Source organism: Ursus maritimus, unplaced genomic scaffold (genome assembly GCF_017311325.1).
Source record: "Ursus maritimus isolate PB19 unplaced genomic scaffold, ASM1731132v1 scaffold_18, whole genome shotgun sequence".
Classification (NCBI taxonomy): domain Eukaryota; kingdom Metazoa; phylum Chordata; class Mammalia; order Carnivora; family Ursidae; genus Ursus; species Ursus maritimus.
This window is the reverse complement of record NW_024424230.1, coordinates 8,384,421-8,528,599: the sequence shown is the minus strand read 5'-3', so window position 1 is coordinate 8,528,599 and position 144,179 is coordinate 8,384,421.

Here is a 144,179-nt window from a genome sequence, read left to right as displayed (position 1 = left end):
ACTTGTTGTCTCTTTCAAATAAAATCTATTTTTAAAAAGAGAGAGAAGGTATGTGAAGAATTTGGCATTATAGTAGGTACTTGGCTAATACTAATTCCTTTCACCCTAAACTGATTTTTAAAAACATCTTTGTATTAATGAAATAATCTTTTTTTCCTAAAATAAAACCCAGTTTTCATCTTTATTAGAATAGAAAGTAAAAGTAAAAAATTATGCAATAAACATAATTAAAATATGTTTGTAGCCAAAATTTGGTGTATTTGCTCATGTAACAAAACATGCCCAGGCCAGGCCAGGTCTGCCAAACTCAGCTGTAAGGAGGATTCCCCTTTTGGCCTAGATTGTCGTAGTGTCTACAAGCATATATCTTTCATTTACATATTTAAATGCTAAAAATTCTAGGTCATCTACTACCACCCAATATTTTATTGCTCACTTAGGTTATATCTAATTTCCTAAAAAAGTACCTGGCAAGAGTAAATCTTACTACAACTGGCATATGCTACTGGTCCCCAAATTTTAAGCTGAATCAGAAACACACAGAGAGCTTGTTAAACCCAAGGTTGCTGGGCCCCAACCCCTGAGTTTCTGATTCAGTTGGCCTTGGATGGAATTCCTAGGTAATGCTGATGCTGCAGGATTGAAGATCATAGATTGAGAATAGATTTTGGCCAATAATACATAGCCCCCTCTAGTCCTGAGAACAGGTTTACCTTCCCTAAGCCAAGATCTAAGCAGTAGAATGTGAATGCCACGGCTCTGCCTGCAAGGATGACTCATGATTGAGGTGCATTTTGTGTTGACAAGTTGTCATGTTCTTTCCTTCTTTCATTTTTTCCCTCCCTCCCTGCCGCCTTCTCCTTTCCTCTCTTCCTCCCTTCCTTTCCCTCCCTTTTTCTTCCCTTCTTTCATCCTTCTTCCTTTTTTACATCTTTTTTTCTTTCTATATGGCCATCTCAAAGTTGTCTTTGTTAGTTTTCTTTAAAGAGAGTTGAGTAAACAAGCGGGACTTCCAGGGAAGGTGGAGAAGTAGGAGCATCCTAAGCTCACCTCATCCCATGGGTACACCTAGATAATACCCACATCAGTGTAAATAACCCAGAAAATGACTGAAAGACTGCTAGAACACTCTCTATAACTAAATGTAGAGAAGAGAAAGGGCAGAGACATGGTTGGGCTCCTGGGACTATCTGCAGAAGGGAGGGACACTGCGGGAGCAGAGAGGAGAGGAGCAGAACCTCTACCAGGCACCCCAGGCATGGGGAACCTGCATGGGGAAAATGAATCCCCATAAGATTTGGCTTTGAAAACCAGAGGGGTTAACTTCTTGAGTTCTTATAATTGGTGGGGCTTAACATCTGGAACATTAAAAATCAGCAGCTGGGCTCTGAAATACAGAGGGCAATAAAAACTGAGTCCCCACCCTTAAAGAGAAAGCATAACTAACGGCCCCACTGAGATACAGCATTGAAGCAGCAGTCTGGAAAACACCTGGTGTATATGGGAAGATTCACTGACCAATCTCATAATGTGTGCTATGGGGCAAGGATCTTTAGGAGACTTCTTTGGGAATAAGGCCGGGGAGAGGTGCCATTTCCCTCCCCTGCTCCCCAGCCCAGATACATGGACACCTGTTGAAACCAGCATAGAGCAAACACTGTCTACCTAGCTTGCTAAACAGTGTGACTCACCTCTGAATTCTCCTGCAACCTGCCCACTCCAACCAGTACTGGGAAAAAGTTTTCCAAAGCAGCTACAGGTCCCCTCACCCAGTAGATCAGTGTAAACCTTGCTAACATTGTACCCTCCCACACATTCTCCAGCAGACTGGCCCCCTATCACAGGCCTTCAGCAGGAGTCCATCCAAAGCAGCAGCACAAGCATGGCAGTGTGCAAGCAGCCCCAACAGGGGCCAGCATCACTCCAAAGTAACTTCAGCCCTATGGAGAGGGGAAGATAACCCCACACACCAGTTTAACTACACCCTTAGCAGTGGGCTGGGGACAGACATCTGGTCTGACTACAGGCCCTACCCACCAATGAAAGCTTCTCAGGGGACAACACAGGAAGAGCACTGTGCGGTTTGGTGCCATCATAGATCTGGAAACATCTGGCCTGACCCAACTCAAGACAATGGTGACCCCAGACTGGCCCATTAATAACACAGGGACCAAACCTGCCTACAACAGGCAAAGAGAGCCATTGCAGATGACTGTACTGAAAGCAAACACCACTCACCCACAACAGTAGGTTGCATGCAACACACAAGGAGACATCCATGAAACACCAGGTTTGGGTGAACAGGGGAAATTGCACTGCAGGACCTCTTCTTCATAAGGCAACTACTTTCAAGAGCGGAAGATGTAGCTGACTATCCTAACACATAGAAACAGAGTTAGAAAAAATGAAGAGACAAAGGAATTCATCCCAGATGAAAGAATAGGCCAAAATCATAGCAAGAGAGCCAAATGAAATAGAGATAAATAATATGCCTAATAGAGAATTTAAAGTACTTGTCATAAAGATACTGGACTTGAGCAAAGACGGGATGATCTCAGTGAGACCCTCAACAAAGAGCTAGAAAACATTAAAAAGAACCAACCAGAGATGAAGACATCAATAACTAAAATTAAAAATACACTAGACGGAATAAATAGTAGACTAGAGGAAGCAGAAGAACATATAAGATACGTGGAGTCCAGAATAATGGAGAGCAATCCAGCTAAAAAGAAAAAGATTAATAAAAAATGAGAATAGATTAGGGGAACTTTGGGACATCATCAAGCATAACAACATTCACATTATAGATACCACAGAAAGAAAAAAAGAATAAAGAGGGCAGAAAATATATTTGAAGAAATCAGCTAAGAACTTCCCAAATCTGAGAAAGGAAACAGAAATCTAAATCCAGGAATCGCAGAGAGCCCCCAACAAAAGCAACACAAGGAGATCAACAGCAAGAGACATAGTAATTAAAATAGTAAACAGTACCGATAAAGAGAGAATTTTAAAAGCAGCGAGAGCAAACAGAACAGCCATATACAAGGGAAACCCCATAAAGCTATCAACTGATTTTTCAGCAAAAACTTCGCAGGCCAGAAGAGAGTGGCGTGATATATTCAAAGTGCTGAAAGAAAAAAACCCTGCAATGAGAATACTTTATCCAGCAAGCCTATCATTCAGAATAGAAGGAGGAAAAAGAGTTTCCCTAGACATACATAACTTAAAGGAATTCATCACCACTAAACCAGTCCTACAAACAAAGTTAAAGGGGATTATTTGAATGGAAAAGGAAAGACCATAAGCAGGAGTAAGAAAAGGAGGAAGCACAAAAGCAGTGAAACTGTTATATCTATAAAAATTAATCAAGGGATTTATGAAATAAAAAGGATATAAAATATACTGCCATATGCTTAAAAATGTGTGTGGTGAAGAGAGGAATAAATGTTTAGTGCTTTTAGAATGGGATTAAACTTAATCAACCACCAACTTAATATAGAATATATGCAAAAGATGTCATATATAAACCTAAATGGTAACCATAAGCCAAAACCCAGTAATAGATATGCAAAAATTAAAGAGAAAAGAATACAAGTATATCACTAAAGAAAACCAGCAAGCTATGAGAGAAGACAATAAGAGAAGAAAGGAACAGAGAACTGCAAAAACCATTTAAAAAGTAACAAAATGGCAAGAAGTACATGCCTATCAATAATTACTTTGAATTTAAATAGATTAAATGCTCCAATCACAGGTTGATGGAATGGATAAAAACGCAAGACCTATCTGTATGATTCCTACAAGCAACTCATTTCAAACCTAAAGAAACACACAGACTAGAAGTTAAGTGATGGAAAAACATTATGCAAATGGAGGTGAAAAGAAAGCCAGGGTAGCAATACTGACATCAGACAAAATAGACTTAAAGACTGTAATAAGAGAAAAGGATACTACATAATCATAAAGGGAACAACCAACAGGAAGATAAAAGAACTGTAAATATACATCCAACAAGAGAGCACCCAAATACATAAAGTACTTAATAACAAACAGGAAGTAAATAATACAATTATAGAGGACTTTAACACCCTACTTACATCAATGGATAGATCATCCAAATAGAAAATCAACAAGGAAACAGTTTTGAATGTCACATTGGACCAGATAGATTTAATAGATATATTTAAAAAATTCTATCCTAAAACAGCATAATACACATTCCTTTCAAGTGTACATGGAACACCCTCTAGAATAGATCATGTATTAGGCCACAAAACAAGTCTCAACAAATTGAAAAAGATTGAAGTCATATGATGCATCTTTTCTGGCCACACTGCTATGAAACTAGAAATAACCACAAGAAAAAAAATCTAGGAAGAGCACAAATACATGAAGTTTAAATAACATGCTACTAAACAATGAATGGGTCAACCAAGAAATCAAAGAGGAAGTAAAAAAAAAAAAATACATGGAGACAAATGAAAATGAAAACACAATGGTCCAAAATCTTTGAGATGCAGCAAACACTGTTCTAAGAGGGACGTTTATAGCAATACAGGCCTACCTCGAGAAGCAAGAAAAATCTCAACCACCTAACCTTACACCCGAAGGAGCTAGCAAAGAACAAATAAAACCCTAAACCAGTAGAAGGAGGGAAATAATAAAGCCTAGAGCATACATAAACAAATACAAACTTAAAAACAAACAAAAATAATGAAATCAGGAGGTAGTTCTATAAAAAATTCAAAATTGATAAACTTTTAGCCAACTCATCAAAAAAAAAAAACCCTCAAAATAAGAAAAGAGAAAAATAACAACTGACACTACAAAAATACAAATGATTATAAGAACATATTATGAAAAAATATACACCGACAAATTGGACAACTTAGAAGAATTGGATAAATTCCTAGAAACGTATAACCTCCCAAAGCAGAATCAGGAAGAAAGAGAAAAATTTGAACAGACCTGTTACCAGCAAAGAAACTGAATCCATAATAAAAACCTCCCAAAAAAAAAAAAAAAAAAAAAGTCTAGGACCAGATGGCTTCACAGGTGAATTCTACCAGTTAAAGAAGAGTTAGTACCTATTTCTTCCTAAAGTATTCCAAAGAATAGAGAAGGAAGGAAAGATTTCAAATTCACTCTCTGAGGCCAGCATTACCCTGATTCCAAAACCAGATTAAGACACCATAAAAAAACTACAGGCCAATATCTCTGATGAACATAAATGCAACAATCCTCAACAAAATATTTGCAAACCAAATCTAACAACACATTAAAAAATCATTCACCATGATCAAGTGGAATTTATTCTTGGGATACAAGGGTGATTTAATATTTGCAAAACAACTGATGTGATACATAATATCAAGAAAAAGTATAAAAATCATACAATCATTTCAATATTGCAGAAAAAGTATATGACAAAGTACAATATATATTTGTGATAAAAACCCTCAACAAAGTAGGTTTAGAGGGAACATACCTCAACATAATAAAGGCCATATATGAAATGAAAAATCCAAAGCTAACATCATACTCAATAGTGAAAAATTTAGAGCTTTCCCCCTAAGATCAGGAACAAGGCAAGTGTGTCCATTCTTACCACTTGTATTCAATATCATACTGGAAGTCCCAGCCATAGCAATCAGACAAGAAAAAGGAATAGAAGGCATCCAGGGGTGCCTGGGTAGCGCAGTCATTAGGCATCTGCCTTTGGCTCAGGGCGTGATCCCAGCATTCCGGGATCGAGTCCCACATCAGGCTCCTCTGCTGGGAGCCTGCTTCTTCCTCTCCCACTCCCCCTGCTTGTGTTCCCTCTCTTGCTGGCTGTCTATCTCTGTCAAATAAATAAATAAATAAATAAATAAATAAATAAATAAATAAATCTTAAAAAGGCATCCAAATTGGTAAAAACAGGAGTAAAACTTTCACTGTTTGCAGATGACATGATACTATATATAGAAAACCCTAAGGACTCCACCAAAAAACTACTAGAACTGATAAATGATTCACTAAGTTCACCAGGATACAAAATCAATACACATTAATTTGAAAGGATATGGGCATCACTATGTTTATTGCAGCATTACTTACAATAGCCAAGATATGGAAGCAACCAATTGGTAGACGAATGGATAAAGAAGTGGGGGGTATATATTAAATGTTACATAAATTGGAAAGGTTTTTCCCTAATTTTGAGTGAAGCCAAATAGCTTTCAATATTTAAGAGATACTCTATTTTCTTTCTTGTGAACTCTGTCCTTCCATATTTTATATCATTTTGCATAGAATTGATATAACTTTTCATATAAGAGATTCATCCCTTGTTACATTTTCCATGTAGGACATATTTTATTGCTGTCCACAAATCATATGCTTATTTGATTACATTTATAATTGTATAATCTCATGATTCGAGAGCATACTTAGATAAACTTTCCCATTTGATAATAAAAAAGGTGTCCAAATTTTTTCCAGTATTTTCCAGTATTTTATGGCTTTATTTTTTTGCTATTGAATGTCTGACTCTTTAGTAGTAAGTGGTAGTAGTGGTGGTGGTGGTATGAGATGTAGGAAAGAATCCCATTTTCAGTTACCCACCTAATTTTTGGAAAATTATTTAACTATACATCTTTAGGGTCATTTTATGTGGTTTTCATAAAGTAGTATGACAGTATTTTTCTCAAATTGAAAGAAATATCCCTAGGTTTTTCTTAAAGGATTACAGCATTATGAAAAACTAGATGCTTTCTGCAAGGACGGTACTGGTAACTTGGCATAGCACATTTTATGAGAAGCCCCATTAGTAACAATCTGAGGCCAGTTAATGTAATCTGTTAATTCCTATCTTGCATGATATTTATAAAAAGACTGGTTGGTGATCCAATCATTTCATGATAGGTTTATTCTGTTTCTTCACAGGATGGGCCCCTTACTTACTTTGGTCTCTGAGCCAAAACCATGTGGTTTTGTTTCAGAAGGGTGCTGTTCCCAGCACGACTGCTGCAGCACAAAAATTTTCTTAGAAAAATAATTAAACGCAGATAACTAACTTTTAATACTTACCCCGATTTAGCAGATGAACAGTTTTTCTTGCATTTATTTTTATTATATTTTATTCTTCATTTATGGATATGCGATTTCCTCTTTTGGAAAAGCATACATAAAAACCAAATTTGCATAACATAGAAAATGGATCATCTATTCGAGAACATAGAGTTACATTGTGTTTTAGCCATTCTAGCCACACAAAAATACATCTTCCATTTATGGTTATATGCTAATCCTGCTTGATTGCAGAAATAAAGAGTCCCAGATGAAGAGATGCCTCATCTGAATTCTTCCAAAATGTTTTTCTCCTTTATCAAAGGAAGTTGCCATTCTTCTGACCTTATCAGAGCAAATTACAAATAGTGGAATTTCTGTTTTCTTTTAAAAAGAATTGTTGGGCTCTCAACATGCCCAGTATAAACTAAGCAGACAATACCAGGCAAAAATAGCAGAACAGACACATGCAAACTGTGTGGATCAAAACAAGCCAAGGTAAAGAAGCAGACTTCAGTGGAAGAACTGAAACAGGGACTCAGCCAAAAGGAAGAGGAGGAACCTTATACACGAGCATCTGCTGGATAGAGTCAAAGTAACATTTTATAGCTTCTATAAAGCATTTCCTCCTCGATTAACATATGGCTTCATTGAAATAAAAATCTTCACATACTAAAAACTAGAATCAATAAAAAAAGTAAGGAAAGAAAATACTACATAGACAATATGCTCATCTTTGTGATGCGAATAGTGTATTGTTTCTGTGCTCTGTAACTCTGAATATGGTTGAGCGCGGTCCCCGTGTGTGTGTTTACCAACAGGCACATATCACTGAAGCTCGGTGTTTTCAGCTTTAAGCCTATATATCACAGAAATAGGGTATATGTTATGATTCCGTATTATGATACGTTTTCTCCCCAGTGCTCTCTGATGTTTAAAAGAACGTAGGCACCTTTGTTGTGTAAGGTCAACTTGTTAATGGTTTATGGAGTATTTAAGAGATTCCTGGAAGGTAGAGGCCTTGGTGTGATGTCCTGCACACCTGCAATGAGAAGGTGATTCTAGCTGCAATTACAAACCACGGTCTCTAAGTTTTTGTGAAAGTTATACTGGCAAATGAGCCTCCAGCCTGGGATAAAAGAGTGATTTGTCAAGATTTGAGTGAATCCATCACTCCTTATTCCTCTGAACTTCCATGGGCAGGAAGCTGGCTGAGTATGCTGTCAACGTCTTGACAGGGAATAATGTCCATAATATCCATTGCCTTTCAAACATGGACTCTGTGTGTGTGTGTGTGTGTGTGTGTGTGTGTGTGTGTGTGTGTGTATCTCCTAGAAAGTAAAAACCAAAGACCATAGAAAATTACAGACTGAGCAACTATTTTCGGGGGGCAGAACCTGGGCCAAATAAAGGAGCATTGCCAGAGGCATAATAGAGTTAGATTTCACAGGTTAGATTTCATAAATATTTTCTATATCTCCTTTCTATATGGAAGTGTTCATTGTCCTAGTTTCACTGTATTATATTGGGTGTGGGGGGAGGGGAGAGGTGTAAATCCCTTGCCTTTTGAGTACAGAGACTTCTGGAGGAAGAGGAGACATATGGATATCTGATGTACACGTTATCATAAGATCTTTGACTTTGAGGAAGGTTGCTTGAGTAATTTCCCTTGGGGAGAGAGTAAAAAAGTTTTAATGAAGAAGGGAGGCAAACAAATACTTTGGGACCAAGAGGATGGACTGTGTTATATTGTATAAGAGTGAATATGATCATATTTTAATCCTTGCTGCCCTTTTCTGTGGGAAGAATGTAATCTCAAGCACAAATGGTGAGCACGATCCTATAATTTATTTGGCAAAGGGAATTTGTACTGCTTTCCAACAGAAACTTTAGGAACCTCGGTTCCATATGGAAAACTATTTGGGAACATTTCCTCTTTGAAGCCTGGAAATAGATGTATTGAAATATGTGTTCAACACACAAAATACTTCAATGTTCTGCACCTCTACATCCAAGCAGTTGAGCACCAGAGAGGACCGACCCAAAGCACTATCAACTCGTATGAATATTGCAGTTTGGATTATTTGATTGCAGTTGTCAAATCTTTAGTTTTTCTCTGATGAAAGGTCATTACTGTTTCCAGTGGATGGGAATGAAAATATTCCTCATGGAAATAAGATTTTGCAATAGCAATCAACACTTCCACAATTTGACTTTTCATTGGGAGCAAAGAAAATTCTGTCACTTTCACTGCTCAGATTTTTAATTTTATAGTAGCAAATTCTTCAAAGTATAATTAGTTGAAATTAATGTTTAATTGAAACTGTCAAATATGAAGTTTCCAACTCCCACAAGTCAACAGATTTTAAATAAATGAAAATGAAATATTAATCCTCTATATTGTAGAAAGAATAGATATTTGGGGGCTCATAAACCTAGGGCTTAATTAAATGAGCAGATTAAAAAATTGTTTTGGGTGAGTTTCTTAAGGCATATTTACCAAAAAAACAATTTGATGTTTATTTGTTAGGAGGTAAACATTTCTATGGTAAACATTTCATTGATATCTGTGAATATATGATTTCAAAATATGTAATTTGTGAAATTTAATTGAGACTTCATTCCCATAGTGCAGGACCAGTAGCATCTATAGGCACATTAAAATACCCAAATAACTGACCACTTTAATAAATATGGTGCAAGAAAAGTCTAATGATAATATAGTAATAAAATACAGCTATTAGAGACAGAACAAGTTTCTGAATTTAAAGATTATGCCTCTAATATCTAAGGAGCAAGGAGTATAAACTAAATAATTAAAAAGACATGCTTACATTGCAGAACTAGTGTCAGGACGGCTAAAGGATGAATGCGATAAGGTGGCCAAAGAATATTTTAAATTTGTAAAGCAGTATCCTAGTCCGTAAGAAAAAATAAAGGGAAAAAGTCAATTATCCACTGCACTGTGTATCTTTGAGTGCATTGATTTCAAACATTTAGGCAATTTTCTGCATAACGGCAGTCATTGTTTGCAAATAATATACTTTTATCAATTACCACAACCAGTTTTCATGTTGCTATATAGTTTCAATTGTTGGCATTTCAAGGGAATGTGTAATATTTCCTTGAATATGAATTTAATGAACCAATCCTCCCTTATTAAAGGTCATTTGGATTTTTTTCCTATAGGTCTTCTTTTCCCATTGGATAAAAAGAGTTTTCTAGATGTAATTATTTGGTTAAAGGATATGAATATAATATGGCTCTTCAGATACCTAGCATTCCCAATTTTCTGTGCTTCTCAACCATAGATCAAATTGTGAAAATGTTTATTGTCTAATGCAAAATCTTAACTGCATTTTAAATGATGCAAAGGTAAGTTAAACCTCAAATGATTTACTTACAAAATTAGGAAGAGTTTAATCACTCAATTTGCTGAGTTGCTAATTGGATATACTTGTAATTTCAGTTTCTTCTTGTGAGCTCTTTTCCCCTAGTGTAATTCAATACTTACTCTTGGTTTGTTTTCTCTATTTTTTTAGTAATACCTCCTCTATATAAAAGGACTTCCAAAATACTCTGTGAATATTTTATGTTAAAGAGATGTAAATTCAAGGGTCAAGTTGTGGCTAGTCTATAGAGGTCTATAACTCACAAACCAACATGCAGAGGGTAAGAGTTAACATATAGTAATTGAAAAATAAAATTCCTATGGTAAGGGGAAGAATTGCCTAACTTTAAGATGATATTCATGCTTCAAATAATTCATGGATTTATCAAACTAACATTCATGAATCTAGGTGTTCAGTACAATTCTGGGAGAAAGAATATAGAGGTAAAATATATTGCCAGCATAAGGTTTAATGTCTAACACATTGATTTTCTAACCTGTCTGCACAATAAACATTTTGGAAGATTTTTAAAATACTAATATTCAAATCTCATCTACAGAATCTGAGCCAATTGTTGGGGCAGGTATGTGAAGGAGTATTTTAAAAAGCTTTTCAAATGATTCTAATGTCTAGCCAACTGTCAGAAGCACTGGTCTGATGAGAAAAAGCTGCCATTAGTGAGACTCAAATTCATAACTTTGGTTCCCATTGAACATATATATTTGTGATAATAGATTTTACCAGTAAAGCATAAATAAAATGGCTTGCAGCTGAAGAATTTCTTATTCCATTGTAGTTTGTACCTGTTAGCATTATAATATGCAAATTAATATAATGTCTTCTAGTCTGAGAAAAATCTAACGATGAAATATCACTTCTGCAGATGGAAAAAATAAGATACCACTGAGCATTGTAAGTTCACACTAAAAGCGTTAGTGTTTTGCTAAATACATTGTTGCTGTGGCTTTACTCTTAGCAATTATCACATTATTATAATTTAGCTAATTCTGGCCTCACATTTTAATGCCTTCTGGTGTCAAAAGGTGAATCTTTTCAAAAGTCTGATATCATCAGCGATGATGAATGTGAGAGACACTTTGTTTAAACGTACAAAACAGTAATTATCTAAATTAACAGCTAATTTTTAAACAAGTCTTTATTTGGAAGGACACAGAAATCTTTTCCTAGCCCTAAGATCTCATTAATTTGCACCTCACTAATTTTAAGATTGTGAGAATAGTGATAGACTGAAATTCACATTTATATATGAAAAAAGATGTTGTAAGTGTTTCAGCTAAGATGGGTTAAAATAATAAAGAGGGCAATCTGTAGGTTCATATGGGGACACAGTAAGTGACCACAGACCCAGGATCTGAATTGAATTTAACAACCAGACCAGTTAATTGAATATTTATTACTTCCTAACCTCTATGTTAGGTGTTAGAACATACTTGAGTTCTCCCAAGAACGTGTTTTAGTGTGGCAGGGGATATTCAGACATACATATAGGAAGTTAAATGTAACAAAATACATGTCAGGATGGTGACAGTCATTCACAGGATGCAGCAGAAATAATTTGCCATGTTTCTTTTCCTTCCAGTGCTTAAGGGCTATTTGTAATTATGTGTTTAATTATTTCTTGTCTGACACCCCAACTGGAGTCTACGGGCAAGGACAGAACAGTCTGTGCCTCTAACATGCCAACATTCGGCAGAGCTGTCCAGAGTTCTCTCAAATAGAGACATCATAGACACAACAACACAAACACAAGTCCAGCAACCCAGTCTCTCTATATTTCTCCTCTAAGTCACTCTAATAATTTCCTTCTACTTTCCCTGGATAATTTGAAGGTTACCATGTCTTGCAATCCTGTATCATGACCTTGTTCGCCTTTTACTTCTCCAGCCGCCTCCGTTGTGTGGCCCTTGGCTGCCCTGCAGAACTCGATAACAGACCAAACCCGGCAGGTGCGCTGTAGCCTCTGCTAAATGTTCTCTGGGTTTTATGGGAAGGTTTAGACCATGAATCTGTTTTTCCTCTTCTCTTAAATCTAGGCACAGCACTCGTTAGACTACCATCCTTTAACCTCTTATATAGATATTTTTTTCTTTTGAACAACATGTGATAGTTTATCCCCTGTCATTCAGCTCTCTTGTCGTCTACTCATGTAGGCTGTGAAAATTGATGCAAGTGATGGGCCTCATTGTGTTCAAAGGCAACGCAGCAGAGAGCAATTTCTTTTCGTCTTTGGGACTCTGGTGCTGTAGGTTTAGTTAATCTCACTTGTTTCTTGGCACACTCATTCTTCCATGCACCATTCTCTTTACCTATATATTCCCTTTTATACTCACATCCCATCCCATACCCATCCTGCCATGGCCATTTGAATGAGGTTTTCGTGTATCATTTTAAGTGTGTTGTTTCACACTATGTCCTTTGTTTTGTGTGTATGTATTTTAATTTATGCTGACCCTGTTCCTGGCCATAGTGCAGGGAAATTCCCACACAGAGCCAAGCGGGGACAGGTACAGAGTATTTGTGGCAGGATTGTGTCTAAGGGCTGGGAGAGGGGTGCAGCTGGCCTCACTCCCGGGGTGGGGGTGGGGGGGCAGACAGAGCAAATCTTTGCAGGTGCACCATGGAGGGCTCTACTTCACAGGTTACACGAACACACCGTAATGCCGAGGGACTTTAAAAACCATGCTTAGTGAAACTAGAGAAGGAGATTTTTTTAAAAAAGTATTTTCCAGATCCGTGACTGTGATTAAATAATGTTTAAAAAGGCAGGTGAAAATTATAAACTCCTTCTAGCTTCTGAAATTTTGACACAATGTATGGTATAGTTGGCCAGATAAAGAAATGGAGTTAGATATGAAAGTAAACTGATGTATGCATTTACTAGTGGTGTGATCTCAGGCCCATCATTTAGCCTCTATGGGATACACTCCCCTCATCTATAAAATGAAGAATAATGTATACGATTACTTAAATTTAACCATTGAAATGTGTGTAGGTTTTTTAATAAAACCTTGGAGGGGAGGAAAGACACACTTGACGTATGGAAAAAATATGCATAATTGATCTAGCTAGGTCTTGGGTCAAATGTTCAGCATTTAATTTAATGTTACAGTATGTAACAGTGCTTAATTGAATATTCCAGTATTTAACATATAATATTTAACCTAATTTTTATTATAAGCTTATAATGGCTGTGATCATAATTTATCAATATAAATATAATGATTTCATGTAAGTTTTACTACAACCTTGAAATTAGGTACCATAATTATAGTTAATTACAAAAATTTGAGATTTAAGCAGGTAAATGACAAGACCATGGTCACAGATGGGTAAGGAAGAGTTAAGATGCCAACTTGGGTATTGTTAAAAGATGTAAAAATATATTCTGTTTTTATATATTATCATATTCTTTACATGGTGACAATACTTATTATGTGGGTTCAGTTATTTTTCCTTGCAAATGAAAATTTAAAGAGAAAATGTTATTCTGTAGCTTGTCTTTTATGTTTGATTACCAAGCATTTTGATAAAAGATTGGTGTTCCATATTCCTGGTGAGCCATTCAAAGGGAACACTCAGGGACATTTGTTTCCTGCTCTGATCAGAATGTTCTCTTCATGCAAAAATCAGAATTGATTTCAATAATAAAATATTCCAAATAATGTTCCAGTAAGATGAAAATAAAACAAGGGACAATTTATCATGTTGCAGGAAGTAAAATTCTGTTTTCTTATACACAATATATGATGTGAAATAGTGATATCTTTAGGGTATTGAAGTTATGTTCAAAAGAAAACAAATGTCAAAGGTAGACTTGGATTTAAGTGTTTTCTAACTTTCTAAAAAATTGTATTAGTTTTCACCATATTTTAAATTGTATCTTTTTCAAAGATTTGTCAGGAAATTTTATTATAAGAATACATTGTGGTTACCTAACCAATACAGAAAGTTAAATTCTTTATTTTTAGGGCTGCTCAATCTAGAACTATTTTTAAAAGGAATGAGTACTTGTATTTAAAAACTCAAGAGCTTTAAGCCTATGAAATTAAAAAAATATTTTAATTCTAGCATAGCTAACATATGCTGGTGTATTAGTTTCAGATGTACAACATAGTGATTCAACAATTCTATCCATGACTCAGTGCTCATCATAATAAATTACTCTTAATCCCCTTCACCTATTTCACCCATCCCCCACCCACCTCCCTTCTAGTAACCATCAGTTCTCTAGTTAAGAGTCTTTTTCATATTTTTGTCTTTTCCTTTATTTCTTAAATTCAACATATGAGTGAAATCATACAGTATTTGTCTTTCTCTGGCTTATTTCACTTAGCATTATATGTTCTAGATCCATTAATGTTGTTACAAGCGACAAGAATTCTAGGACTATAAGACAAAAATTTATATTGGCACAAATTATCAAGAAATACTGAACAAACAAGTTTGTTTTTCCTTTTTGTGGAAGAAAAATAAGTACGTTTTTAAAATTCAAGATGGATAAATATACCTGATTTTATACTTTAGGTATAAAATGAGATAATTATATTTGAGTAAAGATATATGAATAATAATTGTAAGGATGGGATGTTTCCTATAGTAGAAATTTATGAATATTCAGTTTTTCCTTGTATCACCAATACTGATTATTTTAGGGAAAGCTCAATAACTATTTTTGAAGTATTGAATAAACATATAATTTTTATAAAGATTTGTATTAATATTTTTAAATAGTACATATTGAGTTGTAGGTTTTTTTGTATATTTTGGTTATTAACACCTTCTCAGATATGATTTGCAAGTACTTTTTTCCCAGTCTCATTGTTTTTCACTTTCTTTTGCTGTGCAGAAGCTCTTTAGTTTTATGTAGTCCTACTTATTTTTATTTTGTTGCTTAAGTATCATATCTAAAAACTCACTGCCAAGACCATGTCAAGGAGCTCTTATTCCTATGTTTTCTTTAAGGAGTTTCATGGTTCAGGTCTTACATTTAAATCTGTAATCCATTTCTAGTTAATTTACGTAAGCGTTATAAGATAGAGGTCTAAGCTTCATTCTTTTACTTGTGAATATCCAATTTTTCCAGCACGATTTATTGAAAAGATCATCTTTTCTCCACTGAGTATTCTTGTCTCCCTTGTCAAATATAAGGTGACTATATGCTTGGGTTTATTTCTGGGCTCTCAATTCTGTTCCATTGATCTATTTTCTGTTTTTATGCCAGTACATTATGGTTTTGATTAGTGCAGCTTAAAACCAGGAAGTGTGATGCCTTTCCCCTTTGTTCTTCTTTCTCAGGATTCTTTTGGCTATTTAGGATCTTCTGTGATTCCATATAAATTTTATAATTCTTTTGTAAATAAGGCTATTTAAATCATTGTAGTGATTTATTGAACCTGCTTTTGGTAGTCTGAACATTTTAACAATATTAATTCTTTCAATCTATGAACATAGAATACCTTATCATTTATTTGTGTGTTTTATTCCTTCCAATATCTTCTAGTTTTCAGATAGCGATCTTTCCCTCCTTGGTTAAGTTCGTTCCTAAGTATTTTATTGTTTTTGATATTATTCTAAATGGGATTTTCTTTTTTAGATAATTTGTGGTTAATGTTTGGAAATGCTACTGATTTTTGTATGTTAATTTTGTATCCTGAAACTGTATTGAATTTGTTGATTAGATCTAACAGGGTTGTTGGTTTGGTTGTTTTTTGTTTTTTGTTTTTGTTTTTGTTTTTTTTTTTGAGTTTTTAGGATTGTCCTTCTATAAAATTATGTCACCTGCAAAGAGAGACAATTTTACTTCTTCCATTCCAGTTCTGATGCCTTTCTTTTTCTTGCCTGGTTGCTCAAGCTAGGACTTCACGTATTATGATGAATAGGAGTGGTGAGAGTGGGCACCCTTGTTTTGTTCCTGATTGTAGAGGAAAATCTTTCAACCTGTCACCATTTAGTACGATGAAAGCTGCGGACTTATCATATAGGGCCTTTATTATGTTTAGGGACATTCCTTTTGTCCCTAATTTAAGTTTTTATCATGAATGCGTGTTTCATTTTCTCAAATGTATCTATTGAGATGATCATACAATTTTTTTTTTCATTCTATTAATGTATCACATTGCTTGATTTGATTGTATCAAACCATCCTGGCATCCCATGTGTAATTTGACTTGATTGTGGTGAGAGATCCTTTTAATGTGCTGCTGAATTTAGTTTGCTAGTATTTTACTGAGGATTTTTGCATGTATATTTATCAGGAATATTCTGTTGTTTTCTGGTAGTGTCTCTCTCTGGTTTTGGTATCAGGGTGATGTTGGCCTGATAAAATAAGTACAGAAACCATTTAGTCTTGGGTTTTTCTTCATTGAGAGATTTTTGGTTACCGATTCAACCTTGTTATTATTAATAGATCTATTCAGACTTTCTTTTTCTTCCTGAGTCAGTCTTGGTAGTTTGTTTCTAAGAATTTTTTCCATTTATTCTAGGTTGTCCAGTTTGTTGGAGTACAGTTGTTCATAGTAAACTCTAGATTCTTTGTATTTCTGTGATGTCATTTCCAATGTTTCCTTTTTCATTCATAATTTTGTTGATTTGGGTTCTGTTTTTGTCCCCCCCCCCTTGGTTAGTCTAGTTCAAATTTTGTCAATTTTGTTTATCTTCTCAAAGAACCAACTCATAGTTTGGTTAGTCTCACCTATTGATTTCCTTTTCCCTTTCTTCTAACATTGGGCTCAGTTTCTTCTTTTTCTAGTTCCTTAAGGTATAAAACTAGGTTGTTTGGGATCTTTCTTCTTAATGTAGGGCTTTATTGCTATGAAATTCCATCTGAGAACTGCTTTTGCTGAATCCCAGAAGTTTTGGTATTTGTGTTTTCCTTTAAAAAAAAAAGATTTTATTTATTTACTTGAGAGAGAGAGTGAGAGCATGTGCAAGCGACGGGAGGGTCAGAGGGAGAGAATCCCAAGCAGACTACACATCAAGCCTGGGGCCTGATGTGGGGCTCAATTTCACAACTCCTAGATCATGACCAGAACCCAAACCAAGATTCAGATGCTTAACTGACTGAACCACCCAGGCACTCCAGTATTTGTGTTTTCATTTTTGTTCATCTCAAGATGCTTTGTTTCACCCTTTAACTTATTCTCCGATCCATTGGTTACTCAGGAGACTCTTGGGAAATTCACAAATACGTGGAAATTAAATAATTTTCCTCTGTTGATTTCTGGTTTTCTTCTGTTGTGGTCATAGAAGACACTTGGTATCTTTTGATGGTATGATTTCAATCTTCCTGAATTTGCTAATATTTGTTTTGTGGCCTAACCTATGGTCTATCCTAGAAAATGTTCCATGTGAAAGTTATATGTATTCTGCTATTGCCAAATCGAATTGTTTACACTGTCATTAAAATTCACAGTTTGCTTACAGATTATCTGAATGGATGATCTGTCCATTGTTGAGAGTGGGGTATTAAAGTTTCCAACTACTATTGTATTGCTGTTTATTCCAGGTTTTGCTTTATGCATTTAGGTTCTCTGATGTTAGGTACATAAATATTAACAATTATTTTATCTTCTTGATATATTGACCCTTTCATCATTATATAATGACCTTCCTTGTCTCTTTTTACTATTTTTAAAGTCTATTTTGTCTGATATTTGTATAGCTATCTCTGCTTATTTTTTGTCCCTTCACTCTCTGTGTGTCTTAAAGGATAAAGTCAGTGTCCTGTATGCAACATATCATTTAATCTTTTTTTTAATCCATTCAGGCATTCTATGTCTGTTGATTATAGAATTTAACATGTTTTTATTTGAGGTAATTATTGATAAGAACTTACTATTGCTGTTTTGTTTGTTTTCTGGTTGTCTTGCAGATCCGTTGTTCTTATTATCCTGCTTTATGTGCGTTTTGATGCCATATGAGATCAATATGCTTGACTTCTTTATCATGTTCTTCATTCTGAATACTCCAGGTTTTCCCCTTGTGGCTATGATGAGGGTTACCTAAAATGTTTTAAAATTATAACACCTATTTTAAACTAACACCTAAGCTTTATACTTTTACTTCTCCTCTCCTCACATTTTAGGTTACATATTTTTATATTGCATCATAGTTTATTATGGTTATAAATTCTTTTAATGTTTAAACTAGAGTTGTTAAATGCTTAATGCACCGCCATTACCATATCAGAGAATCCAACTTTGATTATATATTTAACCATGACCAGTGAGTTTTATACTGCCTTGTGTTTTTATGATGTCAACGAACATCCTTTTATTTCCACTCACAGAACTCCCTTTAGCTAGTGGTGATGAATTTCCTCAGCATTTATTTGTCCCTGAAAGTCATTTTCTTTCAATATTTTGAATATGTCATCTCATTCTCTTCTGGACTGTGGAGTTTCTCTTGAGAAATCTACCAGTAGTCTTATAGGGTTCCCTTGTATGTAGTTTCTCTCTTTTGCTGTTTTTAAAATTAGCTGTCTTTGATTTGACAATCATGTGTCTTGATGTCACCCTATTTGGGTTCACCCTATTTGGAATCGTTTAGGCCTCTTGGATCTGGATGCCTTTTTCTCTCTTCCAGGTTTGCAAAGTTTTCAGCCATTTGATTGCTTTAAACATTGTTTCTTCCCTTCTCTTCTCCTTGTGGAATTCTCATAATGTGAATATTGGGTTTTTTTCATTGTGTCACAAGGCTTCTTTTTCCTTTTTGCTCCGGTGGATAATTTCAAACGTCTAATCTTCCAGGTCATTGATTCTTTCTTCAGGATTTCTCATTTTTTATGATGTCTATTTTGTTGGTTCATTATTTTCCAAATTTTACTTAGTTGTGTGTACTTGTAAGTTCACTACAGTTCTTTAAGAGGATTATTCTGAATTTTTGTCTGACAGTTCATATAGCTCCATTTCTTTATGATCAGTTATTACAGCTTTGTTAGTTTCTAGTAGCCTTTCTTCTTCCTTTCTAAACCAATCTGTCTTGGTCTCTGTGCTTCAGGGTGGTGCTTCAGCCTCATTCCCATGTTCCAGGATTCTCTCAGCGGTGTTTTTTCCTTAAATAGTTGTTATTCTTCTCATGAGGGGGGAACAAAGTCAGGAAAGATTTATGTTGCCATCTTGTTGGTGTCACGCTCCATAAATCAAAACCACTTTTTCAGAGTTAAAGTAGTGCATTGAGTTCCAATTTGCAGGTTCCAGGGCTGATTATCATATTTCGGGAAACAATTGGCCATAACTCAGGAAGAGTCAAAGAGAAGAGTAGAGCTGGGTAAGAGAGTTGAGATCCATAAATCAGCACATGTCAGGATGGAGGTAAGCCAGAGCTAGAATGTCAAACCTAGATTGAAATTATTTTGGTAGGCAATCCACACAAGATAATTCCAAAAGGGGTGTTCTAAACATGATTCTGAAGAATCCAGGAGCAGGTAGTCCTTGGAGTTGGCATACAATTATCACCGTCCCTCATAAAACTTTCTTGCATGTGTTCCTACAGCAGAGAACTGTTGTTCTGAGGGAGAAGACAGTTGTGATTCAATCAGGGTCTCAGGTGAAAAGGAACTGGAATACTCAGCAGTGTATCAAGAGAGAAATCTACTCTCAAAGCTGAGAGACAGGTGATATCTTGATCTCAGAGTGAAGCAGAACACTTTAGAGGTTCAGTGTAAAGACAAATGATCAGCAAATGTTTCAGAATGGTAAACCTGGACTCCTTAAAATCTTCCATCTAAAGCCAGGAAAATCTCTAGTATACAAATATGGAAATATATTAGTTCTGGAGGTGAGAGAAGGAGGCAGAGACTGAGAATTTGTTAAGGTCTCCAAAGTGACACCTATGAACCCCAAAACATTATGTCATATATTTATTCTGCTGTGTATTTATCTGTTATTTATTCCACTTTATACATAGAAATGTATCTGTAGTCCCAATTCTCTAAGAACTTCTAGAAAAAGAGAATTACAGAAATAGCATCTAAATGTACAAAAATAAGCATAAGTAGGGTGGGAAGGTATCAGAAAGTGGTCTGGGAGGTCTCACTCACCTTGCTGGGTAGTGTTTGAAAAACGAGTCAGTCTTTCTGTTCCTCAGTTATGTCAATCATGAATTGACAGGGTAGGATTAAATGAGGTTCAACTTCCACTTCCTGCATTATCCTTTAGAACTTTTATTCAAATCTAATATAATTTAAACTCATACTATTCAAAATTTTTAAATCGTCAAATTTTCCACAGCTGTTTTGTAATGTCCTCTCAGAGGTGTTAAACAGGGCTCACAAGATCTTTATGAATAGAGTTCCTTCATTAGAGGTGGACTACAGGACCCATTGTTTGAGGCTAAACAATGATGGTTTAGCAGGTATTTTTCATATCCATGATCCTATGGAAACAGCTTGCTGCTTGACTTTATTAAAATGGTCTTCCAACTCTAATAAATCATAAAACAACATAAAGCACATTTTCAAATTTTCTTGATTGCCATAAGATAAGCACATAGCTATTATAGGCACTCAATTTTTATTATACCAATGTATATACTTTTAGAAATGGAATTTTCTACATGCAACAGGCAAGACTCATTTTGATGGTTTTGCATGCTATGTCCAAGTGTAAATCATTTGGAACATTAACTTTTTAACTATAAAGCTCTGGCAGTTTAAAATCCTGTTCAATGTGGAGTTTTACACTTGATGACATCAGCAAAATTTTAGACTAGTGGCAGATTACCTTCTCCATCAATCTTTAAGTTTTAGTCAAATTAAAACTACTTCATAGAAAAAGTATTCCATATTCAAAGACAGACTTTCTTTTTCCTTAAGGAGTACATATGTGCAATATCGGTGTGATTGACAGATAACCAGGGGCTATGACATAAAATACTGATAAGTGACTTGTCATTCATCCTACACATGAATTTTTGCATGAAAGGCTACTGTGTACTGAGTTCTTCCCAAGTGCCAGCTTCAATTATGTAGCAATGATACAATGATGACATGAAAATACAACAATGGTGATATCTATACATATATCTGATTATGTATCCTAGTAATAGAGATATATATTATATATATCAGATATATATGTATATCTGAGATGTATTTATGGTATAGATGTGCATACACACATATAAACATACATATGTATTTACACACACACATGCATATTTTATGTATAAAATATTTAAAATAAACCAGCTTCCTTTAAGCACACATTCCATTGCTGCTACTAAAAATTTCACTCCATCCCTTCACAACAAAAAAACCTTGAAAGAAATATATTTATTTAGCTTTACTTCATTCTCTTTCTAAATCTCAGCCATGACATTCTGACTACCTCTTCCTTGCCAAAACAAAAGATGTGAAGATCGCAAAGGTTTACCATATGTTTAAAGCCAATGGTTCATTCTCAGTCTTCATCTTTCTGAAAATATCACAACTTCTTAAGGTAATTTACTCACCTGGATTCTAGAAAAAAAGTAGTGTTTATGTTTCACCTACTGCTGTACTTGTGGATCTCAATCTTGATTTCTCTTCATGTCTCCAATTTGGCATGCATGAGGGTCTCCACAGTTATCCTTTAGCTTACTCTGTTTTTGCTACACTCACCCCAGAGAGGTTATCTTTAACCCTCATGGCTTCAGAATCCATCTTTGTGTTGATAACTCTGAAATTTATATCTTCAAACTTCCTTCTCTAGCTATTCCAATGCTTGGGCAAAACAGTTGAGTCATTTTTAACTCTTCTTTCTCCCCTAGTCTATATAAAATCATTCCACACATTCTTGATATCTCTTATTCCTAATATATCACAAATGTGACCACTTATCACCAACCTCTTGACTGCCAGTCTTGCTCAAGACACCATTATCTTTTGTCTATTCCACACTAACACGAGATATTAATAGGAGAAAGTGGGGTGGGGGAAGTGGGGAGCACAGGAGTATATGAGAACTCTTTCCCTTTAATTTTTATGTAAACCTAAAACTGCTCTAGAAAATAAAGTCTGCTGCAAGTCACTAAAACTCTTCCATGCTAAATTCTATTAAACATCTCTAGTGTTATAGCACTTACTTCAGTACCTATACTATCACACTGCATTTTAAATACTAAAAAAACAAAAACACTTCATGGCATATTGCCTTCTAGAAGAATATGGTCTTTTGGGTGGAAAAAACCATAGATTTTAATGAATAATCTTCAAAAGGAGAAATACAATCACATTACTAAATTTAGATATATAATAAGTAGTGTTGTCTTATGTAAGTATAGTAACTGGTGTTCTATAGTGATGGCTATTTTTCACAAAATTCCCTGAATAACAGAGAGTGAACTAGTAGCCCAGTACATTCCACATTATGGTTCTTAGCTAATACAACATTTCTTCGATGTTTATAGTTTCTATTACATAAAATTTCCATGGTAATCTTAACGTAAAATATTTAGTTAATAGTTTTATCAGTGTATATTTACTCAAATTTAGGAAAAATTAGAATTACAAAGAGTTGCATGATTTTTATCTCACCATGTAGATGTAGAAACTCTTACACTGGCCTCTCTCCATAGAATGTGTTCACTCAGCGGCTTAGGCGTGGAGGGCAAATTGGATGTGTGTAAACAAGATCACCGGTAGCACTCAGGAATTTTTCCAATCCATATCCCACTTCATTTATTCGCACTCAAGGCATATTTGTTTGTTTTCATTTACTCAGTTCTTTATCAAGAGGCTAAATGTTGTAGGACTTGCACACTGTTAATGAAAGAAATCTCCAAAACTTTATACAGGTAGTCTTGGATGAATTGAATAGCAGCATTCCAAGCTAGGGTCTAAATTTTAATGCTCTTTTTTCTTTAATTTAGATCCCAGTGAGTTAACATACAGTGTAATAATGGTTTCAGGTCTACAATATAGTGATTCACAAGCTGGTGTCTTTTAAAGCAGATGTTGTGTGGCATTCTTAACATGAGAAGCTTTCATTCCCCACAAGGTTGGATGACATGCTTCTCCATTTCTATGTAACCTATATGCAAGGAATTTTGTGTCAGATACATGAGGATTTGTTCATAGTGTCTCTAGTAACTTCTAGCCTAATGCAAAGTAAACTAAATATGTTAAGAGCTTATCCAACTTGGAATGTATTGTATTGAGGAAATATCCTTCAAACTAGCAGTTCTCAACCCTGGTGGTCCTACAGAATCTTTCTAGAGGTTCTGTGAGGTCAAAACTACTTTTATAATAATTTAAAGTTGTTTTTCACTCTTCTCATTATATTGACATTTAATTAATAGTTCAAAATAAATAGCAGGGCAGTTGGTGCCAGTGACTCACATTGTAGGCAGAGATTATGCTCAAAGAAATATACGAAGAAATATTTTGAAATTTTGGAATGCATATTAGTGTACTGAAAGAATGCTTACTATTTTATCATTAGTTTTCATATGTCAGGATTGGGTTTCCATTTTAAAGAATATGCTTTAGGTACTGGTCACCCCTCTTTATCCTATCTACACTAATGAGTCTTCTTTGCTTTTGTAATATTGCTAATGCTATGACAGGAAGTGGTGTGTTGAAATTAAAAAGTGCCAGCTTTATTTAGTGGGAGAAATGTTTTCTTTCTATTTGAAGACTGCATAAAGTTTGTAAAACATGACTACATTTTTCTATTTACTATTTCTTGTTGTCATTTAAAATAGCTTACCCATGACAACAGGGAAAAATCAGGAACTTTTTTTTATTAGGAATCTGTAAAATATTTAAACATTTTTTGCATTTAAACACTTACCCTAATGTGACAGTTAACTCCTTTTTTCTCTTGTCTTAAGCAATTGAGTTACTGCCGTAATGTTGATTATTCCAAATAGTAGTCATCAGCATTATTCGGAGGAAATTAATGGAAGTTTCTTGAGGAATTATCTGGAAAGATATGGCTATAGGTCCAGTTACAAAATAATCAAAATTATAGGAGACAAATGCAGGAATTTTGGAGCTCAGAAGCTTAAATATAATTAAGCAATGAGGTGTCCATTTCTGTTTCAGAAACATTTTTAGAAACATTGCAGTTTTGGAATCTCTTCTGGTTCTTTGAAACTTTCATGGGAATGTATCCAATAATCAAGCTTACAGGTTATACATGCAGAAGCTCATATACAAGTCCATATGTATCTTTTCTTAAAATGGAAGGGTATATATTTCAGTATAAGTTTTTCTATTTGAATCTTATTCAGCAGAAGAAAGATTTAGTTTGTCCTATCCCAGGAAAGAAGCCTAAAAGCTCTTAGGTACCTCTGACCTAAATGTATTCATTCAAGAAGTTGCAGGATAAGTAACTTCATCTGTATGCTTTTGTCATTTTGGAAATTGTAATCTGGAAAAATATGCATATTGTAGAGGAAAATGTTTCTTCCTGTCATCATACATTACCCATCTTTCATTATAGTCCCTTTTAGAGATTTAGGGGTTCACTTTTAAATTAAGAAAATGAATATTACAATATCTTTTCTTTCCTCTGTGGGAAGTTAAGGATTAGTCCTTTGATTTATAAGCCCCTAACATAAAAATATCACTTGTTTCCCTTTCTCTTAATTTGTATTCATTTGTGTATTACTTTTTGTAGTTTGTTTATAAAACACTTTTTTGAAGTTTTTTCTACTTATTCTTTTTATCAATTTCATTTTGAAATAACATTTCTCTTCCTAATTTTGGATATCTAATTTTTGTTTTAATAGCATGAACATTAGTTGTAATCAATTAAGAGTACTTACTAATTTTTAAATATCCATTAGTTCCTTGTTTTTCCTTCATTTTTTGTTTTTTTTCGATGAAGATCATGGGGCTCTTAATAAAATTCCACATTGTTGTGGAAACCGATTTCTGTCAGATTTGTAGATGGCCTATGGTATGGCAGGCACTGAGGACAGTCTTAGGAAATGAGCTCCATGCTGGGCTCATGACCCTGAGACCATGACCTGAGCTGAGATCAAGTTATAAGCTTAACCCACTGAGGCACCCCCCAAAATCATGTTTTAATAAGTAAAACTGAGTAATTTTGTACTGAATCCTCTCATTCTTAATGTTAAATTCCTTTAGAGAGATTCATAATTTTAATCCCATTTCACCTTTGCATTTTTATAACTAATGTTTTCATAATTTCCTTTCTTTGTTGTTAAAATAATGAGAAATAACTTAGGGCGCCTGGGTGGGTTGGTCGTTAAGCGTCTGCCTCTGGCTCAGGTCATGATCCCAGGATCCTGGGATCAAGCCCCGCATCTGGCTCCCTGCTCCATGGGGAGCCTGCTTCTCCCTCTCCCTCTGCTTGCGACTCCCCTGCCTGTGCTCGCTCACTCTCTCTCTCAAATAAAATCTAAATAATAATGATGATAATGAGAAATAACTGGATTTTTATACCTGTATTCAACATTAGTTGGAGATTAAGCCTGGTGGCTCATGATAGGTGATAACAGATTGAAACTTGGGGAAAAAAATGGCAATTTTACTTCTTTCATTGAGTTTCATGATGCTGGAATTCATTCCAATATCCAAAGGCAAAGAGGCACATAGCCCAGTGCTCTTAAAAAGCTGCTTCTGAAAGCTGACATCTGTTGTATGTTAATCGAGTAAAATGAAATAGGAAGGGAGGGATTGTTCCCTGGGCACTTTATTAGTGTTCTCACTATTCAAATTCTCAAAGAGAAAAGTGGGGAATATGTAGATCATGTGATGATGAATACAACTGCGGTTGTCATGAAAATTAATATTGATATTATTTGACAATGTTTTGTCTTCCTTTGACGTTAGACAAGATATTATTCCCTGCACAAACATTTTAGCATATTACTAAGGTTAAAGCAACTTGAAATCAGTTTTAATAAAGATCCACATCAAAACCCTTGTGAAACACTATTATAAATTAAACATCCTTAACATTTTAAATTAAACATCCTTAACATTTTGTAACACATCTTTATGAGACAATTCTACTCTATGGAAAAAGATGCTCTATTGTTGTCTTCAATTTGGATAAAATTAACACCAATTAAGTGTCCCTTATCAAGATGCCACACCATAAACACTTGTAATATTGCTGCCCCAGGTGATCCCATAGAATCCTGAAGTGTTCTCTCAGCTACAGACTTGCCATATGATTCTGCAGTTGCTATGATACCTTGAACACACTCCCAGTATTAGTTCCTCAGGGCATAAATTAAGAAACACCAGCTTTGTAGGATGTCAAGTGCTTAGCTCCCACTGGTCATGATGCTAGTTTAATTTATTGAAAAGAAAAAGAAAACTAGCTCTGAGCTGGAATAAACTGTTTAATAGAATCTTTTGTATAGAAATACCAATAATCATATAAGATTATCCGGGTTGAAACATTTAAGAGCAACGTCAACACTTTTTAGATTAAGGCATCAGTGTCCACTTAAACTCCCAATCTTTGAGGAATATTTCAAAAGTTCATTATATAGAGATAAAGCAATGAGATATTGTTAGATTTAATAAGATAATACTCTTAAGAACTTTGGAATCACTGTTTATATTCAGTTGATGTCTTTTGTAGATACCCTAAAACTAAGTTTTACTTGGCTTAATATTTACTTCTGTTTGTTTACTTTAATAATTGCTTTAAGAATTGCTTATCTAATTCACATACCACAAAATTAATTTGTTTGAAGTGCTCAATTCAATGATTTTTAGTAAAATCAGAGTTGTGCAACAATTACTATAATTTTAAAAGATTGTCATCATCCCAAAAAGAAACTACCTAGCCACCAGCAGCCATTGCCCATTCTCCCTTCCTAACCACTAACCTACTTTCTGTCTCTATGGACCTACCTATTTTGGACATTTCATATAAATGGAATCATAGAGCATATGATCTTTTATGACTGGTTTCTTTCACGTAGTATAATGATTTCAAGGTTCATTCACATTGTAGTTGTGGATCAATACTTCTTTTTATGACCAAATAATATTCCATTATGTGGCTATACCACCTATCTTTTTCATTCTTCAGTTGTTGAGTTTTGGGGTGGTTTTCATTTTTTGGCTATTATGAAAATGGTGCTATGAATATTTATATACAGATTTTTTTGTGTAGATGTATGTTTTTATTTCCCTTGGAATTGATCATATTTTACATTTTTAAGGAACATCAAACTACTTCCAAAAGTGGCTGTAATATTTTATATTCTCACAGGCAATGTTTGGGGGTTCCAGTTTCTCCACATTCTCACCAACACTTGTTAGAGTCCATCTTTTTCATTATAGCTATCCTGATGGAGGTGACATGGTATCTTATTGTGGCTTTAATTTGAATTTCCCTAATCACTAATGATGCTGATCATGTTTTCATATACTAACGGGTGACTTGCATATTTTCTTGGAAAAAATATATCAGATACTTTGCCCATTTTTAATTGGGGTATTTGTTTTTGTATATTCTGGACACAAGTCCCTTCTCAGATAAAGGATTTGTAAGTATTTTCTCATTATGTGGATTGTCTTTTCAAATTCTTGACAGTTTTATTTAAAGCATAAAACAAATTGGCCTCATCAAAATTAATTTTTTTCTCTTGTTGTATTTTGGCTTTACATATAAAAAATATTGCCTAACTCGATGCAATAGAGATTTACTACCCTATTTTGTCCTAAGAGTTTAATAGTTTTAGCTCTTATATTTAGGCCTCTAGTACATTCTGAGTTAATTTTTATAAATGAGGTGAGGTAGGGGTTCAACTTCAACGTTTTGCTTGTGGATATCTAGTTGACCCAGAACTATTTACTGAAATGATATATTCTTTCTTATTGAAATAACCTGTCAATATCCAGTTAACCTGTCAATATCCAGTTAGCCACAAATGTAAGTTTCTTTCTGGTCTGTGGACACAAACTTTATTCCATTGACCTAATAAATGTCTATCCTGCCAGTTAAAAGTTGTGAATCCTATAGCTTTTGAGTAAGTGTTGAAACCAGGAAGGGCCAGTTCCCCAAATTTATTATACTTTTCTAATGCTTCTATTGTTCTCATACTTTGGGGGGGGGGTTAAGAATGTTGAGGTTTATTACATATTTATCCACATGTTCCTCCAAAGAGAAAGAAACATGGGCACTAAAGCACAACCACTTGGAAACTTATTCTGGCTTTTGTTGCTGAGATAAAAGTGCCTCTGGAGAAATGATTGGTTCAAATCATTGGAAGTGTTATTCTCATCACTGCATTCACTATAAGGCCCCACATAGAGAAAATGGTCTCCAGGTTTCCAAAAATACAGTTTCCTTAAAATGGGAATATCACATATCTGAACCTTGTGGGGATTAAACCAATGTACTTATGAGCAGAAATTATACTTTCTGCTCTAAAAAGCTTAATTCACAGATTGGATTATTTAGTGGAGATATACTCACATTAGTTTCACTAACCTTATATTGACAATTGCACTGTCACCTTAGCTCATTAGGAAAGTTAGTTATAGAACCTCAAAGGTCAATAAATTATTTCAACAGTGCATTTATCCAGAGCTAGCTTAACATTTCTCAAGCATCTTAACAACTGTCCAGAAGACAATGAAGCTGCTTACTTTAAATGAAAAACCTTGATAGAATTTAGCAACCAGTTTCATGAAGCTTGAAAGTCCTATGAAATTCAATGACATACATATAAAAAGATCAGTAAGGAAACAAATAATTCTGGTAAATCACACTTAACCATTGTGTGTTATAAGATCACACAACATTTTATATTCTGTTAAAATGAGATCACATTAGATCATAAATATTTGAATAAAATGAGATCTCAATTTTTGAATACCTTAGTAATAATTTGAATCACTGAATTTAAATCATCCAATAATTTCTACACAGGTAGGAATGCATTATTACATTTAAAGACTTGATTTGAAGTTAATTTTAATAAACTTCTTTAAAAGCAACCACTTTCCATTAGAGATCACTGAGAGAAGTTTTAGTAAAATATTCCTATTGATTTTGTCTTTTTTTAAAGGAGAAGAGCATATTGTGGTATAATCCTTAATAAAATGGTTCAGAATACTCCAGTTCCAATTATAAATATCTGTATAAGATTTAGTCTGTTAATTATTTGAAGTTGGCAAGTTGTCATACCCACTCATTCCTTAAAGACTCTGCATTACACGAGTTGGATTTAGGGAATTTATGAATAGGATATTTACTTGAATTTGTGCCATCATTTCTTCTTACCTTAATCAAATTCCAGGCTGGAAAGTGTATAAAGACATCCCACTGTGGTTGCCCTGGAGCAGAGTTGGACCAGATTGGCCAGGAGGACTTGCCAGAACACTCCATGCTCAACATTTCAGCAAAGTTCTGTGACAGGAATCAGTCCTGTTCAGTTGCTAATGGAAGGATGTATCAAAACTGGTTATCAACTGTTTTCAGTTAGATTTAGATAAATCCTATTTTTACTTGTATTATAAATCTTTATGTGCTGTCATGTGCAACATCTAATGAGCTTTCCTTTTCTAGCCTTTGTTTCATTTTCCTTTCTATGCAATGGTAGAAATTAGTATTTTCCAGAAATTGCAGATTTTTTTTTGATTTTTTTTTTTTTTTTATAGCTGAAATCATTGTCTCCATATTACCAAGGCTTGGACTATAGCTTGGACCTTGTTATATTGCCAGTTTGATCAGATTATAAAGATACAGTTTGAACACATTTTTCTTGAACCATAAATTTTTGGGAATCTACCCCGGTTTTAGCCAGACTGCCTAGAGCTTTAACAGGGTAGCAGTAGGAGCAAAGCAATTATTCTCTACTCACAGTGTATGTTGACTTGGATTTATCTGGCATATAAAAGTTCTGGGATACTATTGATACAGACTATTTTAAATTACAGCCTACTTTCTTGGCAAAGACTTTTAACAAGAGTGGAAGGGCATCTGTTGCTTTTACCCATCACTCATCCATTTATTCTTATTTTTAACATGTAAACACTATTCCAAGCACTAGAAATATATGCATGAATAAAACGAATATCTTCTCTGCATGAAATTTGCATTCCAGTGGAGAAAGGCTAAGCTAAAATATAAATCATATAGCTGTTAGAAAAAAAATCAGTGTTCTTGCTTTGGGAATAGCTTTGGGAATAGGTTACAGTATTAAATATGGACTCCGGTCTCAGATTTGAGTAAGTATATGAAAGATGTTAATCATTCAAATATCTGTTGAAAGAAGATTCTAGGTAGAAGGAAGAATCAGTAGAAAGCCCTACGTGGGAATGATCAAATAGAGAAAGAAATCAGATGATAGATGACCAAGCACTACATATTGATGCAACTATGTATATTCTTGAGTACGTGAAAGAAAATGGGCTCTGGTGCATAGTTGGGGGCAGGGAAAGTTAGTTAGGTATATATAAAGTCTATACTTCTAGTACATATACCAAATACTTTAGTATCTATATAAACTGTGTGTGTGTATATAGACACACCCATATATATGTATACACATACTCATACAATATGACTGCAACATTATCAAGAAGCTCACAGTCTATGAGAAAAAGAGACAGAAAATGACCACTATAGTTTGATAAGTTCAAGGATGATGGTAAACAACAGGTATATTTGAGCATCTAAGGAAAGCTACAGCATTCAGGCATGGGTAATTGTACTGACTTCTACTCATAGAATATGCCAAGGATGAGCATCATCAGTATCATCTGGGAACTTGGCCAAAGGCAAAAATCTTGAGGCCTACCTGAGACTAACTGAATTATTTGCATTTTAACAGGAACCTAAGGTAATTCGTAAAGATGTTAAAGTTTAAGAAGCCTGTTCAAAGGACGTTAGGAGTAGAGTGGTCCATTCCAGAGAGATGACAGGATGTAAGTAAAGGCCTGGGAAAAGAATAAGAGAACATGTCCACCATTGCTACCACTAAACCCTCTGTGTTGTATGCTGAGGACTGCAGAAAGTTCAGGTTGCTGGAGAAAAAAAAAAAAAAAACCAAGAAACCTGTGGTTACCTTGGGAGGAGGTAATGTGAGAGAGGATAATAGAAGAGGGCTTATGGGCTAATCTGGGCACTGAGATTCTTTCTGTAGGTACTGGAGGGTATTAAGGGATTTGTCTAGTGGGGCAATATGGTGCGCATTTTAGCAAAGTCTTTGTGGTAGCCAGATAAGGGGATCATGAAGACCTGGATTACACCTTGGGCACTTTCCATTGCACTTAAAACATCCTTGAAGTTAACTTAAAAGTGTTTTTTGTTTGTTTGTTTTGTGTTTTTTACTGTAAATTTTATGAAAGCATGGCACAGATTTAGAAAATATCAAAACTTGTAAACACCTCCACCAGTATTTTGGGGAGTGTGTTTGTGTATAACTTAACATGAGAAATGTCATACTCACAATAAAAGCCAATTAAACATTTTTTAAAGTCTACAGAATATTCTATCAGAGTGATGGACTATAATTAAATGTAATACTTTTAGTAACCATTCAGGTCGATCTGACTTTTTCATGATTATAATGAAAAATATTTGTACTATGAGATCTTTCATGTTTTTCTGGTATTTTTCAGACAGTTCAAACTAAATGATAAATAAAAAACTATGATTTCTGGTATACATTTCCAAAATCTATCACAAAACTTATTTACTCCAGTTACTCTAATTTTGAATATAACTTTTATGTATTATAGTATATTGTACTCAAACTGTTTTTCATATACCAAAATATTCCTTAAACTAATACCAGTCTGTGATTAAGCTTTCTAAGTAGTTATCATATATCCCATATTACTATTCATATATTAAAATCCAAAATGAAAGCATACAAGCTAAAAACTTATACATTAAAGAAAAAAATTTCAAAGATAATATTTCTCATTCATAATTAAGTCATTTAGGAACAGTCCTTGGAACTCACACAGTAATGCCAAATAAGTGCTATTTTTCCAAGTAGGTATTTAGGAAAGAGGATTAAAATGTGAAGTAATCTGAGGTTCTGGAATATTATCAGGCAAACATTATTATTAGCCTATTTATTCTAATTTTTCTCTTGATCATATAAATAGTCTGTATGCTTAGCCTACCGGAATTTTATAAAAACGTTTAGGTAAATATAATTGCACTCACATATTTTTGTCACCTTTGCCTATTAAATCGATGGCACTGTCCATTGATTTGAATAGCTTTAGGTAAAATATGATTAAAATGCAACATAAGCCTAACATATTAACAAGTACATGTTAACAAATGCAGACAAAATTAGAACAGAAATGTAACAGTTCTATAAAAATTTTTTATTTCAAATTTATATAAAGTGGAAACAAAGTGAGGTCTGCAAAGATCTAAGCAAGTTTAATAAGGGAGAACTTTCATGGTAAAAAAGTAAACTTAGACTATGTAAAGGTAGTTATATTAGGTGTATATGAACTTAAGAATTGTGAGCGTCCCAAAAGACTCCACCCCCAAACAACTAGAACTCATACAGCAATTTAGCAATGTGGCAGGATACAAAATAAATGCACAGAAATCAGTTGCATCTATATACTAACAATGTGACTGAAGAAAGAGAAATTAAGGAATTGATTCCATTCCACCATAGCACCAAAAACCATAAGATACCTAAGAATAAGCCTAACCAAAGAGGTAAAATATCTATACTCAAGAAAATATAGAACATTTGTGAAAGAAATTGAGGAAGACAAAAAGAGATGGAAAAACATTCCATGCTCGTGGATTGGAAGAGTAAACATTGTGAAAATGACTATGCTTCCCAGAGCAATCTATACTTTTAATGCAATCCCTATCAAAATAACATTGACATTTTTCACAGAGCTGGAATGAACAATCCTAAAATTTGTATGCAACTAGAAAAGACCCTGAATTGCCAGGGGATTGTTGAAAAAGAAAACCAAAGCTGGGGGCATCACAATGCCTGACTTCAAGCTGTATTACAAAGCTGTGATCATCAAGATAGCATGGTATTGGCACAAAAACAGACACAAAGATCATTGGAACAGATTTGAGACCCCAGAAATGGACCCTCAACTCCATGGTCAACCAATCTCCAACAAATCAGGAAAGAATACCCAATGGAAAAAAGTCTCTTCAATAAATTGTGCTGGGAAAATTGGACAGCCACATGAATGAAACTGGACCACTTTCTTACACCATACACAAAGATAAACTCAAAATGGATAAAAGATCTAAATGTGAGACAGGAAGCCATCAAAATCCTAGAGGAGAACACAGGCAGTAACCTTTTTAACATTGACCACAATGACCTCTTTCAAGACATGTCTCTAAAGGCAAGGGAAACAAAAACAAAAATGAACTTTTGGATTTCATCAAGATAAAAAGCTTTTGCACAGCAAAGGACACAGTCAACAAAACTAAGAGGCAACCCAGAGAATGGGAGAAGATATTTGCAAGTGACATTATGGATAAAGGGCTGGTATTCAAGATCTATAAAGAACTTCTCAAACTCAACACCCAAAAAACAAATAATCCAGTCAAGAAATGGGCAGAAGACATGAACAGACACTTCTCCAAAGAAGACATATATGGCTAACAGACACATGAAAAAATGTTCAACATCACTAGCCATCAGGGAATTACAAATCAAAACCACAATGAGATACCACCTTACACCAGTTAGAATGGCAAAAATTAACAAGGCAGGAACAAGTGTTGGTGAGGATGTGGAGAAAGGGGAACCCTCTTACACTGTTGGTGGGAATCCAAGCTGATACAGCCACTCTGAAAAACAGTATGGAGGTTCCTCAAGACGTTAAAAATAGAGCAACCCTATAACCCAGCAATTTCACTACTATGTATTTACTCCAAAGATATAGATGTAGTGAAAAGAAGGGGCACATGCACTCCAATGTTCATAGCAGCAATGTCCGTGATAGCCACACTATGGAATGAGCCAAGATGCCCTTCAGCAGATGAATGGGTAAAGAAGATGTGATTCACATACGCAATGGAATATTACTCAGCCATCGGAAAGGATGACTACCCACCATTTGCATCGACATCAATGGGACTGGAGGGGATTATGCTAAGTGAGATAAGTCAAGCAGAGAAAAACAATTATCATATGGTTTCACTCATATGTGGAACATAAGGAATAGTGCGAGAAAGAGAGGGGAAGAGAGGGAAAACTGAGTGGGAAGAGATCAGAGAGAGAGACAAACCATGAGAGACTCTGGACTCCAGGAATGAAACTGAGGGTTACAGAAGGGAGGGCGTGGGGGATCGGGTAACTGGGTGATGGGTATTAAGGAGGGCATGTGTGGTGATGAGCACTGGGTGTTATATGCAACTAAATCATTGAACACTACATCAAAAACGAAAGATGTACTATATGCTAATTGAACATAATAAAGAATTGTGGGTGTCAATAAAATGGGTATTACTAAAGATGTTTGAAATTTAGAAATATTTGAGAGTTAATTTTGATATACTTTAATAAAATGTTCATTTCATGGTCACAAATAATTGATAAAAACAGCTTATAGAATTACAGAATGTTATTACTCCATGAGGGTATGAAGAAAATAGTTTTATTCTCCCTGGAAAATAATACCAACTTAACTATATATAATTCTTTCTAATGTTTAAAGTGATTTAACTTGAATAACACCGGCCTAAGGGATTAGGGAATTGGGACCAGGTTTGTAGCAGTAGTTCGACTTTGTACATAATAAGGAAGATTTGATTATTCTTAGTTTTATTAAATACTAAAATTATTAATTTTATTTTACTGTAGTACAATAGAGCAGAAATCTGCTTGGAGAGGCAAGATTTTTGTCTTGAAGTTGCATATGCATGGAAATTTCCATAAGATTTTGAAATATGCCACTGAAGGAATAGGGTTGCTAACAATTCTTGTGAGGAAAAGGATGGTAAAACTAAAAATATTTAATGGTTAAATTGGAGAAACTCAATAAATTTTGAAGAAGATATATTTTTCCTAAGAAGTACAGTTCAAAGCCAAGAAATCACCTTGTTCAGAGTGTGCCAGGGTCCATTGTTTAAGTTTGCATTTCCAGAAACTTGATATTGTCTATGAACCAAGAGTTGAAGGAGCATCTTGCACACAGGTTTGTCCTCCAACTCACAAGGCTTGAGCATTTCAACTTGTAAATACAGAGAGAAAAATAATTTCAGTAGGATTAGATCTTCATGTGTGCTGCACTTGAAAATGTCTAATTTCTGATTCTACCATTTCTGTTACATTCTAGGCATAACCTTAGATTAAGTCTTGCTCTATCTACTTTTACCTTGCTGAATATCCTGCCTGTAAGGTGCTTCCACATTTTAGTTTTATGTGCTCATTTTACCGCATTAGCTTTCCCAGTAATGATGATGCCACACAGTAGCTAAGCATTACTCATAGTTGCAGTACTCAAAATTACTCTAGACTTTAAGGATTTATTTATTTGATGGGGAGTGGGGAGGCGGCAGAGGGAGAGAGACTTAAGTAGACTTCATGCTGATCATGGAGCCTGATGCAGGGCTTGGTCTCAGGACCCTGAGATCATGACCTGAGCTGAAACCAAGAGTCAGATGCTTAACCGACAGTGCCATCCAAGTGCCCCACAAATTACTCTAGATTTTAATCCTGATTATCCTTCTAATAAAACAAGTTTAGATCAGTTAATATATACTGCATACCCACTACCACACAATGTGCTTTATATGTAATATCTTACTTCATCTTCTTAACAAGCCTGTAAAATAAATGCTAGTATTATAACCCTTACAAACAAGAGGAATTTGTGGGTAAGAAACTTGCTGTATGACACACACAAAAATGGAATATGGACTCGAATTGTTTCATTTCAATGCTTAAAGTCACATTTCAAAATGAAAATTATTTAAAAATATCAGAAAAAAGGAAAATATCAATTTTTAGGTATACAAGGAATGTTTAGTAAGATGTGAGTTTTATAATTCAATTAATAAGATAATTACTATACATCAATTTAGAAAAAAATTTAAATATCTCAATACCATAAATATAAAATTCCTAGAAATAAACCAAATAAAATGTAGTATAAAATTTCTAATAAATTATACTTAACTGAGAGAATTTAAGGGTGACCTAAAAAATTTTAAACATACTATTTTCATGAACACTAAAACATTAAATATTGAAATGTCAAATTATCCTATAGAATTAACATAATTATGGGCTAAATCCGAATAAGGTTGTTCATGGAAACATGAATAACTATATTGTTTCCAAAATTATGAAGAATCAAGAATACCCTTTATATTTCTGAGGAAAAAAACACTTGGAGAAGGGAGCTTACCCTATTATACATAAAGGTTTATAATGAAGACCATAGTAATTCACAGGATAAAGGGACAAATAGTGTAACCCCCAATACCAGATCCAGAGTCAGATTTCAAAAAGGAAATTTGATGCATAGAATATATAGAATTTTTATATCTGACAGATTTGATATATCAGATCAATAGGAAAAAGAGTTTATCACCTATCAAAATATTTCTTCCACATAGAAAAATAGAATTGCATATCTATCTTACATCATATATAAAAATTAACCCAGGGGCACCTGGGCGGGGCAGCCAATTAAGCACCTGACTCTTCGTTTTGGCTCAGGTTTTGATCTCAGGGTCTTGAGATCAAGCCCTGCATCAGGCACCACACTGAGTGCAGAGTCTGATTAAGACTCTCTCCCCCCCTCTCTCTGCCCTTCCCCACTGTGCATGCTCTCTCCCTCTAAAATAAATCTTTAAAAAATTAACCCAGCATGATCAAGGACTAAAATGACAAATGTAAAACTTTTACAAATTTTAGTACAAAATACAGATTAATATTTCTCTAAACTGAGTAGGGAAGTATTTTTAGCATTATTAAATACATTCTAATGTAAGAAAATATTGACAAATTTTATTTAACAAAATACTCCTTAAAGATAAATGGAAAAATAAGTTATAAAGTTGATATATACTAGGGGGTATATTCATTTATATTCATACTCTAAGTGTTTCAAGATTATGATGTAATAATGTACAGATAAGAAAAAAAAAAAGGAAACTCTCCCAATAGAATGAGCATAAATTTGAATAAACATAAAAAGACAAACATTAAAGATGTATCAAACATGCTATTAATCAGATTGGCCAAGTTTTAATACCTCACAACTTGTAATTGTTCTTGAGAGGTAAATTACTAGACCATTTTGGGAGACATGATGGTATAATCTTATAAAATTAAACATTATAAAATTATAACTTGGTAAATCTACTGGTTGTCTCAAAAGAAAACTTTGCCCATATGCATCAGGAGACATATACAAGAATATTCAGAGAAGCACAAAGCTACAAACTAACACTGATGGACAGGAGGGTGGTTTAATATCATGGCATATTTATGTAGTGCTGTAATGCAACACATATACAACATAGACTACATAGACTACACATAGACTACAGTGAGACACCAATTTAAGTTTTAGCAACTGAATTAAAAGTATCTAAAAATTGCATTCAGCATGATAACCAATTTTTTGAATATTTAAGTTAAAAACTAAAGGAAACATTACCTTTTAATATTTATATTTGCACATATATATACATACACTTAACATATGTGTATGTATGTGTATATACACACAGGTTTGAATATATAAATATACATATCTATATATTTATAAATGTTAAAACTATATTTTCAAAATCATGGGAATAGTAAGTACAAGTTCCAATACAGTGACTGACTTAGGTAAGGGAGGAAAGGGTAGAAAAGGTGAAAGCCTGCCTAAATAGAGAAGATTTGCTCAAATATTCTAGACTCCATATAGATGCATTTTATTGCTGAATATATGCATTAATTCTGTTATTGAAAGTAAATGACTATTCTCATATATTGATGTATACATACAAAAGAAACTCATGCATGATAAGAGTATGTCATACAATAGTGTCTTCAAGCAACCCTTTAGACTAGATGGACATAACAGATATATACAGAACATTCCATCCCCAAAAACCAGAATATACTTTCTTTAGAAGTACGCATGAAACATTCTCCAGGATAGATCACATGTTAGGCCACAAAACAAGTCTCAATAAATTTAAGAAGGTTGAAATCATATCATGCACCTTTTTCAACGACAACAGTATGAAATGAGAAATCAATCACAGGAAAAAAACTGGAAAAAATACAAATACATGGAGGCTAAAGAACATGTTATTAAACAACCAGCAGGTCAACAAACAACAAAGTGAAAATTAAAAAATAGATGGAGGAAAATGAAAACACACAATCCAAAATCTTTGGGACACAGCAAAAGCAGTTTTAAGAGGGAAATAATATAGCAATACAGGCCTAGCTCAAAAAAAAAAAAAAAGAAAGAAAAAATGCTCAGATAATAAAAACTTAAAGGAACTAGGGAAAAAAAGAACAAACAAAGCTCAAGGTGAGTAGAAGGAAGAAAATAAGGATCAGAGCAGAAATACATGACATAAAAACTTAAAATAGAAAAGATCAATGAAACCAAGACCTGGATCTTTGAAAAGATAACCTTAATAAACCTTCAGCCAGACTAAAAGAGGACCCAAATAAAAACTGACAAGTAAAGACAAGTAAAAACTGACACCACAGAAATACAGAGAATTATGAGACTACTATGAAAAACCATATGCCAACAAATCAGACAACCTAGAAGAAATGGATAAAGTCCTAGAAATATACAATCTTCCAAAACTAAATCAAGAAAAAATAGAAAACCTGAACAGACTTATTACTAGTAACAAAATTGAATCAGCAATCAGAAAACTACCAAAAAATAAAATTCCAGGACCAGATAGATTCATATGTGAATTCTACCAAACATTTAAAGAGCTAATACCTATTCCCCTCAAGTTACTTCAAAAAATAGAAAAGGAAGGAAAGCTTCCAAATATATTCTACAAGGCCAGCATTATCCTGGTATCAAAACCAGACAAAGACACCACAGAAAAAGAAAACTACAGGCCAATATTCCTGATGAACATAGATGCAAAATCTTCAACAAAATATTAGCAAACCAAATCCAACAATACATTAAAAGGATCATTCATCAGATCAAATGGGATTTATTCCAGTGATGCAAGGATGGTTCAACAATCATAAATCAATTAACATGATATACATCAACGAAACAGGATAAAAACCATATCATCCCAATCGATGCAGAAAAAGCATTTGACAAAAGTCAACATCTGTTCATGATAAAAACTCTCAACACAGTGGGTTAAAGGGAACATAACATAATAAAGGACCTATATGAAAAACCCATAGCTAACAGCACACTCAAAGGTGAAAAAATGAGTTTTTTCTCTAAGATCAAGAACAAGATAGGGATGTCCACTCTCTCTACTTTTATTCAGCATTGTACTAGAAGTCCTAGCCCTAGCAATTATATAAGAAATAAAATGCATCCATATTGGAAAGGAAGAAGTTAAACTATCACTATTTGCAGATGACATGATACTATACAGAAAACTCTAAAAACTCCACCAAAAAACTGTTAGAATATATGAATTCAGTAAAGTTGTAGGATACAAAATTAATATCCATATCAGTTGCATTTATAAACACTAAAAATGAAGTAGTAGAAAGAGAAATTAAGAAAACAATTTCATGGGTACCTGGGTGGCTCAGTCAGTTAAGCATCTGCCTTCAGCTCAGGTCATGATTCTGGAGTTCCAGGATTGAGTCCCACATCAGGCTCCTTGCTCAGTGGGGAGTCTGCTTCTCCCTCTGCTTCACCCTGCTCATGCCCTCTCTCTCTCAAATAAAATTTTTAAAAAAATAAGAAAAAAAATTTCATTTACAATTGCACCAAAAAGAATACCAAAGAATAAACTTAACCAAGGAAGTGAAAGACCTGTACTCTGAAAACTACAAAACACTGATGAAAGAAATTAAAGATGACTCAAGTAGGAAGATATCTCATGCTCATGGATTGGAAGAATACTGTTAAAATGTCTATACTACCCAAAGCAATCTCCAGATTCAACACAATCCCTATCTAAATACCAACAGCATCTTTCACAGACCTAAACAAAAAATCCTAAAATATGTATGGAACCACAAAAGACCCCAAATAGCCAAAGGAATCTTAAGAACACAACTGGAGGTATCACAATTACAACAAAATTGTAGTGATCAAAACAGTATGGTACTGACAAAAACATAGACATGTGCATCAATGGAACAGAATAGAATGTCCAGAAAGAAACCTCTGCTTTTTGATCAATTAATCTATGACAAAGGAAGCTAGACCAATGGGGAAAAGATAGTCTCTTTAATATATGGTGCTAGAATTGGGGCACCTGGGTGGCACAGTCAGTTAAGCATATGGTCATGATCCCAGGGTCCTGGGTTTGAGCCCTGCCTTGGGCTCCTTGCTCAGTAGGAATTCTGCTTCTTCCTCTCCCTCTGCCTCTCTCAACTGCTCATGCTCTGTCAAATATTTTTTAAAAAATGGTGCTGGAAAAACTGGCAGCTACATGCAAAATAATGAAATTGGACTTTCTTACACTATACACAAAAATTAACTCAAAATGGATGAAAGACCTAAATGTGAGATCTGAAACCATAAACTACCAAAAGAAAGCATAGGCAGGAATTTCTATGGCATCCGCTGTAGCAACATTTTTCTAGATGTCTAAAACAAGGGAAACAAAAGCAAAAATAAACTACTGGGACTATATCAAAATAAAAGCTTCTGCACAGCAAAGGAAACAATCAAAAAAACAAAAATGCAACCTACTGAATGGGAGGAGATTTTTACAAATGACATATTTGATAAGGGGTTAGTATACAATATATAGAGAACTTATACAACTCAACACCAAAGAAATAATAATCCAATTAAGAAATGGGCAGAAGACGTGTACAGACATTTCTCCAAAGAAGACATACGGATGACCAACAGACACATGAAAAGATGCTCAACATCACTCATCATCAGGGAAATGCACATCAAAACCACAATGAGCTATCACCTCACAGTTGTCAAAATGGCCAAACTCAAAAACACAAGTGTTGGCGAGGATGTGGGAAAAAAAGGAGCCCTCGTGCACTGTTAGGAAGAACGTGAACTGGTGCAGCTACTGTGGAAAACAGTATGGGGGGGTCCTTAAAAAATTAAATAGAATTACCATAGGATCCAGTAATTCCACTACTGAGTACTCAGCCGAAGAATATGGAAACACTAATTTAAAAAGATATATGCACCCCTCTATTTATTGCAGCATTATTTACAACTGCCAAGATATGGGAGCAATTCCATGTGTCCATTCATAAGTGAAGAGATAAACAAGTGGTAGTTTATGTACACAATTATATTCAGCTATAGAAAAGGATGAGATTTGCCATTCACAACAACGTGAATGGACCAAGAGGGTTTTTGTGCTAAGTGAAATGAGTCAAAAGCAAATACCATATGATTTCACTTATAGGTGGAATCTAAATGAATAAACAAACAAAAAGCAGAATCAGACTTCTAAAATAAGAGAAGGGTTCGTTGCCAGAGGGGAGGCAGGCGGGGTTATGGGCAAAGTGGATGAAAGGGAGTTGGCTTCCAATTATGCAACAAGTCCCAGATATAAAGGTAAAGCATAGAGGACACAGTTAATTGTGTTGTAATAGTCCTGTGTGGTGACAGGTGGAGCTGCACTTGGGGTGAGCACAGCATTATATACAGAGTTGTTGAATCACTATGTTGTATACCTGAAACTAATGTAGCACTGTGTGTCAACTACACTCAATGTTAAAAAAAATTTTTTTTAAATACCACGTAAAAAATGAATTTGTTTTTAAGAGGATTTTCTCATTTCAATCATTGTAAGTCAAACATTTTCTGCTTTGCTTTCAGCTTAATGATTTCCTGACTCAGATCTATAAGCTCCAAGGATCTCAAGATGAACAGAGACAAATGAAAACTTGGAAAGGAAACTCAGGCACTTATAAATTATTTCACAAAATATATTGATTCCAAGACTGAACCCTTAGGGGCTCCTGAGTGGCTCAGTCAGTTGGGCGTTTGCCTTCGGTTCAGGTCATGATCTCAGGGTGCTGGGATCAAGCCCCACATCTGGCTCCCTGCTCAGTGGGGAGCCTGCTTCTGCGTCTCCCTCTGCCTCTCCCTGCTGCTTGTGTTCTCTCTCTCTCTCTCATTCTGTCAAATAAATAAAATCTTAAAAAAAGAATGAACCCTTAGATAAGAATATACTGCTATCATTTTTTCATATTTTCTTATATATCAATAACATTTTCATTAATTAGAAATATTAATGAAAGAAACTCAAAGTCACTCAATAACTGAATTGACAGACTGTTAAAAAAAAAAAAAAAGGTTTATTTAAATCTTAACACTTAACTGACTGAGCCACCCAGGTGCCCCGAATTGATGGACTTCTTAAACTTTACTATTTTTTGCCCAATAGATGTTTCGTGTTACAGTAAACACAATTTAAATGTCATTTAAAAACAACTTTAGTTCTAAAAGGTGTAAAATTTCTGAAAGGCAAAAGGATCTTCAGGGCAAAAGCGGGCAGAGGCGTCAACCAACATGATTTGTATTATAAGACTGACAGAGCAAGCTAAGATTTACACGAGTATTGATACAGATACTCTCAGAAAAGTAATAGATAGCCTGTGATCGAAGCTATGGAAAGGCTGCAAGCACCTCTGAGAAACTAAGAAGGCTCCTGGCTTTTATCTGGATCATCATTTTGCAGTAAAATCATAGAAAAGCCCACCAGCGTTGAAAAGTATTTTTTCTAGGTATAAATCAGGCTGAAATAAAGCTGTGATTTCCCTTTGAGTGTTATGAACATGGTATGAAATTGTATTTAGAGGAATAAGTCTTTAAAATGTTTTTATATAGTATAGTTAACTGCTTTATATTTTTTAGTTTTTAAGATAAAGAAATTACTTTTAAAAAATCCCACTATGTAATCCAAGACAGTTACTTCCAAATGAAACCGACTTGTAAAATTTAACAGTCAGTAATACACATGGTGTTTCTCTCTCAATTCGTGGGGGGAAATGAAACTTACTGATTAGTGAATAAAGCTTACTTCTGTCTGACAAATTAGCTGTCTCTGTGTGAAAGGTTTCATTGTTCACCCATCCTTCCCTTTTAGCCCTGTTTCTTTCTCTGGTGTTGGGGAAGGTATGACTAAGGGAGACTCTGAGATCTGGGGCAAAGAGGCCAGCTGTCAGCCTCATGCTGGCCCTTAAGCAGGGACTGGTGGGTGTTTGTTGGTCTGTATGGTGGGATCTAGTCCATTTTGTCACTGGATGCTCTGCGGCACTGTGATGCTAAAATGTGAACTCACTTCTTTTTGCTCAACACTCGTCTTGCTAAACTGGCCCCATTTGGGCTCTTTCTGGTACAGCTTGAGTTGTAAACCAGCACATCCCCTATGAACCAACCGACTGAGGGATTCATCCACTAGAACCTTCAGTGTTGGCCACAGGATGGGCTCTCATTTCAGCCACAACCCCTATGAGAACTGAACACGATTTTGAGATGTTAAAATATTAGCCCGTCCCTCTTCCTGACCACGTTGCTCAGTTTTTCTGTGGTTGTGTCCCAGATGAACATGGGACAACATGAGCTATCTTCCTCCTGAGATCCCAGATGCATGTAAAAAAACAAGAGTCTCCCCACCCCCATCCCTTGCTGGCGTTAATGTAGAGCGTGAAATCAGCCATAGTACTTGGCTTGCTAAAATGTAACATGGAGGCCGCTGAGGTCAGGGAAGGTTTCAGAGAAGGGCATAGGCCTTTGGAATGCTGAGGCCTGCGTGACCACTCTGTTGTTGGAATGCCCCGGGGAGTTGCCTTCCAAAACTTTCTTAGCCCAGTAGCCACCCCTGATCTAAGAGATGTAGGTATTGTCCCTTGGGCTATGTTTGGCAGAACTGCAGAACACGCAAATGAGCATATCGTATCTTTCCTGTTAACAGATCCTTCCAGTTTCAGTAAGACCCCTTGTCACACATCACCTGCTTGAGAAAACATGATAAGGATTTGTGATTATCCTGAAGAACCAATAAAAACAGAAGCAAAAAAGAGCAAAGGGTCTTTGCCTCTGAGCGTTGACCCCCTTGCCTTCTCTTTCACAGCAAAGTTTGGAGTAACCTCTCATCCGTGGGTACAGGGAGTGCTGGCCGTTTCTGCAATCGCTCTCCCCACCCCCATCCCTCAACACCTGACTTGATCCATAGGAGTTCCTTGCACAGAATCCATTTCCATACTGAAGCACATAAAGGAGAATTGAAAAAACTTTTCTTAAAATTTGGCTCCCAGAGCTAAAAAGAAGTGGGCTTTTCTATTCTCATCCTATCGTGCCCTTTTTCTACTCTAGAGCTCAACTATTGTGACAGACAAGTGAGGCAGCAATCGAGGGTCTCCATACAGACTCTTACTGACAGCTACCACTTACAGGGCTACTGCATGCAAAGCATTATTCTAGGTGCATCATAAAGATCAACTCATTTAATCTCCGTAAGAGCTATGTGATGGGGCCTGTTATTATCCTCATAAATCAAATGAGGAAATGGAGGTACAGTGGGTCAAGTGGACAGAATTGTGGAAGAAAGCACACCCAACTTTCTGGGTAAATCCTCATCAGGATTGGGATTTGCATAGTGGATGTTTGGTTTGTCCAGGTTATGGTTTCGGACTGTCAGTTGCCTCAGTGATTTCCTTACCGAATGTTGGGAACAAACTTTTTGTTTTAGTTCTAGTTGCTATGTAGCAAATTATGCCAAAACTCAGCGGCTGGAACAGCAGTGATTCCTCACTGTTCAGGCTTTGGTGGGTGGACTGTGCTGAAAAGTTGGTTTTCCCTGTGTGATATTGGTCTGTGGTTACATTCAACTGGGCGTCTGTGGCTGGGATGGCCAAGATGGCTTCACTCAGATCCCTGGAGGGGCTGCGGTTTCCGTGGTCCAGGCATTTGCCTCCGTGTCGTTCATTTCTCACCACTCAGTAGCACAGCCTGTGCTTCTTAAATGGTAGCTGGTTCCCAAGAGGTAACATGATTGTAGATTTATCCTCTAGATTTTGTTTGCCGGCATACTCATCCTTCTTTCAAAAGAAAGGGTCAAGTTTGCCATCAATTAGCTCTTCTCCCACAGCATCACCATAGAATATTGGGAAAGTAGAGGCCTCTTCATTTTTAACTCTTTATTTTGGTTCAACCTGGTGGTTATTTTCCTGGTAGTATCCCCTTTAAGCCTTTAAGGGTTTTATATGCACCTTAGCAGGACTTACTACATCTGTGTCCCACAAACCATAGCTATAGTCCTTTTGAGACAGACTTCTTCTTAGTGCTTCTCAGGCTGCTATGCCTAATACTCTAAGATTTTTATATTGTCTACCTATGAACTGCTATTAAGTCCTGCTGTAAGTCTTTTTTAGTTTTTAATAAAAGATGTCACTGCCAATTTGATTTTATCTGTACCTGGAGACAATCTTTCTTTGAGACTCCCTTCTCTATTTCCTGTAAAATCTGCATGAAAACTAAATTGAATTTTAGCTTGTTTTCCTCATACAACTGCTTATCATACATGGCTAAAAGAAGACATTTGTCACTTTAACATTCTGCCTGGAAATCTTGTTAGTTGGGCTCGTAAGTTTGTTACACAGTGTTAGATTTCCCATGTTCTCACAGGTAACACGACTGCTAATGGTTGCACCCGTGCATTACATGAGTCTCCTTTTCTCCAGCCTCCAGTAGCAATCTAGTCCCTGATCTTGCAGACATCACTGACAATCTCTTCGTCGTCCTTTTGGCATTTACTTCTCCATGGTCCCTAATCCAATGCCACCAATTTTAGGTTTTTGTTATGGCAGCACCTCACTTCCAGGGACCAATGTATGTTTGAGATATCCACTGCTGAAAAATAAATTACCTATTTAATTGCCTACAAAAATTATAAATTCTTTATCACAGTTCTGTGGGTTTGCTGGTTTCAGGGGAATGGTTTTCCTGTTTTTAATGGAGGTGGTTGTGGTTACTCCGGCAGCACATTCCACAGAGAACACTGGGGCCAGAGTGTCCGAGATGACCTCACTCCCACACCTGACACCTTACAGGGGTTGCGGAATGTCAGTTGTTGGCTAGGCCTCTGCTTGGCTCCAAGGAGTCAGGCTCGAGTCTCTTCATGTGGATATCGACTTTCAGGAAGATTACTAGGGAGTCACACAATGTACCTTCTTCCAGATTCTACTGGTCAAAGTAGGTCAAAAGGCCATCCCAGAGGATGTGGATTTATTCAAGAGAAGAGGAAATCGGCCCCATGGCTTTATGGAAAGGGCCGTAGGCACACACAGGGACATCCTAGAAGTTGTTACCATTCATCTTTGCAGACAATTCACCGCAAATACAATAACTTCTGATTTGTTTTGCTTGTGCCTATATTCCTCCAACTAAATTAGAAGACAGACTTTGCTCTTTATCTTCTCTGTGACCTTGAGCATGTTACTTATAATAGAACTATATAGCACTCCCTCAAGACTGAATGAAGTAGGATGAGAACCATCTGACCTCACACCTGACATTAATAAATATTTAACAAATAGTGTTTTATTCATCTCCCTGTACTTTTTAAGAGATAATTTCCTTCAGAACAATTACAATTGGAAAGTAAATTTTCTGTGCAAAATGGAAAGTGCACTTTTTAAGAAATCTTGGAAATGCCTCACAGAAAATTTTAAAATTGTAATAATGCTTGCTGTTGATTTTAAATACTTAAACCTGTGTCCTTTTATTGGCTACGTGGTCTTTTCTCTTTTGAAATCTCTTGATAAAATTATTTACATCTTGGGGTGCCTGGGTTTCACAGTCATTAAGCATCTGCCTTCCACTCAGGGTGTGATCCCAGCGTTCTGGGATCGAGCCCCACATCAGGCTCCTCTGCTAGGAGCCTGCTTCTTCCTCTCCCACTCCCCCTGCTTGTGTTCCCTCTCTCGCTGGCTGTCTCTGTCAAATAAATAAATAAAATCTTTAAAAAATTATTTATATCTCTACTAAACATTTTATAATAAAAATCTTGACAACACCTGAATCTTTTGTATATTAGACTAAAAAAATGTCAGGGACACAATACTGTGATACAAAACCTAGGCATTAACCAATAAAATAAATAACTGCATTTTTCTCTTTGAATGTTATTATTTGTAATTTTAAGGAAAACATTTAGAATTGTAAATACTAGAAAACACTGAGAATAAAAGAAAACCATAATCTAAATATTTCTTAAATTAGAATGCACATAGCCACATTAATTTAAAAAAATATATTTTTAAAGACTATTTACTTATTTTAGAGAAAGAGAGCACAAACATGGGGAGGGGCAGAAGAAGAATGAGAGAGAGAGAGAGACAAAATCCTCAAGCTGACTCCCCACTGAACACAGAGCCCAACGCAGGGCTCGATCCCTGGACCCTGAGATCATGACCTGAGCCAAAGGCAGATACTTAACCGATTGAGCCACCCAGATGCCCTGAAAATCAATATTGTTTTGAAAATACCCCTTTGCATTATTTGTATTGTATCAATCAACTTCAGATATAAATATTTTAAAACAGAACTATAATAACTTAAGCATAGTTTATATTGAACAACCTAAAGAGATATTGCAATAAAGAAAGTTGAACATTTTATTGTGAAGTGCACGTATTTATGTAAAGTGTGAATTGACATATATGAAGAATAGCCTTGTTTATTCACATGTTTCCAATAATGCCTGTGATGCTACCATTACCGAGGTTAATACAATTGTGTGGAAGAAATCAACTGTTATTTGACTTTAAATTGGATTGTTGAAAATACAGTATTGTCTCCCTATCCCGAAAGGAGTTGCTACATAGACTTTAAAGATTAGTGTACAATGAATACACATTGTGCACATTTTCCTCTAAAATGCAAAGGCCTTCTGTGTCCTGGCCTGGCCCTTGCTTATTTTTAGGAATAAAAATGTAGACTGTGATCAGCGTGGGAAATGAAATAATCTGCAAAGCCTTCTTGCCTTGGTACACACACAGCTCTCCTCGCTGTGGCTGAACTTGGGGTGCATCACACCAGATGGAGTGGCAAGCATGAGGATGATTATTGCTAATTTTAATACATTTTTTATCTTGTTGACATGATCCATTTCTAAGTGAGAATGCATAAAAAGTTTCTTCCCGTTATATATTATTGTCAAGACAGTAATATTTTTTGAAATAAACTCCAAAAATCGGGTTTCTATATCTTCAAATGAAGACTAAATTTCATATTCATTTGGGGGACATAACGAATGAAGGAACATTTGAAAGGCTCTGCTCTCATGGAGGATGATTCTTCTGGTTAAAAAAGAGTAATTTTTAGAGATGTGTTCTATGCATCTACATCCACTATATTCACCAAAGAAACTAATAAACAGGAAAGGGACATATTCAAAAGGAAACTCTACCAGACCATTATTTTCTGCAATAATAGCTTGAGAAGTTTAAATAGGAAAACAATTCTATATTGAATGTAATAATGTTCTTATTTGGACCTCTAAAATTCAATTCACAAGAGAAGCATACCTTATATGTGAATGTATTCTATTGGGAAAAAAAAATACTCCTGAGTCCAAGTTGAACCATCATTATGGGGGGGGGGGGTGTTACCAATTAATGGCAGTAGTGATGTGAAAGAGAGTTGTCCTAAATAAGCTGTCCAAAAGCCACACTGATGAGCTGGATAAAGAAACAGAGAAACAGCAATAGATAATTCTATATTATTTTGTATTAGAAGTAGAATTAAAAGTGGTCCTAAAGGAAGAGAACATAATAGGAAACAAATTTAAAGAACTCACATAATAAAACTTAGTGATATAAGGAGGACTGCTGAAGCACAAACGTAATAGGAACACTGTCTCTCATTCCTGCCCCCACCATGCCACAGGCGCTATTCTACCTGCTTTGTGCCGTAGGTACTGGTATCTGCACTCTACAGGGGAGAAACTGTGGCTTCAGTGAATATGTGATCTGCTTAAGTGGCATATGCATGTCTGTGGATTGGACAGACCCTCTCCTTTATTGACCTCCCAGAATTATAGAAGGGCAGGTTTGGAAATCATCAGACATGCACAAGACATTTGAGCAAATCACATGGTGTTTTGAAATCTGTTTTCTCACCTGTAAAATGGAGGGGATAATAGCTATTTAATTATGAGCTTGCAGCCATAACTGATTGCATGAAAATCCTGCCATTTTGAAGAAGGCCAACATTTTTATGATTACTTTGTGAGGGTTAAATTGAGGACAGATTAACTGTAGGTGAGAAATACACCAATGAAATGTTTTTCATCGGCCAGGATTTCACTATCATTTTTTATTTACTCATTTCATATGTATTTTATTAGTATTTAAAACTGACTACCCTTTTCATTTTTTTGTCACCATCTTGGTGACAAAAAAATGAAAACAAAAGGATCTCAAGAAGAACAGTGATGAATAGGGTTGAGACTATTTCCCATTAAGGGATCATAGAAGGAGTTAGGGTTCTGTTCTCTTAATGGTGGCTCCAGTTTGACTGTTACCATCAAACAAGTCAAATTTTGTTCAGAGAACAATGCTGGGCAATCATCTGTACCAGGAGATGACTAAGAGAAGAATGTGAACTTAAAACTAAAAAGATCTTTCATTTTAACATGAAGCTGAAACTTGGGATAAAGAGTAAGGAAATAGTATTCAGATCTATACATTGTAATTTTGTGGATGAATATGTTACTATACTCTTAGACATACTCATTCAGTTATATAAAATCAGAATATATCAGTTCTTTTCAGCTGGCTTTTAGGTCCATTTTTATTTCCTGTGACTGGTTGGATAATGTAGCTCAGAGGATACCATAATATTATGGTTTAATGGAAATGCAGCTTTTTTCATAAATCTTTAATTAACTTAATTTCTCTAGGTATGAAATATATTTAGGACTAAATGCACTCATCTTAAATGTGACATTTAAGAAGTGATGGCTTTAGTTGAACTATTGAGTAGAACTTTAATAATGATTCCTGCAGTGCTATGTTGGGACTAATGTTTCCAGAATCTGATTCTTTATTTAGAAAAGAAAAAAAGTACTTGGAGACTACAAAATACTCACATGCATACACACATCACAGCCCCCCTACTTTGAGCCTAGATGCTGTACAGACAGTAGTAATGGAGGATGAGATAATTTCTGAAAATATAAGAAAGGCAATACTTATTTAAAATCAAGGGTAGGAATGAGAATAATTTTAGAGGATTCCAGTAACTCAGGGATTCTAATTATAAGCTGGTGCTTTCTCTCAGAGACCCCACCAAAAGCAGCAGTAGTTATTACAAATATTTGGAAACTGGAAGGTCAATAAATGTCTTGACTAACGCTGAGGTACTTGGGGTTTTTTTACTCCAGAAATTCATCAGAGCATTTAAAAAACTATAAAGTAACATTTAACAACAGGAATTTCAGAATCGAAAAGCATGAATGCTTCATATTAGCAGTATACGTTTTCTGTGGCCAACATTCTGTGAGGAGTGGATTAAGTCTATCCCGTGCTTGGATATCAGTGCTTATGACATGGTGATGGGGCAGTGGTGTCCAATGCCCGAGTCTCAGAGCCTGGAACAGGTCTAGAGAGGAAGTATGAATAATACTTCGGTCAGATTTTATTATTCTTCTGATACTTGATCAATGTGAGAAACTACTGTAGTAGTCCACTGAGAACTATAATGAAATCGTTAAGGATTACTAATTCCTCTAGCATGAAATTCCTTTTATATATAAAGAGAGAGAGAGAGAATGAGAAATAGAATGAGACAGACCAAGAAACAGACTCTTCACTGTGGAGAACAAAGTGATGGTTATCACAGGGGAGGTGGGGGTGGGGGGATGGGTTAAATAGGTGATGGGGATTAGGAGGGCGCTTGTGATGAGCACTGAATGGTGTATGGAATTATTGAATCACTATATTGTACAACTGAAACTAATATTACACTGTTAACTAAATGGAATTTAAATAAAAACTTTAAAAAGAAGGAAGAAGGTTTAAAATTCAAAGTTTGTGATAACTACAAAAAGTGGAAGAGAAAGTGGATAACCATGCTAATTTAAATTCTATTTGGGGAGAACAGTGGCATTTGTAACATTTAAGACCTCTATAAGATGATATCTAAAACATTAAAATTTTTTGTTTTTTTCATTATAACACAATGGAATTAAGATTTTGAACAGAGTACATGAGTCTTTCAGCCATCTCCCTACATTTATTTAAATTAGTAACGTTAAAAATAAATCTGTCAAAGTATAGTTTGATAAAATTTTTTTTAGGAGCACCTGGGTGGCTCAGTTGGTTAAGTGTCCAACTCTTGATTTCAACTCAGGTCGTGATCCCAGGGTCTTAGGATAAAGCCCCACGTGGGGATCTGCACTCAGTGGGGAGTCTGCTTGAGATTCTTTCCATTTTCCCCTTCCTCCACTCACATATGTGCTCTCTCTCTAAAAATAAATAAATCTTTAAAAAAAATTCTAAAAAAACCATCAATACCAAATCATACAGAATTAAACTACAAGTAGATAAAAGAGATAGTATTAAAAAACAAAAGTAAACTCTAAAAGTCCTACAAGAAAATAGATTTTTTTGTTGTTGTTGCTATTTGGGGAAGGCCTTTTTAAACAAACACAAATCTCAGAGGCTATAACATACTTGACATTACGAATTTTTCTAATTTTTTATTTTCCTTCCAGTTGTAAACATACAGTGTTAAATTTGGTTTTAGGAAATTTTCTAATGTATTTCATTTTAACCAAAGGTTCATTTCCCAGAGGCAACTGCTTTTAAATATGTTAGTGCCTTTCTTGCAACCTATCTTCATGTTTCTTTAGCATATGCTTTTCCTATTTTTTTTAAATAATATCTCCTGGGAACTCAGTACAGTAGATGAAGATCTAGCTTGAACTTTTAAATGCCCCAACCGCCCCCCTCTTCTATCTCCTCATGACAACTGAGTGTAGCACAAATTCAGAGTCAAATGAAGTTACACTTTCAGGAGAAGGTTCAACTTGTTTCCTGCAGAGGCTACGGGTGGACTGTAATTGTCTGGCATATTGGTTCTTTTTAACTCAGTCTTGCTGATTTTTATTTACTTGTATATTTTTGTATGTACCCATGTTTTTCTTTCTTCAGACTACCTCTATTGTTCAACCACTTAATTCCAAATAAACAATGATATCTACCGAACCAACTGGGGGGATCCCTGTTTAGCAAGCTTTATCAGTTGGGAAAGTCCATTTCCCGACATTCCTAAATTCCTTGTTTTTATCTTTTGTGTTTACCTACCCATTTATATATATATCACTAGTCATTTAATAAAAATGACACTATGCAAGATACAAATTTTATGCAATTTCTAACTTAAGCAGTTTCCTCTTTTTTAAAATTATTTTAAATGTCTTTATGTCTTATGGATGCAATGTTCTTTTTGATCTCCATGAAGATAAGTATTTACTTTTATTCTCTGTTCTTTTTGTTTCTTTCCTCTTAACCATCATTTTCTTGTTTGTTGATTTCATGCTCTGCTATTCTCATGTTTCTAGCTTCAGCCAGGATTGGTTTTAGGGCCCATGGGTAAATCTTGGCTTCCTCCCAAGCTGTCATCTCTTGCTTGCTCTATTTCCATGGTTTTGTCTCTGGTGGGTTTGTAGGAGATTCTCTTCTTTTCTGAAGCTTTTGGCTTACCTCTTTAGGCTGCCCAACAGCCCGAGAACTCAGGAATATCTTGGAAAGCTGGCCCTCATGTCTTGAGTTTGTCATCCCAGCCACTTGTGGTCCCTAACAGTCCCCATCCCCACCCCATAGTGGTTCTCTGTCAGAGCCATGCCTCCACCAGAACTGGCTGATTCTTCAGGGAAATAGAAGATAAGGAGTGACTGGTACTTATCAGCTCAGATCTGATTTGCTCTTTTCTCTCTGAAGTTTTAGTCCCTCTACCTCTGTTGCACCTACACATTCCAGATGTCTTTAAAAATATGGCTTTTGCAATTTGGCCATTTTTTTTCCTAGTTGTTGGCAGTAGCATTGGCTTGGCCTGATGTGTTAGCTCATATTTTGAAGAGAAGTCCCATCAAACTTAAAATTAAACTGTGACTTTTTTAGTTAACCAAATGTAATTTTCATACTCTGATTTCGTCCCTACAGCATTATTCTTTCTTCTCATTAAAATACTATTCTCGACCACATTTTGAATGTGATTTTTTTGTCCCCTCAGCAGATCATTGGAGGACACTGAAGTCATTCAGCTGTAGCAAACCAGATGCTTATGGAATGCCCAACAGGTTCTGCCCTAACAGTGTGCAGAGATCTCAGAGAACTCCGAATGAGGAGTTGTGAGAAGAGAGCTCTTCTGCTCTCAGGTGCCTTTATACTCAAGTTGTATCTCTCTCCCAACTATGGAGACGTTGAGACAGGCAAACGACAAACTATTCCCCTTAAATTCACTAAGCTCTCAGGTTGAGAAGGGCTGCTTAGGAACGAAAGCCACAGGGAGGCACACACAGATTCCATTTAGGACTCAAAGGTGGCTGAGCTGGGACCTGCCACAGGGAACTAGACCACCCACCCGCCTGCCCCTCCAGCCCCCAGCCCCCACCCTCCCACTGCCAAGGAGCCAAGTCTGCATTTTATTTCCACTGCACTACCCAGCTCACTGGCCATGTGATCCCACACTGGTTTGCACTCCCGTGATTCCGGTAGAAGCTGAAACGTGACCTCTAGGAGCTGCACATGTGTGCCCACAATGCTGTGTTATTACAGAGCGGGGAGAGAGGTCTGGAGGAAGAAGAGGCTGGATGCAGGGCAGAGACGAGCCGCAGCACAAGGTCTGGCTCCAACTGGCATCTTCCATTCTTCCAGATTCAGTCCTGTGCCTCTTTTACACAGAATACAAATGGGTATTACTCTTACTTAATCTGAGAGTTGTATCTTTTATAAAAGGGTTTAAAATATTAACAACAATGTCATAAATAAAAAATTAGTATGCTTTCTTTTCTTTATTGCTTTTGCATGCTTGATGTTCTCTATGCATTTGGTTTTCCTGTCAGGATTATGGTGGGCGGCACGGCTTTCGTCTTGTCCCCTGCCCTTGGTTTGGGAGTTACAGATCTTGATTTTGTTTCCACTAAGAGTCATTTAAGCTATTTTTAAAATCTGGAATCTCTTAATTACATCTCTGTAATTGAGGTTAAGCATAAAATTACATTTTAAATATCCCCCTGTATGAAGACTTGTTAATTGTATGTTTGCCTTTGTTCTTCCTCCCCTTCTAGAAAGCACATGAATAAAAATATGTTAACAGTAGATAAAAATTGAGTGTTATTAAATTTTATTTTACCCTTTCAGTTTGTAACTGTGATGCTTTAGATTTAAATCAATGATTAACTCTTTGTGATGTTCACAAGTTGTCAACATATACAACAGTTTTCACAAATCCTCAAATTTAGGTCATGTTTGAAGTCTTCTTGTATGTATGGTACAGTCCTGGTGTACTTTTTTAATCCATTCCTCCCAGCTAAATGAAGTTATAATCTCATATACTTTAACATTTCTCATAAGGTTTATACTCCCAAATCATGTTTATTATTATTTTTAGTGGGGAGTAGAGTCCCTGTTTTTATTTTTTGACCATATATGTTTTTTAAATGTTTTTGGGTTTTGGATTTTTTTTAAAAAAAACCTGTATTTTTATTTGAACTCTTAATATTTCAGGATATTCTCCAAGAATAATAAGCAGGTCCTGTCCTTTCACACATGAAGAACAACTTGGATTGCACAGAACTCTAAGTCCACAACATTTTGCCCTCAATAAACACAATCCTACTATCTTGGTGTTACAGAAGCGATACTATCCACCATCAGTTTACTGGTTGCCCCTTGAAAGGATAGTATTTTGTTTTCTGCCAAAGTACTAAAATTAGACTTGCAACGAATTAAAATGAGAACAGAATACATCCTGTTGCAAACATGAGTTAATAAATTTAATGTAATTGTGAAGAGCACATTTGATCTGGGTGCTCGAGTCTTTACATTTCAGCAGAAGAAGCTTCTAATGCAATATTTTTCCTCTGTTTTCATTTTTTGGGGTTTTCTTTCCACCTCTTGATCATCAGTTATCCTTTCAGCAACATCAACACACGTTTGCCCTCTTTGTTTTGCTCGTTGTGTCAGTCAGTGATATTCTCACCCAGCATTTTCAACTCTTAGATTTCTTTCCCCTAGAGTTCTGGGAAAGCTTTTCAAGTTTGTTAAATTTTTATGGCTGCTAGTACACTGCATGCAAAACAATTTTCAAATCTGCTTTACAGATTTCCTTTTATATTTCTCTATTTTCATTTAAGTCATTACACATGGCCTTTCCTTACAAGGTCTCTTAGCTTCATCCTAAAGGCCACTTTACATTGCATCTTGTAAGAGATGACACACTCTCTCTCACACACTCTCTCTCTCTCACACACACAATTTCAAAATTTACGTTTTCTTTGAATGGTTACTTTATTCTTTCTGACTTCTAACAATACTATTTCCTTTCCTGATTCAATATTTTTCTTTCATTACATGTCCTTGCTGTTTATTTTTTCTGTTTTGTCTATTTAATTTTTCTTATATGGGGAGATATTTATTCAGGTAGAGTTACCTACATTATTATGAATTCATTTTCTAAAAATTTTGTAGCATTCATAATATGTGATCTAAATGAAATAGAGGAAACATGACTACCTCAAACTTATAATAAAAATGACAGTTACCTTGACAATTTAGACAGTGACTCACAGGGGCTCGGGATAAGAATAAAATTTGTTCCAGCTGTTGATTTTCAAGCAATGGGATCTGCAGCAATTTCGCAGCACTGTGTTAGTCATATCTGAAATGCTCTGACACCTTCCTATTAAAATACCTATTAAACATTGCACAATCTTAAAATGTTTCAGTAGCACTGGAAAAAAATATGCTGTAATATTTTTGGTACAGAGAGAGAATGGAGTGTCTGTCAGGAAGTGGCAGGGCCTGAGTGCCCAGCTCAAGCATGATCTGTTTTTGGTTTCTGTCCCACATAAATCCCTATTTACTGTGTCTGCTTTCTCTCCTACTCGCAATTTTTCTTCACCCTACATTTCAGAAGAGTGTGCCCCATTTTGCTTGGCAGCTCCATATTGCCAAACGAAAGACTTCCACTTTCCACCTTTGCTCTCTATCCGTTTCTGCCAAATTCTCTCCTCCTGTTCTAACAGGAACTCTTGGCAAGGAAGAAAAAGAATATGAACTACTTCAGGATACATGGCATACACACAGAGTTGACTTCAGACCCCATGTGTTAAAGGCTTCTTACTTGGCTCTGATTATGGTGTGCTTTGTACCAAAATTTCTACACTATCTTATAATAATCTGAGTTCCATACTTTGAGTCTTTTAGAGCCATAAATGTGTAAATGTTATAAGACAGTCAACTAACATGTTTTTTCAGCAGCTTGTGGTCTAGAATTGTGCCGTGGTTGCTATAGGTCAATTAAATGTTACTTGGGATTTAATACGGAGCATTACCAACACAGAACAGTTGATAATAAAACAGCGTAATAAATTAACCTAAACACAAATAGAGAAAAATTGTCCAATGTGCAGAATAATCTTTCATTTCTAGGACTTTCCCTGTGTTTTCTACAACAGATTAGATCAGCCAATTTGTGTCACTAAAGAGTATTTAAAGTTCTCTGAGAAGGAGCTGATCAGAAAAATATCCATTCTCTCCCACTCAATTTCTACCATTGAAAACTAAAGTTTTAAACAACACTGGGCAACAGAAATACAATGTGAGCCAGATATGAGCCACATTTTAAAAAAGGGAAAAAAAAGTTGATGAAATTAACTGTAATATATTTTGTTTGACCTAACATATCCAACATATCACCATTATCAGCATGCAATAAATATAAAAAATGAGATAAATCAGTGGAAAGATATTCTGTGCTCATAGACTGGAAGAATTAACATTGTTAAGATGTCCATACTACCCAATGCAATCTGCAGATTCAATGCAACCCCTATCAAAATTTCAAAGATTTTTCTTCCAGAAGTAGAAAAAAAATTCTAAAATTTGTGTAGAACCTCAAAAGACCTCAAATAACCAAAACCATATTGAGAAAAAAAAAAACAGAGCTAGAAACATCATGTTACCTGATTTCAAATTATATTACAGATCAATAGTAATCAAACTGGTATGGTATTGGCATAATAACAGACACATAGAGCAGTGGAACGGAATGGAGAGCTCAGAAATAAATCCACACAAAAATGGTCACTTAATATATGACGAAGGAGGCAAGAGTATATGTAATCTCTTCAATAAATGGTGTCGGGAAAACTGGACAGCCACGTGCAAAAGAATGAAACTGGCCCACTACCTTACACCATATACAAAAATCAACTCAAAATGGATTAAGACTTGAATATAAGACCTGAAACCATAAAACGCCTAGAAGAAAGCATAGGGAGCAAGCTCGACATTGTTCTTGGCAATGATTTTTTTTTGTATCTGACACCAAAAGCAAAGGCAACAAAAGCAAAAATAAACAAGTGGAACTACATCAAACCAAGAAAGCTTTTGCGCAGTGAAGGAAACCAACAAAATGACAGAGCAACCTCCTGGAGGGGAGAATATATTTGCAAATGCTATATCTGATAAAGTGTTAATATCCAAAATATATAAAGAACTTATACAACTCAACACCAAAATCCCAACAACACAATTAAAAAATGGGCAAATGACCAGAATAGACATTTTTCCAGAGGTGACATGGATGGCCAGCAGGCAGGTGAAAAGATGCCCAAGATCATGAATTATCACAGAAATGCAAATCAAAATCACAATGAGGTGTCACCTCACAGGAGTTAGGATGGCTATTATAAAAAAAGACAAGAAATAACAAGTATTGGCAAGGATGTAGAGAAAAGGGAACTGTTACATCACTTATATGTGGTCTCTAAGCAAACAAATAGAGCTCAGAGATACCGAGAACGTACTCATGCTTACCGCAGGCAGGGGAGGGAGGTCTGCAAAATGGGCGAAGAGGGTCAAAAGGTACAAACTTCCAGTTACAAAATAAATAACTCATGGGGATGTAATGTTCAGCATGGTGACTACAGTTAATACTGTCTTGCATTTCTTTGTTGAAAGTAGATCTTAAGGTATCACAAGAAAAAAATTGTAACTATGGTGACAGATATTAATTAGACTTATCATGGTGGTTACTTTGTATATAAATATTAAATTGTTACATTGTACACCTGAAACTGATAAGTTACATGTTGACTATACTCGATTTAAAAGAAAGGTGTTTGTAATTTTTAAAAGGTATTTTATACTTTGAGCAGCACATCTGTATTTATACCAGCCACATCACTGTTCTTAATAGCCATATGCGGCTAAGGGCTCTCATATCGGAAAGTACAGAAGTAACCTTTGAGTCACAGATATTTAAATTCTCTTCTACAAACAATAATAAACATTTGAGAAAAAGCAAGATTTACTTTTATGCAAACTTTATCCCATGTAAAGCTATTTCAACGGACAATACTTTTAAAAAGAGAAAAGCAAAAAATATAATTTATTCTACATGAACTAAGTTACCTAGATGGTTTCTGATATACAATAATACTTCTTGGCAGTTTTAGTAGGAGAACGCACACATGTTTTTAAATTTCATTATTATTGGCTGTGACCCTTCGAAATAGCTTTATTTTACATTATTTATGGCAGGCTCTAGTGAAAGAGATTTCAGCTTAATTTCAATTTTAATTCTAGCCGTTATTGTTATTTGATCTGGGACAAATTCTTTTTAAAAAATGTAATACTACTGATTTTGTGGTTGTTATGGAGATTGGAAATACTATAAGAATGGGCATAGTCTCTGGCACTTGCTTTATAATTAACATAATAAAGACCTCCTCTTATATCACAAAACCTTTAATAAATTAAGAAGAGACAGTATCAAGATGAAACTTGACAAAGAGCCTGTTGACACGAGAGGATCTGTGGGAAAATAAGTTAAAGGAAGGAAGAGTAACCACTCTCATTGATGATGTATTGAGCCAGCAAACCAACATCTTCACATGTAATAATTTTAATAATCTTCACAATAATTTTTAAAAACTGACCTGTTTAATGAGTTTATGAAAGATATTGTCTAGGTTTCTTTTTGTTTTATTTATGTGTCATGGGATTCTCTGGGTCAATAATTAATGAAAATAATTGGAATATGACTTTGGATATCACATTATAGGTTTTTCCCTTATTTCTTGTCAGCAATATATTTTCTCCAATAGTAAGTGGATATTGCCAAGATATAGAGTGAAAATGCATTTTCCCTGTTAAACTATCCTGATTCCACTGCCTTTGCCCTTTTCAAGGACTGAAATGGGGAAGTTGGAAGCCCACAAAATGACAATTTCCTCACTCATGTTTGGGCAGTTTTGTGATCCCCTTTTCAAATTTTATGTTCCTTTATGGTCATCTTTGGGGTCCACCTGGACCACCTACAACGAATGGTCCTTTTCCACCCCAAGCCACACGTTGCCCACCACTGTTCTCTTTACAGCTCTGGCTCCAGTACCAGCCCTCTAACATCTGAGCGTGTACGTCAAATTCTGTGATGGCTTGCATTCGTACTGGGAAATATTATGGGTCTTAATACTGTTCCAGTTGTTTTATTATTATCAGTGACCTTCTGGAGTGTTTGTTTTTTGAAAAAAAAATGTATTTAGGGAAAGGAAATTATGCATGTCAATAGCATAAAAATACAGTACATTGCTTACAAATAGTTAAATGCAGAATTATCATTTAAATTATGAGTTACTCAAATTTAAGTGTATCTCATCTAGCCCTCAAATTTTATACGGTTCATGCATTCTAAGCCACGTCGATAAGTTCTGTTCTTTATAAGCTACCCAGTCTGTGGTACTTTGTTACATCAAACCCGAACAGACTAAGACACTGTTGATGCTTGGTTTTAATCCATTTTAGCACAGAGGTATTTTCATTTATCCCCATGTTAAAGCAGAGCTTTTACTACTAAGGCATGATTTGACTTGTAGGGAACAGTGTTTCTGGTGTCTTGGTGCCTAATGTGTGCACCAAGTTCTCTCCAGCATGCCTGGGAAGGAACTTCCACATGTTTTCAGTACTGTGAGACCTCTGAAGCTCTTAGCTCGCTTCTCTGCTGGCCTTCTAGAACCTTGCCTTCCTTGCACATATTCTGCTTGGGAACCATCAAGGGGCCAAGAGCACATCTGTGCAGATGTTTAGAGCACTTCTCTATTCTTTTCTATTCTCTGATATTTTGCCATTCAACTCCCAACCACTTCCACAGCCCCTATGGGACTCTGATCCCATTTTCTCCACTCAGCAAGACAAGTGCTCTTTGTCTGGTCTAATGGTCTTTGCAGCATTTTGAAAAATTCTCCCAGTGAGAAATCCAGGGTTAATGCAGGTCTCCCTTCATGGGCTTTCCTCTCTTAAAATCTTAGTATAGTACGCTGCTTTCAAATGTGTTTTTATACATTTTTGCCCCATTTTTATAATCGTTCACAACCATTGGATCAGTGTGATGCCAGTTATTTTGTCTTGTTCAGAACGTATTAAGTTGTTGACGTCACTTCAGTCCCTCCCCGAACAAATCAGAAAATTCAATTAAATCTTCTTTGAACTTTAAGCCTGCTCTGCAGCACTCTGCCACTGCTCTGGTCTAGATCATTATTCTCTCTTCCCTGCCTTCCTACACTAGCTTTCAATTTTCATCTCCAGTTCCAGTACATCCCCTACAGTAAAGAACGGGATTCTAGAAACACAATTTATATTATGTCACTCTCCAGGTGAAAACTTTTCAACAGCTTCTCATTAAACTTGGAGTATTTGAACTCCTTACAATGACCTATAAAACTTGGGATGATGTAAGCCTCTGAAATCATTTTCTTTGCATTTCTTTGTTCCCCTTTATGTTTCCAAAGCATTAATTTTTTTTAATTTCCTGAACCTGCAAAGCTCTACCCATAACTATACTTCAGCACGGTCTATTTTTTTATAGCCATGACATTACACTCATGATTCTTCCTCTGACTTCCTTCTCTTGTTTTAGGTGACAGCTTTAGTGTCACTTCCCTGGTGAGGCATTTTCTGATCACATAGAACTTTACCGTTAAACTCACAGCAACCTGATCTTTTAATTCTAGCCACATGCCAGGTGTGACTTCCTACTTGTATATAGGTATTTGCTTTTGTTTAATATCTCTATTTTCTGCCAGGTGTAGCATCTTGAGGACAGAGACGTCTGTATTTATAACTGTATGTCCAGTGCTTCTATATGGTACATAATAGGGGCTATACACTTGGTCATTGAGTTAATGAAGAAATGTATGGAACTTCAGAAAGAAAGTTTTCAAAATCAACACTTGGAGGTTTAATAGAGAACCAAAATTTTCAAAAACATCTTAGAGAATTGGAACTGGGAAAAGACCAACCAAGATTACCTATCCAATCATCATGTGGATGTAATAATCCCTCTGATAACTTCACCTGCACTTATATCCTTCTTGTCCTGGGGAACTCACTATTTCACAAGGAACTATATTCTATTTTCAGACAGTTCTCATTGTTTTAAAAAATGAGTTTCTTATTACACTTAATGTAATTTAGGCCTTATATTGAATTGTTTTACTTGTTATAGCAATAGTTCTCTCACTTTTCAAAAGAATTCTTTTTTTTTTTTAAGATTTTATTTATTTATTCGACAGAGACAGCCAGCGAGAGAGGGAACACAAGCAGGGGGAGTGGGAGAGGAAGAAGCAGGCTCCCAGCGGAGGAGCCTGATGTGGGGCTCGATCCCAGAACGCCGGATCACGCCCTGAGCCGAAGGCAGACGCTTAACCGCTGTGCCACCCAGGCGCCCCTCAAAAGAATTCTTAAAACAATGATACATACATACATTTTTCTTTCCTTTGTGATTTCTTCTGAAATCATAGTACTAAAAGATACAACTGAAAATTCTTACATTTCATTGACTGTTAAAGAATGACATTCCATTTTGGATGTTTTGTCACCACTAGAATTCTTTAAGCTATATTTTGGGTCTCTTCCTTTATCCCATATTTGCATGCACTACAAATAAGAATTTTGAATTTCAATCAAAATGAAAATGATAGAGATTTTTAAAAACCAAATTTATAGAAAAAAAGTCTCCTGTTAGCTAACATTAAGAAATGTCAAAAAATTCTAAATCTTTAGTGTTTGCATTTGTCCATTATCTTATCACATAAGAAATGAAGATCTTTGTATGTGTATGTATGCATTGGAATAAATAGAGTAACTGTTTAAGACACTGTTTAAAACCGGGAAGACTCATATACAATGTGGAAAACACACTTGCCCACTTTGGCTCAGCGTGTGTGTGTGTATGTGGATCATTTAGAAACATCTGTACTTTCTATACATCTCTAAACATCTATACCACAGAACTGTAACAGTGATCAAGTGAGAAAATATATTCGAAAGAATTTAAAAGAAATTTTAAGTGAACTGTTCTAATATTGCATTGTAATCATAAATAATTTTTTAATTGTTATACATTTTTAAATAAATAAAATGAAACACCACTCACAGACACAATTGCTTGATTTTATATGCATGAAACAATTTGCAAAATTGAATTATTTTGTTATTATGGTTCTTTGGTCTCTGTTTCGGACTCATGTTTACCACCACTATTCTTTAGGATATAGAGGTTTGCTTACAGAATGACCCACTTTCTCTTAGCTCTTCTTTGGGACTGCATTAGACACCTCTAAAATTGCATTAACTTTCATAGGTCACTGAGGTTATTGTTTCAGCACAATAAATATATATTTTCCAAATTGCTGCCTATGGACCATCATTTATCTAGGAAAATGGAAGTGTTTGGTGGTCTAATTACATATCCAATCCTTTCATTATTCTGGCTAAATAAAAATGTAAACCAAATGTGACAAAATGGTGTTTTAGTCATTATACTAAAATCTAATAAGACAAATCATTTTTACATTCATATGGGAAATGATTGCTGATATAAGAATATGTAAGCAACCCTTGTCAAGATAATATTGTATGATTATGCATTCATTGTCCTTTCTCTCTTCTGAACATAGAAGAAATAAGACCTATTAATAGGTCATTAAGAAACATAGGTATGTTCTGCGTACAAGTAAAACTCTCCACTGCCCAGAACAGCAGTCTAGTTACAATTAGGGCTTTGCCTTTCCCTGGATCCAAATGTGGGCCATGGGTCCTGCAACATGACCCCAAGAGCGACAACAACCAAAGTCACTCCTTATAGAGCAAAGTTGGGGGGGAAGGAGAAAGACAGTCAAGATAAACCAGAAATCCCCAAATGTCTCATCAAATCAAAGGACTGCTTCCAAAGTCAATTAAGAAAAAAGAGGGAACACACCCAAGTAGCTTATGAACTAAAAAAACAGATTATAAATTACAGCTGATTCTAAATGCAAGTGAAGATTCTGAAAAATTTTAATCCATTAAAGTTTAAATCTAGATACTTGAAATTTTCTAGAATTTCCAATACTCCACAAAAAAAAAGTCAAAAAGAAACCAGATAATTATCATTAAATACTTCACTCATGCATCAAATTCCTTCTCCCTCTTAAACCAGATAAACCAAGTTTTACAGATGAGGTTTAGCAAAACCTTAAGAAACAGATCTTCAAAATGCTTCAGAGAAGCTCAAAAGAACACATTTCCTAACACATTTTATGAGACAGTAAATTATTGAAATGAACTTGATGAAAATAGTATGAGAATTATAAATTAATCTACGATTATGATTACAAAAATCCTAAGTGATGATCTTGGCAAATGGAATCTAGAAGTGTTATAAAACATTCATCATGACCATATGGTGTTTATTCTCAGAATTCAAGGAAGGTTCTCTATCAGAAATGTATTAATTTATTTCACCACTCCAATTGAGAAAAATACAGTATGGTTATTATAAAAAAATGATAAAACAAATTAAAAATATTAACCCTATTCATGATGAAAACTAGGAGCATAAAAGGACTTTACCTAGTTAGAATCTCTACTTGAGGCTTATCTCAAATATTGTTCTTCACATGAGCACTGAGAAATGTGTAGAATTGTTGAATTCATCATATTGCACACCTGAGACTAATAACATTGTATGTTAATTATGTCTGAATTGAAAAAAAAACAGACAAAAATATGAATATATTGTTCTTCACAGTGAAGCATCAAACCTCTCATCAAGTTCAGAAACAAAAGTACTATAAAGTCAGCCTGTAAATCTGCTGTTCGGTGCTCTACCTCAGTAAAACAAGAATGTGTAATAAGAATGCAAGGGAAAAAGTAAATACTGGTAAAAAAAAAAAAAAAGACAATTTTGCTATTATATACTGACAAAATATCTATCCAAGACAATGCACAGGCCATTTATATAAAAAGAACATAAATGAATTTTCTTAGCAAAAGTTCAAACCAATTTTAGAACATAAGAAAAACTCCAAGAATTCTAAATCTATAAACAAACTTGTTTTTTAAAAAGATGCCTATGAATAAATCAGACATCTATGCAAAACTCCTTTTGAGAGGCTTACCAAAATTTTTGTAAGTCGTGAAAGGGTTCCTAAGTATTTGGAGCCATCTTGTGTTCATGGATAATGCATTATAATAACAATGTCATGTTTCTCTGGAGTAAACTTTAAATTTATGCATTTCCAATAAGGGAAATCTGCAGGGAATTTGTCAAGTCGTACAGAAATTCACATAGAAGAGGGTAAAGAGAGTAAAGTTTCAAGAAAAACTATGCCATTTCTGAAAACAAAACAAAAAAGACGTTACTTCAATCACCATCAGATATAGACAGTTATTTACAATAATTAAGATAATGTCTACTGGCTCCACGGATATTATGCCATGTTTACAGACATTGTGGAAAACATTAAAGCAAGGAAAGTATGCTCAACTTAATTCACAAAGAAATATACTTTGAATAGGGTTTTCTATTAAATAAAATCAAATACATTATAAGAATGCCCTAATATTTTTCTAGGAACTTTTCCTTTAGCCATTTTACAATTTGCATGTTTAAAACAAAGTCAGGTAATGAGCTTTATGTCTTTTGACAAATTATGTTACCTTAAAAATGAACTAACAACAGTAAACATAATCAAATACCAAAATACTAATGGTCTTTTCCTACTTTTTGTGGATGCATTGTTTTCACTGTTTTGGTAAAATAGTAATTATACACACATATATGGTTTATAGATACAGATAGGAGATCTATATCTGGATTGTAAGCTCCATGAGGCCAAGAATATCGTTTGTCTTGGTCACTGCTTTCTGACCAACACCTAGAATATCTGCCACATGTATCAGAAATATTTTCTTGAATGAAAAATATTAGTTATCTCTTAAATAAAGTAGATTCCCTTAACTTCATTCCATGTATTCGAAAACACGTTATCATGGCAACAGGATTAGAACATTTTGTGTTGGAAATATTTAAAAAATCATTTGGTCTATTTCCAGTTTTTGGAGATAATTTCCTGGGGGGAAGCTGTACAATAAGACATTTTATAGAGCAGAAACAAGGAAATATTCTAAGTGTCAGCTTGCCAATTTTTCTAGATTGTAAGTTAATAAATCCTTGAAAAATACCCTTTTCAGTTTAAAAATATGGTATGTACAAGATCTATACAAATAGAAGCACAATCTTTGTCCTTTTGTTTCTGAGTCAAGAATCAAAATACTGATTTTAATACAGACTTATATTTAAGTTTTGGGGGCAAGGAGAATATTTTAATGGGAATGCTTTGACATTTGAAAAGGAGGAATTCCAAGAGAGCAAATAGCCTATTTCTTCCTTGGTGTGTATGTGTGTGTGTCTCTGAATTACTTTTTAGAAAGTGAGCCAGTGACCACTTCTCATATATTTGTATTTAATATTTTGATTTATATTTTTTCAATAGGTTTTCTCAGTCTTTTTTAAAATTTTTGTTTAGAGAAGACAAATTTCAATGTGAATAAGCAAATCTGCTCTTTTCTATGTAGTCTATGCATTTCTGAATCCTTTCCTATTTCCATGAATAAGAAGATTATAAAATATAAAATCATTCTATGACTGTTTACTTCTTCATGGTACAGGGGGGAAGGAAATTAAAACCAAATCTAATTAATCTCATGAATGGATAACCACATTGTACATTAAATCTTATCTAATTGCTCTTTTATAATACAGCCAAGTAACTCACAATCACAGTTACCACGAGCTATACTTTTAATAGTATCCTTAATGAAGCTACCAGGAACATTTTTAAATGTTCTGTTTTTAGACTACAGAAATAAACACACACATGTAGTCATTACTTCTAATTTTTTAAACATATATAAGCTAAATATAATTTGGTGAAACAAATTGAGGGATAGGAGGCAGGTTAAAGCTACAGACCTAATTAAAGATCTTTATGTGATTTCCATATAATTTATATTCCTATAGATGAATTAATATAATTTATCATTCAGATTGTTTCATACAGTATGGTATTCCTATATACTTATGTCCTCTAAATGCTGCTCTATTATCTTCATCATTATTTTATAATGTCTTAGGTCATTGCTAGATTTTTACATAGAAAAATGCTTCAGAATGTGAAAGGAGGCTGTTTGATCTATTTAAAGGAATATCTCCCTGTTGTTGTAGCCACAGTGATTTCTAGAGATCAGAGAAATGGCCTTGAATTCAAGGGTAAGTGTCTAGCTCTTCACAGTAACTGGATTAAGCTAACCAAAAATTATGCAGGGTAATGGAACATATAGATTCCATATTGCTTTTCAATTGTGACATAAAATAAAGAAACTGTTTACACCCAAATATATCCTATCATTCTTTAAGGAATCTAGAATATGAATTATTAAATTGCTCTTTATATTTTATAATATTTGTGAACATCTTTTCATTGCATTTTACCATCTTAAAATTAAACAGAAATTCTATAACTTTTTATTTCCCCATTAAATTTCATGTATTCTCTTCACTTTGAAAGGGCACTTTATGTATAGATTTCCATTTCCTCTTATTTGAGCATTTGATATACAGTATGTTTCACCTCCCATATCTATGACTGTTCGATAACTTCAGTTATAATGTAGGTATTTCTGGTGAACTTGTTCTGATGAGGACTAAATGCAGACCACATCATTGAACTAAAATATCGCTGTTGGTGATTTTCATATGTTCAATGATATCCAATGCTGGTATATTTTCCTTCATATTTAACTTCGGTATTTACACTACACAAATTTTTGACTTTTACATCATCAGTAGGCACATGGGAGGTGGTGCTTAGGGAAACTTTGAGTAGAGCCGCCATATCCCTGTTTACTTAAAGATTTGCAATATTATCTTATTATTGCCATGTCTGTCAAGAACACTATAGAACTCTGACTATAAAACTTGCTTACACAGTCAGATGTGAGGACAAAAATATTGATTCAATCATGGATGATTTTCTAGTAGCACAGTTGATGTTCCATGTTTACTTCTGGTTATTAAATTTTAACAATTATTTCTACGGCATGTGAGACTGACGGCCTCAATAGCAAAAATCCATGGTGACATGGCATTCAAATTTTAAGAACATATCTTCCATTTTTACAAATTCCTGTTTTGAAAAATGTCAGTATCTGGTAAAAAGAAAGTGGTGTAAATTGCATAGGTAAATTTGCATGGGTATAAGCAGGAAGTTGACAGAGTTCCCATTTTTTAGCAGTAAGCAAAGAAGGAAAATCTCAATAGCCTAGACAAAACTGGAACTTCCTCTCCCATGGAAGATAATGACAAGCTCAGAAATGCAAGTGATTTGTAATATAACTCCCACAAAATTATATTTTATTCTATTTATCACTTTTTATCTCTTTGTGGAAAATAACGTCAGTTATATGTGTGCCTTATTTGTGTATTACAGAGTTGCTGGTGCAGAAACAAAAAAACAATGTGATGATGGGCTAGAGAGAGGGAGGGAGGGGGAGTAGGGAGGAAAAAGTAACTAAGTTGCTTTTAACTTCTAGGAAATAGTAAAATGAAGAATTAAAATAAACCTACACTATTAAATCTTCTGCTTATGTTACCCTCATCCCATTAAATGCACCTGAACTCTACTCTTTTAAAGATACATTTTAGCAGTATTAGCTTTATTAGATTTATTTAAATAAGTCTATTACCTCTGGGTACATAAAAATAAATGCCTTCATCTATTTCAACCATATAGTCAAAGATCAATTCTAGCTGCAGAATGTAAATTTTAGGGTTTTTCCATAGAATCTAGAATTTAGTATATGTTTTTAATTAAAAATAAATTTTAAAAAATGACTGAAACACTGACTCAGCATTAATAAAATTTGCATATATAACTTTACAGACCCAAGAATTCCGACAAATATTCGCAGTGAGGGGTCAATGGGTGTCTGGTGGATCTTATCAGTACTATATTACAGATCTGATTAACATTAAGATACTAAGAGACCGTATCACATTAGGATATTAAAATTGGTAGATGGTCAGTTGAGGTTTCTGTTTAATTTCTGAAAGTCTTTACTAACTAGTCATATATTGGAGAAACACAAACAAGGATTAAATGTAAAATTTATTTGCGTTTAATACATTTACTTGTTATAAAAATACACCATATTACTAATTTACTTATTAAGTGGCAAAACTGAAGTTCACATTTAGGGTTCATGTTTATAATGTCTATGTCTGTTCTATATAATCTCTCCCTGGACACGCATACACACACTGATTCATACATATGCTAAATACATAGCCATATGCGAAATAGAAACCTATTGAGATCTCTGTGCAGACTTGAGCTTGCTTTTTCACCAAAATTATATTGACTATTTTACAATTTAAAACTATTCTTAAAATGCCATTTTAATAGATTCATAACATTCTAAGGTAGGAATATACTATTATTTGAAGTTATTCTATTACTAAATATTTCCTTCTCCTTTCAAGCCTTTAAATATTATAAGTATTATACCAATAAACATCTATGCATATAAGTTTCTAATTTCTCACTGTTAACCTCCGAGAAACTCCTGGAAACTGGAACCTGCATTGAAGAGTGGAACAGCTGTTAAGTTATGGTGCTGATAGCGTCTCAAGAAAAGATATTAGGGGCGCCTGGGTGGCTCAGTCAGTTAAGCATCTGCCTCACATCATGACATCAGGGTCCTGGGATCAAGCCCCACGTCTGGCTCCCTGCTCAGAGGGGAGCCTGCTTCTCCCTCTGCCTGCCATTCCCCCTGCTTGTGCTTTCTCTCTTTCTCTATCTCTGTCAAATAGATAGATAAAATCTTTAAAAAAGAGAGAAGATTTTAATTTTCACTGCTATTAGGGCATAACCCTAAGTCCATCATATGGCATTCATTAAATGAACAGATATGTAATCGGCACCTAGCCTGTTGCAGATACTGTGGAGACGGGACGACAGGTACACAGTCACTGATGTCTGGGTGTGAGAGTGTGTGTGGAGAAGGGGCAGGGGGGCAAAAATGGATGCAAATATAATTAAAATCACATACTATTTTGAGTGCTCAACAGGAAATGTCAAGGATATCATATGGACAATAGAAGGACGGTTGCGGCTACTCTAGGTTTTATAGTATTTGTAATAATAGAATATCAGGACTGAGAATAATAATTTGATCAGGAATTCTAAAGGGCTTCTAAAAAATTTTTTTCCAGGGATCTCTGTGTGGAAAGGAGACATTTCCATTCATATAAATAATCTGGTAAATGTAGACTGCCCACTCAGATAATCCGTCTCATTTCTACTTTTTGTTTTCTTCTACCAACTGCTCAGTTTTCCTGAAGGCCACGCCTAAATTAGTTAGATACCACCCGACCTCCTCGCTTCTGAGATAGTGTATTTCTCCCCCTACATGTTCTTTTGTTTGCTTGGGGTTTTGCTAAACTATTCTACTGCTTTCCAGTTTTCAATCTTGTCAACGCCATGGGTAGTTTATGTTCTTGAGGTCTTTCACCAAATGATCACTGAAGCAAGATTGCTGAGGACAAGCAGAGCTTGAGGCTAACCTGATTTTTGTGGCTTGCTGCATTCTTACTTCTTCCAGGCATTGCCTCAGGGCCAACTGGATTTGTAGTGATATACTTACATAATTCTGATTTAATTTTTCTTCTGGGGAATTATGCAAGTTCAGGAGCTCTACACCCTTTTACTGAAATAATTATTTTCAAATCCCTTGAAAGTGATTACATAATTCAGGGGAAGTAAAACATTCTTTGCAGGACTAGTAAAATACCCACCGCAAAAAAATTTTTTTGAAAAGCGATGTTTAATTTTTCTTAATATGTTCTTCTGTGAAGGAAAAATGGTGTTTTTGTTCAAAATTATGAAGCAAGAAACTATTCCTGATATTTACATACTAAGCTGGAAAAGGATATATATGCTTTATTTCCCGAAGTATACTATTGCAGTTAGACATTCTGGTAGCCTTTTACTCCGGGTGAGAATCTGTGTTTTAATTTCTTCAGAAGACAACACCCCTCAGTAAGGAAATTACATTGTGTCATGACTGATCATACAGAAATTACTTTTCAGGAAGGCAGGGAGGGAGGGAAAGAACTGCAGAAATGCAAACTAGCAAAGAATCTCAGTCTTCTGATCAAACCAAAGGAAGGAATAGCTTTGGATGTCCCGTTAGCACACAGGACCTCATTGCTAATTTTCACAAACTCACTTGCTCAGCCTTCCAGAATCTGTTGTAGCAGTCAGCTCAGCCTTTTCCTACTTCTATTTTCTTCATCTAAAATCTATAGTCTTAACATCAGAAATACTTAGTTTAACAATTCTTGTATCCAAAGATACTATTTAGAGCGTTAAAGAAAAATCCTAGTAACAGTATGAATAGATTTGTTCTTCAGTCTGAAGTAAAGGTCATTAGTATCATTAAAAATGTATCATTTTTCCAGATCTTTTTCTTTCTATCCTGGGATGGAGGAGGGGGGACCAATTAGTATGAACGATGTTCCATTTTCCTTCTGCTTTGTTCCTGACAATATACATACAATCCCACCTCTACATCTATTTTAGTTTGTTCAGGCTTCCGTAAGAAATTATCGCAGACTGGGTGGCTTATAAATGCACACATACAAAAACCACTTATTTACCACAGTTCCTGAGGCTGGGTGTCCGAGATGATGGTGCTGGCATGGTCTGGAGAGGGCTCCCTTTCAATGGCAAGACTTCTCTTTATATCCTCAGATGGTGGAAAGGACTGGGGAGTTCTGTGGGGTCTCTTTTGCTAGAACACTAATCCCATTCATAATGCCTCCACCCTCGTGACCTAATCACCTCCCCAAGTCCTGGCCTTCTAATACTATCACAGTGGGCCTAAGGTTCTGACATGTGAGTCATGGGGACCACTCAGACCATCGTATTATCCTCCCTACCTCCCTCCCTGCCTTGTTCTCCTGCTGTCTCACCCTGCAGCCGCAGCCTTAAATAGAGTGGTATCAAAAAGGCTGCATGATGCCACTTAAGGTTTAAGTTAAACACAATGATCACTTCAGGTCCAAAATAGAACTGCCCAAAGTGGAGCTGAGCAAGCCCCTGCCATGTTCAGACACTACCACCTCTGTATTTATGCATTTTACTAGCAATGCAGCTAGTTTCCACAGCAACTCTCTCAGAGGCCTTCGGTCCCAACTCGAAGAGCTTGACTCCTGTTCTTTATAATGCCTTCAAAAGTTCGAGTAGTCTGTTCATCTATACACAGAAGATTATGTTTTGTTCTGATGTAGGATTTTAGAGAAAGCTAAAATCCAAAGTAGATACATTTATCTACACAATATAGAATTATGAATTAACATAGGTATGTGTGCAAGATTCCCTGTCAGAGGATATTTTCTGGGTGGGGATAAGAGTTGTTCCTGTGAGCACATATAGGCTAAAACTACAGCAAAATTCAGTTTTACTCGCATGTAAGCAGTAATGGAAAGAAATATTTCCATCTAGGCTATTACTAATATTTTAGCTTCCTATGTGCATTAATGATCATTTTTCTTTATCTTATCTTAGATGATGCCTTCAGGTATAAAACTGTCACCTGCAAACTTTAAAAGTAGAAGAGAAATCTCAAATACTGTATATTTCATAACTGTTATCCTGTTTCTGCTGTTTCTGCTCTGCTTTCCCAACATCCTGTGTGTTTAATGATGTATACTAGTGTCTCAGTAATGAAATTTATTGGTATTTTTTTCTCATATTTCTATCCTCTTTTGTGTGGGGTACCATGATCCTGTCATATTTCATTATTTTAATCATCTTATATTGCTTGGAAAATAGATATGTGTCCTACTTTCTGTGACATATCCCACTTATGTAATATTTAAATGATTTTAAATCTGTTATTATATTGCTTTAAAAATGGAGTACAGTTAACTCTTGTGTGTGATTGTATATATGTATGTTGTTTAATCAATGGATAATTACGGTTTCCATTTCCCTACCTTCCCACTGGATCACATGATGCTGAATTAAGCTGACCCAGAGGTGTTTCTGGAAGTTGTCTATGGCTACATATGCTAATTATAAGCACACAGCTCACCATAAACTTATAATAGTCTACTAGAAAGCTCACAAAAATTTTATTTGTGGCAAGGCTTAGAAAGAGAGTTTGATACTAAGAATCTGCCTACTGACCAAGTTAGGCCTCTGCATGCTTCTTGCAAAGGCCGCAGATGTTACTATGTTGCTAACAAGCCCATGCAGCAGAGTGACCTCATCATATAAGAGTATCACTGTGCAGTGGATTTATTTATGTAAAATATTGACCTTTATTATCAAATGCATGTATTTATTTTTTTAAGTTTTATTTTTTTCCAAGTTTTTAAATTCAGTTAACATACAGTGTAGTATTAGATTATGATGAAAAATATAGTGACTCAATACTTTCATACACCACCTGGTACTCACCACAACAAATGCATTCCTTGATCCCTATCACCTATTAAACCCATCCCCCACCTACCTCCCTCAGGTAACCATCAGTTTGTTCTCTATACTTAAGACTCTACAGTAGATTTCTTAAAAATAGCCTCCCTTGGGGTGCATGCGTGGCTCAGTCCGTTAAGCATCTGCCTTTGGCTCAGGTCATGATCCTGGGGTGCTGGGATCGAGCCACATGACAGGTTCTCTGCTCAGTGGGGAGCCTGCTTCTCCCTTTCTCTCTGCCCCTCCCCACTGCTCATGCTTTCTCTCTCAAATAAATAAATATTTTAAAAAATAGCCTCCCTTATCTAATCTTGTTGGTGTACAGTGTTCTGCACTCAGTGGGTTTCATGGGGTGGGGCTATTACTGATGTGATCTAGACAAACTGAGGTCACATATGTTCTGGGACTTGTCTAGTTGCAGATGGGTGGGACACTGTGGGACTGACTTGCAAACCCGTGTCTACTAGATCCCATTGCCCACTTCCATTCATTTGTGATACCATAAATCTGGGCCCTGGTATAAAGACTTTGCCCTATTTCAAGGAGAATAGAGGGAAATCTGATGCCCAGTTTTATTTTCATGAGAGGTGCCCTGTGACACTGTAACCATTGCATTTTTAAAAATCAACTTTTGATTCAGAATATTTTATAATTGTGGTAAACATCTTGCCATAGATCTGACCCTCAATTAGAATCAGATCCTTTGAAACCTACAAAATTTTCATTTAATATTTAAACATATAGTATGTTAAACATAAACATACATATAATATTTAAACATTCATATAGCCTTTTAACACTAACATTGCATTCTGATTTTCTGGCTTGAAATTTTAACTGTTACAATATAAACAGCATAGACTTCATGTCTATGATTAGTAATCTTAACAAATGCATTTTACTGTATCCTTTACATTGTTGGCCTTTGGTGTTGTATACTAATTAATATCACATTTCATTCTATTTTTGAAATTTCATGTTTCTTAATTTTATATGTGATCAGTTTAAAAGCTTAGGGTTTTGACAAAGGAAGTTACATTTGAAAATACTATTTTTAATAGAACTTAGCAAAAAATATTAAATCATTCAGTTTACATTCAGCATGTTTTCTTAGGAATTTTGGGAATCAATGTATTTTTGTCCAGAGAAATTTAGGATTATTATTGATAAAAAATTATGAATAACTTATTTACAGCATTATTTGGAATTTTTTTAACAAACATAAACCAAAGATTAGCTTGCTTATTCAAAATTTGACTGGCTGAGGTTTTTTCCTCAGTTGTATGGTAGTGAAATATATATTAATAGTCTTTTCCATTGGCCAGTTATAAATCCTCTCTTCCCCATGGCAGTGATCTGTTATTTTCAATACCAACATGAGGAATCAATACCCTCATACACATTAAAAAGAAAATACTATAACTTTGCGAATTTAAATGTTCAAGCCACCATTTCACCCTCACCTCTGTTTAGAAATGTTGAAAACTATTAACAGTTATTTGTGTAACTGAGACTAGGATTTCATCAAGCTTCCTGTTCTGTGACACACTCTTAGTGATATCCTTAGATGAGACTTAAACATATTGATTCTTCCCCCAGCCAAGAAATATTGGGGACTTGAGAGATGGTGTTTTATTTCTATCATGTGTGACCATACTAAAGCTTATATTTCCAAAACATAAATCTCATAGAGTCACAGTCTTTACGCTCAGGAAACCTAAGTAAAATTTCAAACTAAAGACTCTTCTAATAGGCTTATAACCATACCACATTTTCTCTACCAAACTGAGGGCAAACAGTAAACATAGATTTGGAAGTCCCACACCTGGCTTATTACTTACAAGATGTGTGACTTTGAGAGTTTGATCTTAGCTGCTGCTCCCTTATCTATAACATGGATATCAGCTCTACGACATCAAATTATTTTGATAGTGCAATGCATACAAATATACAGAAGTTAACATAATTGCTAGGACAGCGAAGGAACCATATAAATTTTAGTTTACTATTGATTATTTGGAGGACATGGACTGCTCTTACATCTTAGCCAAGAGCTCGGAAAATATTTTAAACATTTTCTATAGTTATGATGAATAATAGTTTCTAAGGTTTTGACTTTTAGAAAGAGCCTATAAAAATGTATTTTAAAGCATCCATTGTCTCTTACTGAATTTAGTCCTATATTTATGAAACAGTGTTTCTATTTTTAAAATCGACTTCCGGTAAGGATCTGTCCAAACCATTGACTCCTAGGGGCAGGTTCAATTTTTATGTCTACAAATGGAGAAACTTCTACAAGGAAGTAACTAAAATAAAACAGAAGTCTTACTTACATGAAATACGTAGCCAGGAAATATGTAAGACTTCCGTGTGTACAAAAGGATCAACAGAGGTGGTAAAAGACAGTAAGGAATTAAAACCTAATTCGCATGAGCATTCTGTCCCCAGTTACTGTGACCCGTTAAAGCTTCTCATAGCAGAAAACCTAAAAGAATAAAACAAAATCGGTTGTTTGCCAGGTGCGTTCTTGCTGAATCAGCCTTCTTGGTATGAGGCCAATTTCTACTGTTTCTCACTAAGGGAAAATATCCCTGAATGAAATGTTAGTAATGCTTAAGGGGAAATAACAGCCTTAATCTGATTTTGAAAGCTGTGACTAGGAAAGATTTCACCACAAAATAAATAAAAATAAGAAAAAAAGAAATGTGAACTTTAAATGCACAACACTGAAATTACAGAATCATTTTTAACCTAAAGGGCTTATCATAGAATTACTCTCTGCCGACAATACAAAAACAAGTAAAACACATTTTTGGTAGAGACAGTGTTTGGGAAAAACTACATAAGGAAAGCGATGTCTGCTTAGTCCCATTAGGATGGGGAGACAATCGCTAACCAAGGAAAGAAGAGGCACTGGAGATACAGGAAGTGCTTCACATTTGTGGGCAAGACTACCTTGACTCATGGAAAGACCTCGAGCTGAGAAGCCAGAATGCGCATGTCCTCTATGTGATCATGCAGTTTCCTCATCTACAAAATTGGGCTAATAGTAAGTGTTCATGTTGCTGCTAAAAGCCAATATTGTAAAAGGTACCTGGGATTTTAGACAGATTTAGTGAATTGAAGTATTAGCAGGAAATTCGGTGCCCTATATTCTACCAATTAACGTATTTATTCCCCCAAATAACTTTTTAAGAAGAAGCAAACATTTTGGAGAAAGTCTGACCTGGGTTTAAGTACTGACTCATCCCTTAAAGCGTAACTTAGAGACATAAAGTAAACTTAAGCTTCAGATTTCTTACCCTAAAAATAGGTAATGGTTTGGCTCCTTGTCCCTTTTAAATAAATGCTAGCTCTGATTGTTAGTATTCAAAGAGTCGTATTATCTTAGCATATAATTAACAGACACATACCAATTCTGTCCCTGTGTTAACTATGAGAGCTTATGCCCGACTCTCACATGCATGACATAAATAATGAGGGTAACTTATCAAAAAGACTTGGAAAATTTTTATCTGGAATTACAAATTCATAATTACTATCAAGGGCATCAGGCTGTATCAAGATGCTCCTTTGGAGCATTCAAGGAGTCTAAGAGAGCGGACATAAATCCGTATGTTTCACAAGGCAGGAGCTTTGCCTGGAGACAGGACAAGAGGACACATCGCAGAGGTTACTGTGTGTCAAATATATGAAATGAGCCTGTAGGAATTCAGAGACAGGATATAACCCATGTGGAATGGACAGTTTCAGAAAGGATACAGGGAGGAGGTGAGTGTGGGCTGTGCACATAAGCCTCGAAAAGTTTTGCATGAATAAAAAGATGGGACCATCAGCAAAGACATGAGGAGAGCATACAAAGGGCGCAGCAAGGGGATAAAAGATAGTTTCAATGTGTGTTGGGGAAATAGCAGGGCATGCGGTTGGGTGGATAGAAAATTGAAGGCAGATGGAAGAGGCCATAGGTTATTCTGCTTCTAAGTTTGGGTTGGGCATCCCTTCAGAGGCTTGTGGGAAGGGAAGTAGGGTGCCTCCTCCCAAAATAAGCAGGCTGAAATGGTTTATAGTTCTGATCTACCCTAGTCCTAGAATATTAGAATGTTCTGGGAGCTGCAAACTAGCTCCTTTTGGTTTGAAGGTTTTCAGCAAGGAGTCATGGGTTTGCCTCTAGAAATTACCAGAAGCTACTTTCCTGTTTGTTCGAATCTAAGTTGTTCAGTTCTAAAATGCAGCCCCTATTATTGCTCTTAGAAAATGAAAATATTATACTAACCTGAATCTGATTCCAAAAGAGAAGCATAACATAAAATATTTTAAAACTTATCTCAAACTAATGCTTAGAAGCAGTTGTCTAATTTTTGTGGCTTGAGAAAAATATATACAAATTTCAGGTGTAAAATATTAAGAAATTCCTGCACTTTTGTTAACCCTGCCAAAGATAAGGATTCTCGGATTTGCTTTTTGTGGTCTGGCTCACGGATAGTAAAAGAGTAGGCGATGAAGCAGTGAATTTCATCTTTTTGGGGGGGTGGAGAGAAAAATTACTGCCAAGTCCATCCCAAAGAAACAGTTCAGGAGTCAACTTACTAGTCTGATTGTAAGGGGGAAAAAAAACAGGGAAACTCCAAGACACATGAAGACAAGGACCACATCGCCTTGTTCATGACAGCTCATCCAACAAGAAGCATGATGCCCGGCCCATAAGAAAGCAACAATAATTGGAGGAGACGGGCACAGGCGGAAGAGAAGTCACACTCTCTAACTGATCTCTGGAAGTGTAGCGTCTCTACTGAATTTGGGGTTTGCCCATCTGACTGATTAGATTAAGTTCCCTCTTCATGGGGGAAAAAAAAAGCACACAGTAAGAACCATGTTGAGTTGAGCTCATGAGAACTTGTCCCTAGCTGTATCTCCCCTAAACTAACACTGAAACGATTGTCCAAATTCAGGATATGATATTTATTATGTGTTTTGAAGAGTGCCTGTCACAGAGGAATCCCTCAAAACTATTAGTCTTTCTGTAGAGCTGGGGTTTGGGCTCAGGTTTCTGTCAAAGTCAGTGTTTTTTCATTAATCACCACTGCCTCTCAGTGTCAACTCCTCCCCCACCTAGAATGCAAATATGAATGACACCATTGAACACAAAATGCTCTGGATTTGGGACTTCGAAACTTGGTATCAAAGTTATAAAGACAATGAACAATATTTGCACCCTTTGAGGTTCCAGTTAACCTGTTTCATGGCTAAGGGTACTCAGAACACACCCACACAAGTGCATGCTGCGTTTTGCAGCCCTCATCTGAACTGTGTAGACATACTCTCCAGGATCGGGGCAACATGACCGAGGGTGTGTATTCCATACACCATTTGAGGCTTGGGCATGTCCCGTTATCTCATGCCTTTCAGCACCAGGGGACCAAAAAAATGTATTAAGTTCTTTCATTTTTAAACAATAGTAAAGAAGGAGTTTGGTATTCTAAAATGATATGTACTATTTCATGGAAGCGTCACCTTATTGTTACAAGGGTCCACGCATAATTTTTTCACTTGCTTTAAATGTAGTGTTCTAATTGATAGCCTTTTTGAAGTTAAATATGCTTCAAATAGAGACTCAAAGAGTCTGTTATCACCAAGCAATTACATTTGGTTAATAATCTGGCTGTATTTTCTGTTCACAAAGGATGGCTTCGTAAAAGCCCTAGCATTAATGGATTTTATTCATGGTGACAAAGGAAATATTAAAATTGCAATACAATTTCCTTTATCTTCTCTTATCTAAATGGGGAAGGCATCTGCATCATGGCGTTAACTCACCCAGAGACGAGGAAGTTAAAATACTATTATTTCTGCACAATGACCTTTCCGCTACAGTATTTGCATGGCTACGAACATGTTGTTTAAAATATATGGAGCTGGAAATGAGCAGCATATCCAATTTTTGTATATATGCAGTAAAACTTGTACAGTTTCTCTATTCCTTATTTTTATCTCCTAATATTTGAATCAAAGTGTTGTCAGTGCTCTTTCTATATCTTTTCATAATTTCTCGAATATATATTATCTATTCTCTCAAATGGAGTAAATGATAATAAAAACAAAGACAATTTGGCAAAGCGGACACTAAATTAAAAAACACTTCTATTCTTGCAACACCTAAAATCTTTAAAAACACATTTGTGAAATGTCAATTTCATAGTCATTCATTCCGACTTAAAGATTAAAATGGATGAATTGATACCACTAAAAAAAATAAGCAATAGAGGTCTCACTCAATAGCAATTCTTATAATAATGCACATATATTTAAACATACACAATACACGCAGCAATGCTTTTCCAAGAAATACAAATAATTAACAATTGAATAGTAAACTAAAGTCATGTTCTGATGTCTTACTCAACATTTATGATCAACCTGAGTTGATAAACCTCAAGCCAGACAGAGTCCGCTAAGAGAACATTCACTGGACACTTAGTGTTTGAGAAACATCTGGATTATGAGTAAATCATAAAACATCCCATTCATTCATCCTTCTATCATTTTGAGACAATAAGCCAAAGCATTTTTCTAGACTAGGGAATGGATAGTAGACAAATAGTGACAAACTTAGACACTGTTGGAACTTCTAGTCCAGTGAAGGAAGAAGAGTCATAAACTGAAATTTCAATAAAAAGTGATTTCTATCTGCGCTGAACACTGTGAGCCTGAAGTTGGGTGTTTGGGGTTATACGCAGATGTGTGCAAAGCCAACACCAGAGCTCTGCCATTACTACACCCCCCGCCCCGCCCATGCCCAGGTCTGAACAAACTGCTTCGCTACAGAGAACTTGCCTCCCCGCAGATTTAATTTAAAAAAAATCATTATCACGTTGTAAGAATCACCATACATTTGGACATAAGTTGAATCAATATTAAGAAATTATTTTATTCTTTGTTTTTAAATGTCTTACATCTTATGTAAATTGGACCAAAATAAATCAAATGAGGAGAAGAAGCCAGAAAGAGTAGGAGTTCACAAAATGTAACACATATGGGTGCACGTGGCCGAAGATGTTATCAATGACTTAGGGGTTATTGTCCTTGGGTTTGTATTTCTTTTAATAATAAGTACACATTAATAATTGCAATATTAACGGTGTTTTCTTAAATCATTTCCTTGTTTTTCTTATATTTGATCCTTTAAAGTTCATTGCTGTGTTGCAACATGTGTTGCAATATTTAAATTCTTGTGAAAGCACATTGCTCAAATTATAATCATAGCTTAAACAATATTATCTTAACATTTAATATAACGTTTTTGGCAAACAAAATGTTGAATGTAATAGAATCTGATTTTTATATCTACAGATTATCTTTATGAATTCACCTTATATCCTTTTAGGAATAAAACTATGTATATACAGGGGCACCTGGGTGGCTCAGTCAGTTAAATAGCCGACTGTTGATTTCAGCTCAGGTCATGATGTCAGGGTCCTGGGATAGAGCCCCATGTCGGCTCCATGCTCAGCAGGGAGTCTGCTTGAGGATTCTCTCTCTGCCCCACCCTCTGCTTGTATTCTTTCTCTAAAATAAATCTTTTTTTAAAAAAACTATATATATATATGCATACACACACATACACACAATGGAATGGAGGAATAGTGTAATATTTTCATCATTTCCACATTTTATCACGTTTCTATGATAAACACTTCCCCAGCTCTTCATAGTTTTCAGATTATATATATCTGACCAACCTCCAAATCCAACCTTATATTGCAATGCCCATTAAACACACATAAGACTCTGATTTTAAATATACATTATTCTCCTAAATCAACATTTTCCCACATGACTCTGCTACATCTTTAATAATGACAATTTATCCTCAAATAATTGATGTGATTTCATTATAAAAAGTTATCCAGTTTCAAGGCTTTGACCCCAGAAGTACAAGATAAAGATTATAGAAAGAAAACATAAAAATTCTAGCCTGGCTAGAAGTCTTCCTTGCTACTATTTAGCTGGTTTAATGAAGAAACTACATACACACACACACACACACACACACACACACACACACACACGTATGTATGTATGTATGTTTATATTTGCTGCTTCCAATAAATTCTGATTCAAATGATTTCAAGAACTTTAGCTTGACAAGTTTGGCAAGATATTAAACTTTATTAACCTATATTTTAGGCCACTTAAACACTGAGACATTTTTCATTTTACCCTAGAAATCTGGAAAAATGCGATATGTGGTCTAGGTTGTACCATGTCTAGGACTGAAAGTTTAGCATAATGAGGGTTCAATCAAGGCAGAACTTTGAGTAGGGATGCCACTTACAAGACAGTCACAGGACTCCAGGTGAGATAAAATCAGTTTGGGAATTGGATTCAGAAAATATTTAAATCTAGAAATGCCCTAAACTCTATTACTATTGAATTGGGGAGAGTGGGGAAACACAATGAGAGAGTCTCAATTAGGATTAAATCACCCATTTCACAATTGCACGTATGTATATATGCACATAATTAGTAAATATATTTTATATTTACAAATAAATATATAAAGGGATACAGGAAGTAGAGCATGTTTTATGCCAAAAATGGCAAATAATGACTTTACATTAAAATGTCAATTTGTACTATCTGTGAATATGGCCAGCATGTAGCTGAGAGTATAGGGCCCAAGGGCAGAGGGGAGAATATTTGGGAACGAGATATAGTTTGTTTGTTTGTTTAGATTTTATTTGGCAGAGAGAAAGAGAGACAGCCAGCGAGAGAGGGAACACAAGCAGGGGGAGTGGGAGAGGAAGCAGCAGGCTCCCAGCAGAGCAGGGAGCCTGAAGAGGGGCTCAAGGCGGGGCTCATCCTAGGACCTTGGGAACATGACCTGAGCTGAAGGCATATGCTTAATGACTGAGCCACCCAGGCACCCCGAAGATATAGTCCATTTTATGAACCATATACTTTCCCCAGGCATGCCCACAGATGTCTTGTCAGAATAGAGGTGAGGTATCAGGGGCTTTTTAAAAATTATTATTTTAAATTATTTTTATAAGATCACACTATAAAGTGATGCACGAGTGCCTGAGTAGCTCAGTCAGTTAAGCATCTGACTCTTGATCTCAGCTCAGGTCTTGATCTCAGGGTTTGGAGTTCAAGCCCTGCATTGGGCTCCACACTCAGCATTGAACCTACTTTTAAAAATTAAGTAACTAATTAAAGTGATGGATTTATGTCCCTTTAAACAGTGCACAGGCTGGAGCTACATAACTGCAGCTGGAGATCACTACTGTTTTCTGATCCCAAACTAGTTTTAATGGAAGAGAGACCAAAGGTTTATAGTGTCTTTTCCAAGTTTCCAAACATAACAGCAGGCTTGAGATAGGCAGGTAATTCAGTTACTGTCATGGCTCTAGTAGAACATGGAACTTTGGACTTTTGCACATTGGAACTTTCTTCTATGTTCTGTTGTGTTTAGGAAAGGTAACAGATTTTTCTACAAAGGGATGCTTTAAGAGAATCTCTATGCTCTGAGAATGTTCTGGGAATTGTTTAAATGCTCTGAGTTCATTACTTAACACAGAAGCTCTTTGCCTTGATTACACAGAGATAATTACTTCTATTTATTGTCTTTTACTACTGCTGTTCTTCAAATGCATGTTATATAACAGCAAGAAGGAACACACAACAGGTTCTCTTTACAACGCATTTACAGTGGATACAGATAGATCACTGTGTGTGGACCAAAAATAACCGATTGTCTACAATAAGTATAGTATCTCTGATCACATAATGTCACTCAATGTCACTATGGAAATCAAAAGGTCTCTTGGTCCTGAGTTTGCCACTCAGTTGGATAATAGTCTGCTCAAGGCTTTGCTCAGTAACAGTTACTAAATATGCATTAAATAGAACACAGGTCCTTGGGGGACACTGTGACCCAGAACATTATCCCTAACTTTAAAATACTTATGATTTAGACTGATGAGGAAAACAGAGTAGAATATTTTAGGAAGTTCTAAAAAGTTATAAGATGATGTAAATTGTCAACAACTGATGTTTCAGGTAAGGATCAATAGTAATTTAACTGGGGCTTGACCAAAGAGTAAGCCTTAGGCAAGTGGACCAGATCAAGGAAGGTATATTCCATGTGTTCCTATTTGTATGAGGACGCTTTGGGCACCATTTTTATTTGTGGTTTCGATGAGACCATGAGAATGAGTTGTGTATTTGTATATTAATTTTAAAAGAAAGCCTAGTGATCTAATTCTAGACATATCTTTGTTAAGGACTACGAATTATATATAGGTAGTCATAATTAATGGTTGCATAATTAAAATGATAGTTTTCTACTTCATTTGATATGCATAAGTTTTACTTGGTAATCTCTAACCTAAAAGGATCAATTAAACATGATGGATATTTCCGTTCAAAAAAATTTTGTCATAGAAAATTCATTTTGTATGGCTTAATGATGGTTTTATTACAATAAATACATAGGAGGTATATATCAGCTTATGAATAAATTATCATGGGATTATTAAAAAGTATAAGGACTGAGTTAGAATGTCATGCTATGTTTCTGAATAGATGGGGAGTTGAGTTCACATAATGAATGTCATTATTGGATCTAGAATGATCTGCCTGGTCTGTTGTCACTGACTACACTAAGATTTTCCAAATACAGCGAAGTATGCCTGGAGAAATAATTACAAGGTTGGGAGATACCACGCATTACATGCAAAGCTCAATGTATGGCATATAAAAGACAGACAACGTGGAACATATAGAAAAACTGTAAATCAGATAACTACCAAGTGTTACCCTGGAAGTGGTACTGAAAATGGTGTCACCTTGGTTTTCTCTGAGAAACTGAATATTTTACAATGATGCTTACCTTTGGGTTAAAAGTATGAGAAACATAAGTAATTACGAAACTTTAGGGTGAATTTCTTATAAAATTAAAGTCATTCAGTATAATAATTTTCAATTATCTAAAAGGCTGTTTTATTTTTTATTTTGCATAAAAGTTTAGAATTTCTATTTTCTGTTTGGATACTTTCCTGCATACTAGAGTGGTTTTTGTCTCTTTACTCTGATTATATAGAACACAAACACATATGTGTGTGACTGCATATATACATACACACACATGTAATAAACGCTACCTCTAACTACTGATCTTGTTTACAACATAGAGCAGGGCCCCTGGAAAGAATTTCCCTTGTGAAAAAAGCTACAATGTCTGAAGTATTCATGGGCCTATTTAAAAATAGACTATGTTTTAGTGCGAGCTTTACACGTTAGCGTTACTTACAACTGTCGTTACTAAGCAAAACGAATTCTAGGGCTACTACTAAGGTAACGGCTTGAGACTGGTCTGCAGCAAGATAGAAATCTTCTCAAATGCAAATCAACACACTCATTTCTTCATCAATAAAGTCTTGAGATTTTACATACGTATAAGGCTGAAGTCAACACTGTATTGCTTCAACTGCAGTTGCTCTATATTCTGGAACAAATTCCTTAGCTTGTTAAAGGACCAGCATCAATCTATACACCATGATTTGAGTAGCACAGTGTCCAAGAATCTGAGAATGGAGAATTGCACCAAAGTCTTCTTTTTGAAGACTTCAGACTTCCCTGTGTGATTCTTCCGAAGGCTCACTCCTCTTACTACTTTATAAAAAGCCTTCTGAGGACATCATTAAATGATGTTTGGGTGATGTTTTAGTCTTTGACATTTCTTCTGAAATAAGTAATTTTTTTTCTTTGAAAGAATTTCGACTTGTAGACTACTGGTTAGTTCCTTTTCGTTCGTTATCTTGAAGGTATGGCTTTATCTCCACACTCCTGTAGCATACGGTGTCCTTGGCTACCTCCTCGTCAGATGGAGTCCATTTTTCAGCGGTCACCATCCTATGAAAACCTGTTGTTTTTGTCACGGCTCTACTCCTTCCCAATTTTAATTAGCACTGTTTGGTTTGACGAGTGCCTGCAGCTGTTACTGAAAATGAGTTGCTCTGTCCCATTGCACTTTATCCTCCTATTGTAATGGGCAGGCATTTTTGGTAATTAGATTATTGTTTCCTTCAAAACCTGCAATGGAGCAGTCATTGTCAACCTTCAGACACATCAGTATGAATTCACACAGTACCTGCCATCTGTTCCTTTCATGGGGTCATAACAGATCATTTCTCAAATTGAACTGCTTTTCTATCATTTCACTGAATGGTGTATAAGGATGTCCAATTATCATCCTCAAGCACTATACCTGCATTTTCCTCATTTATATACCTACCTAGTTAAATGCTAAAATGCTTGAAGCCTAAAAACAGTGTCCGCCCCATAAACTATTAAGTAGAAATGATCTCCCTGTGAGGAACCATGAGAACTTCTTCCATACAGCACTCTGTCTACACTCGCCAAGAGAAAACTGAAATCTTAAGAACTACAATGTCCACCCCAACTCTTCTTATAGGTTTATTCACCTTATGTTTTAACATATCTAAGACATAGGTATGTTTTTACCTGCCTAAACAATCTATGATACACATTGACAGAAATCTTTAATTCAAATTTTGAAGGTGCAATATTTATTTTTATCTTTCATGCAGTTATTTACTATATAAGAAACCATATTCTTGGTGTACGAACTGCACTATGAAGGATGAAAGTCTCCATTTTGGTCATAGAAACTTGCTTGGGTAGATTCAACTGGTAAAGATAGTTGCTTTGGAATTCGTTCTCCACTTTGACTTTCAAATTATTCCATCGTTCTATTTTTAGGAATTGATAGTCTTTTGTGCAAAAACTTTGTGTTCAGACAAGGGTCCAACCCAAACGCTGCATTCTTTGTGCACCCTTTCATTCTCCCTTGACATCTTTCCTCCATGTTATATGATTTAGGTCAACTGTCTGATGTCTGTTTTTCCCATTATACCCAGTCTTGCATTTTGGGATTTACTCAATCTCTTTCAAAGCAGTTTGTTTTGTTTTCCCTATAATTACCTACACTTCTCCTTCTCTCTGCAATTTCCCTGTCCTAGTTAGCCAAGATGGCACATAAATATCTTCTGATTCCATTTATGAATCATATTCAAATAAACAGATACATTCATTAAGAATTAACACCCATAGCAAAAAATGTCCGTGTGCAATTAAGGAAGAGGCTATTCATAACATCCTATTTAAATTTCTTATGTGTTTATTCAGTTCATGTTTTATGCAAGATGTTAAAATAGAGGTATCTAAATAATATATGATACACATGGGCAGAGTCTATAAATTCAAATCCAGAAGAATGGAGTGTTAATTTATTTCTATCTACCTTATAAAGAGAATAAATGACAAGCAGAAAAGTTGGGCAGGAGTGGAGGTGTTAGAATTCTGTGACTCAGCTTGTTTAATAACTACCATTTGGAGGCAGCTGCTTGTCAATTTATATTCTTGAAGATTCCCACCATGTAAATGTTGCTTAGAGTTTTACCAGGTGCACAAAACCCTCTCAAGTATAATCAATTAAAAGTGCATGAATGCCATTTAATTTATCCACATCCATGGAGTTTTACTGAAACCAGAAAAGCTACTGCTCAGTAAAGATACTTGTTCACCTCTAATTATAATGTAGTAAAAGTACTGTCATAAATGAAATTATTCCATGTTCAGTATCTTCACATTTTTAAAACTTGTATATAAAATTTATTTGTATAAAGTTGGAATATGATTAAATGCACAGAAAATCTTATTTTTGTCTATTGAGTTCATTGTGCTTTATAAGTTAGGTTCAGGGTTTGGGGTGTTTTGTTCTGTTGACATTTATCCTGCTTACTGTTCTGAGCTTCCTGGATCTGCGGTTTTATGCCCCACATTCATTTGGAGACACTCTCGTCACTGTTTCGTGTTTCTTCTGTTCCTTTCTCTCTTCTTCTGTTCCTTTCTCTCGTCTTCTAGTGTTCCCATGATCCCATGACTTGGATGTTATACCTTTTGTAGTTGTTCTGCAGTCCTTGGATATTCTGTTCTGAGTTTTTCTTCTCTTTGCTTTTTGAGGAGTCTTCTGATACAGTCTCTAGCACAGAGACTCTTTCTTCAACTGTGTCTAGTCTACTATAAACCCAGAGGCACTCTCTATTTCTGTTACTTTTTTTTTTTTTAATCTCTAGAGTTTCTCTTTGGTTCTTTCTTAGGATTCTCATCTTCCTGCTCTCATTGGTCACCTGTTCTTGCACACTCGCTACTTTATCCATCAGAGAATAAACTTTGCAGTCTGATCATTCCAACACCCCTGTCATGTCTGGTTCTATGTTTGGTCTATCTCTTCAAACAGCGTGTCTTGCCTTTGGGTAGGTCTTTAATTTTTTCTTGATAACTAACTGGATATGATGTACTGGGTTGCACACAGGCCTTTAGTGATAGGATAAGATGTGAGGGGAGGGGAACGTTCTCTAATCCTGTGATTAGGTCTCAGGCTTTTAGTGAGCCTATGTGTCCTGTACTGGGAACATCATAAGGGTTTCTCAGTTTTTTTCCTCCCCACCTAGCTGGGACAAGATGGCTAGGGTTGCCTGGAGTTGGGTATTTTCCTTCCCAAGGTCAGTTAGGCTCTGGTTAATTAGTTTGCCCTGAAAGCAAGACTTGCTAGGAAGAACCAACTGTTCTCTATTTCAAATGGTTCCTTTCTTCCTTTCCTTCCAGAAGCCTGAGGTGGTCTTCCTCCAGTATTTATTGTGGGAATGTGGTCAAGGTCCTGGAGGTAAATCTCACCATATGTCAGGCCACTCCTGTGACTGGGTCTCTCTGGAGCTGTGGCTCACAGCTGTCTGTCTACACTGAGCCTCCAGCAATTCATCAATTCTGTTCAGATTTTCTACCCAGCACTGATTCCCATGGAATTTTCTACATTCTGCATGGACTCACTGCATTCACCTGTTTCTTCAATCTTGGGTCAACGGAAGACCTGGTGTCTTCTTTTCTCTGGAATCTCTCAGATTCCAAAAGAATTGATGATATCTCAGACTGTCCAGATTTTCACTTGTTAGAATGGAGTGGCAGCTGCCAAGTTTATTACATGAAGAACTGGAAACCAGAAGTCCACCATTTGAATGTTAATTTTTAAATTTTAATCTTTAAATGAGATTTGGTCACTAAATTTTTATAATGAAAACATTTAACTGAAGTAAAACTTCTGATTATTTAGATATCTCTATGTATCAAATGAGAATTATTTCCCAACTCTTCAGGACTATACTTTGTTTTAACAAGGCTTTCTACCATCTGGTTCCTTCAGTGGTTTATTCTATTTTTTAGGTTTATAGGTAAGACCAAATTTGTAGAAATGGTTGCATTTCTATACACTTACTTGTCTTCTATACGCTAGTTTTTCTTCAAGTGGGAGAATTTGTGGTATCTAAATTAGACCTCAGTAAAATTGTTTAAGAAAGTGAAGAACCAGACAAATTTAGTTGGATATACAATCACTGGTTATTTTTTTTTATTCTCTTCAAATATTATGCTTCACTGATTTGGAAAATCAGTGTTTAATTTTATATAGCAACTATTTTTTCCAAAACCTCAATGTGGATATGTATTAGTCATCACTGGAATGACCAGAAATAAATCTTTGAGTGTTAAGAAATTGAGATTTTTACTTGACAAAATGGAAAAATTAATGTTGTTTTCAAGAGCCACAGCACAAATTTCATGCCTATTAACCCATCATTGGTTTTTCTGGAAAGCTTTAATATAACTAATAAACATAATTGTCTAATAAAATAAAAATACAGGAGATTGTATGTTTTTAAGTAGTTTGACATACTTTGAATTGGTATTAGAGAGGGATAAAAAGTTAATCTAATTTTAGACTGGAAATTACAATGAAACTAACACATAAGAACATAAGTATTCAACCATCTTTAAGATAAGTCAATTTTGAAATTAATGTCAAGAGAGCCTAATATCTTGCCGATAAGACATGATTTTCCATTTAATAATTACCTTTCAAGAAAGTCATTTTATTAAAATGATTAGTTCACCGTACTACTTTCCTAATAGCACAAGAACCATGGTAATTGAAAGGAGATAACAAGAGTTTTCAGTAAAAGTAATACGTGAGTGGTGATAGGGTCTGCATTCCAGTATCAATTTAAATGTAAATATGTACCCACAATATTGATACCCTTTGTAGAACCAGCAAAGATGGAAATCTTCTGCTTAGTTATTAAAAGAACCCTTAATGATGATAGTGAATGTACTGTAAGATTTAGCACTAATCAAGTCCAAAATTCCCTTTTATCTTTTGCATTGAATTCTAACCTCAAGCAAAATCTGTATCAGGAAGACATAAATTGCACCTCAGACAACCACATAAAGCACTCTACCAATCCCATTAGTACCAAAGCTATTGAATTTGCTTACAGTTTTGTGACAAGATTCAGCATCCGTTTTGCTAATCCCATTTATGTAAATAAAGAGTACTTTGTTCTATATGATGATCTGAGAAACTTGATCTTGATCTACAGGGAATGACCATTCCCTCTACCTATGGGGATTTACAACTATACTGACAATTAAGTGGTATTATCAACAGCAATGGAAACTGGGTATTTTTAGCACATTCAACAACGGGAAGTACTAGTGGTGGTAACTGGGGCTTATCTACTGGAGTGAATCCACTTGATACTACAAACAGGTAATTACTCAAAGTTGAATTCCCCTTCTGAGGAGGCTTTTTTGCCAGAAAAACAGAATCTGTAAAACTTTATTGCATTTTCATAAATTTATGTACTTGCCAATTCCCCCTAGTGACTGAATTTGGAGTTTGAAGATAGGAGATATCCCCTAACTATAAAATTCTAAAGTTCCATAAAAATATAAATTATCATGTTACCATTATGCTTCTATGAAGTTGTTAAAGGATTTCTATCATCTGAGTAGTGTATCCTTTGAGATAGCAATAAAAACACCTAATAAGGGTAGGTGTGCCTGCAAGGGGGAAAAAAACAAACTCCTCCAACAAGAAAAAAAACTGTAATTCACTCTATGATGAAGATGAATTTCTAGATAGGCAGTGCAATCCTGGTAGTTTCATGTGGTTGGCAGGAACCCCGGCTTCTAAATTTCTGCCTATCATCTCTGATAACTGCTAGACACTGGGCGGTCATGTGCTGTTTCACAAAGGAAGAGATTGGAAGCACAAGAAGAACGTGGCCCATGCTAGGACAATGCCTTGGAAGTGCCACCTAACAACCCTGCAGACATGCTACTGGCCAGACTTAGCCACAGGCCCACACAGGGAGCAGCAAGGGCGTCTACATCCCAGGGGGCAATGTACAGGAACAACAGTGGGATATTATGATGAAGGCAGAAAGTCAACATGGATACTGAGAGGCAGCAACAGTCTCTGAAACAACCAAAAATGTATCTCCTTTAATTATATAGCATTGATCTTCATGAATCCCCCAGAGGAATTTTTTTTTCAGTTCAGCATAAAGTTAATATTAAAATGCAATAAGCACAGCTATCATTTATGATTGTTCCTAATTCTGCCATAGGCAAGAACCCGCCTTCTCTTATTACCAAAGAATTTCAGTACCCCACTTCCATAATAACATCCCCACCCTCCTCCTCAGCAAAGGGGCGTCATCTATTTCTCATCATCTCTGCAAATGGTTTTTTTCTACCAATCAGAATACGCTTTTCTAGATCTCTCTCTGGATGTCTTGAGAGCATGATCTAGATTTTGTAGTGTGGTTTATTTGGGGCAAATATCAAAGCCTGCAATTTTCGGTCCCAAAGGCTGTGCTTTTCTTGCCTTTTGTCTGAAAATTAATGTATTCTGAACGATCCTGACCCTCTGTCTGTATGGCAGGGAATGGGTTTCCTGATTTCTGCTATGTTTGCCTTTAGTTTAGTAATAGAGTGTACTTTGTATTGCTGTCTTCAGTCTTGATAGCACAAAACAAAAAGAATGAACAGGGGTGGTACTTATTTCATTCTACAGTCATTCCATAGCCCTAAAGTCCAGTGAATCCAATGTGTGGCTTTTCCTATGTGGATAAGTTGGCACCCATGGTCTGCATAATGTCCAGGCAGGCAGAGTAAACCACGGTAAGCCAAGTAAAACATAAGAGCTTGTGTAGCTCTGCAGGGCTGCCAGAGTGTAAATCGGCAGAAAATAGATTCTAAAAATATCAGTGTGAATTAAATTTAAGAATTTAAATACCTGGATATAGAGAGTTGTTGGTAATCATCAAGCATTTTTATCACTCTTCTTGATAGCTGGCTCATAATTGTGAATGCGCTGATGTGTAGGCGTGTATATACATATGCATATGCTACAGTATATATAATATACATGTAATGTATATGAATTGTAAGGGTATATTATTTCAGCCTATATTTGCAAATGGCTTAGAGGTTTCTGCCAAAGATGCTTCTTATGGAAAAATTAAACCTTATAAGTAAATTTAGCTTTTAGAAAACAGGTAAGTTGGTGAATATTTAGAAGTAGATAAAAATATATGTAAGCATAGATATTTTGAATATATAGAGATATATTCATATATAAGACTGCTACATTTGATAATTATAGATAAAATATGTATAAGTAAATAAAACATATGAAAAAAGTACCCAAGGAGACTATTACATTTGTAAGAGTATTTGTGTATGTACACACACACACACGTGACCTAGCAAGATCTCTGGACAGCTTTGGGTTCTAGCCCATACTCCAGGCACAAGGTGTATAAGAGAGTTACTCAATTAGGTCTTGGAGCCTCAGTTTGCAAAATAAAGGGAATTCAATTATTCTGGATGACGGCTAAGTGTTCTTTTTCGAGATGTCTATGATCTTTAAGAAAACCATATGAAAACAAAAACAAAGAAATAGGTCATTTCTGAATTAGTTCTGGACCTATTCACCCATAAATAAAGCTATTTTAACTCTGTGAGTACCAACTAGGATCTTGAGAATCTGCTGTAATTGTGTATAAAGTTCCCTTCACAATACATACTGGACTCAGACTAAGTCAATCTACCTTTGCAACACTTTGTAACTCAACAGAATTAAGATGCCTGAAGCACTGCCTCCTCTTAGAGGGTGTCAACTCCAAAATTCTTGGTCATTTTAATTAACCAAAAAATCATTCTTGTGGTTTTTATTCCAGAGATACACTGGACTCATATATAAAATCTTTAAAATTTAAGTTATACATCCTTTTTGGAGGATTGGCTTTATACTTTTTTTTTATCTTGCATATAATAGGTCCTTAAAAAAAGACAAACCAATAATAAGAATTTTTTCAATGATATTGACACAGTATGGAAAGTGGATTGTCTGAAAATTATGTGTTCAAATTTGAAAATTTATATAGTAGTCTTATGCAGACATGGAAATTCAGAGAGAATTCTATCAATGCCATGTCCTCATTTCCCGTATTAACAAGCAGTCTCTTTGAAAGCAATAAAAAGAAGGCATGGATTTCTTCAGGCATCATCCCGGAGATGTTCTGACCCTGATCAGAAGGATCACGAGGAAAGAAGAGGACACAGAGAATTCAGAGAACATTCGTGGTAGACTAGAAGCTGAGGTTAGGGGAGGCAGTTCATAGCTGGTATTAATGGCATGATCATTTGCAGCACAATCAGGGACTTCTAAGTAGTCTAGCTGAAAGGTACCTTAGACACCCTCTGTTCCTCTCCATTTAAGATTTATCAGTAAGAAAAGAAAGGCACAGGTAAATTAAATGACTTGTGCAGGATTTAAACACTTTGTGAGATTACCATTTCACTTAAACTGGACTTCCAGTGCCCTTCCCTTCTCTCCTAATTATCCTCCTGACGACTCCTCTAACTTTTCAATGAAAACAAAAGAAAACTGAGGACTTTTGCATGAAAGACCTTTTTTGCATTACACATTGATTCCATAGTATAGCTTGAGTTTGACAGATAGTAGCCTGGATAAAGAAAATAGCTCACCTACCAAGAGAGAAAACCAAACATCACAGAGCACACAATAAGCCAGTAATGGAATTAGGTTTAAAAATTGTATTTGAGAAGCACAGAAAAAGCAAAAATAGGATGTAAAATCACCCATACTTCCACAAGCTTAAAACAATATTGTACAAACTCAAAAGGGAAAGCCCTCCCTGCAATCTCAGGTGTCAGAGGTCACCACCGTTTGCCCTTCAAAACCCCACAGCTCTTAATGCAATCCCAGGGCCTGGAGGACAACAGCATTCTTTAAAAACTAATCAGTGTGTTTCCTGTGGGTCTTTGCTTTATTTCCCTATTTCAAAAATTTGAATTATGGGAATGATGAATTTTGAAAAGAGGTTGAATCAAAAATTATTTAAAAGTTCATCTTGATCATGTGCTTGGACGCATCCATCCTAGAAACGATCCTATGAAATTAAGCTTCTTGAAGAAAATTCCAATCTTTCCAATCTGCACATTCTTGCACATGAGTATGAGCGTGTGCGTGTGCGCACACATACGTGTAGGTGTTGAGAAGTAAATAAATGGAGAGTAGGGAAGATAGATTCCATTTTTCACGAATGAGCTGATGTTTTTCTTACTCCTAGAAATCGCTTTTTAAGACAAGAGGTAAACAACTCTACAAGTCCCACTACATTTTTAATTAAGGTTTTCTATCTTATTTTGATATTTTCCTGTCAGGGATTTATTTTTACCTCCGTATACGTGTGCTGACCTGAAAGAACACGCAGCTACCAATCCCCAAACTCCTTACAAGACAAAGGGAAGCCTAAGTAAAAACTACATTAATTCTAATGAGTGCTCTCATTCTTGTGTTTGGTTCATAAATCACGGATAGGGCAACATTTTCTTGGAGAAGTTATTAGAACCAAGTCACCATTAATGCCTTTAACCTAGCTTCCAAAGTTCTACAAACAGGAAAAATGCTTAATACAAATCAAAAGTGAATTGATTTGCATAATGAACTTTTCTGTTCTTCCAGGAGCGAGGTAAAAGAATTCTCCGAAAGTTGTTAAATTATGTTTCTGCTTTGTTTCAGTGCACCTCAAAAGTATAAAATCATGAATCTCACTGGTGGAAAGGATACTAGTCCTTCCACTTTGTTTGAAATCCACCCATCTTTTGATAAAATTGTTCTGTCAAACCTAGGTTTATTATTGGCGAAATTAACATAGGTAAAAGCAGACAGTGCCAAATTTGGGCTTTTATTCAGAGGGAGATAAAGAGCTACTGTGGCAGGGGTGTGACCCGACATATTTTGGGAGGACCAGTCCATTGAAGAAAAGAGGTGGAAGACAAACGCAGAAGCAGGGGTGCTGGTGGGGAGGGTGCAAGGCTATGCAGGAGCGAGAGCGTGGGGTGGCCGTGCAGAGACAAGATGTGGTATAATGCTAATTTATATGCATTATATATGCTTATATATAACATATCCTAGGCTTATAAATAAGCAGAAATTATGGATTATAAGCAGCACCATGATTTTGTAGTGATTTGTGGGTTTTATGATCAATAAGCCTGATTTTACATTTATATATGCTGACCTTCCGGCAAAATTAATTACAGAATTCCAAGTGCATACATTATTCTGAAATACTTTATGGTTCTAAATTAAAAAAAAAAAGCGTTGCTGTAAAGTGAACCAATTTTTCATCACCTGGTTGAGTTGATGTTGTTCTTAATATAATGGTTCATAATATAATAGCCTGTTATAGAGCTACAAAACTTTTAGGTCAATACTTTGTTCTGTCCAGGTGACTAACACTTCACGACATTTTCCTGCCCATTTCCTGCCCTACACAAAATTAATATGCAACAGGGAATAAAGTTACCGTTACGCTATTTCAAAAATACTGAAGGCCTGTTTTGAAAACGGTGTCCCTGATCTATTTTATATACTGGTGAATGAATTAAGTCAGGCAAATTAGAGTGCATACTGTATTATTCCATTTCTATAAAACACTAGATATACGAACTAATCTATAGTGAAAGAAAGCAGATGAGCAGTTCCCTGGGGGTGGAAGGGTAGAGAAGTTTGGGAGGGAGGGGCATAAGGATACTTTTTGGGATGATGAGATATGCTCCTTAAATTGATATAGTGGTTTTATGAGTGGATATATGACAAAACGTATTAATTTTACAACTTAAATACTGATAGTATTATATATCAATTATAGCTTAATAAAAAGGTTAAAAATAAGTACAGTTGCATTTATAAGATTTCTATTTCCCAGAGGTATTAGAATATGTCTATTTCATTGAAAACCAAGCACCTTTAAAGTTCCACAGATTTCTAAAACTATCATCACTGTCCTGTTTGGTATCAACTGTACATGCTTATGAATTTTTTGTGAATTTTATGAAAACTTTTAGAGAACAGTAGCTTGGCAAATTAGTACACTAATGGGAAACAGACTTTTTAAATTGTAATGAATTTTTAAGAGTAATAAAGTAATACAATTTTAGAGTAATATGTGTTTCTTACTACACAGTTCTGAGCAGTATTAAAATCATAATAAAATTTTTTTGCATGCTGAGACCTACCAAAACCAAATTAAAATCCAAATGCTACCAATGAGAAATAAACTTTATAAAAATCAGCTGAATACCATTCCAGGTGTGCGTGTGTGTGTGTGTGTGTGTGTGTGTGTGTTCCCAGATATGGATGGATGTTGAAGAAGAAAGCATTTGCACAGATCTATACGTACTGAACACTGGACCATCGTTTTAATCCATCAGCATTTCTAATCTTGATTATTTTTCCTTCACAGGCCCTTATGATCCCACCATGACTTAATATCCATGACAACACAGCACTGATGGAATTTTGGAGTGAAATGTGTTCCTACAATGTGCAAATTTTCTTTGGTGTGTACTTGTCAAGTCTTCCCTGTAATCAAGAAATGCACCACTTTCTTTCCCTTTAAAGGAATTTGTTTTCAATAGGCAACGGGGTAGGATTTTTATCTGAGAAGGTTAACATATCATGAAAATTAAAATGATATAAAACGATATTAAATCCAGCCATGTAATTTAGGATAGCTATCAGAAGGACTTAAAATATGCCCTTTAATACTTTCACTTTTTATCCTGTAAATATGAGCTTGAGATACTTTCCTTACTAAATATTTGTTAATATCTGTAAACAGTGAACAAATATACTTGATCTTCATTATTATTTTCTATCTAGGAGTCTTCCGGTCATTCAGTATCCTGCTTTGCAACTTGGTAAAAAAAATATATATAGATAGATAGATAGATAGATAGATAGATAGATGCAAGTACTTCCATGATGGATTAAAAATGTGTAAAGGAAAAATAAATTAACAAAATTTTAAGAATGCAAAATGAATTCATTAGTGTTTAAAATGATGCCATGCTTAACCCAAAAATGAAACTACCCAAACATTTTATAACCAGGAAACCTCTCTGGCCTTTAATAATGTAAGAACATCTCTCCCCATATAAGAAGCAGCAGTTTTGAGTTGTTTCCTCATGAAGCATATGGGAGACAAGACATGAAAGACATCTATTCTGTTAATTCTGGTAAAATAAATGCCAAGCTCTAAAGCTCCATATAAAGTATGTATTGTGATCATAAGTAACATTTCTTTTTTAACTGTAGTCAGCCTATTTATTTAATAGTTTAAAATCTATTCAATACTTTTTGGGAAAAAAAATTTCAGGGGTGCCTGGGGGGCTCAGATGGTTAAACGTCTGCCTTCGGCTGGGGTCATGATCCCAGGGTCCTGGGATGGAGCGCTGCCCTGGGCTCCCTGCTTGGAAGGGAGCCTGCTTCTCCCTCTCCTTCTACTGCTCTCCCTGCTTGTGTTCTCTTGCTCTGTCAAATAAATAAATAAAATCTTAAAAAAAGAAAGAAAGAAAGAAAAATTCTAATCCTGGAACCAGTCCCCTCGGATCCCCGGGTGTGAAGACCCCACACGGAGCCTCCTGGAGTGGAAGCCCGCACAGCTCTAGAACCCGAGCCCTACATTTCTATTAAGGACCTAATTAGGAAAAATTGATTCCAGATCTGTAAAGGCGAAAAGGGCTAGGCTTAAGGAGAATATTCATTAGGTACATTTCATTGACAGCCCAACTTTTGATCATTTGAAATTTCGCTGTTTCAATCCCAATAACCTTTAGGAACTAGCTAATGTTAAGCAGCCCCCACACAGACACTGCTCTGGATTGAAATGGGAATCCAGAATTTATTACTCAGCTACAGAGTTCCTGTTAAATTATTTCCCTTGCATGCCTCTCTAATTTCAGAAATGTTTAGGGAGGGGAAAAAAACTACTGAAAACAAAAATTACCAAAGAATTTGAATGTTTTGCTCATCTGTAGAATCATTCCTGTTTTTCAGCCCTTTGAAACCTCCCGCTCCGTGGCAGGTGTGGCTCAGCGCGAGGACACACCCAGCGGCTGTGAGCGTGTCCTGCGGCTCCCCCGAAGCTCCCACTCCCACGGGAAAGAGATGAAACACCCCATTCTGTTGCAGGACGGCGTGTGGAAGCGCCCCGGAGAACGCGCCTCACAAGTGGTGGGAAGACGCACGCGCTCCTGGAGACTGATCTGAGCCATCGGAACCAAAGAGGGGGGGAACCACGCAAGTACCCGGGAGAGGGAACTTCAGGGAGAAAACCCACTAAAAGCTACAGCTTGGAGATCAACAGGGGCACGCTGAGTTACAGGAAATTTTACTTGAAGGAACTTCAAAAGAGACTAATTTCTACATCATTTCCCCAAATACAGATTGATTGGTGCTGCCCTTTTTATGATTTCGTGTAAATTCAAAAACCCCTCAATACATTATACTGATGCCTTTGGACATTCTGTATACGCGATACACCTATTACGTCTTTATGTGTTTATCACTGCTGCCGAAGAAGCTGCCTCAAACTACACGTCGTGGCTTCAAATAGCATTTCAGCTTCTTACAAGGTGGCTCAGAACTCCAAGCAAAGCCAGAAGGCCTTTTAGAGGGCTAGCCCCAAACTGCATCAAGTCTGCCAAATTCTACAGCTCCAGGCAAACACCAGGCTAACAATGAACCAACCAACGGGCAGGGCATAGACAACACTCACGCTGATCATATTGGAATAGGATGAATTGTCATAAGTCACTTCTAGAGAAAAATCGTGTGTGGCCCTCATGTTTCAAACCAAACTGCTTAGAAAACTAGAATTTAACATTAAATTTTAAGTATATTCACTTGTGTAGTCTTTAAATGCTTATATATTTATCCAGCAATAATTCTAAAACTGTTTAGTATTTATTAGTGGATACATTTAATAAAAAGTTGATAGCTAAACATAAAACCTGCATAGCAACAGAAACCAGAAATAGATCTACCATATGATTCAGCAATTCCCCTTCTAAATATCCGCACACAGGATACTGAAGTGATAGCTCCCCCGCCCCAAATCTGTTGCAGTATTAGTCACAACAGCCAAGGTACAGGAAACAACCTAAGTGCCCATGAGCAGATGAATGGATAAAGATGTAACTTTATATTCACACACACACACACACACACACACAGACACACACACACAATGGAATATCATTCAGCATGAGAAGGACATCTGCCATCTAAGGCAAAATGAGTGGAATTTGAGCACATTATGCTGAGGTAAGTCAGACAAATAGTGTCTGATATCACTCATATATATAATCTAAAAAAGCCAAACTCATAAACACAGAGTAAATGGGGTGACCAGGAGACAGGGGTGGTGGCAGGACAGATGTTGTTCAAAGGGACAAGCTTGCAATTAGTAAGTGCTAGAAATCTAATGCACACAATAAGGAATATTGTAATCATCAAACTTGCTAAGAGGCTAGAACTTTATTCTAACCATTAAAAAGAAATTATATAATGTTATGAAGGTGCTTATTACTAATCACATAATCATTTTACAATATATAAATTATCAAATTAACGGGTTGTACGTATTAAATTTACACAATGTTACATGTCAAATATATTTCAATAAAAAGATACAGAATTGCTTATAAGCCTAAAACTCAGTTAAACATGTGCAATTTAAAATAAGTTGACATAAAGATACATACTTGGCCACTGTACATGGACACAGATATTCTTTTAGCAAAACGGACTCAAATTACCTAAGTTTGTGATATTTAACTTAGAATGTCAGGTCATATGACACATTAGAAATGGTACATATATAGCAATTTTAAAAAACCACAGAAGTGTGTAACAGCTCTGACACTTCTTGGGTACATTTGTATTTAAATACTTCATAGTTAAGAGTCTTATGGTTTGCTTAGAGAACAAACTGAGGGTTGCTGGAGGGAGGTGGGTGGGGGAATGCGCTAGATGGGGGATGGGCATTAAGGGCACTTGTGATGAGCACTGAGCATTATATGTAAGTAATGAGCACTAAATTCTACACCTGAAACCAATACATAACCTATGTGTTAACTAGAATTACTTAATACAAACTTGAACAAAAAAATTTTAAAATACTTTAAGCATCCACATCCCTTTTCTTACTTCTATTTATGCAATAGAATTTCACTTAAAGGATTTATATGATCTTAACAAGTTGCTTAAAGATACTAACTTCTTATTCTACTATCAAGATGTATAATTGATGTTGCTATCACCTTTTAAATTTTGTAAATGCCTATTTATCTACACCTTTTTTTACTTGTGATGCCTTTGCATTTTTTGAATTTTTAAGCTTCCAGGCTCTTGTAGCCCTTCCCGGATATTTCTGCTGATTTGGTTTGAGATACAAATTTCTCAGACATTAGCATATATACCCTTAGAAGTGACCGGGATGATCTACACCATCCTTTTCTGAAAGTCACATATACTTATGATCATCTATAGCCTGAGACACAAAGGTGAAGTCCGAGACATTTAAAGATGACACAGCAATGTGTGATTTTGGAGACAAATTATTGATATACAAGCTAAGCAATCTCCCTCAGATTTTATGAGAATTTATCACCCAAGATCAGAAGAAACTCTAGTCCAGTTTGCAGGGCACAAATTAATTGATAGATACACTTTTCAAGGGCAACAGATTAAAAAGTCAGAAAGTAAGGAGTTCTACCTGCCAGAAGGATTTTGAATAAACTGCCTTTATTTTCTGTTCAGGGCAACAGAAAATGAGGATCCAATATTACTTCCCCTAACTTCTTAGGTCTTTGCTTTTCTTAAAAAAAATTTTTTTAATTTTCTAGCAGAATTTGGAGATTCCCATCCTTCCACCCAAGTCCTATAGAGGAGTGATAGAAATGCATCCTTCTCTCTGTGCATGATCTAATCACAGCTTTCTGTTCTCAAAATAACTTGCTCTCTTTTTTATCTTAAGAAGATTGTCAGTGATGTCATGCAATTACTTTTGCTTTTTCAGTGGAGTGAAAAAGAGCACATTATAAAGACTGAAAAAACATCTCCTATCTTTGTTCCTTTTTTTGGGGGGGGGGTAATTATATATGAATTCTCTCTTAGCAATATAAGATGGCTTGAAAACATCCCACAAACTCTTTGATCCACCTTTCATAAAGGCATGGAGCCCACTTTTTCTCTCCTTGAATATGAGCAGCCTTAGTGCCTGCCTTCTAGCAGAGATAAAGCACTGGAAGTGATTTGTATGGCTTGTAAAACTCGGTGAGAAAAGGTGATACAGGTTCCATTGGACTTGCTGTCCCTTGAGACCTACCCTGAGTCACTATGTAAGACATCCGGCTTCTCTGCCACCATCTTAGAAGAATCAGGAGACCACACTAAACATCGCCAGTTGCCCAAGCAGCCGAGCTTCCAGCTTCCAGCTGTTTGAGGCTTCCCGGCAACAACTGCCAGACATCAACCCCATGAGTGAGCTTGCAAAAGACTCCATACCTTCGTCTTCATGCCTTCCAAGAGGCCTCAGAAACCATGGAACAGAGAAAATTCATCCTTCTGTGCTCTCCTTGAATTTCTAATCAATTTCTAATTCTAAGCAAAATAAATGGTTGTTTTATGGCAGTGATTTCTTTTATATCCACTGGAACATAATGAACTAGCTCATGTCATAATACCGTGTTTTAGTGACAGTTAATAAGTCCACCAGGACATGTTAACCCATCTTATTGTGGTAATCACTTCATGATACATACACGGATCAACTCATCACATTGTATATCTTAAACTTGCACAATGTTGTATGTCAATTATATTACCATAAAGATTGAAAAAAAATTTAAATGAATAAACCCACTGTTTCTAGAGGAAGGAAAGGTGTTCACGTGACAAGAGGCATCATCGACTATGCAAGTAACCACACAGGGTTCCTTGTACTGCCAGCATCACAATGGACACATCTATATCTTTTATGAATGTTGCTTGATGTTTTTAGGAGAACTTGCAGTTCCTTCTTTAAAACACAGTGCTTACTAACATATTACTTTTTGAACTTGTGCCCAAATATATTAACTCGCTCATTAGAATTAATACTAAAAATGGAAAGTTTTCATTGCTTAGGCAGTGCTTCTTTGCAGTATGAAAAACAATGAAAATTTTTGGAAATCATTTATGACAGGGTTTTTTTGGTATTGAGAAGTATAAAAATGATATGGCGGTATACAATAAAATGTTTGCGACTTGTACCACTTTTTAAGAAGTACCAACTTTGTTAATATTCTGAGTAAAAATATCTTGGCTGTAAACAACAGATGCTTCCACTCCTGTGTGCAGACTCAAACCACAGGTAGGAACAGTTATTTGATTTGAATTCTTATCACCACTGATGAGAAAAGTGAAGGATATTTTGTATACTTTATTATGCAATATTCTTTCCTAAATTGACTTAAAAGACATGATCTCTTCTACTAATTCAAACCGATAGTCCTAAAAACGTCTGAAAATGCACTCTGTCAGTCATCGTCATTACTAGATATTTCATCAAAAATAGACATTAGATATCAAAATGGATGAACTGGAGTTTTATCTGATCTTTCTTCCTTGTATCTGCTTCTATAATGTGACCAGTCTCCCTGCAACCCTACAATGGGTGTTGAAAGCAGCAAAAAAGTGGCCAACAAGAGGAAACTCAAGAGGAAAGAAATCCTTGGACACAGATGAAGCAGATCATTAACCTCCCAGAAATTAAGGTTTTGACAATTCCTAACACAAAGTTTATTATGAATAAGAAACTTAAAGTAGCCTAGACAGGAATATTTTTTTCTGTTTGGTAACATTTCCTAATTAAGAATTTTACCTCAGAAGTTAGTTTCATATTATTTGCTTCTATAATTCCACTGAAACACCAAGATCATCATTCTTCTAAGATCATTTTTCTTGGCTTCAACATTGTACAGCTAACATAGTTATTTCAGTTCCCTCTAAAGGTTGCCTTTAAAACTAACTGCCTCTCAGATACTCCCAGTCATTTTTCAAATTTTTGCATGTTGAACCCTGTGGAAGAAGTGGAGTTATAGCATTTGAAGATAAAAAAAAAAATACAATAAATGAATGTTTTAGCCATTTATAAAAATTGAGTTTAATTTTATTCTTACGTATTATCCAAATGTATTTTTTCCTATTATCTTTTTTGCTTTATGCATACAGCCCTTGGTAAGAGTTTCACTCAACATATTCTAACTACAGCACCATTTAATGTTGCAGAGAAAACCAGGAAAAGCAGGGCAAGTTTGGTCTGAGTCCAGGACAGCACACTGATGGCAGGGCACCCCCACACAGCCCCTGCTGGCAGCAGAGCTCCATGGTTCCTATGCTACATTTACGGATCTGGGAGAGGGCTACAGAAACGGCTTTCTGAGGACAGCTCCCTGGCTTCTCTCACCAACAGCTGGGTGCCCAAGGAACCCAGACGAGCTTCCTGATTTCTCTCTAAATACCTATTCTAGAGATTGTAGGCATGGATGGAATCTCTCAACAGGTTCATCTGAAAGTCTTTAACCAAACAGCATACACAGTCTATTTAGAGAAAATGTATCTATAATATGTGTATATTTTAGGATGAGCATCCTTTCAGAATTTGCAGCCTGTGATTTCCCTATAAATGAACCCAATCACCATACCATTACCCTGATAAAAACTCTTATCAAGATTATTCAGTTGTCACATTGGAAAAGCTTAATACAAACCAATAAATAACTAAGCAAATATATAATGACCAAATAAACAAATGATTGAATCAACAAATGAATGAATGCTGCATTTATGGAAACACTAGTATGTGTGATGTGAAACATTTAGTCAGAGAATCAAGTTCCTTTTTTTTTTTTTTTAAAGATTTTATTTATTTATTCGACAGAGATAGAGACAGCCAGCGAGAGAGGGAACACAAGCAGGGGGAGTGGGAGAGGAAGAAGCAGGCTCATAGCGGAGGAGCCTGATGTGGGGCTCGATCCCATAACGCCGGGATCACACCCTGAGCCGAAGGCAGACGCTTAACCGCTGTGCCACCCAGGCGCCCCGAGAATCAAGTTCTAGCTCCCCAAATACCTAGGATGCTGTTTGGATCAGTAACTTAATCTCGCTGACTCTTATTGGCTCCTCGTAAGAAAAATAATAATAAAAAAAAAGAACCACATACATATGTCTGTTATGGATATCACATAGGGACATCCATGGTAAAGGTACCACACTGAATCTCTAGCATTAATGACCTATATACACTTTGTCCCACACTACATGCTACCAATAAGACTAAGATTTTGAGCTATCAGGGGTCCCAGACCGATGTTCATTCCAAAAGTTGGAAGAACACCTCCTTATCAGTAACCTGTTAATGCTTAAACCAGGAGATCATTTTTGGTTTTCTAACAAAGAATTGCCATGCATAACTGGGCTTGAGTCTTTCCCAAACTGAGCATCTGCTATACAAATCTAAAGATGTGATGCTTGACTATGATAAGCTCCCAGACCGCATTCTTTGAAATGCCATTAAGACGGAGGATGCTGCAGAAGTCTAATGACCCAGGCAGGCCTACTTCTCCCCAAGTGACAGGCTGGTGTTGATCTCACTGGTGGTGTTCCCTCTATGCACCATAAAGTCCTCCCAGATAAGCAAAAACCATTTGCTAGACTTACTAGGATCCCAACTGTGTCACTCTGAAGATTCAGCAAAATTAGCTTATGTGAGTGTACAATCTTCCCTTTGTAAGCCATAAAACCTAGATATAACTTGCATGTTTCATCTATGCCATCTGTACCAACTTCCTATATTATATATAGTTTATAATAAAATGAGAAAATCACTATACTTTTGCATTTCCTTTTGTATTCATATTGCATCTATAAAACTGCGCATGCTTTTTAAAAATCATTACCTATTAACCTAAGAATTGCTGAGCATGGCAGGCCTAGTCAGGGTCCACTCAACAGGACTTGTCCTTGCTCTGACACCTTATTTAAAATGTGGACCTCCAAAAGAACCCACAGGTGACATTTCCCTCTCCTGCCCCTCAGCATAATCTAACGTCAGTAAACAGCAGAACACCAACACTGGCTGCCTAACCTGCCTACACCAAGTCCCACTCTCCTGTGCTCTGCTGGTACTGCTTTTCTTGGGCAAGTGTGCCTAATGACCAGTGCAGCGGGCCTCTTACCCAGAAGCCAGCACAAACTCTCCTGCATTCACAGACTCCCCAGTTCTGCAGAGCTTCAGCTCTAGTGGAAATAGCATCAGGTCTCTTAAGAAGCAGACCAGAGCACACCTAATTATAACTTACCACATTCTGGCCAAGGTCCAAATACTCCCCACTGCAGGCAAGAAGAAACTCTGCAGAGGGCAGACCTAGGGGATAGAGTAGCCATAAGACAACAGCAGAATGCATGCAGCAAACACCAGAGATACTTCCTGAAGTGCCAGGCCCTGGACAGTTTATGACTTCTTCATAAAGTCATCACCCTCAGGAGCAAGAAATGTAACAGGCTTTCCTAACACAGAGAAGACAGATCTAGACAAAATGCCAAGATGGAGGAACTCATCCCCAAAGAAAGAACAAGAAAAGGTCACAGCCAGGGATCTAATTAAAACAGATAGAAGTAATATGTCTGAGCAAGAATTTAATGCAACAATCATAAGAATACTACCTGAGCTTGAGAAAAGCATAGAAGACATCAGGGAGATCTCTACTGCAGAAATAAAAGAGCTAAAACAAGTCAGGTTGAAATAAAAAATGCAATAACTGAGATTTGAAATCCAACTGGATGTAATGACTGCAAGGCTAGAAGCAGCAGAGGAACAAATAAGTGCTCTAGAAGAATTATGGAAAATAATAAAGCTAAACAAAGGAGGGAAAGAAAAATCTTAGATCACGAAAGTAGATTTAGGGAACTCAGTGACTCCATCAAGTGTAATAACATCCATAGAATAGCAGTCACAGAAAAAGAGAGAGAAAAGGGAGCAGAAGGTTAATTTGAGGAAATTATAGCTGAAAACTTCCCTAAATTGGGAAGTAAACAGACATCCAAATCCAGGAGGCATGGAGAACTGCCATCAAAATCAATAAAAACAGGCCAACACCAAGATAAATTTGCAAAACAAAGAAAAAAGTCCTAATAGCAGCAGGCAAAAGCAGTCCCTAACTTACAAGGGAAGACCAATAAGGTTAGCAGCAGATCTCTCCACAGAAACTTGACAAGCCGGAAAAGAGTAGCATGATATATTCAATCTGTTGAATGGGAAAAAATCTGTAGAATACTCTATCCAGCAAGGCTATCATTCAGAATAGGAGAGATCAAGAGTTTCCCAGACAAACAAAAACTAAAGGAGTTCATGACCACTAAACTAGCCCTGCAAGAAATATTCAAAGGGACTCTGAGTGGGAAAGAAAGACCAAAAGCAACAAAGACCAGAAAGGAACAGAAAATCTCCAGAAATGATGACAGAACAAGTAATAAAATGGCACTAAAATACAAAACTATCAATAGTCACTCTGAATAGAAATGGACTAAATGCTCCAAAAAAAGACACAGAGTGTCAGAATAGATTAAAAAAAAAAAAAAAGACCCATCTATATGCTGCCCACAAGGGACACATTTGAGACCTAAAGACACCTGCAGATAGAAAGTGAGGTGATGGAGAAACATCTATGATGCAAATGGACATCAAAAGAAAGTTGGAATAGCAATACTTATATCAGACAAACTAGATTTTAAACCAAAGGCTGTAACAAGAAATTAAGAAGGGCACTATATCATAATCAAGGGAACAATATAACAAGAAGATCTAACAATTGTGAATATTTATGCCCCCAACATGGAAGCACCCAAATATATAAAACAATTAATAACAAACATAAAGGAACTTGCCACAACAAACATGAAGGAATAATGGGGGACGTTAACACCCCACTTACACCAACGGACATATCATCTAAGCAGAAAATCAACAAGGAAAAATGGCTTTGAATGATACACTGGACTAGATGGACTTAACAGATACATTCAGAACTTTTCATCCTAACACAGCAGAATACACATTCTTTTCAAAGAGCACTTGAGACATTCTCCAGAATAGATCACATATTGGATCACAATTCAGACCTCAACAAGTACAAAAAGATTGAGACCATACCATGCACACTTTCTGATCACAATGCTATGAAACTTGAAGTCAACCACAAGAAAAATTTTGAAAGACTGCAAATACATAGAGGCTGAAGAACATCCTACTAATGAATGAATGGGTCAACCAGAAAATTAACGAATAAAAAAATACATGGAAACAAATGAAAATGAAAACAACAGTCCATAACCTTTGGGTTGCAGCAAAAGTGGTCCTAAGAGAGAAGTATGTAGAAATACAGGTCTACCTCAAGAAGCAGGAAAAATCTGAAATATGCAACCTAACATTACACCCAGAGGAGCTAGAAAAAGAACAAATGAAGCCTAAAGCTGGGAAATAAAGGGAAAAATAAAGATAAGAGCAGAAATAAATGATACAGAAACAAACAAACAAAAAACCAGTAGAACAGATCAATGAAACCAGGAGATGTTTCTTTGAAAGAATGAAATCGATATACTCTTAGCCAGACATATCAAAAAGAAAACAGAAAAGACCCAAATAAATAAAATCACAAACAAGAAAGGAGAAATAGCAACCAACACCCAGAAATACGAATTAGAAAAGAATATTATGAAAAATTATATGCCAGCAAATTGGACAATCTGGAAGAAATGGATAAATTCCTAGAAACACATACATCATCAAAACTGAAAGGTGAAGAAATAGAAGACGGATAACCAACAAAGAAACTGAATCAGTAGTCAAAAATCAGTAGTCAAAAACCAACATGGGGTGCCTGGGTGGCTCAGTTGTTAAGCGTCTGCCTTCGGCTCGGGGCATGATCCCAGGGTCCTGGGATCAAGCCCTGCATTGGGCTCCCTGCTCTGCTGGGAGCCTGCTTCTTCTTCTTCTTCTCCCACTCCCTCTGCTTGTATTCCCTCTCTCGCTGGCTGTCTGTCAAATAAATAAATAAAATCTTAAAAAAAGAAAATCTCCCAATAAACAAGTCTAGGGCCAGATGATTTCCCAGGGGAATTCTACCAAACATTTAAAGAAGAGTTAATACCTATCCATCTCAAACTATTTCAAAAATAGAAATAGAAGGAAAACTTCTAAACTCATTTTGAAAAATATTTTACTTATTTATTTGAGAGAGGGAACATGAGTGAAAGGGGGAGGGTTGTTGCAGAGGCTGATGGAGAAGACTCCCCATTGAGAAGGAAGCCAGACGCAGGGCTCAATCCCAGGACCCTGGGATCATGACCTGAGCCAAAGGCAGACAAGTAACCAACTGAGTCATCCCAGTGCACCTTCCAAACTCATTCTATGAGGCCAGCATTACTCTGATTCCCAAACCAGACAAAGTTTCCACTAAAAAAGAGAAGTATAGGCCAATATCCCTGATGAACATGGATACAAAAATTCTCAGCAAAATATTAGCAAATCAACTCCAACACAGCATTAAAAGAATCATTCACCATGATCAAAGTGGGATTTATTCCTAGGTTGCAAGGTGGGTCATATTTGCAAAACAATCAACATGTACACTGCATTAATAAAAGAAAGAATAAGAACCATATGATCCTCTCGATAGATGCAGAAAAAGTATTTGACAAAGTACACATCCATTCATGATAGAAGGATAGAGTAAACATACCTCAATATAAAAAAGGCCATATACAAAAAACCCACAGCTCACATCATCCTCAATGGGAAAAGACTGAGAGCTTTTCCTCACAGTCAGGAATAAGACAGGGATGTCCACTGTCACTACTGATGTTCAACATAGTACTGGAAGTCCTAGCTCAGCAATCAGACAACAAAAAGAAATAAAAGTCATCCAAATCAGCAAGGAAGAAGTCAAACTTTCACGATTTGCAGATGACATGATACTGTGTATAGAAAACCCAGAAGTTTCCATCCAAAAATTGCTCGAACTGATACACAAATTCAGTAAAGTTGCAGGATACAAAATCAATGTACAGAAATCTGTTGCATTTCTATACACGATAATGAAGCAGAAGAGAAATCAAGGAATCGATCACATTTAACAGTTGCACCAAAGAGAATAAGATACCTAGGAATAAACCTAACCAAAGAGGTAAAAGATCTGTACTCTGAAAACTATAAAACACTGATGAAAGAAATTGAAAATGACACAAAGAAATGGGAAAACATTCCATGTTCATGGATTGGAAGAACAAATATTGTTAAAATGTCTATACCACCCAAAGCAATCTGCACATTTAATGCAATTGCTATCAAAATACCACCAGCATTTTTTACAGAGTTAGAACAAACAATCCTAAAATTTGTATGGAACCACAAAAGACCCCAAATAGCCAAAGCCATCTTGGATAAGAAAAGCAAAGCTGAAGGCATCACAATTCCTGACCTCAAATTATATTTACAAAGCTGTAGCAATCAAGACAGTACGGTACTGACACAAAAACAGACACATAGATCAATGGAACAGAATAGAAACTCTATGGTCAACTAATTTTCAACAAAGCAGGAAAAAATATCCAATGGAAAAAAGACAGTCTCTTGAACAAATGGTGCTGGGAAAACTGGACATGCAAAAGAATGAAACTGGACCACTTTCTTATACCATATATAAAAATAGATTCAAAATGGATGAAAGGCCTAAATATGAAACAGGAAACCATCAAAATCCCACAGGAGAACACAGGCAGTAACCTCTTTGACATTGGCCATAGCAACATGTTACTAGATACATTCCTGGAGGCAGGGAAACAAAAACAAAAATGAACTATTGGGACTTCCTCAAGATAAAAACCTTCTGCACTACAAAAATCAACAAAACTAAAAGGCAAACTAAGGAATGGGGGAAGATATTTGCAAATGATATATCTGATAAAGGGTTAGTATCCAAAATCTATAAAGAACTTACTAAACTCAATACCCCAAAACAAATAATCCAGTTAAAAAAGGGGCAGAAGACATGAATAAACATTTTCCCAAAGAAGACACACAGATGGCTAACAGACACATGAAAAGATGCTCAACATCACTCATCATCAGGAAAATACAAATCAAAACTACAATGAGATATCACCTCACATCAGTCAGAATGGCTAAAATCAACAACACAGGAAAAAACAGATGTTGGTGAGGATGTGGAAAAGGCGCACCCTCTTACACTATTGGTGGGACTGCAAACTGGTGAACACTCTGGGAAACAGTGTGTAGTTTCCTCAAAAAGTTACAAATAGAACTACCCTATGACCCAGTAATTGCACTACTATTTACGCAAAGGATACAAAAATCCTGACTCAAAGGGACACACGTACCCTGATGTTTATAGCAGCATTATCAACAATAGCCAAATTACGGAAAGAGCTGAAATGTTCATCGACTGATGAATGGATAAAGAAGAGGTGGTATATACACACGTGGAATATTACTCAGCCATCAAAAACAAGATCTTGCCATTTGCAATGACGTGGATGGAGCTGGAGACTATAACGTTAGGCAAGTAAGTCAGAGAAAGACAAATACCATATGATTTCACTCATGTGTGGGGCTTCAGAAACAAAAAAAAGATCAATGTGGGGGGAAAAAAAACCAAAAATGTGGCAAACCAGAAAATAGACTCAAGTATAGAGAACTGAGAGGTGCTGGAGGAGAGGTAGGCAGGGGATGGGTTCAATGGGTGATGTCTATTCAGGAGGGCACTTGTCGTGATGAGCATTGAGTATTACATGGAAGTGACGAATCACTAAATTCTACACCTGAAACTAATATTACATTGTATGTTAACTAACTGGAATTTAAATAAAAACTTGAAAAAATAAAAATAAAATGTGGTCCTCACATCAGCGGTATCAGTAGCACCTAGGAGCTCATTAGACCTGCTGTCCCGCCCTGGACCTACTGAAACAAAATCTACATTAACGAAATCACCAGATGATTCATGGGCTCATTCATGTTTACAAAGCATGGACCTACTCGTACTTGCTTCAGTTTCATATCAGGTCTGATTTCTGTGACTATAGAGATGCCAGTCTTCCACTAAACCAATCATCGAATAAACACTAGCAAATTCATCTGTAGAGATCCATGTAATAAGGAAGAACATATAAATCTCATGTAGAAAAATGATCATCATTGTGTGTGGAGTATATGTGTATGTGTGTGTTAGCCAGCCATTAAAAATCTTGGACTACAAGAATTTTAAAAAATCAAAATGAACATTCCAAGGGATGAAACTGAAACAAAATAAATGACCTCTAAAGACACATAATGGATGGTTGATGGGCCCAAAATTTCTAGTCTTGTTGACCAACTTCTGCAGTTTAAAACAATCAGAAGAGTCCTGATTTACAGACAGACAGAGATACACACACAAGTGTGCATACAATTAAAATAAACTCTATTCTAAAAGATTAAGAAGTTAACAGTAAATGGTACTGTTCAGGACGATTTTTCTTATGCCATTTGCATTCTTGAAGTTATATCAGAAAAAACGTAATAAAAATATTAACTTTTGAAACACTCATTTGATCCTTGATACATACACACACACACATGTATATTTACTGTCCATATAATGAAATATCTAAAATCTGAGAAAGCTCAAATCACATTTTATAAATGGCTAAAATACAAAATTCATAAGATAAAGCCTGTTTTTATTTATCTAAATTTGAATAAGGACATCTTCATCAATTTTTAAACACTTTTAAATGGGAAATAATTTACATGCAACATTTTTTTAAGCAATTTAGTTTTTGAAACCCTAACAAAGTTTCTGCAAAAAATATTGCAACAAAGGCCTCATCGCATAGTCAAGTCAATGGACAAAGGGAATAGGGGAAAAGAGGAAAAATAAATCCTTTAATGTGTGTTATTAAAAAGCCCAAGCTGCAAATTATGAAATTGAATAGCTGATTAGTGTGTTTAAAGATTGAAAAATAAAAAAGAATTAAGATATTGTGAATATTCTCAACATTAGGCATCCCATATATTTTGATACAAAATAACCACAGATCAAAGATTTCAGCTTGCCATTTATACGCATCGACTATTTAAACTAAGATCTGTAGTCTCGACTTTGAAGTAAAGATTAATTGTGAAACAAATGTTTTGAGAAATAAATACCTAGCATTTAAGATATACTTCCCATTATGCCATAGCTATAAAGGAGAATTTTCAAAGTATTAACTTAGCTGACTGCCTCCTTTAAGGCATGTGGATTTTATACTTCCTCATAAATTCCAAAGTAGGTTGGTAATTGGAGTTTACCACTGTGAGATATACAACGTGCAAGGGGAGTAATGATCTGTTCTTATTCATTGCTATTGATACCTTGCTGTCATCACGAAGAATGAGGAACAAATATCCAAATGGTTGAAGAAGGGAAGACAGATTCAAAACTTCCAGCTACCAAAGGGACAGACTGTTCTATCATGAGTGCCATGAAGGCTTTTAACACCAGATAGAGTGTCAGAATGCCCAGTCTAAGAAAGAGGGAGAAGGCACGAAGGTGAGACAGGACAGACTATTAGAGCAAGTGACATTGAACTGCAGATTCATGCCGGGGCTGGATCACAAGTCAGAGAGTCCTAAAATAAACCTACGGGGAAACGCTTATAACAAAGACTGACTATTTGTTACATAAACACAGACACATCCATCCATCCACACCCACACATAAATACAGTTTGTCTTTCTTTTTAATTTGAAGAACTTTTATAAGAGATTAATGGAGTAAGAAAACATATCATGAATCTTAAACAGAAAAATGAAAAAAAAATGAAGGAACACCATCTGGCAGTTAATAGAGATGCACATTCACACTTTATGTTTCTGCATCTGGACATGCCACGCAGTGGGGAACCAGCTGCTTGTACCAAGGACAATGCAGACTAGTGCGGCTTTGATTTGCTTTGGTAGTGCTTCTATACCCGTGTATTTTAAGAGTGTAATTTTTTTTATTCATTATAGATTCTAACGAAAAATCATGCAAAAGTAAGGTTGAATACGACTTTGCATTTTTCCCCGAACTAGGACCCAAAGTACAGATCAGTTTGAACTAGTCTCTACACAGAGCTCGCTTATTTTAAGCCAATACACCCACCAAGAGCTATTTAAAGGCCTGTCTTAATCTTGACTCCACGTTGTTCCCAATCTAGCAGCAGCTCTTTGTAACTGAAGCTTCTTGAAACATCTTTTAAGAATTTATTTTATGACTTAAGCTTCTTTACGCTATCCTTTCAGTTTTTATCATATCACTTGTTGAGACTGAATGGGTTTCTTTTAAAATCTGCTTTGCAAAGCAGGTAGATGGGATGTGTGTGTGACGCGCCACTTGCCATAATGATCAAGGAAGTGACATCCCTGAGAACATTTCACTCCTTTACAGTCCAAGTATTCTAAGAAAAAGAGATTTAAGACCTAGAGATTGTGCTCCTTCGAATATTTTAAGAGCCATAATGCTAACGTATACTAAATTCGTATTCTGTTCCAAAACTCAGAATAAGAACGAATCAGTGCAAATATCCAAAAATCTACTTGATACAAGACATTCTTGTAGCATCGCTCTGTGGTGAACACAGAATCGTTATAAGAATTCAAGTTGGGACTGAAAGGGCAAGGGCAATGTCTTCTACGTAATTACTGCTTGATCTGGACACTGAAGGGACAGGATACACACGCCACTATCCTGTTGGGCCCTTTTCACTCACAGTGACGAGCTTCCCATACATGTTGCAATGGTTTCCTTTGGCTGCCTTGCCAGTTCCAGGTCAGTTTCATGTGCTACATATGAAGAGAGAAAGTCAAAGTACCAAAACCTGAGTGGCTTAGAACAGCAACATTGTATTATCTCACGATTAACTTGTGTTTTCTGATGTCCATACCCATGGCATAATTAGATACCTTTAAAATGAATTAATATTTTGAATTCAAATTATTGAATTCACTAAGACCCCAGCTGAACGAATATCAAGTAAAATACACAGCCTAGAGCAACAACCCAAAATGCTTAAGAACAAACACTATATTTACGTCTCTTTCACAAGTCCTACAGGAGCTAATTATGGCTTTCAATCACAGAGCCATTACACGAACCAGAGTCAGCCAAGGAAAATGTGTCCCACCCTTCGAGCCTAAACATCAGGTAATCATTACCTTTTAAAATATTTACTGTCTAAATTGTCGCAAATCATTGATGGTACATTTTCTTTTTAAAATGTTGTGCTATTTTGATATCAATAATATTTCATAACATATGCAATATAAATATTAATCCAAATAATTAATTCAAATGAATCAAAAACTTTCACTCTAAAGTCTACGTATAAAATGTGTATATGTTTGGAAACTCTGCTACAGTGTTCTTTATTAATCACATGATCTCTGATATTCTGTTAAGAGTTATAGGTAAGAAAAAAATTTGAAAACCAATATGAAAAGTTTGAGAAATTCCAGTTTAGCTCCTAGCTATAGGACATTAAATCAAGAAGCTTTTATAAATATCAATCAAGATTTGTCTAAATTTAAGCTTGTTTATTTTGACTTGGGGTTTAAACTATAATAAGAGATGCTTATCTTATAAAAATCATTTCTCTTGTTGCCTATAATTCTGACCTGGGCACATGAATCTCATATATACGTGTATAGTTCAGATTTAACAATAATGATTCTGTTTTCTATCAGTTCTTTATTTATAATTCTGACTTTTCAAATTTATATTAAGGGTCAACCAGAACTGGAGAAAGAAAAGCATTAGATACTTCTCCTGTTCTTTAGAAGTAAACAGAGCTGGAAATTTTATTTCAGTATTGCTGTGTTGTTTTACATTGAATTTTTGGGGTGTGGGGTACAAGGCCTATGCCAATTCACAAGCACTAACCTATCCAAACAGCAATACTCCCCCTGACTGAGGCTGACCACAGAGCTCAAGGTTACTGGACTGTCTTGCTAAGGTGGGTCTGGGAGGCTGGCTGGGGTATTTTTATTATTATTATTCAATTTATTTAAGTTAAAAAACAAAAACAGTTCACCCATTTCTCCCATCCCCCAACCCTTGCCTCTTGCAACTACCAATCTGTTCTCTATGAGCTTGGCTTTTTAAAAATCAATAAATACTTAAGATTTTTATCAAAATTCATCTTACTTTAGCTTCTCCATTTATTAGAAATTTTCTGCGAAGGTAATCTTTTGTTACCATTAAAATTTTTAATTGGATAAGTACCACAAGTAGAGGAAAACAAATAAAAGTTCAATTTAACAAATTAATAGACAGAGAACACCATTATCACAGGACCCGAGTCAAGAAGTAGCTACGGCTCTCATCCCGAATTACAGCCCATCCCCACAGAATACAACCACTAAATTACAATCTCTCCTAACCATTACAGAAATTGCTGTCTTGTTTTTTCTTACATTTTCATCACATAAGTGGGCATCCCCAACCATTCATTTTTGTCTGCTTTGAAATTTCTATAATCATGAATAAAACCATATATATTCCTTTGAGTATTTCTTCTGCTCAATATTTCTATGAGATTTATCCAGTGTGGCATGTTGCTATAATTCTTTTATTTATTTTGCTATATAGCATTCCGATATATGACTATATCACTATTTATGTATTCTACAGTTGATCGCATTTGATTTGCTCTGTTTGGGGCTTCTGGAAATAATTGTGCTAGGAGAGTTCTTGTGCAGGTCCCTTGGCACATATATGTTCAAGTTTCTTTTGTGTATTCGCCAAGTAGGAAACCCGCAAGGTCAGTGGTATGGTTATTTAACACTGGTAAATACGTCAGTTTTCCCCACACGTGAAATGAGAGTTCCCATGATTCTGCATCTGCACGAAGTCTAGCAACCATTTTAACAGTAGGCATTCTGTTTTTTGTTTTTTTTTTAAGATTTGAGAGAGGAAAAAAAAGAACGCAGATGCGTGCTCACAAGTGGGGGGAGGGCCAGGAGAGGGAGAGAGAGAATCCACCAGCAGATTCCCAGCTGAGTGTGGAGCCCAGGACATGGGGCTCAGTCCCAGGACCCTGAGATCATGACCTGAACAGACATCAAGAGTTGAACACTTAACCAGCTGAGCCACCTGGGCACCCCTTATTATGGTTTATTTTTATTTCCTAGCTTACTAAGGGAGTTGACCACATTTTTATATATTTATTGGACATTTCATTATTTTTTTGAAATGTAATTTTGAGGCTTCTGCCTATTTTTCTAATGTCCCATATCACTTTCTTCTCGGTATGTAGGAGATGGGTTTTTTTTAAATATACTACCAATTGCAAACATTTTCTCCCACTCTATAGCTTGACTTTTGCCTCTGTTAGTGGTGAGTTTTAATAAGGAGAGGTTTTAATTTGGATATCAGAAAAGTCGTCACCCTTTTTGTTATGGTTAGCACTCTTGTTCTCTTAGAATTACTTTCATAATCTAAAGCCTTGAAAATATATTCTTATGTTATCTTTTAGAGATTTACTATTTCTAACATAACATAATAAATTATTATTAAAAAAAAGAGAGAGAGATTTACTATTTCTGGGGCACCTGGGTGGCTCAATCAGTTAAGCACCTGACTCTTCATTCTTTTTCAGGTCATGATCTCATGGTCCTGGGATCAAGCCCTGCATGGAGATCCCAGCTCAGCAGTGGGTGAGTCTGCTTCTCCCTCCACCCCTCCCTGCCGCTTGTGCACTCTCTCTAATAAATAAAAAAAATCTTAAAAAAAAAAGAAAAGATTCACCATTTCTTTATTCAAATTTAGGTCGGCAATTCAATTGGAATTTAAACGTGTATGGTAGGAAGCAAAGGTTGAGGTTTTTTTCTGAGAAAAATAAACAACTATAATAGTACAATTTATTGAGAAGAATAGGTTTTCACCACTGCCCTACGGTTTTGTCACAAAGATATGTGCACACACCCTACACACCCACACACACCCGAGACTTTCTAGGACCTCTGTTATACTGGTTGACTGGTAACAGCCATTTTGTCGTGAAATAAGAGACTTGCTAAAGGATTGTAAATCTCCTTTAGGAAGTTACATTCTAATCCTAATTTGCTCTAGTTTGCTCTAAATTCTATTAGGAATGACTATTGGATTTGATCAAATGTCTCTCTACATATATTGTGTTTATAGCTTTTCTTTCCTCCTTAAATCTCTTAATGTGATGAATTGATTTAATTACCATTATTCTAATAGTCCAACCTTGTCTACATGAAAAAAATTCCACTTCTTATGATGCATTATTCTTTCTACATATTGTTACAATTGAATTTTTAAAACAGTAACTTTTATCTTGCTATCATTTCAAACTTACAGGTAACTTGCATCTAAGAGTTTCTTTTACTATTCCTGCACTAACGAAAGTCCTCTATTTCTATTTTGTTCATTCTCTCACACGCATGCTCAATCTCTTTATATACATACACACTATAAATATACATAAATACAAACATATATAATATAGATACTAAATGTTTTATCAAATGAGTAAATTGGAGGTATCATGCCTCATTTATAGAGAGAGAGAGACTGAATTCAAAAGGACTAAAAAGTGACTATGAAGGATAATATTGGGACAGTTGATGGGATTTAAATTCGGACTATGGATTACATAATAATTGTATCAATGTTCCATTTCCTGAAATTGATGACTACATTGTGATCATGGCAGAGAATGTTCTTGTTCTTACGGTCTACCATGACCACCACTTTTTTTTTTTTCCTGTCTCTGGATCCAACTCACATCCGACATTGCATTTAATTGACATGTCTCTATAGTTTCTTTCACTATGGAAAGGTTCCTAAATCTGTGCGCTTCTTGATCTTTTTTGAGATTATAGGAGAGTTATGTAAAAAGTATCCCAAAATTTAAATCAGGATTCTACTCTATTTTTTGACAGAAATTCATCTGAAATGATGATGTGTCCTTCTTCGTGCATAATGCCTGGAGGTATGTGATGGCAATTTGTCCCAGTATTGACGAGGATAGGTTTTGATCATTTGTTAGGGAGCTGCCTACCAGTTTTCTTCTCTTTAAAATGACCATTTTGAGGGGCACCTGGGTGGCTCAGTCATTAAGCATCTGCCTTCAGTCCAGGGTGTGATCCCAGGGTCCTGGGATCCAGCCCCGCATAGGACTCCCTGCTCTGCTGGGAGCCTGCTTCTTCCTCTCCCACTCCCCCTGCTTGTGTTCCCTCTCTCTCTGGCTGTGTCTCTGTCAAATAAATAAATTTTAAAAAATCTTTAAAAAAATTAAAATAAAATTACCATTTTAAGATTTTAATTAAAAACTAGTATCTGGAAAGCTATTTGAGCCTATATAAGTATGTGATTCTTGTATTTCACCTGTTAATCCTTTATTCTATTTATTATCATTTACTCCACCCCTCCATCTGTAGTAGTTGGAGTCTTCCCTTAGGAATTTGTTTTTCCTCCCCCCCCCCCCCACTGGTCATAAGCTAGGTATATTTTAAATTTTCCCAAATACTGAAAAGTTATTTTTACAAATGATTGGATCATTTTGTACTTCCTCTGGTAATGTATAACAGCTGCAGTTGCTGCAGATTCCTACCAAATTTGATGTTATAATTTTTTTCATTTTAGCCCTTTCAGAAAGTGGTTGAAAATGATATTTCATCAGATATGTGTTTGCCATTATACTTGTCTATTTGATTTGTTAATCATGAGCATTGCAATTTTTAATTGTAATATTTTCAGTTAGTTCTCATGCTATTGTGCAATATCTCAATGGCTTCCAGATTTCTGCTGAAATTTTTCTTCTTTTATTTAAATTCAATTAGCCAACTTATATCACATCATTAGTTTCAGATGTAGTGTTCAATAATTTATCAGTTGCGTATAACACCCAGTGCTCATCACATCACTTTGAGGTCTGTTATCATCCAGGAGAACAAGCTTAGTTATTGTATAGTGGGAGGAAATTCCACCGTTCTGGATCCTTTTGACCCTGTTGTCTCAGTCTGTCATTTATGTGCATTTTTTTTTATGATGGACAATACATTAAAAAAATGTGGATACCATCTGAAGCTTAAGGTCAGTTTTTTTTTCCTATTTCAGTATTTCTATTAAACTATTTTCTTGAAGATGTAAGATTTTATTCAGTTCTATTTACACTTTTAGGAAAAGTATACAAAGCTATGGTAATCAAAACAGTTGACATAAAAACAGACACACAGATCAATGGAACAGATTAGAGAGCCCAGAAATAAACTCACACACATATGGTCAATTAATTTATGACAAGGGAGTCAAGAGTATACAGTGGGGAAAGGACAATCTCTTCAAAAAGTGGTACTGGGAAAACTGGACAACCATATACAAAAGAATGAAACTGAACCACTATTTTATAGCATACACAAAAATTAACTCAAAATGGATTAAGGACTTGAATGTAAGACCTGAAACCATAAAATTCCCAGAAGAAAACATAAGTAGGTGGTAAGCATCTGACATTGGTCTTGGGGATGATTTTTTAAATTTGACACCAAAAGGGAAAGCAACAAAAATAAGGAGGTGGGACTTTAAGTAGAAACTTAAAGGCTTCTGCACAGCAAAGGAAACAATAAAATTAAAAGGCAACAGAATGGAAGAAAATATTTGCAAATCATTTATCTGATGAGGGGTTGATATCTAAACATATAAAGGACTTCAACAACTCAATAACAAAACCAAACAAAACCAAACAAAAACACAGTATGATTTAAAAATAGGCAGAGGACCTGAACAGACAGTTTTCCAAAGAAGATCTACAGATGCCCAACAGATATGTGAAAAAAATGCTCAACGTAATTATCAGGGAAATGCAAATCAAAACCACAACAAGATAACCTCACACCTATTAGAAAGGCTATTATCAAAAAGCCAAGAAATAAATGTTGGCAAGGATACGGAGAAACTGTACGCTGTTGGGGGGAATGTAAATTGGTGCAGCCACTATGAAAAACAGTATGGAGTTTCCTTAAAAAATTAAAAATAGAACTACCATATGATCCAGCAATTCCACTTCTGGGTATTTACCCAAAGAAAATGAAAACAGTCATTTGAAAAGATATATACACTCCCATGTTCGTTACAGCATTATTACAAAAGCCAAGGTATGGCAACAACCTAAGTGACCATCAATGGATGAATTAGGATAAAGAAAATGTACATATACAACGGAATATTACTTAGCCAGAAGGAAGGATGAAATCTTGCCATTTGCAACAACATGGATGGAATTGAGGGTGCTGTGCTTAGTGAAATAAGCCAGTCAGAAAAAGACAAATATGGTTTGATCTCATTTATGTGTGGAACCTAAAAACAAAACAAAATGCCACGTTCATAGATACAGAGAACAGACTGGTGGTTACCAGAGGCAGGGGTAGAAGGTGGGCAAAAAAGGGGTCAAGAGGTACAAACTCCCAAGTATAAAATAAGTAAGTCATGGGGATGTAATATGTGGCATGGCAACTATAGTTAATAATACTGTATTGCATATTTCCAAGTTTTTAAGAGAATAGATCTTAAAAGTTCTTATCACAAGAAAAAGTATCTTTGTAACTATGAATGGTGATAGATGTTAAGTCGATTTATTGGGGTAATCATTTCCCAATATACACAAATAGTGAATCATTATTCTGTACACCCGAAATGTCATGTCAATTATACCTCATTTTTAAAAAAAGTGGAGAGAATGCTAGTAATCGGTTGTCGTCTAGGTACACTATTATGGGAACTACCAGGAGTTAACAGTTCGGCACAGCACATAGGGGTGAAACAAATTCATTGCAAAACTTGTGGCGGAAAGAACACATTTTACTTGAGTCTGATTTAATCAAAAGATAGAACCAATGAAAGGCAACATCTAATAGTTTCCTGTTCACCCAGGCCATTAATTTTTTTATTGGGCTGAATTTCTAACTTCAGGATTGTGCAAACATTGTTCTTTTTGGTCACTTCTTCCTCAGCTTCAATATCAGGAAAAGAGTTAGTCTCTGTGCTGACTTCACCATCTTCAATTCATCCTTAGTTTTGTTTTGTTTTTGCAAAGGATTGGCTATCTTGTAATTTGACCATGTACGAACGAAGCATTGGAGTCTTGTTTCAGATCTCTATTTAGGTTTGCCCCTTTGGGATCATAATAGGACCAAATGACAGCTCTTCCACCAAATTTGCTAACTCAGTCCATAGGCACAGTCGCTCAGCAAAGCCTAAAGTTTTTTTAAAGACCCACAGTTCGCTCCTCCTGTCTGGGATAGTCCAAAATTAAAGCATCAGGAATCAGAGTGGGAGAAGAAATGAATAGGAGTGCAGAGAAATGGAGAAAAGGACTTGATTTCCACGGGTACTTGTAAAGCAGAAGGGCAGGGCATCCCTTTGTGCATGGATGCACCCTCTCATTCAAAGAAGGCATTTGCCTACAACAGGATTTAGGTGTAGCCCAAAGTTTATCAATTTTGACTTCTATGGATTAATAATTCCCTTGTTAATGGTATTCACATAAGACATTAATCTCATGACTTCATTTTTAAAACCAAGTGAAAACAGCTGGTGAAGCACTGGAAATTTGGGTTGTGGGTAAAGAGCAGGCAAGAAGGAACAGTTTTGGAGCCCTGGGCATATCAGAGAAGGGCAGATGTTTACAGGAGCCCAGAACGGGGTGGGAGGGGGGCGGGTCTTTAGAACAACAAGTGCAAGACCGTTGGGAGAGAAAGCCCAGTGAAAAGCAAAGAGGAATACAGAAAAGAAATTAGCAAGAGTAGAAGCCAAGATTTACCTAATTAGAAATAGGGCCTAAAAAAACAAAAAACAAAAAAAACAATAAAACAGGCCCTCCCTGATACCAAAAAGGAAAACCTGACCATGAGGTTTAGTATACAGACTCACTTACATGAATCTCTTAATAAATTTTAAGTAAAAATACAGAAGATGTAGGTAGTGGTAAAAAACAAAACAAGAAAAAAAAACCACAAAACCTTTCTTCAGGTATGGTGATTTGGAAAAAGAGAAGCCTACCCATCATTTTCTGGAAGTCCCGATCAATGCTGCTCACCTGTCACACTATTTCCAGCAGTCGATGGGGGTGTTTACTCGCGCATCAGTCTGATTGGAAGAACCGGCAGCTGTGTGGCGAGAAGGTGGAAATATAGGACTGCGTTGAACCTTTATTTAGGCTAATCAAGAATATTTCTGATTCCTAAAATTTAGAGGCTAGGAGGTGCCCAATTAATGTCATTATGTCTAGCTCTTGGAGCACTTAAAACAAAAGCTGTTTGTGTATCTGTAAAGAGAACAAATTATGTAGTCCATGCACTGAAAAAGGTAACTGATTTTTCAAGTTTGAGAGAGTCTTACAGAAAATCACTTATTTGTTTTGGGGCGACTGGGTGGCGAAGTCGGTTAAGCTTCCGACTCGATTTCAACTCAGGCCGTGATCTCAGGGTGGTGGGATTCAGCCGTGCATTGGGCTCTGCACTCAGCAGAGTCCACTTGAGATTCTCTCTGGCCCTTCCCCACCCCCCACCCCCCGCCCCTGCTCTCCCCCCGACCAAATAAATAAAATAAAATCTTTAAAAAAAAATCACTTTATTTTTTTCAAATGGACATCTAAATATCAACTGTACCTCAAAGAGCAGGGGGAGCTCCAAAGCTACGACATTCCTTATCTAGTCTGAAAAGAGTTGTACTCAAGGGGATTCCAGTGCATAATTTTATCATTTAAAAAGCTTTTTTGGCTAATGAAATGACTTTGGCTCCTGCTTTTCTTGTCAGATGCTATGTTCCTTGCCGTTCTGACAATTCCATTTTTAAGACAGAGTGAATCAAGAGCCCAATATTCAAGAACTCTGGAAATAATCATGAAATCTGACTACAGATTCAAACTTTGGTGAAACACTTTGTAAAAGACTTGATAATATAATGTACCATGTAAGAACTGAAATGATGAAGCTTCTCTTTTTTTCATTTTCAAAATAGATTTTTTTTCTGCAGCCATTGGCATGTCATAGAAAGTTTTGATTTTTTTGTGTGAAAGCAGGTTTTGTTTTTATTTTAAGTACTCCTCTCTCAGTTGCTTCACTGACCTTTACTGTTAAGTTGAAACTTCTGCAGTTCTTACAGAACTGGAACTATTTTTAGTTCGGAAAAGAGACACTGAAAGATAATTATACCTTCCTCTGAAAATGGCTAATGCAAGCAAGGTATTTTTCATGCACATTTTTATTCCTAGGATGAAATACATGTAGAGTGAGCCTTAGGATGAGTTTATAAAAACGTGGGTTACAGCGACATACTGGGAGCCAAAACTCCATATCATGGTGACATTTCTCTATTAAGAGGCATGATATCAGATGAAAAAGAATACCATTGTTGCAACTGACAACAAACTTTTGCACATCCACATTTAATCTCAACATGACAATTACTAGGGGAAAAAAAGATCCTCTTTTCATATAAGGTAATCAGACTTTTTAGTCTGATTTTTAGTCATTTTAATGAGAAATATTTTGCACACTTTTAACTACTTTTAACTAGTTTTGGTGCATATGTTTGCGCACCGCCCATACATTATTCATGGCCAAAGTGCTTGACACAAGTTTTATCGTAGGATCAAACTGACGGGACAAGCAGCAGCGTCTCTAATCCCTAATCAGAGAGCAATACCAAGATGGAGAATTTTTATGTGGCTCATGATGCCCTTCCCAAATTGGGAAGAAAACAAAGTCAGACAGAGATGCAGCCTAAGTAGAAAGACGTAGGGGCTTTCTCCAACCTAGCCACTGCTCATCGGCACCAAAGGTCACTTGTGAATACCCAGAAGTCATTAGAAGGGTCAGAACACTTATGCGTCTGTCAGGGAAAAATGCGAGAGAGTAGGAAATAGCCACCCAGAATCAACAGCACCAGTAACAAATAATGAAAAAAAAAAAGAAGGGAAAGACACCATTTAAGAAGGAAATTATTTTACCTCTAAAATACTTAGAAAACCAAAAAATAAAATCAGAAAGCAGCTCATCTCTGTGCCAAAAAAGAATAAAGAATAAAATGTGTGCTATGCATACCCCTATGGAAATTGACATGTAGATAAAAGCCATACATTTGGAACTTACCTTCCAGTTAGGATTTGAGAAGGTGGTGCTGGCATCATCGGGTGGGGAGGACATGAAAAGGACGCATGCATCCTGTTTATCAGTTACATAGGAATCCCCTATGTTAGACTTACTATGTACCAAGAACTACTTCAAATGCTTTGCAAATATGAACTCATTTAACCTACATGGCAAACCTACGAGCAAGCTACTATTATCTAGCGTACTTTACAGGTGAGGAAGCGGAGACAGACAGATATAATAAGCTCCACAAGGTCACAAGCTAGTGAGCAGCACAGATAAAATTTGCAATTAGACACTGTGGCTTCACTGTTCATGGTCTTAAATCCTGCCATGCGGCTTCTACCGAGTCACTTGATAAAATGTGCCAGGTTACAGCTTCGCTTGCTCTTTTAAGAATGAACAAGCTAAAAAGAAAAGCTGGAGGTGGAGAAGGATTTTAACTAATTTTCTTGCTTCATTATCAGAAGACACCCACACCCACCCACAGCCAGATTAATGCCAGAAGTCTACACAGCTAGAAAATACTAAATCTAGGATTTGTATCTAGTGAGTTGGGTTGTTTTTTATAATGTAGACTTAACTGATTTCATTGCCTTAAAAACAAAAATATTCCACATGGGAAAATAAATCACTTTCTTAAAATGTAAAAGAAAAGCTGTCTGGAGTAAAAAAGTTAAAATATACATCAAAATAATTCTGAGCAAAAGCAGTACCACATATACACACACAGAAAAGTATTGACAAATTTCAAAATAAAGGATGCAAATTTACTAAATGTTAGCAAATTGAATCTAGCTATACACTGAAATAATATGGCTTAGACACAGGGGACTTCTTTAAGGACCACATGCATAATATTTAAAAAATATTAGACTACATTGAGAATTAAGGGGAAAACAAGTCAACAGTTGCTGTGTCCCCGCAAAATTGACAAAGTTCATATTTTGGGAAAGAAGGACATTCAATGACATAAGAATAGGGCACAACTCTCATGGACAGACCTACATAATGTACATCTGTCAAAGGATTTTTAAGAAACAAATATTTTCTACCAAATTGAAATACAAGGACATGCAAACCAAATACAAACTAAAACTCCAAGTAAATGGTATTTTTCAACTACCAGCAGACAAAACTTTAAAAATTGGATAATGTAAAGTTTTGGAGAAGGTGTAAAACAACAGAGACACTCACCCACTGCAGCTGGAGATGGAAAATGGAACATGACCACCATGAAAAACATTTTTGGCCTCACTTAGCAGAGTCGAACAAACCCTCAGCGTGGTGGGTCTCATACTGGTGCACGCGGGAGTCACATGGCAATATTTAAAGCTACTGCAGCCTGGCCCCAGCTCTAGCTGCTCTGATTTAATTGCTATGGAGTGAGATCTGGGTGTTGGGAGTTTTAGAAGCTCCCCAGGTGAACCTAAAGTGCAGTGATGTCTAGGAACCCCTGCCATTCTCTGTAACGCAGAACCCGCCCCATAGAGCTCGTGACTTAGAGAATCTCTTACACATGTGTACCAGGGCAATTACAAGACAGTTCCCAGTAACAACAGTCATGATAGCAGTATAATTAAAACAACCAGAATGCACATCAATCTAGAATGAGTAAATCATAGTGGAATATTGAATAAAAGAGAACAAAATAAAACTGCACGCATTAATAGCATTGATTCTCAGAAGCCTACTGAGGGAAGGAATTATGTCTCAGAAGATAAATACAATATTACTCCCAGTTATATGGTATCTAAGATACACAACATTTGATAGGGTTTTAATTAGAGGTGCACAATTGGATAAAGAAGAAGAAAGAAAACGCAGGGAGTAATGGGTATAGATTTCAAGATGGTGGTTGATTTGGGGAGAAAGGAAATAAGAAGTGGCCAGGAAATAGATCCTGGAGCTGCAGTTAGTGTTCTATGCCTCGACTACATAGCTGGTTCTTGTTCTTTACCTCTATTTAATGTTTTATACACTTTCGTGCATTAGTTATATTTCGCAACAATTTTAAAAGAAATGATTGTAGAGATTTTATACAGAAGAGTGGATAATGGCTGGATCATGTAGTAGCCATCACTCAGGCTCTTGAGAGGAGAGTATACAGGGGGAGTGTCAAGAGTGAATACAAGTAATAGAGTACTGTGGCGAGGGTCTCCATAAAGGGTTTTATAGTTAAGACTAGGCAACTACGGTGAGGTCTAAGTCATGGGAGGATTAGGGAGGCACTCAGGATTTAGTGATTCAGAAAATGAAGCAGATCGCAATGGGCAGGGCACGGAGTAAGAGTGGAAGGTCAAAGGTATCACATGTTGAATCACATGACGGACACAGTTGTCCTTTATGAAGGCAGGAAAACATGTAGGTGGAGTAAAGATCTTCACCAACAAATGAGAAGGTCATGCTCTTGTTGTGAACAAGTTCAATTAGCCTCAACTCCTCCATCCAGCTGGATGGATATAAAGGCTGGGTCTCAGGAGAAGCACTCAGTCAGGTGCATTTTTGAGGCTCCTCAGTACAGAGGGCTTGCATGTATTTGTGGCTAAAAAAGAGATTTCAGAGAAAAATGTAAAGCGAGAAGACAAACTCCGAGGCAGGAATAGAAGGTCTGGTCAAAATGCACTGCCAAGACGTGCCCGAGAACTAAAATGACCTGATGAGGTGTTCTGATGGTGGGGAAACAAAAAATACTGCCACAAAGCAGCAGAAGTCGCTTTTACTTGCTACATATTAAATGGTTTAGAAAAATTAAAACTTATGTGATCCTACCGCTGATTCAAGCCAGTGGTTTAAAAAAAAAAAAGAAGCCCTTCATCACACTTTTTTTTTTTAAATAAAGAACACTGTCACTGATAATTTAAAACGAAAATCTATAAATTCATTTCAGCAATGTATAAAACTAAGCGTCTGCTACTTACTAGTCAAGAATTTTAAGGAAATGAGAAAACATTAATTGCATAGAACTTTGATGCATCCTTTAAGTTCAGGCAAGTATCAACAGATATGTTTAACTTTACAGTATTTACATGGCACCTTTTTTTAAAATTATAGAATTTTATAGAGAGCCCTAAAATTTTAACATACCTAGTCCGTTGCTGACGTTGTGGAAAAGTAAGCAGGACAGTTACAGTCATATTCCTTTCAAACAAGAATCCGCAAATATTTGAAAGCGAAAAAGGGGGTAGCCTGAAGAAGAATTAGAGAAAATAAGTTGCAATTAGAAAGCTGCTTGAAAAATACAGAACTTTCTGTAACATGAGTGTATTCCCATATTACAGCTATGACCAAAGAGGCTCATGTGGTTTAAATAACTCGCTGGAGGTCATAGACCTGCACGAGGTGGTTAAGAACAGAATCTGTGATGATCTAACTATAGGGTCATCACAAATTACTATGAGATAATGTTGTTTCTGGAAACAGGACCGGTCCAAATGTTCTTAAAATACAAAACTCCACTGCTTTCATAATTTTAATTTATTGTCCTAAACTCAGTTTTCCTTGTTGAATACAGACTGAATTCTTAGTAAAATAATTTGTGCAGCTTATCCAAAAGCTGTCTACCACTTTATTCATAGAATGAGCATGAATTCCTTTGTGTAATATTTTGTATTATTCATTCATGATATTAGAGCTCACTTCTGTACAAACAATGAATCATGGATTTCAATTTTGAAACAATATTAATCATTAATGGGATCTAAATCTGTCTACTTTATGGGCATGCACAGATTTCTACAAGATAAAAATGTTACATGCAGCAAAAATAAACAAAATAAATCTAATATTTCAGGAACATAAAATGTGTTTTTCATTCTTTAGAAATTATACCAGGTTTTAATTATTATGATTATCTTTATAATCATTGCTATTTATAACTGCACAGAAGTTTATATATTTATTTATTTCCTAAATAATAGAGTCCCATCTCCATCCTGAGAATATTCAAGCCCCTTTCCCAACCTAGCCTGAATTTTCCTTCAAAATTTTCTCTTCCATTCCTCCCCTCCGTTTATTTTGTGCTCTAGATATGTTGGACTCATCAAGAGTTCTTAAGGATTAACATAGTTTTAGGCCTTTGTTTCTTTTTGTGGCAGCAATCACTGCACTGAAACCACCTAATATGGAAAATCCTCCTCTTTTGCTCCACCTCAATATCACTTTTGTTTACCAGACAAATGGTTATATTTACTCTTCCACACCCAGCTCAAAAATGTAGTCTTTCTTGAAGCACCTTCTTCAAACATCCATGGCCCACTCTTCTGCTTGAATTAAATACTCTTTGTCCAGTACTTCTAAATAAACATATGAAAGGTTGTTCAAATTCAGCCATCAGGCAAGTTAAATTAATATAATCCCACTATGCAACCAAAAGAATGACTAAATTAAAAAGACAGAATATGTGTGTCAACTGAGGCCTGGAATAACTGGAAATTTTATGCACTGCTGTTGAAATGCAAATTGCTATTCTCGTTTTCAGAAGGTATCAGCAGTATCTACTCAATCCAAACTAACACATACCCTGTGACCCAGCAATTGTGCTCCTGGTTATATATGCACAGAAATATACAGTATATGTACCAAAGGACATACATGAATGAGAAGATTGTAAAGCAAGAGTTAAGAATAGAACAGACCACCAAGTCCTTTCAAGGTAGAATGAGTGCATCCATACTGGTTTATTCATAAAATGAAATAATAACAAAAATGGAATTAAAAACTTCTGCTATATGGCACAACATGATTTCTTGAGTAGTATTCTGTTCAGGATGGTGGATAGGAGAGAGGACGCATATATGACATATATACAAAATTCAAAGATCAGCAAAATCCATCTCAGGCATTGGAAATCAGGATCCTGGGTAGCTTTATGGAGATGAGAAAGAGGAAAGTAAAGACTGGGTGAAGGTCTGGGGGACGGTCTAAGTACTGAAAATATTCTATTCCTTGATCCAGATGGTGTTTTTGTGGTTAAAATTCTTGAGCTATCCAGCTATGATGTCTGTTCTGTCTATATATATCACACTTCCAAAAAAAGACTATTAAAATATGAAGCTATAAAGTGCTTGGCATTCTGTATCTCAGAGGAATATAGAATTGGTCTCCAGGATTTATATAGAAGAGCCCTTTTAAAATTCTTTTAAATCAAGTAACTGGAAAAGACAATCACACTAATGGTATAGATAAGTCAAATAGCACAGAGGGGGAAAGTGAGTAGCTGCTCCATGGTGGCCTCTATGTGTTCCGAACTATTATTTATTTCAAAGTTGTAGCAGTCAGTATGAAACATCAAACAGTATAGTTTTTACAGTGGGAAAACATGTAGGTAGTATTCTTTTGGTATATTTCACTAAATTTCCATAGATTTAGTCTCAGTTACAATGAAGTGAGCTATTGTTAGATGGAATTCAACTTTTTAGGATGCTAGTTTGTTATATTAAGGATGGAGCTGACCTGACAAAATTTCATCGGTATGTTTACCTTTCTCTGTTGAAGCAAAATCCACAACCCAGTATCCATATTTTTCATATGTATTTTCTCTGTGTTTGAGAAATGAGCATAGTAGTAGGAATTACAGAACTACCATAGAACAGAATGGAAATTGGTGGGCTCACATGTTAACAATGCCAGCATGCGTGGTCCCATGAGGCTGAACCCATCCACAACAGTTTACATTATCAGGGCCTGATAATCATGAAGGAGTAATTGTCTGTATTTTATTTTCCTTGAATGTGAGGTTGCGAATTTATAATATAATTTATTATGGGGAAGTACTGAAAACAAATTGTTGTTCAACTTCCTATCAACTCTAGGATTTGATAAGTGCAGTATGCACTAATATTTCCTTTTTTAACCTTTAGAGAATTACTTCTGCACCGATAGCCTATCTTATAGAGTGTGTAACCTGCAATGCAGCACTCGCCCTGAGGTGGAGATTTCCCTTCAATTTCATATGCTTGAAAATTCTTACATAAGGGATGATGTAAGTTTTACACGATTAGTAACTGAAACATTGAAAATCTAGCCTCAATTACAGATAAGCCTTTTGTCTGCATGTTTTGTTTTCAAATAGAAACCAAAAGCACACTATGCATATTAGCAATGCCTTTCTCTTGGTATTAACATTTGCATGAATCCCTAGAAATTTTGGATTTTTAATAAGCAACTTCAAAAACGTGTGTTTCTGGAAATCTTCCTACTGATGGGTGATGCGTAATCCTCAAAATTGACAATTTCACAATAATGCATATGCAGTATGAGCGCTTCTTTTGAGCCCTTGCAAACTTGCTGCAGGGAAGTAGGAGAACCAGGTTGATTTAGCTGCTTGATGCTTGAATTTCATTTTGTTACTGAGTCCGTCTTTAGTCTTCCTGAGTCTTACCTGGTCGGGCTGCTACCTGCTGACCCGCAGGAGAACTGGGGCTACTTTCCATTGCTGCCATAACAAATCATCACGTTACAAATTACCATAGGGGCGCCTGGGTGGAGCAGTCATTAAGCTTCGGCTCAGGGCGTGATCCTGGCATTCTGGGATCGAGCCCCACATCAGGCTCGTCCACTGGGAGCCTGCTTCTTCCTCTCCCACTCCCCCTCCTTGTGTTCCCTCTCTCACTGGCTGTCTTTGTCGAACAAACAAATAAAATCTTTAAAAAAAAAAAAAAACAAATTACCATAAACTTAGCATCCTAAAACAGAAGTTTATCTCACAGTTCTTGAGGGCAGAAGTTGGATGGGTCTCACTGGCCTTAAGTCAAGGTGTTGGCAAGGCTGCGTTCTTTCCTAGAGGCTCTAGGAAGAATCCTTTTTCTTGCTTTTTTTTGACTTCTGGAGACTGCCTTCTATTCCTTGGCTTGTGGGTTTCCTTTCTCTGTCTTCCAAGACAGTAAATCTGCATTCGTCTGATCCCATTTGTGTCATCACAGTTGCTCTTTGACCACAGCTGGGAAATGCTCTCTGATTCATCTGATTAGACTCAACCCACCCCGATAATCCAAGGCCATCTCCCCATATTGATGTTTTCAGCATTAATCCCATCCCTAAATCCCTTTTGCAGATCAGGTAAAATAGCCACTGGTTACAGAGATTAGGACCTTTCTATTAATATTCTTCTGCCTACTACAGCAAGAAACATTTCAACGTGTTATTTTAGGTTGAGTTTTTTGAAGATGAATGAACAAAATCATTATGCAAATACTTAAAAATGCTCAGTGAAAACAGTATCTAGGGAATCGTACTGTAAAGTGTCACAGATGATGACCAGTCCTCTCTTCACTTGGTGTACAATTAACAGCACAACACATATTTTGTATCATTATTTGGTAGGAGAGAAGACGCTGAGAGCCTCCATTGTTTAGTATATATATTCACTAGTTGTGATTTATTTTGTTTGCTTCCCATGATCTAAGCTCCTTTCATACATGGGGGTATTTGACATCAGGCAGACTTTTGACTGAAGGGTTTTGCACTTACTGTTATGGGCTATTACTCCCTCTCCCTACCCTGGCAGCCAGCCTGGGTCCATATAATCTACACTCTGCCAGTCAGATGCACTCATGCCTGGTGCCCATTGACTATGTTCACCAGCAGCGCAACGGGGCCCGTGTGCCAGCATTAATGCCCTCAGCTGTTTCCTGAAGCATGAGTTCAATGTGGTTTCTCTAGCCCAGTGCCCCTTCTTTGCTTGCTTTGTTCCCATTTTCTGAACATCGTTTCTCAGCTTTATGTTGATTCCGTGAGCATCTTGATATCCTTAACATAAATTCCATCTCTGCTTACAATAGCCAAAATAGGGATCTGATATTTACAACCAAGAATGCATAGCTGAGTCTATTTATTATCTCGAAATCCCAGGAAATAAATCATCTATCAGTGAAAAAAAAAAAGAAAAGATTGGATCTACTAACATGTTTAAACTATTCTTGAATATACATTCTATGATGTAAATCACCAAAAGTCTGCCAAGGAAATTTTCTATAATCAGAACTAAAAAATAACTGGGATTTTGAGGTAATGTAAGCATGATTTTTAAAAAGACAAAATCATAAGTCTATATATTAAAACACCTTGTATCATGGTGAATTTAATTAAAGGAAAGTATGTGTGCTGGTTTCACTTTCATTTCTATTAATGAATTAACTACATTTGAAAGTCAGATTGCTATATTTTAGGCAGCCAGAAGAATGGAGTCACTGATAATACTGATTTTCTCTGCACGGTGTAGCATAAGAAATTCTCTTGGTGAGGGATTACATTCACACAATAGAATTTTAAATATCATTCTAGAAAGACATCATAGAAGGGTGCTCTTTTTGTTCACTTGCTCCAAGATAGGTTTTGTTTTTTTTGTTTTTGTTTTTTTTTTTACCACCCCCACCTCTTTTCTCTGAAATGTTTCCATACAGCTGACTGACTGAGCCCACACTCACCACCACCCCAACCAAGGACTCTGATTCCCCGTTGCACTAGGTCTCTTTCTCTCTCTCTCTCTTTCTCTCTCTCTCAAAAAGGCCTTTTTACACAAAATGGTGAGAAAGGGATATGGTAGAACACAATGTTTGGAACTATAAAATATGACAAGTGTGGGAAAAGAAAACTTCATTTTTGTGTTTATGTCATTTATGCAAATGAGAAGCACATCTCCAGTGAGAGCCCTCAGCTTGGGTCATACCAACGCAGTGCGAGTTTCTTCTCCAGGCTTTTAGAGGTGCAGCCAAGTGGTTGGAGCCAAACGACAGAATAACAGACTGTGAGTCAAAATGCAGTTCTGCTGTGTGGGTTTGCCAACACATGAAGTGCTGGAAGGGAACAGACGGGCAAGGGTGGAGAGAAGTCAAACTAGAAAGACGAAGACAGTGATCTGTTCAATGCAGTGGAACACAGGAGCTCTAGTAAGGAGAGGTGCCTGTGTGAGAGCAGAGAGCACGAGGGGGTTGGTTTAAAAATGTAGAGGAATTAATATTTAACACAGAGATGGAATGGACAATAATATGGAAAGCACAGATTCGAGAATTAAATGTTTAAAAAAGCATTCTATTTAAAAGGTGGGAGGGAAGGAGGCAATTGACCATTGTGCGGTCAATAGTACAAATAGAAGTTGGTTTGTTTTCAGTGGGTATTCCCATTAATGTTTGATCATTAACCCATTTAAAAGTGGGTCATTTTCTGCATCACAGTACAATGACTCTCAAGCTGTCACCAGCCACTTAATGGAAAGCAAATTTCATTAGGACAGATATCCAAACAGACAGTTGATACAGTCTGAATTGAAATACAGAATGAGAGGGGTAACCTGACTTAAAAAAATAGATTTGCCTATATAATTTTCTAAGTTTAGCGACACAGCAGTACCCCTCAAAGACATCATCTCTGTAAAGTCTCCAAAAACTTAGAATGCCCCATGTTTCTTCTTAAAGAACCAACAAAAACAGATCAATTTGGTGCCTAGTTCCCATGCCTAATGAAGACAATTATTTATGTCTTTCTCCTTTTAGGAACAATGATATTTTAGTTTGCTTGCATACGTAATCACTTCAAATAGTTATTGATGACAGTCATTTCAGTAGGGCTAGCCTCGGTTGTCTTTCTTTTTAAAGATATTACTCAATTTCTCCTTAGTACTGAGAGATGCCATGGGTGAATTCCATTCCACTATTGCTAGGCTATCATGGCTCTGGAGAGAGTGTTGTAAAGCTGCTCTTGACTGCACATGAGGTGAGACATGGATGGAAGCGTGATTGGATTCAATACCTTCCTCTGCTTATGGATTTAACTGTACCTTATAGATCTGTGTTCTTTAAAACCACTGCTGAAAAGTGTGTCCAAGCTTCTCCTCCACGTCTTTTTGCCCAGAAATTCACAGGGTGGCATTTGGTCGTATAGTCACCTCTTCTCAAAGTAAGTCAAGACAATACACTCTCTGTTGGAGTTGGGTGTACTTAAAAAGTGGAGCAAAGGTATCCTGTCCGAAGGTAATGCTTTGTTCTTAAGCTTGCGGACTTCCATTTAGGTGTAGAATCACTTTTCTTGAGAATTCATGTTAGTGGAAGGGTGCACACTCTGATTTTCAGAAAATACGTAATTCAATATTGAAGTACCTGATGACTAAAAACTCGTCAAAACAAACCTATGATCCACATGCAAGCTTATGTGTCACTTACCTCCTTGATGTCCCCATTGTTATACAAGTGCCTGGAAAGAAAAGGGCCTTTAGTCCCAACCAAGCCATTCAGCTACATTATTTAGACTTTTGGGGTTACACAACGCCCTTTTATTATTGTTCCTTGGTTAAACCAGAATTTGGATTTTTTTTATTAGTCACCGTTCCTTGAGTGTTTTTACTAGATACTGATGAGCTGAAAGGTGTGGGTACACTCTTGTTTTTAACCATATTGTTCTTTATTTCTTTCTTTAACTCCATATGCCCTAAATTAAAGGACTCCAAAACACTGATGCTACATGTTGTTGCTGTATTTCTACCTTAATGTCTAACGCATTTCAAATTTACGAAAGCTCTATTTAGGCAAATGGAGATGAATGTAAAGATCCCTGAGTTTGATTTTATAATTAGGAAAAAAAAATCCTCAATTTTCGATGGATATGCCTAGGGATATATTATTAAGTAAGCTACCTGAAAATGTGAGATAATATGTTTCTAAATAGGCATGCAATTTCTTTGTCAGAAAGACCCTATTATATTAAGAGATCCAAAATTTTATTTATAATAAAATAACATGCAGATGCCCACACTAAGGAGAGAGAAAGAGGCAATCTCACAGCAAGGAAAACTGTCGGCATATTTGAGTTCTAATTAAGAAAGGAAGCATGGAGCTGGAGAGCTAGCTAAGCCAGGTGGGAGGGTGAGTGGCACCAAGCCCACACAGCACATTTCTATGCAAAGAATATGGCAACTGTTGTCTGCCTTGTTCCAATTACCGTATATCAAATAAAGGGCTTGACTCTGTGGTGAGATGCAGAAGAACGTCAAGAAGGCCGGCTCACCTTTTTCAAAACACAGTTACATTTGTCAGAGTGTGAACCTGACCTGAAATTCAATGTTTTTTTTTTTTTTAATTAAAAGGAAAAAATTTCACCAAGTCAGTCCATCTCAGAAGTGCCAAAGCCAATGGTAATTCCAAGGCTACATTCACAAACAGGGCAGGCTTTGCCAATGAAACAGATGCTATCCTTGGAAGTCCTTTCTCCTTTTGTTGGGTAGCATCTGAGCTTTCCTCACTACCAAATGATGGCAAATAAAAGACAATAGTAGTTGGTTCCATGAATATTTAAATCAGGAAGGTATGTACAAGAAAAATGTGCATGCCAATACACACCTGTACTCAGGGCCTGCACACACATTATAAACATAGAAGGCACATTGGTTTTTCTTATATTTCACAAAAGCAAACTCATTTGATTGACTGGCTAGACACAGCAGCATCATTACCTCATCTTTACCTCGTGCTCTTAGAGATAATGCCTCTTTGAATCTTAATGTGTGACATGTGGATAGAGTTTGATATTTATTCATTTAAGTCAGACTCAGGGCCATGTATCCTGAAACACATTACAAATCATAGGTAATGTCTGCAGAGCTTGTGTTCTACAAATGGACATACCTTCTACAATGTTTTGAGTGTTCCCTCTATGATAGATTTAGAAGGATTTACTTCTTATTGACCTCTTATGAAAAATTAATGGAGAGAAGGGAAAACGTTTCATTACCCCAAATATTTCTACATGTGTATGTATCAATGTACATGTTGATTTGAGGAAAAAAGCATAAGAATTCTGCTTGCCCATACCCATAAATCCAGAGAGTCATCTGCAAAATAAATAGAATCGTATGTGTGTTGTCGTGTTTGTGTGCACAATTTTTCATAAAGATATTAAAAGTTGAAAATTAAATAAACATATCAATAACAGCAAATTATTGAGAGGAAATGGACATAAATGCCAAATGAAAAAGCTAAGAAATTAAAGTAGTTGTTTCTGCAAAATGAGAATTGGAAGTGGGGAGGCTGAAGTAGGAAACAGCTATTTTTTTTTTTTAGATTTAATTATTTAATTTGACCGAGAGAGAGAGCACGAAAGTGGGGGGGAGGAACAGAGGGAGAAGGGAGAATTCTCAAGCGGACTCCCCACTGACCATGATCCTGACATGGGGCTCAGTCCCAGGATCATGACCTCAGCCAAAATCAAGAGTTGGATGCTTAACTGACTGAGCCATCCAAGCGCCTCACAGGTGCATTTTAAATATGAAAACATGAATTAAAATAAAATTCGAAATTCGGTTAAAGTTAAGAATAAAAGTAAATACCACCACATGGAAATAGGTAAATAAATGAATATACATCCATAAAATGCAAAGCCATTAAAATGAGTGAAGTAGATCTAGGTTCTGAATTTAAAGATGTTCCCTGTATGTTACTAATTCAAAACATTGTAACACATGCAAAGCATATATTGTGGGCATTGAGGCAATGAACAGAAACAGTCTAGACTCCCCCAGCTTTACATGTTGTGAGGGATGACATGAAATACACACACATAAATATAATATTTCAAATGGTCATCACTTCTATATAGAGAGAAAAACAAAACAAACTGAGGGGTGTATGGTGTGTGTGATGGCGTAAGGGCAGCAGTGGGCGTTTCCTTTCCTGCATCTTCCCTGATAATGTTGTATATAAGCATAGATGCAAAGGAAGAGAGGGAGCGAGTCATATGGGTATGTGGTGTTGTAAAACTGTATGTATCAGCAGAGTTGTGAAACTTGGAAAAAAAACTGAGAGAGAGGTTGGGGATATAACTTATTTGACAACCTTTCTTCTCCTGGACTTACTTCCAATAGTAGAGGAATGATACATAAAAATAAGAATGATACTGTTGTTATTACTAATTCTACTACTAATATGAATACTGTTGATAGCAACAATGGCTTAAATTACCATGTGTCAATAATTGTGCTTAGAGCATCTTCGCTCAGGCTGCCATCAGAAATACCTAGATGAGGTGGCTTAGACAGCAGGAATTTATTCTCTCATGGTTTGGGAGTTGGAAGTCTGAGAACAGGGTGCCAGTGTGGTTGGGTTCTGCTGGGCACTCTTTTCTTGGCTTGCTGATGGACATCTTCTTGTTTTTCCCTCTAATGGCTTGGGGAGGAAGGGGAGGGAGGAGGAGAAAGAGAGAGAGAGAGAGTACTCAGGACCTCTAGTTTCTCTTCTTATAGGGGCACTAATCCCAGCTATCCTGAGGGGCCCACCCTCCTGACTTTATTTAAACCTGATATTTTGCCAAAGGCCCCATCTCCAAATACCATCACACTGGGGGTTAAGACTTCAACATATGAATTTTGAGGGGATGCAATTCAGTCCGTAGCATAGAACTTTACATGGATTAATTTATTTACTAGTTATCTCATCAATAAATTAGTCAGCTAAATTATATCAAGTTAGTTAGTCATCCTCATTAGTCAAAATCAAATACAGAACAAGAGTTTTCCAAATTCCTTCTTGTGTCTTCTGAGATATAAAAATATAACTGGTGTCTATGACAAATCAACAGATGCTCTTTTCTTTTAACAGAATTAAAAGATCATCCATAAAGAAATACAGTTTTATTATTTTCAAGTACATATGATAACATAAACCATGCTAAGGAGCATTGCTTAGACCTTTGGGATAATCTGACACATATTTCATATATACATAGTGAAAATGTTTAAAATAAATGTACATATAATGTATTCAAATTTGTAAGTTTATGTATATATGTGCGTGTGTAGATGTATACGTATATATACACACACACACCATTGTTTAACATACTTATCAAGAGAAGACATTCTTTATATTAGTAACTTAAAATCTAATTCTTTCCAATGACCTGGGCTTTCACTCATTCATTCAATCATGAGTTTATTTATTTATTTATTTAGTGGTGAATCTTAAATCTTACACAGAGAATATTATTGAACACTGCTGTGTAAGAATCGCCTCAAAATTTAGCATCTTAAAGAAGCCCAGCATTCATTATTTGATTCAGTTTATGAGGCTGAGGCATCAAGATGGAGATTATGTGAGTAACGGACTCAAGAACTCTCATGAGGTTGTCGTCAAACAGTAGGTCTGAGCTGCAGTCCCAGTGCTTCAGAGTTCTGTTCCGAGCTCAGTTATGGGGCTGCGAGCCAAATGTTTCAAATCCTCGCCTTGTGGGTCTTTTCTGCCGATCACAGGGCCCCCCGCTAAGTTGTGATCTGAGAGAGAGAGGAGAAAGCATGCCCTCCACATGGAAGCCATTGTCATAACGTGATCTCAGAAGTAGCAGACTATCATTTCTGCTATTTCTCCTTAATACAAGTCACTAAGTACGGTGGACACATAAGGATCAAGAAATTAAGCTCCATCTCTTGAAGGGCAAGGTATCAAAGAATTTGTCTTAAAAACCATCTCCAAGAGTACCTCATCTTCAACCCACTTTTTATCTGAAGCACCAGAAATAGTGCATGATGAGTGTATATAGTATAGTTTGTTTTCATACATGATATAATTTATAAAAAATACCTGTAATATTGACATTGAGGATGATACAGTAGAAGGTGCCCAGCCTTTATAATTAAGAATATCTGGAACCGAGTATCAACTCTTCCAGTTATTAAATGTAACCATGGGCAAATTCCCTACTTCAGTTTTTTACTTCTGTGAATCCAAGACAATAGCAACACTCGTGAAAATTAAGTATGCTTATGTATTTAAAGAAATTAAAATGGTGACGAACACTTTGAAAAATTTTGATAAATATTAGTTATTATGACTACTTTTAAAGTGTTTTTAAATGTATGAATCAATTTATAGTCATATTCCTTCAAGTAATTTCATTATGATGATCAGGAATAAAGGGTTCATTACAATAAGTAATAAAGGATTCATATTGAGAGTTTACTTAAAGAACAAACCCACACTTGTACATTCACAAGCAGCAGTAAAACTGCATTAGCGATTTTAGCTGACAAGAGCATTGAGGTGCGCAGTTAGGCAGGAAATGTGCCATATGCCACGTACACCTGGACGCTGTGTGGCTGCCCCTTAATCACGCTCCTAATGTCCTCATAGTACCTGAGTATTGGAAGACATATGGTATTTTCCCTCCTTAGTGGTGCTTTTCCATCCTAGACTTGGTTGACAGTTATTTACTATTAATCTTCTGCCAGATGTAAATATGAAGATGTAAATAGAAAACTCTTCTCTACAGAAGGACTGACTCTTGGGCATTTTACATGCTCTTGCTTGATTGGCATCAAGTTGTGTCAGGAATTCCATGCCTGTGCTTTGCATCCCCTTCTAATTAAAAATAGAGTCTTTTGGTATGAAAGTAATTTAAAAAAAAGAAGAAAGCTATTTAGTTCCTTAGTTTCTGCCCATGCTACACTATAATAAAAAGCTCTCTCTCCAATCTTTGGATTCCAAGACATAAAATGCTAAAAGAAGTTCTTAAGTAGAACAAATCTGAACAAATATCTTTTGATAAATTTTCCAGAATACAAAAATTAATGGGACTCAGAAGAAAATTACTGTCCTTTTATTTGAAAAAGAACCCTGAGGAAGTTTTAGACAAGGTCAGATTCTGTTTGAACCTCAGTCCTCACCTCATTAGAAGCAGACTTTGAGGAGGGAGGGCACAGTCAAAGACAACATGTTGCTTCCGTGGTCACGGGATCAACAAGTGACAGATGCTGCATCTTCCTTAATTTACTGCTTGGGTAAAACCTGCCATTCCCAACATATAGCTTGGGCATCTAATGCCAGTGGGATTAGACAAACAAACAAAACACTGGTTCTAACTCAGAATTGCTTCTGGGAGTAAGGCCAGCAGGAGGTCCTAATTCACACCTTGCAAATGTGAACAAGGAACACTCTGGGAAACCGAGAGGGGGACCCACAAGGCGGAGATTTTGAGGCCTGAATGTCCTGCACTGGGAGATGGTGTGGTTGCGGTAAGAGCACACTACCCACCGCTGGGTATTGAAGTAATGGCTGGGGGCGTTGCCAGGGGAGCACTAAGAGACCACACCACTCAACAGCCTTCCAGCACCAAAGGATAAAGCATAAACAAACACAAAACAGGAGGAAGAGAAAGCCTTTCCTTCCTCCTCCTGCTGCTCTGCAGTTTCCCCAGAGGAACTCCCTTAGGCAGACATTTACAAGGAGCCAGCAGGCAAAGGAAAAGTAGAATTTGCAGAATCCAGGTCTTGTGTCATGAAGTAGGACCAAGAAGGGGGTATTTAGACCCGAGAAGTGTCAAATAACTGGCAAATCAAGTATGTCCAGAAATGCGTTGTTCTACTTGACAATATTGTTTTACTGCTGTTGTATCTCGTCTTTGGTATCTGTGACTCTTAGAGTATTTTGTGGTTCCTTACTTCTTTCTGTTTCACCGATGTAGTACTTTATAATCCCTTAAGCCTTTACTATCCATTTCTTTATATATTAAATTTTACTGAACGGAAGACTTTAAAAACATATTCCAAATCCCGTGCCCCTACAACAGAGCACACTGAACCCAACGGCCATAATGGTCAATGGTGCAGAGCCAGTCATCACAGGAATAAAAGGTAAGGCATTCTCAAGAACAATTAGCTGCTTAGAGAAGAGATTTTGGAAAGTAGAAAGTTGGTCAGCGTATTTATAGAGCCTTACTCATCCGCCTGATCCTGTCCTAGATGCTGAGAAGTGGTGGGTGGAAAAGATAAATCAAGTCTATGCCTTTAAGAGCCTCATCCTAGTAAATAAAATAATCTTTCATGGTGTTAAGTACTGTTAAGTTCTAACAGAGAACAAGTCAGGAAGGAGAGTAGTCAGAGAACAGGTAGGTGCATGAGATTTGGAAAGGTGTTAAATATCGGAAAAAATAAAATCTGCATCTCAGGCTGCACATGAAAGAAGGAAGTTTAAAAATTAAACACAGGTATATTAAGAAAAAATATTTTTAGGAAGGCTAATTACATGTGTATCTATAGCCTCGCCCAGGATGATGGCGTGAGGAAAGGTGCCTGGTATCCAGAAACATTTTGTTTTGGAGTTTCAGGAAAAAAGGGTAAGTCGTGACTTCATCCCTCCCACAGCCTTGCTCACCAGATTGTAAACTCTGCAAAAGCAGAGAACGTGGCTGTTTGTACCGCGTTACCGTAACCTTCATGGGCCGAGAGTCAGCATTCCACAAATATGTTTTGAATGACTGCATAAGTGAGTGAATCACGGATACTCTGTGAGTATGCGCATGTGTATGTGTGACAACGTCTCTCTGGAAGAGGTGTGAATGTTTTCAGGAAGAGTACTTTTTAAGATAATGGTCCTGTTTCGTATTGTTAAAAGGGACCGAAATCTGACTGTTGTACCTCCCTTACAGTAATACTCTCCCCCCAAAATGAAAAAAAAATGGATTGTTCTGAAAACTCTTTTCCAATATAATTCCTAATTTTTATTTGTTTTCATATAACTGAATTTAAAAGTTTAGTTACCTAGAACTGCTACACATTTAAAGAATTTCAAGAATTTTTTTCAAAATGCATCATATGCCATTTTCAAAAATTTAAGAGTCTCATACTGATAATTGACTGAGAATAATTTATGTCTCTGTTAATCAGACACCTAATATATTTTATCTCCCCTCTGCCCCCTGCCCCCACTCAGGGTGAAGGCCCATTAACTATAATAACTGAGAATGTAAAACAAAGCCATAACTATCGTTTAAAAGGCAGTGTTACCATTAAATTAGAATTGTTGGACACAGAGACAGAGAAAGAGAGAAACAAGATGGCAATTGCCATGAAATACGTGGGTGATATACCGCCAGAAGATCACTGGTCACGATTTGGGGTATATCATTTTCAAGCAGAGTTTCCACCTGGCTGTTTTCCTTTTAATTCCTTAATTTTCTGCATCTCTTGGGACAGAGAGGAAAAGGACAATTAGTGCTATGTTTGGGGCTTTGTTGCCTGGAAAGCTGAACTCTGATGCCTTGAAATAAATTTCCATACCAGCATCTGCAATTGATTTGTACCAGTTAAAATATTAATGGAATGCAAATTAAAGCATTCATAAAGTTCTCTAGGACACTATTTGATGACTTCGCTAGATGTTTTAATTAAACACTATTAATTATGATTTGTATTGAATTATAGAAAACATGAGGTCCAGTCCTTTAGGGGCAGATAGTGTATAATTTACTCTGCAAATCAGCTCTACTCATTTTTTAAAATGTATTACTGTAAAACATGTAAATTCTAATAAATCTAAAAGATTTTTAAAATAGTTTTAGGGTAACATTTTATCTATCTTTAAAATTAAAATAGGTTTATATATTTAAATTATTAACCAAATTAAGTTATTCATTCTTGTCCCAGACATTTTCTGGGCAACTATTACATGTTAGTCACTGGAATAGTTCACAGCCTAGAAGGAAAGAAAAATTTACAAAGAGTAGGTACATATCTTTGTTTACACAGGTACACACAATGACAATGAGGAAGAGGAAGTAAGGGGAACTCAGAGACGGCTTTGGAAACAATGTAGTTTGTGGTTTTTGAATGTTTAACATGTCTATACTGGTATGACAGAATAAACAAAACTGCATTTTAGAATTCATCTCTGTTGCACAAGAGAACCATCCAGTGCCTAATAGAGCATCTGGACCATCCTACATTCTGATTGAACTATTTGTTGAATGAATGAATGAAACCAGCAACAACTCAAAAAAATCAGGTTGAGCTCTGTTGTCACTGTGCTTGACTCTGCTAGCATTTCATGGACAATCCTGGGAGTTGGTTGGGTGACTGTGTGGATAGGGAACTTTCACAGACTGAAACTGATCTTGCCCATGGCGGTCTGAGAAACTGCACTCAAGAGTTATATGGGGAGAACATGCCTTGAAAAGCATCCTGAGTCCTAGCCATGTGAAGAAAAAAGAAACGAGGAGTTGGTTGTGCAAGAATTCTGGAGAATTTAAATACTTTAAACCACTAAACTCTTTGAGGAGTTTAATACGATTATCTTTGGTGATCTGCCACTTCCATGAAGTGATGCTGGTGAGGAAAATGTGTAAGCGTGGGAGCGATAAAATGACACCCAATCAGCCTAGATGAACTGAAGCCATGTAGTATTTTTGATTATATAGACAGTAATTGAAACCTTCTCAGCAGGAGAAAATTTTCCAAAGGTCAAATAATCCAATCATGTACATTGTTGGAAGCATTTGCCTGAAACATAATTCTCATTCAAATAGTATTTACTTCTTTAAGTGCAAGATGTTCTTTTTTAAAAAAAAAAGATTTTTTAAATTTATTTATTTGGGGTGGGAGGGGAGGGCACAGAGGGAGAGTAAGAGGCTGAGCAGAGAGCCAGACGTGGGGCTCAATCCCAGGACACTGAGATCATGACCTGAGCCCAAGGCAGATGCTTCCCCGACTGAGCCACCCAGGCGCCCCCTCTGCAAAGTGTTCTTAACTATTTTGATTACTTTAGAGCTTTTTCGTTTATTCTAGATTTGGGTATTTAGTCTGTTAGTCACACTTTCCCTCCTTTCAGGCTAGAAGAGCTACAAAAATCTCTGAAGCTAAGTACCAAAAGTATGCGTGCAAGGGCACCTGGGTGGCTTAGTTAAGTGTCAGACTCTTGGTTTTGGCTCAGGTCAGGATCTCAGGGTGGGGTCCAGTTCCACTTCACAGGCTCTAGGCTCAGTGCGGAGTCAGCTTGAGAGTCTTTCCCTCTGCCCCTCCCTCTCCATCTGCCTCTCCCCCCCACTCCTGCTCCAAATGAATTCATTAATTTTAAAAATCTTTAAAAAAAATAAAGTACGTATGAAGATTTCCACAAAAGCAGATAACGAAGAGGAAGAGTTATAAAGCTCAGTCCAGAGGACATCTGTGGAAGTGTGTGTGTGTGTGTGTGTGT